This window comes from Zingiber officinale, chromosome 5B, assembly GCF_018446385.1.
Source record: "Zingiber officinale cultivar Zhangliang chromosome 5B, Zo_v1.1, whole genome shotgun sequence".
NCBI classification, from domain to species: domain Eukaryota; kingdom Viridiplantae; phylum Streptophyta; class Magnoliopsida; order Zingiberales; family Zingiberaceae; genus Zingiber; species Zingiber officinale.
The window spans coordinates 28,497,936-28,642,114 of record NC_055995.1 but is presented as its reverse complement, the minus strand read 5'-3'; the positions used below and the strand labels follow the sequence as shown (position 1 = coordinate 28,642,114).

Genomic DNA, 144,179 nt, shown 5'->3' with positions numbered 1-144,179 from the left:
CTATATCCATGACTTGTGAGATCAAGTCATCGAGTTGATCTACATGCTAGTCTTATTGCATTAACATTGTCCCTGAATGTTAATACTCGACTAGGAATGATTAAGAGTAGTGTTCCCTATATCATCTCACTATCGGTTCAACTAACCGATTGATATAGGTGAGAACCTTCTACTCAAGGACGCTATTATACTTAGTTTATTTGGCACCAATACAAGTAAGTATAATAATCAAAACAAATGCCTTTATTTTTATAAGAATATGATACAATAAGTCCACAATACAATTATTAAATGATTGGCTCTAGGGCTCTAACTAACAGGAGTGATGTACATGTTCGGGCTGAGTCTGAGCCGAGTGAAGCTCCCAAGCAGCCTAGGTATAAAATTTCTTTAACCTTCTTCCTTTAAGTTTAATTGATTATGTTCTTCTTTTGATGTCGACGTCATGATGTGTGCCCGGGCAGCTAGTATAATAAAGGCCAAGCAGGCCGAAATCGAAGCAGCGGCAGCCAAGGAGATGGAGCGACTCGGCCTGCCTCCTGTTGGTTCACAGGAGGGCACAGCTGGGGGAAATGCAACTGCGGGCGACGAGACCGCTGAGCAGATGCCTAGTGCAGGAGGGGCGAGCGATCCAGGATCGGTTCGTGGAGCACCTCCTATCATTCCTGCTGAGGGTTCAGGATCCTCGGGCAATGAGGTATCACTCTCTCTCAAGAGGTGCCGAACGGAGGCGCCTTCCCGATCCGCCACTTCAGCAGTTCAGGCCTCTAGGGGGGAAGGTGCCCCGTCTCCAGCTCTCGCAACAGTGGAGGCTACTTCCTCCGATCGGACTCCGTTCGTGGCCGAGCTGCAAGAGCCACTCCCTATCCAACCGATCACCTCCCTTCCTCCGGCTAGGCGGAGGATAACCCGATACGCCGTTCTTCTAGTCCCCCCTGCTCAGGCCTCCGACCCGTCTGCCTCTGCTCAATCGACGCCGAGCGGGAGACAATCTATCACTGCCACCCTTCGCCTGCCGACTGAGGACCTTCTTGCGCCGGGCGATCAACCCCGCTCTCCTCAGCATCAAGTCTACTTCCAAGGTCGGCTCGCTCGCATATAGGAAGAGGCGAGGGCAAGGACGACCATGAAATCCCTTGGCGTACTTGCTGATAGCCATCTGGAGATGTCCACCGGGGTTAGTATTTTCAGTTGATCACTTTACAAATTACCTCCGATCGGTACTAATATTTGTTCGTAGTACTGGGTGGAGAACATCGCATGTGCTAGCGGTTGGCACAAATGGAGGATGAGCTAAAGAAGCTCAAAATTTCTGGAGAAGGCTCCTCCTCCCAGGGACCACCGTCTGCTCAGCTGAAAGCCAAGCTGGAGAAGACCCAAAGGCTTCTCATCGAAGAATAGCAGAAGTTGGCCGAGTAGACCAGTAGGACGGGCCAGATCTGTTAGGACCTTTGGATGCGGCTAGAGAGGGGAGGTGTGAATAGCCGACCCCAAATTCGCGTTTCTTTCTACAAATCAAGTTAGCGCAGCGAAAAAATAACAATAGAAACGTAAATGGAGAAATCAAACCTCAAGCACAGCGATGTAACGAGGTTCGGAGATGATACTCCTACTCCTCGGCGTGTCCGTAAGGTGGACGAAGCCTATCAATCCGTCGGTGGATGAAACCCCGGATAACCGGCTAATATGAACTCCTTCTAGGTGGAGAAACCTCACCACAAAGTCTTTGCAACAGCAAAACAGAGGAGTACAACAATAGAGGAAACAAACAAGAACAATAGAAATTGTAAACACACTTGCTTGCCTTCTCGTCGGAGTCCGTTGATGAAGCAGCAGCTTCACGGCTCCAGCAGCTAAAAAACCAGCACGAAGCTCACGCGAAGCTTCAGCAAAACCGAGAGCTCAGCAAAGCTCAAGAGGAAGAAGAAGAATTAGCAGAAGCAGTTCTTCCAGTGTTGTCTTTCGTTCTTCACTGTAGAGGCCTTATATCATCTGGTATCTCCCTGCAACCTGCGAAGAAGAACAGACGAAAACAGACGAAGCAGAGATAGTCGTTGTGTCGCAACGGCTAGGCCTGGACCGATCAGGCTCCATCCTGATCGGTCCAGGAGGTCCCTGATCGGTCTGTGGACCGATCAGGCCCTAGTCTGATCGGTCCCCAGACCGATCCCCAACTATCTGTGAGTGTCGGTTCCGAAGCCTGATCGGTCTGTGGACCGATCAGGCTATAGGTGGATCGGTCCACAGACCGATCCCCCTACCTTCTCTGCCTCCTGATCGTTTCCTGATCGGTCTGGTGACCGATCAGATTACTTACAGTGAGCCACTGTTTGGTTACTGATCGGTCACCAGACCGATCAGAAAACCCATAGTATCACTGGATCGGTCTGCTGACCGATCCAATGCCCATGTGGATTTAGAGCTTCCCATCCCTAAATCCTAAGGCCTTCTTGGTCTTGAGAACGAGCTACCGAGCCCTCTCTGACCTAGTCTGGAGAGCGAGCTACCGAGCCCTCTCCGACTTCCATGTCCGATCCAGAGAACGAGCTCCCGAGCCCTCTCTGACCTAGTCCGGAGAACGAGCTACCGAGCCCTCTCCGACTTCGTCCGGTCCAGAGAACGAGGTCCCGAGCCCTCTCTGACCTGGTCTGGAGAACGAGCTACCGAGCCCTCTCCGACTTCGTCTGGTCTAGAGAACGAGCTCCCGAGCCCTCTCTCACCTAGTCCGGAGAACGAGCTGTCGAGCCCTCTCCGACTTCCCATGCCAAGCTTCCATACTTGGACTTCTCCCGTGCCAAGCTCCCTGCTTGGGCTTTTCCGTGCCAAGTCTCCATACTTGGACTTTTCCGTGCCAAGTCTCCATACTTGGACTTTTCCCGTGCCAAGCTCCCTGCTTGGACTTTTCCGTGCCAAGTCTCCATACTTGGACTTTTCTCGTGCCAAGTCTCCATACTTGGACTTTTCCCGTGCCAAGCTCCTGCTTGGACTTTTCCGTGCTAAGTCTCCATACTTGGACTTTTCTCGTGCCAAGCTCCCTGCTTGGACTTTTCACCAGATGTCTGGTCAACCTTGACCTATCTGGATTTCCCTTACCTGGCTTCACTCACCAGGACTTTCCAACTGCCTGGCTTCACTCACCAGGACTTTCCCTTGCCTGGCTTCACTCACCAGGACTTTCACCTGGCTTCACTCACCAGGATTTCCTGAATCAGGTCGACTCACCTCGGGTCAACCAGGTCAACCTTGACCAAAGATTGCACCCACAATCTCTCAAGTTTGTATTCTGTCAAACATCATAATACAACTTTTCTACTCTCGTCAAACATCAGAATAGGACTTTTCTATTCTCGTCACACATCAAAATAGAACTTTTCTATTCTCGTCAAACATCAAAATACAACTCGAGTCAGGTCAACTCGAGTCAGGTCAACCAGGTCAACCTTGACCTAAGGTTGCACCAACAATCTCTCCCTTTTTGATCTTTGACAAAAACCATAATCAAGTTAGGTTAACCCGATAACCTAACTTAGGTTTTCCAATGTTCTTCCTTGAACATTCTCCCCAAACTCTAATGTTCTTCCTTGAATATTCTTTGGACATTCTCCCATTCTCCCCCTTTTTGACACACATCAAAAAGAGTGAATCAAGGTCAAGAGTTTCTTCCTAATGAAAGTCCCATACCTTTCATTGAAACCCTTAATTTCCCCCTTGATACTAAAGTCAACAATCAACTTAGTGATAATCCCATATCACTCAAGTCTTTAGAGTAAAAACTCTCCCTTGAGTAATAGGTAAAACTCCCCCTAAAGGTCAACTCCCCCTTGACCATTGCACCAACAATGTCTTGGAGAATTTCAAACCTTTAGAAATCCAAAACACAAACTGTGCTTTAACTTTCAGCTGAAATTTCAGACAACACAGTCAAAAATAAGCATTTTAGCACGCCCGATCGGTCACCAGACCGATCAGGAGCTCCCTGGATCGGTCCAGTGACCGATCCAGCATCCCCTGGACCGATCAGGGAACCTCCTGATCGGTCACACATGTCGATTTCTGATTTCTGAATTTCTTCCTCCCGAAATTCAAAAACCCCTACAAAATTACAGAAAATTCCAAAAATTATAAAATTTTGAGGATACATTCCTCATAACATATACTATCATGGAAAAATAGTTTTCTATGAAAATAACTTTCATTTTCAAATCTTGATACAAAGTTTAAAAACTTTGAAATAGTTCAAGTTTACCTCTACTTTGTATCAACTTGCTCAATGATGAATGCTATCACTAGAAAAGCTTCATCAAGGTTTTTCAAATCAATTTTGAAATGATTTTAAAACATTCAATTTAGGACCACAATCTTAGGGCTAAGTGTACATGATTTGTATACAAGCTTTCCCTATGATCCTCCATTTTGAATTAGGCTCATCTAGGTACAAGAACTATGCACCTTGATCCTAACTCATGATCCTAATATCTCACACACATCTAAGGTGTATCAAACACATCCAAGTCAATTTTTGATGTGAGATATGGTTTAGGTCATCTTAATCTAAGTTCTCATGCATTTTCTAAACTACAATTTGATTTCCATATCAAATTGTGTTTTTGTCCTTAAATCAAATTAATTGATTATAAATGCAAAAGATGATGACATGGCATATAATGATATCATAAGTAAAAATATGTGTCAATGTCATGATGTCATGCATAAAGTATGAAACTTAAATAAGGCATGACATATAACTAACCTAAGCATTATCATGACATTTCAAATGATAGTAAATTAGATATGATGTCATGATATGACATATGGCAAATAACATATAAAGGTATAGAAAATACCTAATTCTAGCCTTAGTTGCCATTTTTGATAGTTTTAATCATTTTGCCATGAATTCTATATTCCTAAGTGTAATAGACCTAAAATCATATACTAAAGATTTTTAGATCACTATGTGCCAATTAGATTGACCCTAGAGAATTCCTCGAATATAGTTGGCACATGCTAATCATCTTAGGAATAACTTTCCATTTCATTTTCAAGGCTTGATTACACCTTGAAAATTCCTAAAGTGCCACCTTTTGCCATGATTAGGTTAACTACCTATTCAAGTAAGGTTGGCACACCCTAAACCATCTAGCATGATGGAATCACGCTCCTAGGAACTCAATACCTATTTGAGCTCATTGGGTTCACTAAATATTCACTAGGGATGACTTCCCTAGCAACCCTCCTAATGACCCTCCTAGGCTTTAAAGCCTTGGTCATTTGGGACTCATCAAGATCAACTCTAGGGGTGACTCCCCTTGTGACCTTGGTGATGGTCTTTCTAGCCCTAGGTCTTGTTCCATAATCGAATGGAACATTATGATAAGTGGGCTTGACCACTTGAGACTTAGGTTTGTGACTCAAACCTCTCATGTCCTTGTGCTTTTGCTTTTGACCCTTAGGCCTTAAAGATGATTTCTCCAAATTCTTAAGGGTCTTTTCTAAAGTGTCAAGTCTTGACCTCAAGACTTGATTTTCCTTTTCTAATACCTCAAGTTTTAATTTGTCATTTTTCTTTGAGGTATTCCTAGGCATATGTCTAGTTGTTTTGGGATTCCTACCTAGGTTTTCCTTAACCTTAGATGAGTTAGTCCTAGGGTTGGCATTTCTAGTATTGTTCTTGTCTAGGCTAACATGTTTTGCACCTAAGCACATGTATCGGTTTCTAAGATTATCATGCTTATCATTATTGACAATTGCAATAAAATTACTAGCATGTGTCTTATAAGGATTGCAAGAATGTGCCTTAAAGGATACCTTAGGGTTTGCCTTAGCTCCCTCTATAGATGTGCTTGGTCTCTTGTCCTTGTGAGGTTGCCTCCCCCTCGGACATTGACTTCTATAATGTCCCCTTCGCTTGCATTGGAAGCACACCACATGCTCCTTGCTCTTGCGTTTCGGGACTCCAACTTCCTTGACCTTTGGTGCCGGTGGAGTCTTCCTAATCCTTTTTGGACATTTACTCTTGTAATGCCCATATTCCCTACACTCAAAGCACATTATATGTAATTTACTTGAAATTAAATTGCTTGAGTTACCTAGGGTTGAGGATGGATGTAAGCTCTCTTCTTCATCCCTTCCGGAGGTAGAAGCTTCTTCTTGCACCAATCTTGAAGAAGAACTCTCCTTCTCTTCTTCCATAGATGTTGAGTAGCCCTCAACTTCTAATTCCTTACCTCCATGATGTGAGCTACTTGGCTCACTTGACTCCTCTTCATGACTTGAATTGGAGCTCTCCTCATGGAACTTAGCCAAGTTGTTCCACAACTCCTTGGCATTGCTGTATCCACCTATCTTACACAAGATATCACTAGGTAATGAAAATTTAAGGATTTTCGTTACCTCGTCGTTGATTGTGGATTGGTGGATTTGTTCTTTCGTCCACTTCTTTTTCTTGAGAAGTTCTCCCTTTCCATCCACCGGAGGAATAAAACCTACTTGTATACAATTCCAATTTGCTAGGTTAGTCATAAGAAAATACTTCATTCTTACCTTCCAATATGCGAAGTCGCAGCACTCGTAGAAGGGTGGAATCGTGATGTCTTCTCCGAGTCGATCCATTCTCTAGCTTGTGCTCCCCCGGGTGTTAATCTGACGAAGAGCAACCTTGCTCTGATACCACTTGTTAGGACCTTCGGATGCGGCTAGAGAGGGGGGGTGTGAATAGCCGACCCCAAATTCGCGTTTCTTTCTACAAATCAAGTTAGCGCAGCGGAAAAATAACAATAGAAACGTAAATGGAGAAATCAAACCTCAAGCACAGCGATGTAACGAGGTTCGGAGATGATACTCCTACTCCTCGGCGTGTCCGTAAGGTGGACGAAGCCTATCAATCCGTCGGTGGATGAAACCCCGGATAACCGGCTAATATGAACTCCTTCTGGGTAGAGAAACATCACCACAAAGTCTTTACAACAGCAAAACAGAGGAGTACAACAATAGAGGAAACAAACAAGAACAATAGAAATTGTAAACACACTTGCTTGCCTTCTCGTCGGAGTCCGTTGATGAAGCAACGCCTACAACAGCAGGAACCAACCAAACGAAGCTCACGAAGCTTCAAGCAAACCGAGAGCTCAAGAAAGCTCAAGAGGAAGAAGAAGAATTAGCAAGCGCTCTTCCAGGTTGTCTTCGCTCTTCATCAGAGGCCTTATATCATCGGTATCTCCTCAAACCTGCGAAGAAGAGCGGGCAGACGAAAGCGTAGATAGTCGCTGGTCGCATAGCCGGCACCCGATCAGCCCATCCTCGACGGTCCAGAGGTCTGATCGATGCCCGTGGACCGATCAAGCCCTAGTCCGACGGTCCCGCACCGATCCCCAACTATCTCGTGAGTGTCGGTTCAAGCTCCCGACGGGCCTGGACCGATCATAAGAGGTGATCGGTCCACGGCCCGATCCCCTACCTTCTCTCGCCTCGATCGTTTCGATCGGTCCGGTGACCGATCAGTTACGATGAGCCATCGTTTGGTTACCATTGGTCACGCACCGATCGAAACCCATAGACACACCGGACGGCTGACCGATCCACGCCCATGTGGATTTAGAGCTTCCCATCCCTAAATCCTAAAGCCTTCCTGGTCTTGAGAACGAGCTACCGAGCCCTCTCTGACCTAGTCTGGAGAGCGAGCTACCGAGCCCTCTCCGACTTCCATGTCCGATCCAGAGAACGAGCTCCCGAGCCCTCTCTGACCTAGTCCGGAGAACGAGCTACCGAGCCCTCTCCGACTTCGTCCGGTCTAGAGAACGAGGTCCCGAGCCCTCTCTGACCTGGTCCGGAGAACGAGCTACCGAGCCCTCTCCGACTTCGTCTGGTCCAGAGAACGAGCTCCCGAGCCCTCTCTGACCTAGTCCGGAGAACGAGCTGTCGTGCCCTCTCCGACTTCCCATGCCAAGCTTCCATACTTGGACTTCTCCCGTGCCAAGCTCCCTGCTTGGGCTTTTCCGTGCCAGTCTCCATACTTGGACTTTTCCGTGCCAAGTCTCCATACTTGGACTTTTCCCGTGCCAAGCTCCCTGCTTGGACTTTTCCGTGCCAAGTCTCCATACTTGGACTTTTCTCGTGCCAAGTCTCCATACTTGGACTTTTCCCGTGCCAAGCTCCTGCTTGGACTTTTCCGTGCTAAGTCTCCATACTTGGACTTTTCTCGTGCCAAGCTCCCTGCTTGGATTTTTCACCAGATGTCTGGTCAACCTTGACCTATCTGGATTTCCCTTACCTGGCTTCACTCACCAGAACTTTCCAACTGCCTGGCTTCACTCACCAGGATTTTCCCTTGCCTGGCTTCACTCACCAGGACTTTCACCTAGCTTCACTCACCAAGATTTCCCGAATCAGGTCGACTCACCTCGGGTCAACCAGGTCAACCTTGACTAAAGATTGCACCCACAATCTCCCAAGTTTGTATTCTGTCAAACATCAGAATACAACTTTTCTACTCTCGTCAAACATCAGAATAGGACTTTTCTATTCTCGTCACACATCAAAATAGAACTTTTCTATTCTCGTCAAATATCAAAATACAACTCGAGTCAAGTCAACTCGAGTCAGGTCAACCAGGTCAACCTTGACCTAAGGTTGCACCAACAAGATCGAGGTGCAATTAAAGACATATGATCATAAACTCGAGCTGGCTTCCAAAAGGAAGCAATGAGCCATCGCCGATCTAGAGGAAAAAAACAAGGAGGCCAGAGAGTTGGCTGAGAAGCTGAAGAAGGCGAAGGACTTCCTGGTGGTCGAGCGGGAGAGCCGTTGGGCCAAGGAGGCTGAACTTCAAGGAAAAGTGAAGCACCTTAAAGGGGAGTTAGAGGCTTCGTGCGCCGCCCTGAAGACCTACCAGGAGGCTGAGCCGGGTCACTTTGCTGCCCTGAAACAACAGTACCTCCGCTCGGAACCATTCTTAGAGAAGGCAACCAATCGGATTGTTCACTTGTTCGAGCTGGCGATCGACGCTACGCTCCTCCAGCTTAAGACGAACGACCATATTTCTGAAGCTTTCTCTGACAAGGATGTCAACCAAGTTCAGCTCCTCGAGTCTATTCCTGACGAGGCTTTCAAATATATTGAGTGAACGAGACGTCGGTGTAGCCTGTTCTTCTTTTTTTGTTTTGTTAAGCCTTGACTGTACCCCTACCATTCGGCAGCGCTTATTAATGAAATCATTTTGCGCCTTTTTCGTATGACATCTGTTTGTTTGCTAAGTATTTAGAAGCGTAGTTCCAATCTGCTATGGCGCCCATACTATTATTGAAATATTCGCTTAGGATCATACCTCCAGGGTTTATAGTCACCGCTCGACTCTAGGTTTTAACGTCTCCACTAGATGATTTCTAAGGTCGGAGCTTAATGTCGCCGCTCGACGGTCTTCAATGCGGGATTTTTATAGTCGCCGCTTCAACTCTAGGGTTTAACATCGTCGCTCGACGGTCTTCCGGGCGGATGTTTATAGTCGCCGCTTCGACTCTAGGGTTTAACGTCGCCACTCAATGGTCTTCAAGGTGGGGTTTTTATAATCGCCGCTTTGACTCTAGGGTTTAACGTCGCCGCTCGACGGTCTTCAAGGCGGAGTTTTTATAGTCGCCGCTTCGACTCTAGAGTTTAACGTCGCCGCTCGACGATCTTCAAGGCAAGGTTTTTATAGTCGCCGTTTCGACTCTAGGGTTTAACGTCGCCGCTCGACGGTCTTCAAGGCGGGATTTTTATAGTCGTCGCTTCGACTCTAGGGTTTAACGTCGCCGCTCGACGATTTTCAAGGCGAGGTTTTTATTGTCGCCGCTTCGACTCTAGAGTTTAACGTCGCCTCTCGACGGTCTTCAAGGTGGGATTTTTATAGTTGCCGCTTCAACTCTAGGGTTTAACATTACCGCTCGACGGTCTTCAAGGAGGGGTTTTTATAGTCGTTGCTCCGACTCTAGAGTTTAACGTTGTCACTCGACGATCTTCAAGGCGGGCTGGCCACTCGGCGATACTTTGTAAACCTTTGCTTTAGATTTTAATCTTGCAGCCAAAGGACGCAGAAAAAATGAAGATTACACGGTATTAGTTACATCAGCGCACATTTCACCCAGCTCGGTATGGCTGGAGGTGGTTTGCACTCCATGGACACTCTAGCCTCCGCCCGTCCTCGTCCTCTAGGTAATAAGCACCCGACCGGAGCTTTTCCATGACCCTGAAGGGGCCGGCCCAAGGAGCCTCCAGCTTGGTGACATCCCCAACCAGCTTCACCTTCTTCCATACGAAGTCGCCGACCTGAAAAGATCTGGGTATTACCCGCCTGTTGTAGTTCTGGCACATCCTCTATCGATAGGCCGTCAACCGGATGGCTGCTTTGGCGCGTGCTTCATCAACCAAGTCCAGTTCCAGGAGTCTCCGCTCAGCGTTGTCCTCGCTATCCTGCTACAGCCGATTGGATTCAACTCTGACTTCAACAGGGACGACCGCTTCGCCTCCATAAATCAAGTGGAACGGTGTCACTCCCGTCCCCTCCTTTGGAATCGTGCAGATTGCCCATAGCACGCTCGAAAGCTCATCTGCTCAGCTGCCTCCGATGTGGTCGAGCTGAACTCGAAGAATTCGTAGAATCTCCTGATTGGCGACTTTAGTTTGTCCGTTGTTTTGGGGATACGCTATAGACGTGAAGGCCTACTGAATCCCGTACCCTTCACACCATTCTTTAAGACGTTGTCTGGCGAACTGTCTCCCATTGTTGAAGATGAGCCGATGTGGAATTCCGAACCGACATATGATGTGTTGTTAAATGAATTTCTGAATCATCTGCTCGATTATTCTTGAGAGCGGCTCGGCTTCGACCCATTTGGAGAAGTAGTCTACTGCGACGAGCAGGAACTTTCGTTGGCCGGTCGCCATGGGGAAGGGCCCCACTATATCCATGCCCCACTGATCGAACGGACAAGATATTATGGATGTCATCATCTCTTCTGTGGGTCGGTGGGAGAGGTTGTGATACTTCTGGCAGGACAGGCAGGTGGATACTGTCCAAGCGACATCTGCTTGGAGGGTTGGCCAAAAATATCTGGCCAGCAGTATCTTTCTGGCCAATGAACGACCGTCTGGGTATCCTCCGCAAGTTCCTTGATGCACCTCCTATAGAATGTAATCGACGTCTTCTGGTCCGACGCACTTGAGTAGGGGTCGGGAGAAAGCTTTCTTATACAGTTGATCCCCAATCAATGTGAACCTTCCTGCCCTCCTCCTCAATAAGTGGGCTTCCTCTCAATCGGATGGCGTGGCTCCCGATCGCAGGAACTCTATCAGCACTGTTCGCCAATCGTTCGGGAAGGTGAGTTCTTCCATTCGGTCAATGTGTGCCACCAGAGACACCTGCTCGATTGGTTGCGATATAACAATTGGTGATATTGAGTTGGCTAGTTTAGCCAGCTCGTCCGCAGCTTGATTTTCCGCTCGGGGTATCTTCTAAATAACCACCTCCCGGAAGTTGGCCTTTAGCTTTTCAAAGGCCTCCACGTAGAGTTTGAATCGAGTGTTGCTTATCTCGAATGTCCCAGTGAGCTGCTGAGCGGCCAACTGAGAATCTGAGTGAATCAAGACCTTGATTGCTCCAACATGCCAAGCGGCCTGCAGGCCGGCTATGAGTGCTTCGTATTCGGCCTCGTTGTTGGTTGCCCGGTAATCCAACCGAACGGACAAATACATCCGTTCTTCCTGGGGGGAGATCAGTAGCACACCGACTCCGCTTCCTTACCATGTTGGCGATCCATCCACATATATCCTCTAAGTGGCTTCTGGCTCAAGATTCTATACTTCAGTGACAAAGTTCGCCAAGGATTGTACCTTGATGGTCGTTCGGGACTGATACTATTGTTAGAGTGTATACTAAAAGTCTAACTTTTTGTAAACATTTATTTTGAAATAAAGAATCACATTGGTCAAATGTCTACATGAGAGTGTAGTTGTTCAATTAATTTATATTGTAGATAACATGGTGTGTGGTGTCACACACAGAAGATCATGTTATCAGTTCTTTATAAATTATAAATAGTAGCTCACGACTAAGATGGATAGGAACAAACCATTGGAATAGTCGTAGTGTAATTTGGTATTAGTTTATCTTGACTATAAAATTACACTAGTACACTCTGAGTGTATTGAGCAGGACCATTTAAGGTAGTTTCTTTTTATACTGACTGCATAAAAGAACAAGACTTTTGTTATTATGGAAGTGTGTGCTCTTAATCCTGATATAATAACAAGCGCATATATTTAGTATTTATTTCTTTGACTTATCAAAGGGTGAAATTTAGCTCGATAAATCAAAAGGCTCGATAAGTTGAGAAATGATATTATTTATAGTGTGTGTTGTTGATTATAGAAGAAAATTGTGTCCTAGGAATCTAGGTTGATGATGTCCCCAAGAGGAGCTCATAAGGATTGTCATGTAAACCCTGCAGGTGGACTTAGTCCGACATGACAATAAGGTTGAGTGATGCTACTCTTGGAGTTAGATATTAATTAAGTGAGTTGTCAGTAACTCATTTAATTAGTGGGCATTCAATATCTTAAACACAGGGAAATTAACACACTCATGATAAGAAGGAGCTCACATAGTAATATGGGATTGGTGCGGTAGTTCAATAATAACTCTTTAGTGGTATGAGTTATTATTGATGAACTTGAGTTGGGTATTCGGGGCGAACACGGGAAGCTCAAGTTCATTGGGAGACCAAAACCAATTCCTCCTCTCGACCCTGTTATAGCCTCTTATTTATAAAGTCTTTTACCTGCCTAAACCCACCTTCTTACCTATCCTAAAGTGGTTGGCCAAGCTAAGCCAAGCTTGGAGCCCAAGCAATGGCCAGCCAAATCAAGCTTGGATGGATTGAAGTGTGGTCGGCCTAGCTTGGAGCCCAAGCATAGGTGGCCGACCACATAAAAAATAAAAGGAATTTTATTTTTAAAATCTTTTCTTATGTGGAAGCCATGATTTAAAAGAGAGTTTTAAAATTAAATCTTTCCTTTTATAGTTTCTACAAAGGATTAAGAGAAAGGTTTGATATCTTTCTTTATTTGTAGTTAAAAGAAAGATTTTAATTTTGGAAAAAACTTTCCTTTTTTGTAATCATCCACATGTTTTAAAAGAGATATTTTAATTTATAAAAGTTTCCTTTTATAACCAACCATGAAGGGAATTTTTTAAAAGAGAAATTTTTATTTTAAAAATTTCCGGAAACAAATTAGGAAGTTTTAATTTTATGTTTAAAACTTTCCTTGTATGGAGGACTTGTAAGGGCCGACCATTAAGGGTTTATAAGGAAATTTTTAATTTTCCTTCTTAAACATTGGCAAGGAATATAAGGAAGTTTTAATTATAAAACTTTTCTTATTTGCCAAGACCAAGGATTATAAAAGAGAGGGTAGAGGTGCCTCACCTCACAACATATCATCTATTATTCCTCTCTTCTCTTCCTTGGTGGTGGTCGTCCCTCTCTTCCTCTCCTTCTCCTATTCTTCTTCCTTGGTGACCGGCAGCATATCATCTCAAGGAGCTTGGTGGTGGCCGGATATTGCTAGAGGAAGAAGGAGAGATAGGAGGCGTTGTTTCTTAGCATCTCTTGGAGCTTGGTTGGTGGCCGAAAGTTCTTCATCTCTTGGAGATAGTTGGTGGCCGAAACTTGCTTGGAGAAGAAGGAGGCTTGGGTGGATTCTCGTCTAGGTAGATCGTCGCCCATACGACGTCCGAGATAAGAAGAGGAATACGACAGAAGATCGTGAGGTCTATAAGCTACAAAAGGTATAACTAGTTATTAGTTTCCGCATCATAACTAGTTCATCCTTTTGTTTAGATCTTGAAATACCAAACACAAGAGGCTAGTGATTCTAGGTTTCAGATTTGTGATTCGAATTTGTGTTTCTTTTATTTTTCGATCTTGTGATTTGATTGTTCTTAATGGTTAACCCTAGGGTTACTATAAGGAGATTAAATATTGAATTTGGTTGAAAGGCTTTTTTCTAGGAAGTGGTGAATGATCTCATACCCAAGAAGGCCTAGTGCCTCGCCATGTTTAACCTGGAAGTCAATCTCTGAAATAAATATTTAATCGAATTTGTAACATCGGTGGATTTGGATCAATAATGTTAAGTATCATTTGTGATCCAAGTCTAAACCTCTAAGAACAGATGAGTTAAATTTGGAATCAATAATGTTAAGTTCTGTTTGCGATTTCAAGTTTAATTTCTAAAGAACACAATAGGTTGTTAGGAAAGGTTCAGGACTTGTACAAAATTTTTGTACAGGGGAATCGGTATAATATTCCGAGTAGCAACCAACAACTGTATGTCGAATTCACTAAGCTCCGTTGTCCACTTAATCAGTCGCCCGGACGCTTCTGGATTGAGGACTCTACCCAAAGGGTTGTTGGTCATTACGATGATTGTATGCGCGAGGAAATATGGGCGAAGCCTCAGAGCGGCGAGCACCAATGCAAAGGCAAGCTTCTCAAGACCAGTGTAGTGGGATTCAGCATCTTTTAAAATATGGCTCAGGAAGTACACTGGTTGTTCCTCGCCGTTTGGTCGCACCAACGCCGAGCCGACAACGTGATCGGTCAAGGATAAATAAATGCGAAGCGGCTCGCCGCCAGCTGGCTTAGCTAATACAGGCAGAGAATTCAGATATGCTTTTAGTTCTTCAAATGCCTTGTCGCACTCTTCGTCCCATTGGAACCTGGTAGCTCGGCGCAGTATCTTGAAGAAAGGGGGGCTCCAGTTGGTGGACTTGGAGATGAATCGAGACAAGGCAGTTATCTGATCGGGAAGGTGCTGAGCTTCCTTCAAATTCCTTGGTGGCGGCGTATCTTACAGCGCCTTCACCTTACTAGGGTTCGCCTCGATGCCGCGCTTGGTGACGATATAGCAGAGGAATTTTCCACTCTTTGCGCCGAACAGACATTTGCTCGGGTTCAGCTTAATTCCATATGCGCAGAGCGTCTGGCAAGTCTCTTCTATATCTGCACAGAGGTCGGCAGCTCGGAGGGACTTGATGACTATATCCTCGACATATACCTCCATGTTCCGTCTGATCTGCTGCCGGAACACCTTATTCATGAGCCTTTGGTAGGTAGCCCAGCATTCTTTAGTCCGAACGACATCACGTTGTAGCAATAGGTGTCGTCCGCTGTGATGAAGCTCACCTTCTCTTGATCCTCCCGGGCGAGCGGTACTTGATGATACCCCTGATAAGCGTCCAGCATGCATATCAGCTTGCACCCAGCTGTGGAGTCCACCATCTGGTCGATCCTCGGCAGTGGGTAGAAGTCCTTTGGGCAGGCCTTGTTGAGGTCTCAAAAGTTGATGTAGACCCTCTACTTGTTGCCAGGCTTTGAGATCAGTACTACATTCGCGAGCCAACTCAGGAATTGGACCTCTCTGATAGCTTTTCTACTTCAACTCGGATGATCTAATTCTGCTCGGTACTGAAGTCCCTTTTCCTTTGCTTCACCGGCCTAGCATCTGGTCGGACGTGAAGTTCATGCTGCGCTACGCTCGAGGAAATGTCGGGTAGTTCATGGGTGGACCAGGTAAAGACATCATGATTTCGCTGAAGACATCTTATCAGCTTGGCCTTCTGCTCAGCTTGTAAGTCGGCTGCTATGAAAGTCGTTGCCTCCGACCGGTTAGGATGTATCTACACCTCTTCTTTCTCTTCATAAACTAAAGTAGGAGGTTTCTCGATTTTGGCATTTACCTCGAGTCGGGGAACTTTCCGAGCGGACTTAGCCTTCGCCTTCACCATCTCGAAGTAGCAACGCCGAGCAGCCAGTTGATCTCCTTTGACCTCTCTGACCCGATCCTCCATGGGGAAGTTGATCTTCTAGCAATAGGTCGAGACCACCACCCGAAATTCGTTGAGGGTTGGTCGACCCAGGATGACATTATAGGTTGATGGGGCGTCTACAATGATGAAGGTGGTAGTCTTGGTCCTTCGGAGCGGCTCCTCTCCGAGTGATATGGCCAACATTGTCTGACCGATTAGTTGGACCTCATTGTCGGTGAACCCATACAAAGGGGTTGTCATCAGTAGCAACTCAGCCCAGTCGATTTGGAGCTGGTCGAAGGCCTTCTTGAAGATGATGTTGACTAAGCTCCCTGTATCAATAAATATGTGATGAATAGTATAGTTGGCAATTATTGCACAGATGATGAGGACGTCGTCGTGCGGTACTTCAATCCCCTTGAGATCCTTGGGACCAAAGCTGATTTCGGGCTCGTTCGCCCTCTCTTGGCTGTATCCTACAGCATGGATCTCTAGTCGTCTAGCATATGACTTTTGGGTTCGGTTGGAGTCTCCGCTGGTTGGTCCACCAGCTATGATGTTAATTTCACCCTGAGCGGCGTTGCCTCGGTTTTCCTCCTCCCGAGCGGAGTGCCTGACTTGCTTGTGGGAGGCTTGGGCGCGGTTGTCACTCCTTGCTTGAAGATGCCACTGCTCGGGTGACCACCTGATCTCCTCTCGCCGTCCGGTACTCAGCCGCCTATATAGCAGTTCGGGGGAAGGTGATCGGCCGAGATAACTCCTGGGAGTTGGCTGAGCGACTGTAGGGACTCCGCGATAGTCGCGGGTGTTGTGGGTTGCGGATTGATGGAAGGCACAGAACATAGGAGTCCATACCTTTCTCTTGGGCCTTGGTCATTCGGCCGCCACGTGTTGGGCGGCGTGTGGCCTTGCTTCCTGATGTGGCCGTGCCACATCGGCTCGGGGCCCTCTTGGAGGCTGGTGGTTGGTTGGCGGCCTTCGTTCGGCATGTACAGATGGTTCTGATGGTGCTTCTTTCCTTCGGGCAACTTGAGCTTCCTCCATGTTGATATACTCGCTGGCCTTCTTCAGCATATGGTCGTAATCGCGAGGCGACTTCCTGATGAATGAGCGGAAGAAGTCCCCGTCAATGAGCCCTTGGGTGAAGGCATGCATCATAGTTTCGGACGAGACCATGGGGATGTCCATGGCCACTTAGTTAAAGCGTTGAATGTAGGCCCGTAGAGTCTCCCTCGGCCCTTGCTTCATAGAGAACAGACTAACGCTGGTCTTCTGATAGCACCTACTGCTCGCGAAGTGGTGGAGGAAGGTCGTCCTGAAGTCCTTGAAGCACTGAATCGACCCGTCCGACAACCTTCGAAACCAACGTTGTGCTGAGCCGGACAATGTAGTGAGGAAGACTCGACACTTAACTCCATCCGTGTATTGATGAAGGGTTGCAGCGTTGTCGAACTTGCCGAGGTGGTCGTCCAGATCAGTCGACCCGTTGTACTCGTCAATCTCCAAGGGTGTATAGTGCCTTGGCAGAGGATCCTGCAGAATTATCTCGGAGAATTGGTGATTGATCTGCTCGGGGGATGAGTCAGCTTGGGGCGCTTTACCCTTTCTCGTGTCCCGAACGGGAGCTTCGTCCGATGAAGATCGGTCCCGATTCACTTGCGTGATTTCAAATGGCGTCTGGAACAGGGCCCGGTGGAATGGAATTGGGGTGGGCGGCGCCTCCACTTGCATGCCGGTCGGACCCTTGTTCTGTCCCCATATGGAAAGTTGTTCCAGCTGATTTTCTTGCGTCGCTCAACCTCCAGATGCTGAGGTTACTTGTTGCGCCATCCAATCAGCTAGCGTCTTCTGTTGCTGTTCTATTATCTTGGCCGCTCGTGCTTATATGAGCGCGTCGAGCTCTTCTGGAGAGAGTGTCATAGTGTGTTGTTGTCCAGCTTCTTCCATCTTCTTGGCTCGGATTCAGGTGTGTTCCCACAGACGACGCCAAATTTGATCCTGTCCGAGAGCTGAGTCTATGGACGCTGGGGATGTGACGCTCCTGTTGACTGTTCAAAGACTCTAAAGACGTAGATCTCCTACTAACGTGGACGTGCAAACACAACACCGAATCGAGGTGGGGTTCCCCGGCGATGGCCCTCCACGCTCAAGTAAGATCTCCGGCGGAAAGAAGTAGAGCAAAAAGGAAACGAGAACTATAGCTACAGTAAAAAAGTGAGTGTGCCTCCGTCGAAGTCTGGAGGTCCTTATATAGGGCTCCACAGAGGCGCACGCACGCTCCCCGAGGCATGCATGCTCCTCAAAGCATATATGGAATGGATGTGTCAGAAAAGCGTGTCTGACGTCATACCTTAGTAGCACGAGCATATCTCTGATGTGACAGTGAAAGTTTCCACCGTACGATTCTCTGTCTGACCATGCCGCTAACCATGCCTCTTGTCGGCGGCACTAGTTCCTAGGAAGATATCGCCAACTGCTCCCTTTGTCCTTTACTGGGCCAAGGAGGAACCGCTCGGCTAGCGCATTCCCCGAGCCGAGCAAAGGAACCGCTTGGCTAACACCCTCCATGCGACACCAAGGTCAGACCGATTTTGGATGTTCGCTCGACCGGTGATTTGATGTCCAACTCCACCCTGTCGAACGAGGGAGCCTTAACTACCAGGTTGATGTCGTGTCCCTGGTTAGCCGAGCGGAATGGTCGCTCGACCTTCGTCTCTTCCCGCTTTGCCTTATGAGCGTCGAAAACTCGGCGTCAGGACGAGCTGTCGAGATGTCGGGTCGACTATTCTTCCTGCCGCTCGAGAAGGTATCTCACCCGATCGAACGCCTACCCTGAATGTTGACCACTTTGACTTCCTACTGGGCGGACCACATCTTACCACCGGATCATACCTATTTCTCCCCCTTTAATCACATCAAAAATTTAGGAAAAATAAAATAAATAGGTAGAAACATTTTTTTAAAAAAAATCTAGGAGTGCTTTATAAGAATTATTAGTAGGTTAATATTTTTCAGAAATAATTTTCAAAAATATCCTATTTTTAATAATTAATCTTCTATTTTGACAAACATAATTTAAATATTAATTTTTGGTTTAAAAAATCCTAAATTTTTTTGTCAAACTTAAACAAATAAGATGGATTAGTAGAAAAATTTACATATAAAGATATTAATTAATCTAGTAGAAATGATTTATTTTAGTAGAGCAACCTAATTTTTAAAAATAAATCTTTAAAAATATATTTTCAACTCTAAAAATTATGCTATTTTTTTTGGATATGTAAAATAGATTATTTAATAGTATAAAAATCAAAGTTTTCAAATTTCTATTTTCTTAAATTTTTAATATTAAAAATTAACTTTTTAGAAAAAAAATCATAAAAATGTTATTTATTATCAGAAAATTCTAAAAAAAATCCCTCAACAAAAATGTTGGAGCAATCTAAGTGTCCTAGGTTTTGATGTTTGAGAAAAATTTTAAGTTAGGTTTATTATTATATTTGATATGCATTGTGAATGTGCATGATACAAGTATAAGAAGAGAGTCCAAGTGTGATATCGGAAAAAGTGAAAGTCAAAGTTGAGTCTTGGAGGTGTAAGTCCAAACATATAGTTTTGGCAACGTAAGTCCAAGTGTGACTTAGCAATGGATGAAGTCCCGGAGGCACGACTTTTTGGTAAAGGAAGACCTTTTAACAATGACAAGGCCGATGGAAGCTCCAGAAGGTAAGGCGTGAAGGATGGGGAGACATCCGAAGGAAGCGAGGCTAATGGAGGAGGCTAGTGTTGGTTGCTACAAGGAATATCGTACCAGTTTCCCTGTACAAAAATTTTGTACAAGTCCTGAACCTTTCCTATCAACCTATTGTATTCTTTAGAAATTAAATTCGGAATCGCAAACGGAACTTAACATTATTGATTACAAATTTAACTTATCTGTTCTTAGAAGTTTAGACTTGGATCGCAAACGATACTTAACATTATAGATCCAAATCCACCTATGTTACAAATTCAATTAAATATTTATTTCGGAAATTGGCTCCCAGGTCAAACATGACGAGGTACTTGGCCTTCTTGGGTATGGGAACATCCACCACTGCCTCGACAAAGTCTCTTAACGAAATTCAATATTTAATTTCCTTATAGTAACCCTAGGTTTTAACCAAAAGGAACAATCGAATCACAAGATCGAAAAAAATAACAAAAACATAACTTTGAATCACAAATTCAAAAATCTAGAATCGCTAGCCTCTTGTGTTTGGTATTTCAAGATCTAAATAAAAGATGAACTAATTATGATGTGGAAACTAATAACTAGTTATACCTTTTATAGCTTATAGACCTCACGATCTTCTGTCGTATTCCTCTTCTTATCTCGGATGTCATGTGGGCGACAATCTACCGAGATGAGAATCCACCTAAGCCACCTTCTTCTGTAAGCAAGATTCGGCCACCACAATAACTCCAAGAAAGTATGAGGTTCGACTACCACCACCAAGCTCCAAGGGATACTAGAAACAAAGCCTCCTTTCTCTCCTTCTCCAAGCAAAATCCGGCCACCACTAGAGCTCCAAGAGATGATGAGGTTCAGCCATAAGAAGAAGAAAGGAGAAGAGGAATAGGGTCGACCACACCAAGGAAGAAAAGAGAGAGGAATAATAGATCATATGTTGTAAGGTGAGGCACCTCTACCCTCTCTTTTATATTCCTTGGTCTTGGCAAATAAGGAAAGTTTTATAAATAAAAACTTTCTTATATTCCTTGTCATTGTTTAAGAAGGAAAATTTAATTAAAATCTCCTTATTAAACCTCTAATGGTCGGCCACCTTAATCCCTCCAAACAAGGAAAGTTTTAAACACAAAATTAAAACTTCTTAATTTGTTTCCGGAAATTTTTTAAATAAAAATTTCTCTTTTGAAAATTTCCTTCATGGTTGGTCATAAAAGGAAACTTTTATAAATTAAAATTTCTCTATTAAAATATGTGGATAATTTCCAAAAAGGAAAGTTTTCTCTCAAATTAAAATCTTCCTTTCAATCTACAAATAAGGAAAGATATCAAATCTTTTATTAATCTTTTGTAGAAACTATAATAGGAAAGATTTAATTTTAAAACTCTCTTTTAAAATTATGATGATGGTTTCATAAAAGAAAAGTTTTATCAAAAATTAAAATATTTCTTTTAACTACAAATAAGGAAAGATATCAAACCTTTCACTTAATCTTTTGTAGAAAGCTATAAAAGGATATATTTAAATTTTAAACTCTCTTTTAAAACCATGGCTTCCACATAAGAAAAAATTTTAAAAATAAAATCTCTTTTATTTTATTTTGGTCGGCCACCTAAGCTTGGGTTCAAGCTAGGGCCGGTCGGCCACCCAATGAAACTAACTCACCTTGGTTTGGCCGGCCCTAGCTTGGGCTCCAAGCTAGGCTTGGCCGGCCACCTTAAGATGGGTAAGAAGGTGGGTATGAGTGAGTATAATAATTTATAAATAAGAGGTTACAATAGGGACCGAGAGGAGGAATTGGCTTTGGTCTCCCGATGAACTTGAGCTTCCCGTGTTCGCCCCGAACACCCAACTCGAGTTCATCAATAATAACTCATTCTACTAAAGAGTTATTATGGAACTACCACACCAATCCCATATTACTATATGAGCTCCTTCTTATCATGAGTTTATAATCTCCCTATGTTTAAAACGTTGAATGTCCACTAATTAAATGAGTTACTGACAACTCACTTTAATTAATTTCTTAATCCAAGAGTACCACTCAACCTTATTATCGTGTCGGACTAAGTCCACCTATAGAGTTTAACATGACAATCCTTATGAGCTCCTCTTGGTACAGTTTCCTTCTATAATCAACAACACACACTATAAATAATATCATTTCCCAACTTATTGGGCCTATTAATTTATCGAACCAAATCATACCCTTCGATAAATCAAAGAAATAAATATCAAATATATGTGCTTGTTATTATATTAAGATTAAGAGCACACACTTCCATAATAACAAAGGTATTGTTCTTTTATTTAGTCAGTATAAAAAGAAACTACCTCAAATGGTCCTGCTCAATACACTCAGAGTGTGCTAGTGTAATTTTACAGTCAAGATAAACTAATACCAAATTACACTACGACTATTCCAATGGTTTGTTCCTAACCATCTTAGTCGTGAACTACTGTTTATAATTTATAAGGAACTGATGACATGATCTTCTGTGTGTGACACCACACACCATGTTATCTACAATATAAATTAATTGAACAACTACACTTAGCATATAAATGTAGACATTTGACCAATGTGATTCTTTATTTCTAAATAAATGTTTATACAAAAGCTAGGCTTCTAGTATACATTCCAACAGCTAGAAGGTTAGGTCTAGGTTGTGCGGGTAAGGACGAGTGCATGAGATACTGTACTCAAGGTAAAATTTCAGTGTTACTATAGCATTAATATAGCATTACTGTAGCATTCGACTGGTGTTTTCATCAGTCGACTGGTAGTCGATCATTGGCTTGTAACGATCAAATTTCACTTAGGACTAGTCAACTGGTGGTTGTACCAATCGATTGGTGGCAGGAAAATAGCTTGGTGTGTTCCTCCCGAGCTCTATTTAATAGAGGTCGGGGTGTTTAAGCATGGTTGACAAAATTAGTGGTGGTTAACCCTAATTAGAGTCTCTAAGTGCTTAAGTGATCTAGTGTGGTCTTGTGCAAGGTTGTGGCGAGGTTTCTCCACTCACAAGGAGATATGCGAGCTAGCCGAAAGTTCTCCAGGGAATCATCCACCAACGGATCGAGATCGTCCACCTTATAGACAGTCATAGAATGAGAGCTTTAATCTCTGAACCACATAAACGAGCATGTCTTTATGGTTTGCTTGTCTTCATTCTTCTTGTTTTAGTTTAGCTTTCTATTTGTTAGTTTGTTTTGTATTCCGTTATGCACTAACATTATAGGAAACGAACAATTTGGGTGAGACACTATTCACCCCCTTCTAGCGGACGGCAAGATCCCAATAAGTAGTATCAGAGCTAGATCGCTCTTTGTTGGACTAATCGCCAAAGGAGCAACCGCTAGAGGTAGACAAGATGGAGTCCGAAGGTCCACTAGGATGGGACATATGAATCTGACCTCCATATGAGCGTGAGGACTTCGACTATTGGAGGAAGCACTTGGAGATGTAGTTCCAAATGAATTAGAACCAATGGATTGCATTAGAGGAATCGTCTGAAGCTCCAATTGACAAGAAGAGAAAGTGCTTTCGGCCTCAGTATTAGAACAACGAGCAAAGGGAACAATCGGAGGTGGACAATGAGGTAACTAAAATTTTAATTAATTTATTACCTCTTAATTTGGTATTTAATGTAGGTAAATATAAGAACGTAAGCAACCTTTGGGAAAAGGTAATTGCACTTCATGAGAGTCCTACACAAGTCCAAGAAGAGGAGTCCAAGGAAAGAGGAGGAGAAGGATCAATCGAATGTGGAGACGAGCTCAACATTCGATGAGGAGGAAGAAGTGGAACCATCCATATCTTTGAGTGAGGAAGAAGAGTCTAAGATAGGTGAATAAGAGGTCTTGGAACCCTCAACCACCTCAACTATCGAGAAGAGTAATAAAGCTCACATCAAGTGTTTTGAGTGCGGGAAGATGGGGCACTACAAGAGTAGGTGTCCATCGCTCCAAAAGGTAAAGGAGGTAAACCCTAAATTCACTAAAGTTAATTTAGAAACTAATGTGAGTTGTAGGAAGAAAAAGGAGAAGAAGCATATTAGATGCTTCACATGTGGTGAGTATGGTCACTACCATACTAAGTGCCCAGAAGAGGAGAGCTCAAGAAATTGGCACACTTGAAAAAATAAGAGAAGAAGAGGAGCTCATGTCAAGAAGAAGCTTCAAAGGTAAAAAGGAAGGTAATCCCTAACTTGAAGTTTAATCCAAGCTCTAATTCTTATATGCTTGTTAGAAATAATATAGATTATTTACTCAAGCATAATCATAGATTTAGGTACAATGATAGGAGTACGGTTAATATAGTACATAACCCTAGGAAATCATGTACTAAGGTTAGACATAATAAGACCCAAAGCACTTTGTCTAAGGGAAGGAAAGTGGGTGAAAATCTAAACATTAATTCCAAGAAAGGGAGGCATATGCCTAGGAAAGTAGATAGGTCGAGGAATGTCCAAGATGGACATGTTGATTCTAGGGGTTAGAACCCTATAATTGAAAAATCAAGCCTTGAAAGCAAGGCTTGAGGAAATGGAGAAAGTCCTAGATAGTTTCATTATTGTACCTAGAGGATTTGACATGTGTTTGGATGGTCAAAGACCTAAAAATATCAATTTGGGTTTCTCCAAAGCCAAGAGGAGGTCAAGTGCTAGGGTGGCACATGACAATGGCAAGGGAGGAGTGACCAAGGGCAAGGGAGAATCATCCAAGGTCCATGATAAGAAATATACAAGAGTCGCATATGATTATAGAAAGGATGAGGTGCCCAAGGTTAAGAAAAAGAAGTCTACTAAGGTACACCATGTGGATATAGCCATGGTAGATGAGCCACCTAGGAGGTGATTAAGGTTAAGATTCCTAAAGTTAGGAAGAGCCTCTAGGACCCATGGTAGATGGATTATCAAATGTGCCAAGTGGTTAGGAGACGGACTAAAGTTCTAACCTAGTGGGTTGGCACAATTGGGATGATACCATGCATGGAAATATGAATTGGATTCATATTGCATGAAACTTAGTTTTTGATGTATAGATGTCATACAAACTAATGTTAGGAATGGATTATGATTATTATGAGCAGGTACATCAAGAGGAAGTCAAAACAAGGACTTTAGGTCAAGGTTCAATTGAGCTATTTACCTAGTTTTAGATTTTATATCAATCTTGAGATTTATGATAAATATATACATCTTTATATAGTTTTTCCAAGTAAACATTGGTAAAACAAATCTCTCCACAAAATTTAAGAATTTTTATAGGTCTGTGGAATTTCTAGTACATTTCTAAAGTTGGATCAAAAATATTATTTTTTGTTGAAATAGTATACCAGTCGACTGATACAGTTACCAATCGATTGTAATACTATTCACAAGCACAGAATATATCTGTAAGCTCATTTTGAAGAGGATAGTTGAATGTAGTTAATGGCAGTCGACTGATACAGTCTAAAAATGTGTTTTAGCACTAGGAAATGACTAAGAGGATTATGAACATGTATGCAATCTTATGGGAGATAAATACATAATGGTCATTAGAGATTAAAAAGTCTAATAATTGGGATATTGTTAGAGCTCTTTTTGATGTATGGCAAAGGAGAAGAAGTGTTGGGTTTAAGTGGGAAACCTACACACCCTTTCAAGAAAACCTAGCTCAAGGGGGAGCTTAGGTGAAGGGGGAGAAATTGCTCACTTGTTAGCAAAGGGGGAAAAGTTTAACTTTGCTAAAAATCCTAACTTAAGAAGGAGCTTAGGTGAAGGGGGAGCCTAGGGTTAGGTTCCATGACTTATACATGAGTAGATATACATGTTTATTTGCATTGTTATTACATTTATATTTTTCTAACTTAAACCGGTTGCCAAACATCAAAAATGAGATATTGTTGGAGCAATCTAGGTGCCCTAGGTTTTGATGTTTGGGTAAAGGTTTAAGTTAAGTTTATTGTTATATTTAATATGCATTGTGAATATGTAGGATACAAGTACAACAAGGAGAGTTCAAGCATGTAGTCTTGGCAACGTAAATCCAAGTGTGATTTGGCAATGGATGAAGTCCCATAGGCGTGACTTTTTGGCAAAGGAAGACCTGACAATAATGAAAAGGCCGATGAAAGCTCTAGAAGGTAAGACGTGAAGAATGGGGAGGCATCCAAGAGACGCGTGACTGATGGAGAAGGTTAGAAGGCTAGGTCTAGATTATGCGGGCGATGACGAGTGCATGAGAAACTGTACTCATGGTAAAATTTTAGTGTTACTATAGCATTATTGTAGCAGTCGACTGGTATTTCTATCAATCAACTGGTAGTCGACCATTGACTTATAACGATCGAATTTCACTTAGGATCAGTCGACTGATGGTGGAAAAATAACTTGGTATTTTCCTCCCGACCTCTATTAAATAGAGCTCGGGGTGCTTAGGCATGGATGACAAAATTAGTGGTGGTTAACCCTAATTAGAGTCTCTAAATGCTCAAGTGATCTAATGTGGTTTTGTGTGAGGTTGTGGTGAGGTTTCTCCACCCACAAGGAGCTACGCAAGCTAGCCGGAAGTTCTCCGAGGAATCATCCACCGACGGATCGGGATCGTCCACCTTACGAACAGCTGTGGAGTAGGAGTTTTAATCTTTGAACCACGTAAACGATCGTGTCGTTGTGGATTGCTTGTCTTTATTCTTCTTGTTTTAATTTAGCTTTATATTTGTTAGTTTGTTTGTATTTCGTTGTACACTAACATTATAAGAAATGAATGATTTAAGTGAGACGTTATTCACCCCCTCTAGCGGATGTCAAGGTCCCAACAAGAAATACTACCATTCTATTAGTCTAGAAATTTTATATAGAAAATTAAAATAGAAGATTATTCAAAAAAATATTTTTCTAAGTCAAATAATTTCTATCCTAATACATTAATAAAAATGGGAAATTTAATCTAAAAATGATTTAAGAATCCAATATAGGTTTTTCCCTACTAGATTCATTAGAAATTTTGGTGGTACATAATTCCTAGGGATTTTTCTTATTTGTCCCTTATGATTTCTAATGTTCCAATTAATTTAAAATTTTGATTTTCAAAAATTATTTAAATTCCAACATGTATCATTTTTCATTTTCTCTATTTGTGCTTTTAGTTTTTCATTTTCCAGTTTGAGGTTATCATACATGTCTAAAGGGTATGAATAGGGATGGCAATGGGTCGGGTTCGGGTTGGATTCTATATCCTCCGTCTCCATACTCATCGGGTATAGGATCTTCGATGGATATACCCATACCCATTAAATGATCGAATATCTTCTATAGTTATAATTTTTTTTCTTTCTATCCAACTATTATCATTCAACAAAAATATATTAAAATTAACAAGCTATTAAAAATATATATATATAATTAAAAAAAATAGATTAAACATCTATATAGTCTACTCCTAATATCAACAAAAAATAGTAAGTTGATTTTGGAAAAAGAAAATTTTCTTTAATATATGTATATATATTATTTAATCGGGTATTCTGGTCGGGTATCGGATATTGATAACCCCTCCATACCCTCCTCCATTCGGGTTGGATGTCAAATCCTTCATCGGGTTCGGGTGAAATTGTCATCCCTGGGTATGAATTTTCTAAGTTTAATTTTAACTTAGCATTTTCTTTTTCCAATCTTACTATATTCTTGGAAAGCATTTTAATAAATTGAAATGATTTTTCAAGAGGTAATGCACGTACTGTAAGGTTTTTCGGGCCGCGAAAACCGCTTTTCGCGTCGCGGAAACCCCGAATTACCCAAAGCCGTAGATCCGTGCAAGGAAAACCGAAATAAAATTGCGAGTACGAGTTTAAAAACCTCTAGATCTACACTAGATGAGAGTTATACCTTCGAAGCGTGCCCTCGCAAATCCCGCTCGTCCAACGGTACGCCGGATCTCGAGACCGTCAAGTGTCGGTCCTCTAGAAGTATCCACACGAACAATTCTTGATGGAGAAAACCTAAACAAAGGTGTGTTAGCACCTTGATAGGTCACGGCAAGGAAGAGGAGGGAGAGCAAGGAGAGAGCACAAGGAAGAAGAAGGAGTAAATGAGGAGTTGAATGAAAATTGAATTTTCATCCCCACCTCTAAAGTGGCCGGCCACATTTTAGTGTGTAACCCCCATTTCCACTTAATTACAATTAAGTGGAGGCCATTAAGAGGTGTTGTGTAACTCCTATGATGTGGCACATCATGAAGATGTGGACCATTACCATTGGTCCACATCTTGCCACCTCACAATGATGTGGCAAATGAGTAACCTCCACTCATTTAATGTGGCCAACCCACATTAAATGCAATGGAGGCTTGTAACCTCCATGAGGTGGCAAAACAAGATGATGTGGAACAACACTATTGGTCCACATCTTGCCACCTCACTCATGATGTGGCAAAGAGTCAAGTCAAACTTGACTCTTCCTCTTCCTCTCTAGTCAAGTCAAACTTGACTCAATCTCTCTCATGGTTGATCTAATCAAACCATTTGATTCAAGCCAACTTAATATAATGAATCTAATTCATTAAATTAAATTGATCTAATGAGTCATAATCTAAATTAGACTCATTAAATACATGAATCAATTTGAGTCTAACTCAATTAGCCCAATTTGGATTACTCTTAATCCAATTTGATTCATCAAATGAATCTAATCCTCTTGGTTCATCATATGAACCAAATCTCCATCTAATTGTCCTAAGTGTGTGACCCTATAGGTTCTTGTAACGTTGGCAATGTCCTAAACCCATTTAGGAGCATAAGTAATGAGCGGTATCTAGCAACACATCATTACTACCCAAGTTACAAGAAATGTCGAGATCCAACATCACCTTGTGACTACTAATTGTGACTCCTCACAATATATGACATTGTCCTTCTATCCTAGACATCTAGATTGATCAATGTGAGGCATAGACCGTGTCATCCTCTAATCAATCTAAATCTTGAACTCCAAGTAGACTCACTCGATCAAATGAGCTCAACATCTAATGTTGACTCATTTGGGCATGGCCATGCACTTCGTGGTCTAACTCTATCAAGAATATTGATGTCGCTCCCGTCATATGGGAGGGATAGATCCCATCTACATCACTCATATCCCTCTGCATAATTTGTTACATACCCAGTAATCGCCTTTATAGTCCACCCTGTTACGGGTGACGTTTGACGAAACCAAAGTACATAACTCCTTATGTAGGGATCCATGGTGACTTCAGGTCAAAGGACTAATAGTCATACTAATAGCCACATGAGAAAGTATATGACACTCATATAACGATCCATGATACTTTCTCACGGCGGGTCATTCAGTATACATTCTCTAATGCATACCCATGTGTCAGCTTGATATCTCTATATCCATGACTTGTGAGATCAAGTCATCGAGCTGACCTACATGCTAGTCTTATTGTATTAACATTGTCCCTGAATGTTAATACTCGACTAGGAATGATTTAGAGTAGTGTTCCCTATATCATCTCACTATCGATTCAACTAATCGATTGATATAGGTATGAACCTTCTATTCAAGGACGCTATTATACTTAGTCTATTTGACACTAATACAAATAAGTATAATAACCAAACAAATGCCTTTATTAATATACAAGAATATGATACAATGAGTCCATACAATCATCAAATGATTGGCTCTAGGGCTCTAACTAACACGTACCTCACTTACCTCGTGGTCTGATGTTCCCCGTTTGTCATTGCTTTCTTCTAAAGATCCTCTCCCTTTGTCGATGTTTATCTATGAGGAACTTTCGACATCCCTCTGGTGGTCTGCCATCAAGGCTAATCTGGCGTACTCTTCTAGTTCCAATTCTGATGACGATGATTCGTCCCATGTCACTTTCAAGGTATGTGCTTTGATCTTATTGGTCTTTTGCCCTAGTTTTTCTCCTTCTTCTTTAGTTTAGGGCAGTCATCCTTAATGTGTCATTCTTCTTGATAATTATAGCATCAAATCTTCCTTTTGCTCCGAAGGTGCTTTTTCACCTCTACTTGTTAAATTTATTACTTTTAATAAATTTACTAAACTTTCTTACCATTAGGGTTGCCTCGTCTTTGTCGATGGATGCTTCAGAGTCCAAATTATCTGTTCTTGCCTTCAGGGCAATTGTTTGGCTTGGGTCCTTTTTAATTATGCACATCTAGATTCATGAAGTTCTAAAGTGGAAAATGAACTTTCTAATGTACTTACCTCTAGATCTTCAGAAATATAGTTTGAGCCAATTATTGAGGACCATTCGGGTGTCCTTGGAAAGCATTTAAAGCATATCTTAGAAAATCTCAGTTTGTTATCTTTTCTCCAAGATTCATGAGTTTGGTGATCAATTCCTTCAGTTTGGCGTGTAGTTGCGCTACTGACTCTCCTTCTTTTAGCCGGAGGTTCATCAATTGGTTCCGGAGAAGGTCCCGTCTCGTAAGCTTTTCTTCTGACGTTCCTTCATGTAGGTCCAGGAACTTTTCCAAAGTTCCTTTGCTGATTCATAGGCATCGATCTTGCTGATTTCTTGAGATGGCAGCACACTTAGCAAGTAGAATTCAGCTTGTCCATTTGCCATAAAGTCTACTTGCTCTTTCTTTATCCAAAGGTACTCTTTTTTTTGTTCATCTTTTTAATCTTTTAGAGCTACAAAATCATATTTGATTATTAATGAAACTTCAAAGTCGGTTTTTAAAAAAATACCTCAATTCGCTTTTTTCATAGGGAGAACTCCCTCTCAAATTTCGACAGATAGATACTTAATCCGGACATCATCTAGTTTACTTCGGTCGACGGTTAGTCCATCTGAAGTGATTGGGCTCTAATATTACTTGTTGGTCTTCGTGCTGCCGACTAAAGGGGTGAATAGCCTATGATCAGAGTTAGACAAAAAAATCTCTTGCTTTTGCTTAACAATGATACATAATTAGATTAAGTAAATATGGACAATTAACATTAATGAAAATAACTTTAAAAAGTAAGTAAAAGGCCAGAGTTTTGCTTAGTTACAACATAAGTAGTTGTTAATCCAAGGTATTGAAAAGCTCACTAAAGAACTCCTTCGTTGAAGGTGGAGAAGTCTTTTACACACGTTGACAACTCAGAAATAACTAGAAAAGTTACTACAGAAGTTATTGTTTATTTCCTAATTCCAGGGGTATTTTTATAGCCCCTAGAAAAACATATCCGTAGCTCGGAGACACTTTCAAGTAGGTCTAAGGCGCCTTCAATATACTAAGTTTTATCTATCGAAGATAAAACTTTTTATTTGGCTAATGAGTATTGAATGCACCTTCAACATGCTTGAAGGCACCTTTCTTGAGCCTTTGAGGCCGCTTTCAAACTCATTGGAAGCACCTTCCACAGGGCAGATCAGCTTCTAGTTGGTCTTCTTCGCTTGGGTGATGCTCCGATTATCCGAAGTTGAGCTCACCCGAATCCAACTCTGACCTTCTCCTTGAGTAGACTTTCACTCTGAAGAGTCTCTCGAAAGTGCTGCGCACGCCCTTCTCATCCGTCAATGTATTTTTCCACAGCTTCTCATCCCTCGAATGTACTGAGCCCTTCGACTCGCTTCTCATATTATCCTTCTCGTTCGCTGCGTCTTCTGCTCGACTTCTTGTGCTCCTAAATTCCTAGACACTTAGACATAAGACATTAAATACAAACAGGACCTAATTTAACTTGGTTGACCATATCAAAACTATCATGAGATACTTACAAATATAATGGTATTTTGGGTAGATTATTTTAAAAGTGGCACAGAGGAGCGCCCATTTAACTTTAATCAGAAATGGGGCGCCCATCTAATGAAAATATAAATAATGGGTGCCTATTTGATTTTTTTCTATAAATTACAGATCTGCATAGGTAAATTTCCAAAATACTCAAATTTCAAAATGACCAAAAAAAACATACTCGATATCATTTTTGCCCTTGTTACTGTTCCCAATCGACAATGGATTTGGGATAATGTCCATTAACACAGTAAAGTCCCTAATCGATTGCTACATTGTAGCAATCGATTAAAAAACTCATTTTGTGTTAAAAATCATTAATTTCAATATAGTAGGTCAAATTGATGTTTAAGAGCATGAATATAATAAGGAAAATTAGATGAACACATAAGACCTAGTTTTGTATCACTCCAAACTCTCTAGGTATATGAGGAGTGATTTTTTCAATACGAATCAAATTGATTCGTATTCAAAAAATTATCGTTCTCAATATATTATGTCAAATTGATGTTTAAGGACATGAATATAATCAGGGAAACTAGACAAACACATAGAACTTAGTTTCATGTCATTCTGAGTTCTCTAGGTCCATGAGTCAATTTTGGTCTGAATTTGATTAAAACTAACTGATGGACTTAGAGAGTTCAGAATAACATTGAACCAAGTTATTATGTCAACACATGTGTTGGACTATCCCATAGTCCATGTATCTATACGTGATTGAACCAAGTTGGTCTGAATTTTGGTATGATTTTTTCAACACGAATCAAATCGATTCGTATTCAAAAAAAAATTTACTATTCTCAATATATTATGTCAAATTGATGTTTAAATACATGAATATAATTTTTATAATTATATTCATATTCTCAAATGTTAATTTAGCTGATTATATTTAGAGCAATTATTTTTAACATAAAATATATTTTTTAATCGATTACTATATTAGATAAATAGTATTCTAAATTAATTGCTATACTATAGTAAATATTATGGAGTACTTAATTTAATAATTTTAAAATTGGAATATATGATTTAAGTATTTTATAAATTTAGCTATGTCGTTTGGTAATAATATTTTTTCTTTACTTATTCATGTTGTCAAAAATTTAGCTCATGCAATTATTTATAACATAAAATATATTTTTTAATCGATTACTATATTAGATGAATAGTATGCTAAATTAATTGCTATACTATAGTAAATATTATGGAGTACCTAATTTAATAATTTTAAAATTGGAATATATGATTTAGGTATTTTATAAATTTAGCTATGTGTAATAATATTTTTTCTTTACTTATTCATGTTGTTAAAAATTTAGCTCATGCAATTATTTATAACATAAAATATATTTTTTAATCGATTACTATATTAGATGAATAGTATTCTAAATTAATTGCTATACTATAGTAAATATTATGGAGTACTTAATTTAATAATTTTAAAATTGGAATATATGATTTAGGTATTTTATAAATTTAGCTACGTCGTTTGGTAATAATATTTTTTCTTTACTTATTCGGTTCCAAAAGTGGGCACGTGAGGTGGACGCTCTGTTAGGTATACCTGTCTATTTGACCCTCGTACCACCCGGCCTCGCTTCCGAGGATATCTTCCCTCGACGGTGCAGGAGTATTCCCTGCTGTTGATTCTCCCCCGGACAGCGTCTCCGGCCGCCAGATCCTACAATGAAGCAGCTCCACAAACAATCCAGCCTCAACCAGAACACCCAGATCCCGATCTACGCCGTCAAGCCCAGCAAGCCACCGGGCCGCTCCTCCTCCTCCTCCTCCTCTTCCTCCCCTTCCTTCCTCCGCGTTGCCTTGGGTTACCTCCTCCGAGAGCAGCGCCTTCTCTTCGTCCTCGCCGGCGCTTTCATTGCTTCTACCTTCTTCCTCCTCCACCCCTACTACAGCTCGTCCCTGTCCCACTCTCACCCCGACGATCACCTCTCCCATCGCATCCTTGATAACTTTCAGCACACCTCCTCCTACCGCAGCGTCTCAAGCGACGGCGTCGCCGTCAGTGGCGGCGGTAGGAGAGTGCCGGTGGGGCTGAAGAAGCCGCCGAAACGGATTGTGGTCACCGGAGGCGCCGGATTCGTCGGAAGCCATCTTGTAGACAAGATTCTCGCGAGGGGGGATAGCGTGATTGTGATAGATAATTTCTTCACCGGGAGGAAGGATAACGTGATGCATCACTTCGGGAACCCGAGGTTTGAGCTGATCCGACATGACGTCGTAGAGCCGATCTTGCTGGAGGTCGATGAGATCTACCATCTCGCTTGCCCGGCGTCGCCAGTGCACTACAAATATAACCCTATCAAGACCATCATATCCTTTTGATTATTTGCAGATATTTCATTTTGCAAGATCTGTTCAAATTCCAAAAAAAAAAAAATCCCCGTGCGATTGATCCGCTTGATTATGATGGATCTTAGGAAAACTTCAGTCTACACATTAATTTATGCTAAAATTTTGATAGAATAAGTATAGCCGGTTGAGTTACAATTGATTATGGTAACTAATTCTCTGTAGACGATTTGGTTTCACCGTATAATTCTCCCTCATTTCAAAGAAATCGGGAACTTATTTTCTTAAACACATTTCATGTCTATAGGGATTGAACTTTAGTTCATTTGCTTCCTATTTCTTGTAATCGAGTGCTTGCTTTGTTGCCGTAACCATCTGATATGCTCTTTGAAAGCAGCAAAGATGGCTTTTGAGATAGAAGTGTTTCAATTCCTTAGTGGTTTCGTACAAGACAAATGTAATGGGGACATTAAATATGCTGGGCTTAGCAAAGAGAATTGGAGCTCGTTTCTTGTTGACAAGTACTAGTGAGGTATATGGCGACCCACTTGAGCACCCACAAAAGGAGACATACTGGGGCCATGTCAATCCCATAGGTAGGGAAACTTCTACACAATGTTGTTTATGTTATATATTTGCATATTTTGTGACACCCATGTTACTTCTGACCTGTCTATTTAATGCATTTAATTTGTTTTCTGTTTCATTAGGATTTTCAGTTGGTTTCCATTTTTATTCATTGGATATTGGCATAAGTGATTTAACATAAACTTTGCTGCTCCGTAGGTGTTAGGAGTTGTTATGATGAAGGAAAGAGGACAGCAGAAACTTTGACCATGGATTACCATCGCGGTGCTGGACTTGAGGTGACTTTACACAATTGAAGTTGGAAAAAAAAACTCATCTCAATGCATAAGATTTAGGGATTTCATGGTCCAGACATGTAATAAAACTAAAAACACAAATAAACCATGAGTCCCAACTACTTAGGTCGGTTGTAGGATACACAAAAATTTTCCTTTTATTGAAGTTTATGGAATGCTACATCACTACTGATTCTGTTGTAGTCTTGTAACCAATATGATAGAACTGATGGTATACAATTTTGATTGTTGTGTTTTCACTGTTTTATGTAACATGCTTGCATCGGCCATTAAAGTTGTCTCAGTTCGAGACTGATATCCAAAAAGTGGAAATCATTTTGAACCTTTAATTGTGATACAGTAGCATATAGTTTTACATCGTTTTTCTGTTAAACTGAATTTACATTTCCTATTGATACAGGTAATTCCTCATCGAAAACATTTCAATATAATTTATAAAAAGGAATCATCTAATCTTTTTCTAACCTCACCTTGTGGGATAAGGCTTGTTGTTGTTGAATGTTTCCATTTGAGAATATATTCAATCTTGCAAAGTTGTTAATATGTTTCTGAATGAATATACCATTACAGGCAAGATTCTTACTGTGCTTGTAGTATTGGCAATTCTCATTCTCTTGTCCAATTAACACGATCTCCTTACTCTATGCCACCTATGTGTGAAACATACCCCAAGCATTACACTTTCTATGGAATTAATTTGACTGCTGAACTATCTGATTTCTTACATCAATCTAACTGATAAGAGAACAAATTACTTATTACCCCTTTAGTAACATTTTCATGTGATGAGATGAATTTGTAATACTTGGAAATAGAGTAGTTTGGATGCATTCTTTACCAGTATTTAACCTTAGGTATGCTTATTCCATTCCTTTGTCTCTCTTTTCTCTTTCATCATTTCTTCTTGTAGCCAAACAAACTGAGTTTTCTTTGCAGACATTTCTTTTTCCTTAAATTTTTCTTAATGAATATGTTTCTTTAATACATTGTTTCTAACATATCAGGACAGCAGACTGACAAATTTATTACTCTTAGTTGTTGGCCACATCCAGTGTGCTTTGCTGAAATGGTTATGTTGTCCCCTTGAGATATAACGATGCCTTAGCTTTGTCAAATGTGCTAATTCATTAATCTATTCAATTCTTTCAAACAACTTTCTCAAATGAGGGCTGAAATTTATTGATATCTTTGATGTATTAGGATTTGAAAGTATTGTACTTTTGGTTTGATATATCATCTTTTGTATAAATAATTTACGTTAAGAATAATCTGCATCACTCAATGACTCAAAAAGTGATTGCCTTTGTTAATAAACCTCTCAGTGAAATTATTTTAGCACTTACTTGCAGTGGAATACTGTGCCATTTTTTCAAGTAGGAACCTTGATGGGAAAACTGTCTTATGATTATGCATGTACAGGTACGAATTGCACGAATATTCAATACGTATGGACCTCGGATGTGCCTTGATGATGGCAGGGTGGTCAGTAACTTTGTTGCTCAGGTATCTTTGCCTGCAGTGATATTCTTTTCTCATCTGGCAAACAATATATTATTTTAATATAATATTTTTCTTTGTAAATGGTAAGAAGATAAAGTCAGCTGTTTTGAAAATGAATTATTATCATATCATAGTGAATTCAATATTCATATTTTGCAGGCACTTCGAAAAGAACCTATGACTGTGTATGGTGATGGAAAGCAAACTCGAAGTTTCCAATATGTTTCAGATTTGGTATCGTGTACTATGTTCTACCTTTATATCTGGCATGAGCTATGACAGTTTGATCTCAAATTTAAGCGGACCATTGTCTAAATTACCTACTTCATTTCACCGAATTTTTCCTGTGATCCTTTCCTTTTTTCCATTAAATAAATAGCTTGCTCTAGTAATGCCTCAAATGTTTCGTAGTATTGACAATTTTCATTCATGGAAATCACAGATAACTTTACTGTCTTAAAAAACTAGGATGGTACATAATGTTTTCACCTGAGACCATCATTAAGGAATCAGAGCATGTTTGTTCATTCTATGTTCTATATTATAAGTATATCAGGTTGATTTGAGATGATTGTTAAATTGTAGTTCACCTCATTGAGTTAAACTGTTAAGAATAGGCCACTCTTGCCTAGATAATTTTCTGAATATCATAAGTTTCTTACCAGTCATGATGACCAGTCATGGCCGGTCCCAAGCCCGGATAAAGGAGGAGGGTTGCGTTAGGTTGCCAGCCAGCGTCAAACTATGGCAAAATTTCATGAATGAATCCATTAAACTATTGTGCTAATGCTAGGTTGTTCTCCGGAAGGAACGCGTTGCAGGGTCCGACTGTAACGTCTCGGCAAGGACCGCTACATCTCCAGAACTCGGGTGTAGTGATAAATATGCAAGAGTTCGCGTTACAGAGTCTCAGCAAGGACCGCTACATCTCCATGAGAACTTGGGTGTAGTGTTAAATAGGCAAGAGTTCTCACACCATAGGTTAGATAAGAACAAATATGATAGGAAAACTAATAATCTAAGATTTGGAATATGGAATATAGGAACTCTCACTGGTAAATCAATGGAGGTAGTAGATATGATGATTAGGAGAAAAATTAATATTTTATGTGTACAAGAGACAAAATGGATAGGTGAGAAGGCAAAGCTGATAGAGAACTCGGTTTTTAATTTTTGGTAAACTGGAAAAAGTAAAAAAATAAATGGAGTGGGTATTATCGTAGATAGTTTGTTAAAGGATTAAGTTGTAGGAGTAGTTAGAAAATGGGATAGAATTATAACTCTTAAGATAATAGTGGCGAAAGAAACTATGAACATAATTAGTGTATATGCACCACAAGTAGGATTAGATGAAGCTACCAAATTAAGGTTTTGGGAGGACTTAGATGAAATATTACAAAATATTCCACCAAATGAAATGATTTTAATAGGAGGTGATCTAAATGGGCATGTCGGAGTGAAAAATGAGGAATATGAGAGAGTACATTGGAGTTATAGGTTTGGAACGAGGAATGAGGAAGGGAAAACTATATTAGATTTTGCGATAGCATATAACCTTATATTAGCTAATACGTTGTTTAAGAAAAGGGAAGAACACTTAGTCACATTCAAAAGTGGGAATAATAAATCGCAAATTGACTTTCTTATGGTTAGGAAGAAGGATAGAAAGATTTGTAAAGATTGCAAAGTCATCCCTGGAGAAAGCTTAACTACCCAACATAGGGTAGTAGTGTTAGCTATACGCCTCAAACATAGTATCAATAGAAAGAAAATATATACAATTCCTAGAATTAAGTGGTGGAAGTTAAAGGATGGGAAGCAACAAATATTTAAGGAGAAGGTAGAAGTACAAGCATTAGATGAAATATACAATGACTCTAATACAACATGGGATAAGATGGTATCAAAGTTGAAAATATTAGCTAAGAGTGTACTCGGTGAGTCAAGGGACATGCACCACTAAGTAAAGAATCTTGGTGGTGGAATAAGAAAGTACAAGAGAAAGTGAAGGAAAAACGAATAGCTTATAAGAAATTATATATTTGTAAGAACGAGGAAAACTTAAAAAAATATACAATAGACAAGAAAGAAACTAAGAAAGTAGTGAGTGAAGCAAAAAATAAAACTTTTGAACGATTATATCAAAAATTGGATACAAAAGAAGGGGAAAGAGACATTTATAGAATAGCTAAAGTGAGAAAAAGAAAAACAAGAGATCTTAGCCAAATAAAATGTATTAAAGATGAATGTAATAGGGTATTAGTAAACGATGGAGAAATAAAAGAGCGGTGGAAGAGGTATTTTCATCAACTTTTTAATGAAGGTTTAGGTGACCAACTTAACTTAGGTAATTTAATTAGGTCAAATGAGCATAGAAATTTTAATTTTTATCGTAGAATTCAAACTTCGAGTAAAACAAGCTTTAAATGAGATGTATAATGGAAAAGCCGTTGGACGGATGATATTCCGATAGAGGTATGGAAGTGCTTAGGAAACAAGGTATTGAATGGCTTACAAAATTATTTAACATGATATTGAAAACGAAAAAAATGCCTCGATCAACGGAGGATAAGTACTCTAGTTTCCTTATATAAGAATAAGGAGACGACAAAATTGTGTAAACTATAGGGCATTAAACTAATGAGTCATACTATGAAACTTTGGGAAAAAGTAATAGAAAAAGATTAAGGAAGGAGACCATAGTGACGTAAAATCAATTTGGGTTCATGCCTGGAAGGTCGACAATAGAAGCTATACATCTTCTTAGACAATTAATTGAAAAATATCGAGAGCAAAACAAGATCTATACATGGTATTCATTGACTTAGAAAAAGCGTATGATAGAGTCCCAAGAGAAATTATATGGAGAATTTTAGAAAAGAGGTGTTAGCATAATATATATTGAACTAATTAAGGATATGTATGAGGATGACTTCATGCGGAGTAACTGAAGCATTTCCAATAAAGATAGGGTTACATCAAGGATCACTCTAAGTCCCTATCTTTTACATTAATTATGGACGAACTCACCGTGCACATTCAAGACACAGTACCGTGGTGCATGTTTTTAGATGATATTATTTTGGTAGATGAGACACGTGAAGGAGTAAATGCTAAGCTAGAATCTTGGAGGGAAACACTAGAAGGGAAAGGTTTTAAGCTTAGTAGATTAAAGACGGAATATATGGAATTTAAGTTTAGCAATATTAGAAGTAATGAAACAATTGTTAAGATAGGAGAGGACGAGTTGCCTGGAACCGAGAAATTTAAATATTTAGGATCATTTTTACAAATGGAGGATTGAGAGAGATGTCTTACATAGAATACAAGCAGGATGGGTGAAATGGAGGGGAGCGTCGAGTGTTTTATGTGACCGTAAAGTACCTCTTAAACTTAAAGGTAAGTTCTATAAAACCGCAGTTAGACCTGCTATGTTATATGGAGCTGAATGTTGGGCTATGACTCGAGCACATGAGCAGAAGATGAGAGTTGCAGAGATGAGGATGTTAAGGTGGATGTGTGGACATACGAGGATGGACAAAATAAGAAATGAGAGCATTAGAGAGAAAGTAGGAGTTGCATCTATTGAGGAAAAACTCAGAGAGACACGTTTAAGATGGTACGGACATGTACTTAGACGACCAATAAATGCTCCAGTTAGGCGATGTGAAACTATGATAAACATGCATATAAAACGAGGAAGAGGAAGACCAAAAAAGACTTGGTTAGCAACAATAAAACAAGATAAAATTTATTTAAATATAGATGATGATATAATAGGAGATAGAGCTCAATGGCGTAAAAGGATTCATACAGCCGACCCCACTTAGTGGGAAAAGGCTTGGTTGTTGTTGTTGTTATCATAAGTTTCTTACCTAACTTGTGATGTATTTCTGCATATAGCTTCTTGTTTCTTGAAACTAGTTTTCTAGTCTCATTTCCTGGAACTTGGACACTGAATGCATCCTTGCATAGGCAGCATAACACAAGATACATCATAAGCATGATTTAAAATCTTGTTCTGGCACCAAATTAGTACTTGTTTGGATCAGTATGTAATCTGATTGATAATCATTCATACACTTGGTTCAGATGGTATACCATGTGACCTGATGCCGTATATTTTTCATCCTCTTCTTTTAAAATTAGACATTTGACTTGTAGCAAACATTGATAGTTGAGTGAGTTAATGTCAGTTATTGTCAAACAAGGTCTAACACCAAAGTTTCCTTTCGGCGTTGAGTAAATTGCCATTTTTTGGATCCTTTGATATTGCTTAAACCGTGCATGTTAGGCAGCATACTTGTGACACAATTGGAACTCCCATTGGATGATTGAATGTCTCTTCTGTTAATAAATATGGTTCTGCCTAGTCTAGTGCAGTGTTTATGCCTAGTATAGTGTAGTGTTTAATTTTTTTCATCATAATCCTGCTCCATCATCGATTTTTTACCAAATGAGAGTTTTGGTCATATGTTCAGTATTTTGGTCATATGAAAATAGAAAACAAATTAAATCAGAGGAATTGGTTTGAAGTTCAAGTTTATCTCTCTTTAGTAGTATAGAAAAACATTATGTTGGACCTGTTCAGAATTCTTCCCTCTGTTTTCATCTAACTAAAGCTTTGTCTTATTGAATATATCAATAGGTACAACAGAATTATGTCCAAGGGTTAGAATTATAGCCCCAAATGCCTTTAGTCCATTCAGAAGACCTCTTTCACCTAGGAAAACAAAAGGACGTTAGTTTGAGGCTCGGAATGAATTTAATTAAATGAAGCAAAAACAAAAACAAAAAAGTAAGATAACCTATAAAAACTACATAACCAGTATGATGCTATCTTTTCCAACACATTTCTGCATTGCTCCCAAGCTTGTACACATCTGCCACAAATCTAAGAATAATGTTTCTCTAGATCTTTTGTTATCTTGATGCTGGCAGAATACCTAACTTGTGTTGTTAACTATCTTTATACGCAAACTTTCTAGGTTGACGGATTAGTAGTGTTAATGGAAGGTGAGCACATTGGTCCTTTTAACTTGGGTAATCCCGGTGAGTTCACCATGCTGGAGCTAGCTGAGGTACCATATATCCTTGTTGGCTGATGAAAAACTAAGATATCTACCAATTCATTCCAAACTTTTTTATATTGAATTGTAATCTAACACTCTTGCAGGTTGTGAAAGAGACGGTTGATTCATCTGCAACCATAGAATTCCGGCCTAATACTGCTGATGATCCTCATATGAGAAAACCTGACATATCGAAGGCAAAAGAGCTGCTGAACTGGGAGCCCAAGATTACATTGCGGCAAGGACTGCCCTTGATGGTGACCGACTTCCAAAAGCGTATTCTCAGTCCTCAGAATTAAGAAAATGAGGCCTAAATGCTACTCCATTTCATTCTTTTATTAACTGATATATGCATTGCTGTAGTTCCTAAAATTCTTGAAGCGCAGTTTTCTAAGTTAACCACTGTTTATTCTACGTGAATAGCTGCATTTCAAATGGTTCTATGCCTCCTCTCATAATATGATTGAATAGGTAAATAGTGGGAAATAGAGGCCTCCATGGGTGTTCATGCAAAGATGTTACTATCAATAGATCGATTATTAACAGGCGTGGAATGTCCCGTTGATTGTCTTAATCCCTTCTTGCATGTGCTACCATTGTTGTACAAAATTCTGTGTGATTTACCTTCCTTCCAGACAGTGGAGGTCATCCTGGTAGGACTGTCGAGGTGACGATTTCACCTTTTACTGTCAATTAAATAGTGAAATAGAAATGGGTATGTTTACATGATCCATATGTCATAGGAACATAAATGAAAAGTTGGTGCCCTCAGGGTATAGTGTGGATGGTGGGTATATGACATCTCTGGTGTAACGATCAGGGATTGATTCTTATAAACTAATGACTCGAGATTTATCTCACCATGTACCTAATACTTATGTATTTACATTTACCTCTTTTCATATTCGTGAAATCAGCATTAGGAAATTGTTAAAGTAGCAGATCTACCTTTATAAATGGGAAGTTGTTGTAGCCAAATCAATACCATATCTTAGATTTGTCTGGGACAAGAGTCGAATCCTCTGATGAAAAATGTCCTCTCACACAGGATTTGCTTAGTATATGATTTACTTCCTCTTATTGGTATGAGACAGCCGTAGGGGTTACTTTTGTATAATAAATGATCCATCACTCTTTGCATAATAAATAAGAAGTTGTTCACGGACAATTTAGTAATGCTGCTAGTGAGCGATGTTATTTTCGAGGTGTTGTAAACCTAGTTTGCTTCGTATAATGATAAATCTAGTTAGATTTATTGATTATCATTGGGTGATCGATCTAATTCTATAGAAATTTTTCATCAACTATTAAATCAGGAGTTTGCTTCGTGTAATGCTTGCCCTTTTGTTGAAAATGGAGTTTGTAATGAAAATTCGCTAATATTTTTTATGGCGCACTTGAAAATGCTCTCTGATCATTAGTTTTTGATATATTTTTTTAAAGTACTTAGCATGGTGCATATTTTTTACAAATTGATTATTTTTATTCATAATTTTTTTAGCTGGGGTGGATAGCTAGTTTTCTACTAACCATTCCGCTTTTGACTCATTATTTATTTTTCTCAACACTGAACAAGTGGTAGATGAAGGCTTTGGCTTTGGCAATTGACAAATTTTTTTTATATTTATATTTAATAAAATAAATCATTAAAAATATAAAATTTCATTTTATTTACCTTTGATAAATTTAAATATATTAAAATTAATTTTTAAATATTATTATTTTATTTTATTTTAAATAATAAAAATGCTTAAATGGACCAACTTAAGATATATGCCTTAGGTGTCTATTTTATTGCCCCAATAATTTAATATTTTGATATTATTCGTATTTGACTTTTTAAACAATTTTTTTAAATTATAGATTTTATTTTTTAAAACCATCCTACTTTTCTTTTTCTATATTGAACCCGACTGATTTGTATCAATCTCTTAAAAAATATGTTCTTCTCCTCTTTCATAGTTATAGGTGATCCTATGCTCTTTTTACTCCTCGCCAATAATTATATGCTCTTTCCCTCCCCGTTAGTGATCTTGTGCACTTCTCCCGATTTGACTCTCAAAGGATGTCTTTCTCTTTTCGTCGATGATTTCTCATCCTCACTTTTCCTTCCTCTTCCTCACTAAGAACAGATAATTAAGGATTCCTCATTCATTCAGCACAAAGCAACGGTGGTCTTTCTCAATAAAAACAGAAAATAAGGATTCCTCATTCATTCAACACAATGCAACGGTGCTCTTCCTCAATCACAATAGAAAGTAAGGGTTCCTTGTCAAGTTAATGCAAAACAACGATCAGCTCTCTTCTTCCTCAGTGAGAAATCCTCTTCTTCCTCCGTAAGAAATCCTACCAATTTAAGAAAAACAAAAATCAAAATTGAATCCGTGCTCTGTAAGATCACCCTTTTGATTTTAATGTCTGCACCAAATTATAAGCTATTTGATTTCTACTTTAATTTAATTATTATTCTTTATTATTGATATTTGTTTCAGAAGTGCCAGTTCAATAACGTTTTAGATGTTTATTATTCTTTATGTCTGCTCTTACATATTATTTTTTTTAATTTGGATCAATTATTTTTCTAGATGTTTATTTTTTTAGATGCTCATTTTAATTAATCTAAATAAAAGATAGTATTTATTTGCTATTTTATTATATTTATGCAGTTAATATAGTGTTAAACTTTAAATTTCAAATTAAAAATACAACACATAAATCATATTATTTTTAAATTTTAAATATTTTTATTTTGATAAAATATTAAAGATCTATATTTTCTTTTTCTATTATTTGAGTTAAATATGTAAAATATGATTTTAAATATATAAACGTATTTTTTTTATTCAATTTCAACCTATAATTAGAAGAAACAAATAATTTAATCTAATGAGAATGAAATTAATAAGTTGAGACTTTCAGTTGAAAAATCTTCTTAAAATTAATTATCGATAGTTTAGATTTATTTTCGGAATTAAAATTTTTATAAATAATAAATCTAGAATTAAAATAAATTTTCAGATACTAAACCTGATAAGGAAATAAGTTTTTTTCCAATGCAAATAACTTTAATAGAAAGTAGTTTTTTTTAAATTGGAAATTAAAAAAAAAAACTTATTTACACTCAATAATATCTCAAAAATATTAAATAATTTAATAATTTTATCAATTAAAAAAGTTAGAAAATTAAATTATATATATATATTTTAAAATTAATATTTATTTTTAAAAAAATTAAAAATTTTAATATATTTTTTCCCCTGTAGGATGATACGATTTAAGCAAATGATCGAGACGGCTTGATTTAAATTATCCAGAGTCTTCACTTAAGTTTTTTTTTTTTTAATAAAAAAATCGTTAATTGCAATGCAGAAGAAAAGGCTAGTTGATGGTGGATGAGTGACTTTATTGACAATTAATTAAGTCTTAACGATAACGCAAATGCCCCTTTTTCTTTTGAAAAAGGTTTTGATTGGGACGGAATCTTTTATTGTCCGACAAATAAATAATTTGCTGTCGATTAGGTCCAGAGTTAAGTAAAGTCGAGAGAAAGACAACTAAATTAGCGTAACGGTGGCATTTTAACGGTGGAGTCTCAATTTTAATAAATTTTTTTAATTAATATTAAATTTAAAAAATATTAGGTTGATAAATTATTAATATTTTCTAATTTATTTTAATGGTCATAAAAAAAATTTATTTAATCGAATTAATTATCTTTAAAATTAATTAACATAAACTAAATATATAATGTCAATTAAAAAAACTTAATTAAGTCATTTGAAATTTTAATATCTTGTCAATTTTTTAAAAGATTATAATGTTGTAAATTTTAAATACTAATTTTTCGGAATAACTAAATAAGTTTCTTAAGATTGAAAAAGTTATAACAACTGCCAATGCCCCCATATTTGAAAATGACCTCTATTTCTCTAGCTTTGAAAGATACACAATCGGAATAGTTGCGTTCAAGGTGTAAAATTGAATGAATAGTATGAAAATATTTAAATTTGAGTTCTAATTTAAAAAATATATGTGATATTTAAATTTAATGTTCAAAAATATAAATAATTCCGATTCGATTTTAGTTTAAAATTGTTAGGACCGAATATGTAGTTAGAGGGGGGGGTGAATAGCTCGGCGCGCTCCTCTTACTTGACGTTGCTTGTTTCTTCAAAGATATGCAACGGAAATACAAAGAAACACAATACACAACGCTAACAATAGGATTTACTTGGTATCCATCTCACAAGAGGTGACTAATCCAAGGATCCACGCACTCACACACCCTCCACTATGAATAACACTCCTTTATGGTTACTACCAAAGGCGGAGAAGCCCTACAACACTCTCAGTACAAGAAGAAGAAAGGGAAATACATGATAAGCAAAAGCTTACAAGATGTACAGTAAAAATTCTAACCCTAACTTCTTGTTGTAGCCCGCCTCTTGATCTTGGATCACCAGCAAACCTTGCTCCAAGAACTCTTCAAGAACTGGCGGTAGAGTGGGGAAACGCTGTGGAGGAGCTGCTGTGAAGATCGGAGTTGAACAATGTAAGAGTTGGTGAAGAAAGAGCTCGACAACGGCTTTAATCGACACCAACGGTCGGATCCCGATCGATTGGATTGCTCCCAATCGATCGGGGAGGCTTTGGATCAATCGACTGATTGATCCAGAGCGCCTCTGTGCTCTCAGGAATTGCCTGAATCGATCGACTGATCAATCCAGGGCTTATCGCACAGAATCACACTTCCCAATCGATCCACTGATCAATTGGGGGCTCTGGATCGATCGACCGATCGATCCAGCACTGTTCTGTGCGATCGCGCACTCGTCCCAATCGATGCACTGATCGATTGGGAGGAGGCTTGTCGCGAAGACTTGCCCAATCGATCGGCTGATCGATCCAACTCATGATTTTTCCCAAAATCAAGTCTAAAACCTGCTAAATCAACATCTGGTCAACCGTGACCTGTTGGTTCATCATGCTTAGCATCCGGTCACCCTTGACCTGCTAGGACTCGCTCACCAAGTGTCCGGTCAATCCCTTTGACCCACTTGGACTTTCCTTCTCGTGTCAAGTATCCAGTCAATCCCTTTGACCTACTTGGACTTTCCACCTCATGCCAAATATCCGGTCAATTCCTTTGACCTACTTGGTCTTTCCAATACCAGATGTCCGATCAGCCTTGATCCATCTGGATTTCCTCGTGCCTGGCTTCACTCACCAGGACTTCCTTTTGCCTAGCTTCACTCACTAGGTCTTTCACCTGGCTTCACTCACCAGGATTTCCTTCTGCCTAGCTTTACTCACTAGGTTTTTCCATCTGTCTGGCTTCACTCACCAGGACTTTCACCTAGTTTTACTCACTAGGATTTTCTTCTGCCTAGCTTCACTCACTAGGTCTTTCCATCTGCCTGGCTTCACTCACCAGGACTTTCACCTAGCTTCACTCACTAGGATTTCCTTCCGTCTAGCTTCACTCACTAGGTCTTTCCATCTGCCTGACTTCACTCACCAGGACTTTCACCTAGCTTCACTCACTAGGATTTCCAGCAAGTATCTAGTCAATCTTGACCTACTTGACTCTCCTTCACACATGAACAATTGCACCTAAATCTTCATGTATTGACTACATGTATTGTCAAACATCGAAACCACAACATCAAGACTCGAGCTTGACTCAATTCAAGCTCAGTCAACACGGCCAACCTTGACCTGGGGAATATTGCACCAACAATCTCCCCCTTTTTGATGTTTGACAATACCTTCTTTAATTTAGGCTAATCTCATAGCCTCAACCTTCTTCATGCCACTAGGTAATGAAGACGTAAGTTAAACCCTACATTCTCCCCCTAAGAGGGCAAACTCCCTCTTAGATAATGAATGTCTAACTTAAACCCTTTCATCCTCCCCCTATTGGTACACATCAAAATAATCAAACTCTCCCCCTGAAGAGTTACTCACCGTTGTTCACAACTTCACTCGTTGTTCAAAACATAATAACGAAGGTTTCATACCCTTCATTATTCTTAACGCTCATCCTTGAGCATACACCACTTAGTATATTCACTTGTTGTATCACAATCCGATAACGAAGGTCTCATACCCTTCACTATCATTAAATGTTCATCCTTGAGCAGACACCCCTTGAATAACGAAGATATTCACTCTCCATTATTTTCAACTGCTCAACCTTGAGCATTTCCGCGAAAGAAGGTTAACCACCTTCCAAGGTGTATGAAAAGTATTTTTCATGTCCTTAAAGAGTAACTCCCCCTAAAGACATGCACGTAACTTCTGTCATTGCACCAACAATGACTTGGAATCCCTAAACCTTTAGGAAACCCAAATTTAGAAGTTTTGAGGTTCAAAAATTCAATATTGAAACCAAACCTCAACCTAAACCTCTACTTAGTCTTCCTTAACCAATCCATCTTTGTTTTCATCATGAAAACTTCCCTTAAATGTGTATAAATATGTTTTGAGGGATTAGGAATGGTTACCTGGACTATAGATGGTCCAAAATGCTAAAATCAGGCTTTACCAGCCCAAAATTAGTATTCCCAATCGATTTGAGTTAGGTCACAATCGATTGACCTGCTTGAATCGATCCACTGATCGATTCAGGAGGGTTGGATCGATCGGTGGATCGATCCAGGAAGCTTCTGTTCGCAAGAAGCTTGCTCTCAATCGATCGCCCGATCGATTGAGACCCTTCAATCGATCGGGTGATCGATTGAAGCTCTAAAAAAACTGAAATTTCATTTCAGTCAATTTTAGAAACCCCTAGAAAAATCTACAAAATTTCAAAAATCATAAAAATCGTTGTAGACATTATTTAGGGCATATATTATCATGGAAAAATAGTTTTCTAAGAAAATATACCATATTTTCAAAGATGAACACAAACTTGAAATCTTGTAAAAACTTTAGTGTTTTCTTCAAGTTTGTGTCTAACTCTTCAATGATGATCACTATCAAAAGATAGTCTTTATCAAGGTTTTCCAAAAGCATTTTAAAATGATTTTCAAAACCAATATCCAACCATGTTCCTTGGGCTCAATGCACATGACTTGTACATTAGTTTTCCCAATGATTGGAAAACACATAACTATGTGTTTTGATGAATTTAAAACTCACAAAAATGCACTAAATTAACATCTTGAGTTTTGTTCATCATCCTAACATCTCACTTGTATTTAATGTGTAGTAAACCATATACAAGTCACCTTATAGTTCTTGTGAGATGTAAAGTTTTGGGTTTGCCCTAATCTAGGGATCATGTATATCTATCTAGGCATTTTGAGCTTATAAACATCCACCAAGGATGTGATTTGTTAATAAATGTCATTTATCCTTAAATTTTAAGGAATTAAAATAATGCATGATATGTTATGGCATACATCAAAAAGAGATAATTTTCAAAAGCAAATTTCCTATGACTATATGATGTATGTATGACATGACATGGTATTTTTTTTTGTGTTTTTCATAATAAAACATGAATGCAAAAATAAACATGATGTCATGACATATTATGGGCAAACAAAACATGACAAATTAGCATAAATAAAATACCTAGGTTGTTTACCTAAGTATCTTTAAGTCTTAGCTAAATTAAGATTTAAAACCTAGATTGCCCACTATTTCCCAAAAAAATGCCAATAATCCAATTTTGACATTTCTTTTGCTTTTCCTAATTTGTGCCAATTTAAATTAAAGATATTCCTCAATTTTTTTTTTGGCATAATTTACTCTTTTAAAGAGTAACCACTTTAAGTTAAGGCATAACTTGCCTTTAATTTCCCAAGAACATACCAAAATCCCAACTTGGTAGTTCTTATGATTTTCCCAATTTGTGTCACTTAAAATATCATCCAATTTATCAAATTGTGACACATTTTACTCTTATAAGAGTAAATAAAAATTCTTTTCATTTTCAAAGGTTAACAATAACCTTGAAAATGCTCTCCGAGTGTCAACTTCATCAAAGTTGGGTTAACTACCATTCTAATCAGAGTTGACACTTTCTAACCCATCTACGGGGTAGAGAAAATGCTCCTAGGAACCTTAAACCTATTGGTGCTCCTTGGGTGCTCTAGGTACTCACTAGGGATAACCTCCCTAGATACCTTCCTAGTGACCTTGTTAGGCTTCTTAGAAGCCTTGGTCACTTTTCTAGGTCAAGCCTAGGGATTACCTCCCTTGTGACCTTGTTAGTGACTTTCTTAGACTTCTTAGAAGTCTTAGTCACGTTTGTTGCAAAAATACTTCTAGGGATAACTTCCCTTGTATTTTTGACTTGATCACTTGACCTAGGGTTGGCTTCATAACTATATAGAACCCTATGGTAAGAGATTACATCCTTCTTAGCCTTAGGTTTGTATCCCAAACCTCTATGGCCCTTGGATGACCCTTGTTGTACTCCTAGACTTAGGTTTTGCTCATTTTACCCTTTTTGGATATTTTCCATTCTTTTTAGGGTCTTTTCTAATTTATCAAGTTTTGACCTCAAGACTTGATTTTCTCTCCATAATCCCTCAACCTTGGATTTCTCACTAAAACCTTGATTTTTCTTTCTCTTAGGTAAATACCTAAAATCCTTAGGATTACTTCCTAGTTGGTTATTTACCTTCTTAGCCCTAGATGTGGTAGTCTTAGCATGGAGAGCCATATGCTTTTCTTTAATATTATTATGCTCCCTATTTTTGTGGTAAATAGCATTAAAATGATAAAAATTTGAACTAGCATGCTTTTTACCATTATTCAAGGGAGTAGGCTTAATAAATGATATCTTTCTTTTTACCTTGGAGGCTTCCCCTTGAGTTGTGCTTCCTCCACGAGCCTTGACCGCTTTCTTTCCCTTGGGACATTGGCTCCTATAATGTCCCTTTTGATTGCAAGAGAAGCACACAATGTGCTCCTTGCTCTTCTTTGTTGTGGGGACGGTCTCTTTGCCCTTTGGTGCCACTTGGCTCTTTTTCTTTGGCAATTTAGGGTATTTGCTCTTATAATGCCCATGCTCCCTACACTCAAAATATATGATATGATTTTTATTTTTATTTGAAACATTTATACCTTCATGTGTAGGGATGACATCTTCTCCTTTTGATCCAGAGGTAGAGGCTTCCTCTTGATCCGATAATGATGCTCCTCCAATAGATTCGACTTGACTTGTGGAGGTGGAAGCTTCTTCATCCTCTTCTTCTCTTGACCCGGATGTGGAGACTTCTTCCTCTTCTTGATCCGGTATCATCGAAAATTGCTCCCCCTCAATCATAGAGGTGGAGGCTTGATCTTCTTCTTCATCCTCTTGTATATGAAACAAGGAATATGCTCATTCCTTGCTCTTTTGGTTGCATTCCTTTGAGGATGAAGCTTTTTGGACTTCTTCTTTGGAAGTTGAGCATCTCTCAACTTCGGAATTCTCCTCCTCTTGGTCTTCCTCCAATGAGTCGTCCTCTTTGGATTTTTCTTGGATTGGTACAGTGGAGGGGATCTCATGAATTGTTGCCAATTTGCTCCAAAGCTCCTTGGCATCCTTGAATTCACCAATTTGCTCCAAAATGTGGCTAGGCAATAGATTGACCAAAAGCTTGGTCATTTTGTCATTTGCCTCACATCTTTGGATTTGGTCTTGGCTCCACTTGCTCCTCTTGAGAACTTTGCCCTTGGAATTTGTTGGAGCTTCAAATCCTTCCATTAGAGCAAACCATTGCTCTATCTCCACCATCAAGAAATTTTTGATCCTTGATCTCCAAAGATCGAAGATTATCATTGTGAATGGTGGAGGCACCCTCGTGTCGAATCCGAGTCCATCTCAGAATTCCATCTTGAAGTTGAGCTTCTTAAATTCTTTGACTTTGATGAATTTGCTTCAACTTCTTCACCCTCTAGCTTTTTGCTCCTTCCGGCGATGATTCCGGTGAAGAGCGGCCTCGCTCTGATACCACTTGTTAGGACCGAATATGTAGCTAGAGGGGGGGTGAATAGCTCGGCCCGCTCCTCTTACTTGACGTTGCTTGTTTCTTCAAAGATATGCAACGGAAATACAAAGAAACACAATACACAACGCTAACAATAGGATTTACTTGGTATCCATCTCACAAGAGGTGACTAATCCAAGGATCCACGCACTCACACACCCTCCACTATGAATAATACTCCTTTATGGTTACTACCAAAGGCGGAGAAGCCCTACAACACTCTCAGTACAAGAAGAAGAAAGGGAAATACATGATAAGCAAAAGCTTACAAGATGTACAGTAAAAACTCTAACCCTAACTTCTTGTTGTAGCCCGCCTCTTGATCTTGGATCACCAGCAAACCTTGCTCCAAGAACTCTTCAAGAACTGGCGGTAGAGTGGGGAAACGCTGTGGAGGAGCTGCTGTGAAGATCGGAGTTGAACAATGTAAGAGTTGGTGAAGAAAGAGCTCGACAACGGCTTTAATCGACGCCAACGGTCGGATCCCGATCGATTGGATTGCTCCCAATCGATCGGGGAGGCTTTGGATCAATCGACTGATTGATCCAGAGCGCCTCTGTGCTCTCAGGAATTGCCTGAATCGATCGACTGATCAATCCAGGGCTTATCGCACAGAATCACACTTCCCAATCGATCCACTGATCGATTGGGGGCTCTGGATCGATCGACCGATCGACCGATCGATCCAGCACTGTTCTGTGCGATCGCGCACTCGTCCCAATCGATGCACTGATCGATTGGGAGGAGGCTTGTCACGAAGACTTGCCCAATCGATCGGCCGATCGATTGGGCATGAGCCAATCGATCGGCTGATCGATCCAACTCATGATTTTTCCCAAAATCAAGTCTAAAACCTCCTAAATCAACATCTGGTCAACCATGACCTGTTGGTTCATCATGCTTAGCATCCGATCACCCTTGACCTGCTAGGACTCGCTCACCAAGTGTCCGGTCAATCCCTTTGACCCACTTGGACTTTCCTTCTCGTGCCAAGTATCCAGTCAATCCCTTTGACCTACTTGGACTTTCCACCTCATGCCAAATATCCGGTCAATTCCTTTGACCTACTTGGTCTTTCCAATACCAGATGTCCGATCAGCCTTGATCCATCTGGATTTCCTCGTGCCTGGCTTCACTCACCAGAACTTCCTTTTGCCTAGCTTCACTCACTAGGTCTTTCACCTGGCTTCACTCACCAGGATTTCCTTCTGCCTAGCTTTACTCACTAGGTTTTTCCATCTGCCTGGCTTCACTCACCAGGACTTTCACCTAGTTTTACTCACTAGGATTTCCTTCTGCCTAGCTTCACTCACTAGGTCTTTCCATCTGCCTGGCTTCACTCACCAGGACTTTCACCTAGCTTCACTCACTAGGATTTCCTTCCGCCTAGCTTCACTCACTAGGTCTTTCCATCTGCCTGACTTCACTCACCAGGACTTTCACCTAGCTTCACTCATTAGGATTTCCAGTCAAGTATCCAGTCAATCTTGACCTACTTGACTCTCCTTCACACATGAACAATTGCACCTACAATCTTCATGTATTGACTACATGTATTGTCAAACATCGAAACTACAACATCAAGACTCGAGCTTAACTCAATTCAAGCTCAGTCAATACGGTCAACCTTGACCTGGAGAATATTGCACCAACAAAAATAAATTTTTAGTTTGCTCAAATTGTTCGAATTTTAATTATAATTAAATGATTGAAATTTGAGTTAGGTTTAATTATTCAGATCTTAATTAAGTATATTTAAATTAAAATGGTATAAAAATAATTAAAATTAACTCTCATAAATAATAATAAAAAATGTTATTTCAAATTAATTTAAAAAATTTGAATTAAATAATTTGTTCGAGCCGTTTACACCTAGTTGGTTGGGTTATAGAGAAGTCCATGAACAAGACAGCTCGAGGAGGGAACAGGTGTGCGACACATGTTAATTTTTAGCCATATTTACGGGGCAAAAATTATTATGACAATTATTTTATAATGATTTTAATTCTTTTAAATATTTTTAATTAAGTTGATAACAAATTAATATATGTTTTGATTAATTTATTTTAATATTTTGTAGTAACTACTCTTAGCTATTATACTATCTAAAAGCTTGATGTCCTTAAGATTTTTACTCTAAATTGGACATTAATTTTAAATATGATGTTTTGATAATTTATTTAGGAGATCTTGGGTTGTAAATAAGTCAAGTCAAGTCGAACTTTGGGGTGTTTAAGCTTGTTTGATAAGTTAACCAAGTCGAGCCGAGCCGAGCTTAAAATGAACCAAGCTTTTGAAATGAGTGTTCAAGCTTAGCTTGGTTTATTTTTTATGAGCTTGAGCTTGTTTGAAGCTTGGTTCATTTAGATGTTATCAAGCTCTCAATTCAAGCTTGATTTGAGCTTGGTTCGAGCTTGGCTTGAGTTTGTTTCGAGCTTGGTTCATTTAGATGTTATCAAGCTCTCAATTCAAGTTTATTTGATTGTTTGAAACTTTTAGTTGTTTGATTGATTATTAAGCTTGATAATTTAAATTTATTATTATTATTTTTATTATTTATTTAGCATATTGAAAATCTTTTTGTTAACGAATATAGTTCATGAACATTATTTATGAACGTTGTTCACGAACATTGTTCACGAACGTTAACGAGCTGAACACGTATGTGTCCAAGCTTGTTTGTTTAGCTTAACAAGCTGTTCAAGCTTATTTGTTTAATTAATCGTATGTATATTGAACGAACATAAACAAGCTCTTACCAAGCCGAACACCAAACTTGTTCACGAACGCTTGGTTCATTTACAACCCTAAGGAGATCTCAAAGTAATTTCTTTTAGGTTCATGTTATATATTGTCATACTGAAAGTAAAAAAATATCACTATTATCTTTATTATATAATTTTTAGTTTCTTTATCGGTAGAATTTTTTTTCATATGATTGAATCGATCATCCCAAATTTAATATTATCTAATTTATATGATTGAATCGATCAACCCAGATTTAATATTATCTAATTTATATTTTTTTTTCTGAATCTCATGTTGATAATGTAAATGACTGATTAATGTTTTAAAAATATATATGTTTTTTTAACGATGGATCCACTGTCTATAAAAAAAATTAGGTTTGAAATATTGAACCCGTTAAAAAAAAACTCCATCAAGCCTGTACACTAATTTAGAAAAGAAAAAAAAACTTTTCAAACAACTTGGTTGGGATGCCCTCAACTGAGTATCTATATTTCTTAAATATGTAAGTGGCACATTATATTTTAAAAATTACTAAATCAAGTATTAATTTTTCTTGAATCTCTTTAAAAAAATTGATCATTTTAATGTGAGTTCACAGTTAAATAGACAAGTCATTACTAGATACACTTAGAATGTGTTTGGTTCAAATTATCATGTATAATTTTAGGAAATAAAATATAACCAAATATTATTTGATTCAATAGATAATGTAAAACAAATTTGTTTATTTGAAGCTTTTAATGAATAATTTAATTTAATATTTTACTATATTATCCTTAGTTACAAAACCAACCATATATATATTTTAAACTTTATGTTTTTTTTTCTTTTCAAGCTTTTCTTTAATTTTATGTGTTTTTTTTTATTTATTTTATTTCTTTCCTTTTTATTTTTTTTAAATTTTTTAAAAGTTTTAATTTTTTTTACATTTTTTTTTATTTTTTATGTTTTTTTATTTTTTATGTTTTTTTATTTTTTAATGTTTTCCTATTTTTATATATATTTTTAATTTGTTTATGTTTTTATTTTTTAATAATTTTTTAAATTTTTTACGTTTTTTTCTATTTTAAAATTTTTATAATGGTTTTTACATTTATTTTATTTTATTTATTTTTTAAAAAGTTTTTTATTTTATTTTTTATATTTTGTATTTTTTTCTTTACATTTTTATTTTTTATCACATTTTTCTCTTATTTGAGGGTATTTTGGGTAAATTTTTTTTATTAATCTTAAAATCAAGAAAAATCTCAGTTTTTCGATTTCGGATTGCATGCCCTTTTTACTGATGATATTACTCGAGAATCATTGATTATCTAAATCAAATAGGATTTTCGTTTATAATCTTGAATGGATAACAAAAATTATCAAAGATATTTTTTTTTTTGTCGAGGTTGGAGGGATACTTTAAAAAATGAATATACGATATAATATTTTTTTTTAAAAAAATAAGGTATACATTTTGAATATTTAAAATAATTAGGTGAGCAATTCACTAAATTACCAAGATATTTAATCAAGTTATCAAATAGTTTATGTAATGAGAAAGCGATTCACCTTTGCCCCTAGGATATAGAGTGCAATGATAAATTATGGAACCAAAGTTTAAATATCATCTATGATATATTATATATAGGGAGTTCAAATTATTTATAATGTTGAACCGTCTACTAAAATTTATCTATACTTTTTGATTTATTTTAATGGTAAGTTAAAAAAATTTTATAGAATAAGACGTGTCATCTTCAAAATTAATTAAATTATGAGATTAGGATATTTAAATTATTAAATAAATCATTGTCTATATATATATATATATTCGTGTGTCAAAATAAATACACATATTCGTAGACAAAAATTACTTTTTGCATGTTAACTTAAATTTAGTATGAAATATAAATTTAAATAAAAAAATATAAATTTTTCATAATTTGAAAACGACCTAAATTAACTATCCATGACCATGAAAAACAAAATCATCCTAGTATACGACGAGCTTCAAGTCAATTCACATGTCGTTGGGTCAAGCTTGGTTAACGCGCCGATACAATTTTTTAATCAATAATCAAATACCCAAAAATAGAACGTAGATTAATTTAATACGGACAGCTAAATAAATAAATAAATAAATAAAAATCGATAATCCCATTAAATGCTGCAAATATGGAAGAAAATACTTACAAATTTAGCTAACAGACAACAAAGTAATTAAAGGCCACGCTGCCTTCCTTTAATAATATCCACTTGGAATACGACATCCTCATGAGCATTTCTTTTTCTCTCTTTTTCTCCGATGGGGCGAGGTAAGACCGTTCCATTTGCCTGCTGCTTTCTGACTCGTACAGACAAAAGGCCATTATTATAATTATTTTATTCTACCCCTCGAGGTTGTAGTATTTTTTAAAATACTCTAAAGATTTTAAAATTATCAAAATATCACTTATAGTTTATTATTATTTTATCTTCCACCCTTGACATTATAAATAGCAGAAATTTATCAGAAAAAATAAAAACCAACATTTTTTAATAAAAAAACAGTCGGATATTTAATTGGTATGGGCGGACTAATCGTGAGATGATGATTGTTTATCATCCCATTAGAAAAAAAAAATTCTACAGTGTATCGTAGTTAGAATTTGTACAGTAGATAATTAATTGCTGACGTTCTAAATTGTTAATTTTAATTAAAACTATTTTAAGTAATTTAGTTAACTATTTTACGTGGTATTTACTCCTTTTGACCAAGTTAAATAAGTTTTAATTAAATTAAAGTACTTTAAATTACTATTTGAGTAGCCTTAATTAATATTAAAATATTTCTAATTATAATTACTTGATAATTTTAAGTGTAGCATAGTTGTCATAACTGTTTATGTTTTGAGAATAAGAAGGTCCTTTTGATTTTTTTAAAATGAACTACTTTTTAGTTGATAATGAAAATAAAGGGGCTCTTATAAAATTTCTTAAACAATACTATGCCTGGTTTCATCATTGCTTAACAATTATTCACATTATAGAAGGCATTTTTACAATACGTATAAATATTTTGAGTAAAATGAAAATTGTCGTAAAGATTTATATTTACCGGCTATTTGTTTATTATGATTACTATTATTATCGCGTTCTTCGTCCTGGAAAAGGAAAGCGACAACCGCTCGTCAGCCACGGCTGCTGTGGACGACCAAACAAGACCGGCGTAGACGAAACTGTAGAGAAAGGGCGGAGCCAAAACCCTAGATCCGGCGTCCCTTTGGTGGTTTCGATGCGGCGCTAGGGTTTAGGGTTTTCGTCAGCAGCCGCACCGGGAAGAGAGATCGCGGCGAGGATGATGGGCTCCAGGGGGCTGTTCGGGTGGTCTCCGCCCCACGTACAGCCCCTGACTCCGGTTTCCGAGGTGTCGGAGCCACCTGAATCCCCCTCGCCGTACACGGAGGGCGGGGCCGACCCGGTGGCCCCGGAGGACGAGGGCGGTGCGGAGGACATGGAGGAGATCGAGCCGCCTCCGGCCGCGGTTCCGTTCTCTAGGCTATTTGCCTATGCGGACCGGGTCGATTGGGTGCTGATGGCAGTCGGCTCCATCGCGGCGGCCGCGCACGGGGTCGCGCTGGTGATCTACCTGCATCTTTTCGGGCAGGGCATCCATTTGTTGCGCTACGAGAGCCCGAGATCCGGCTTACACCATGACGGTGACCTGCTGTTAAGGAAAATGAAGGACGTGAGTTGGATTCTTGTGCTTCGTATCCTGCCTTTTTTTTACGAACTCTTTTCCTCTTTTGCATCTTCCTTGGCGGACAAATAATTAGTTCCATGATTTTGTTTCCTGCCCTTTGAGTCTATTGAACTTGGTATGATTATCAGAAATAGTTAATTATATACCCATTTGAACCAGTTAAACCTTGAAGCTTTGAGTGATAGATTAAGCTTTGATTGGAGGGGCACAACCTACGATAAACAGCTGTGGCCCTGCCCTCACTCTGAATTTATTTTTCAATACATCCGTTTACTACTAGGAAATATGTGGAACATTGTATTTCTTTTGTCCTCTTTGGGTACGTAGCTGCTTCAAATAATTTCTATTGATATACTGGACTATAATTATTCATTTTAAATTTTAGTTTCTTTTACTTTTGTAATATGACATCATCATTAAATCATGCTTGCCTTATTTCTCTGGGTCAACTACTTGGATTTTATCTTCCTATTGGAGCTTTATGTAAGACTATATCACTTACAATATTCAAATTAAATTATTTTTTGATCTTCCCATGCCTTTTACACATTTCAATTTAATTGATTTAACTCATTTAACTATAGAAGCTATTGCTTGTCTTTGAACATGTCCATGCCATTTCAATTTATCATCGCTCACTGTATCATTACTGCTACATCTAATTTCTCACAGATGATAGTGTTTTTTTATTTTATACTTTACACCGAGCTTTATATATATATATATATATATATATATTTTTTATTTGTTACTTTCTGACAATCCAACACTCCACTCCAAAAGAACACAACATCAAATGTTTTCTAACTTCAAATTGGTCATTGAGTCGGCTAGGTACTAGTTCCTTTTTTAACTTATAGCAAATTTTTCCACACGACGAACCAATCATGGCCGATAAAGGAGGAGAGTTACATTAGGTTGCCAGCTTAAAACTATGACAAATATTCAATAAATGAATCCATTAAACTATTGGGCTAATACTAGGTCATTCCCCAGAAGGAAGCAAGGATCACTACATCTCCAGAATTTGGGTGTAGTGCTAAATATGCAAGGATTCATATTATAAGGTTCGCCTGTAATGTATCGGCAAGGATCGTTATATCTCCATGAGAACTTGGGTGTAGTGTTAAATAGGCAAGAGTTCTCATACCATAACTTGGATAAGAACGATATGATAAAAAACTAATAATCTAAGATTTAGAATATGGAACATAGGAACCCTCACTGGTAAATCAATGGATGTAGTAGATACGATGATTAGGAGAAGAACTAATATTTTGTGTGTACAAGAGACAAATAGGTAGGTGAGAAGGTAAAGATAATAGAAAATTCGAGTTTTAAGTTATGATACAGGAAAGAGTAAATTAAGAAATGAAGTGGGTATTGTTGTAGATAGTTCGTTAAAAGATGAAGTCGTAGTAGTTAGAAAAGGGGATGAAATTATAACCCTTAACACAATAGTGGTGAAAGAAACTATGAACATAATTAGCGTATATACACCGCAAGTAGGATTAGATAAAGTTACCAAATCAAGGTTGGGACGACTTAGATAAAATATTACAAAATATTTCGTCAATTGAAATGATTTTAATAGGAGGTGATCTAATGGTTATGTCGGAGTGAAAAATGAGGAATATGAAAGGGTATATGAGATTATGGATTTGGAACTAGAAATGAGGGAGGGAAAACTATATTAGATTTTGTGATAGCATATGACCTTATATTAACTTATATGTTTTTTAAGAAAAGAGAAGAACACTTCAAAAGTGGGAATAATAAATTGCAAATTGACTTTCTTATGATTAGGAAGAAGGATAAAAATATTTGTAAAGATTGCAAGTTCATCCCTGGAGAAAGCTTAACTACCCAACATAGGTTAGTAGTGTTGGATATATGCCTCAAATATAGTATCAATAGAAAGAAATATATACGACTCTTAGAATTAAGGGGTGCAAGTTAAATGATAGGAAGCAAAATATATTTAAGTAGAAGGTAGGAGTACAAATATTAGGTGAAATATACGGTTACTCTAATACGATATGGGATATTAAAGTTGAAAATAGTAGCTAAGAGTGTATTTGGTGAGTCAAAGGGACATGCACCATTAAGTAAGAAATCTTGGTGGTGGAATGAGAAAGTACAAGAGAAAGTGAAGGAAAAACGAATAGCTTATAAGGAATTATATATTTGTAAAAACTAGGAAAACTTAAAAAATATACAATAGCCAAGAAAGAAGCTAAAAAATTAGTGAATGAAACAAAGAATGAAACTTTTGAAAGATTATATCAAAAATTGGATACAAAAGAAGAAGAAAGAGACATTTATAGAATAGCTAAAGGGAGAGAAAGGAAGATAAGAGATCATATCCAAATAAAATGTATTAAACATGAATATAATAGGGTACTAGTAAATGATGGAGAAATAAAAGAGTGTTGAAAGAAATATTTTTCATCAATTTTTTAATGAAGGTTTAGGTGATCAACTTAATTTAGGTAATTTAAGTAGGTCAAATGAGTGTAGAAATTTAATTTTTTATCGTAGAATTCAAATTTCAGAAGTAGAACAAACTTTAAATGAGATGCACAATGGAAAAACCGTTGGACCAGATGATATTCCGATAAAGGTATGAAAGTGAAAATAAGGTATTGAATGACTTACAAAATTATTTAATATGATATTGAAAATGAAGAAAGGGAGCCTTGGCGCAATGGTAAAATTGTTGCTATGTGATCAAAATGTCACAGGTTTGAATCCTGGAAACAGCCTCTTGCAAAAAGCACCGGGCTGCCTTTTTTTTATGATATTGAAAATGAAAAAAATGTCTGATCAATGGAGGATAAGTGCTTTAATTCCCTTATATAAGAATAAGGGAGACGCACAAAGTTGTGCAAATTATAGGAGTATTAAACTAATGAGTCATAGAATGAAATTTTAGAAAAAAGTAATAGAAAAAAGATTAAAGAGGCCACGATGAGCAAAAATCAATTTGGGTTTATGCCTGAAAGGTCGACAATAGAAGTTATACATCTTAGACAATTAATTGAAAATATCGTGAGCAAAAACAAGATCTACACATGGTATTCATTGACATAGAAAAAGCTTATGATAGAGTGCTAAGTGAAATTATATGGAAAATTATAGAAAGAGTGATGTTAGTGTAACATATATTCAACAAAATTAAGGATATGTACGAGAATGCAACAACCAGAGAAGACTTCAGACAAAGTAACTGAAGCATTTTCAATAAAGATAGAGTTATATTAAAAATCAACTCTAAGTCCCTATCTTTTTGTATTAATTATGGATTAACTCACTGCACACATTTAAGACACAATACTGTGATACATGTTGCTTGCAGATGATATTATTTTGGTAGATGAAATACGTGAAGGAGTAAATGCTAAATTAGAATCTTGATAGAAAACAGTAGAAGGGACAAGATTTGGACTTAGTAGAATAAAGACAGAATATATGTAATTTAAGTTTAGCAATATTATATATAATGAGATAATTATAAAGATAAGAGATGACGAGTTGCCCAAAATTGACAACTTTAAATATTTAAGATCATTTTTACAAAATGATGGAGGGATTGAGAGAGATGTCTTATATATAATACAAGCAGGATGATTAAAATGGAGGAGAGCGCCGAGTGTATCTCTAAAACTTAAAGGAAAATTTTATAAAACTACGGTTAGACCTACTATATTATATGAAGTTGAATGTTGGATTATGACTTAAGCACATGAGCAAAAGATGAGAGTTACATAGATGAAGATGTTAAGGTGGATGTATGGACATACAAGGATGACCAGAATAAGGAATGAGAGCGTTAGAGAGAAAGTCGGAGTTGTATCTATTGAGGAAAAACTCCGAGAGACACATTTAAGATGGTACGACTATGTATTTAGAGGACCAATAAATGCCCCAGTTAGGTGATGTAAAACTATTACAAACATGCATATCAAACGAGAAAGAGGAAAACAAAAAAAAACATGGTTAGCAACAATCAAAAAAAGATAAAATTTTTTAAGTATAGATAATGATATAGTAGGAGATAGAGCTTAATAACGTAAAAGGATCTATATAGCCGACCCCACCTAGTGGGATAATGCTTAGTTATTGTTGTTGTTGTAGCTTCAAAATTTTATGAAAGGAAATATAAAAGATATTCAAAAATAGGGAAATTGTGTTGATTAGTTTGTGTCATTCTAATTTGGCACTAGTTCTTGTTCAGTTTGACTAGTTTTGACATGTTTTCCCCTTAAATTTACTACTTTAAGAAATATAAAAGATAATTTAGAAATAGGGAAATTGTGTTGATCTGTTTGTGTCATTCTAATTGACACTAGTTCTTGTTTAGTTGGACTAGTTTTGACTTGTTTTCCCCCTAAGCCTCTGTTTGGATGAGGTGAGGTAGAGTTCATTAACGGAAAGGGAAGGGAGGGGAAGGAATGGAAAGGGAGGGTAATTACTTACACCGGTGTAAGGAAATAGACCATTTGAGGGTTAAAAGGGGTAAAAGTTCCCCTTCCTCCTCTCACCTCCTTCCCTCACCTTCTACCCAGACAAGGGTAAAAGTTATCTTTCCATTACTTATCCTTCCCTCACCTCCTCCCAAATAGAACATAAATTTATCACTTGAATTAGAATAGGTTGACAATGAAATTGTCATTGAATGGATTAATAGCTGATTCTTACATTGGCTTCACCTGCTCATTTTTTTTGCCCCCACGCATTGTTGACAATTGCATAAACCTTGTCGGTGAATAAACTAACATAAATTGATTGCCATATGTTCATTTGGGCATTTCCTTCTTGATGCTCATTGGCGATAATATGATGCTTCTAAAGTGATGAAAAAAGAGGGATTACTAGAAATGTAAAGCTCTTTATTCGGTGTCAACCCGTGGAAGCTATTTTCTCTTGCCGATTACTAACTAGTGATAACTATTTTCTTGCATTGTGTACATAAAATATTTCTTGAAGAATTGTTTTTTACATGACTTATTTGATATACGAGAACAATTCATTTTAATTGGTAAGGAAGATCTCAAATCTTAGATAAGATGCTATCTTTGTTAAGGAAGATCTTGGACCAAAAACATAGTTTAGAGATTTATAATCACAAGAAGTAGTCTAGTCTTCTTCAGGAGGAGGAAACTCTCAAGAAAGTTCTCATTAAGTTCAACTAATTGATAACTCTTCGTTTTAGAGAGCTTATTAGCTTTTGAGGCTTCTACAACTACATACCTTACTAGCCCAATTAAGGGACAACTAAATTTCACCTATTTATTCTCTAGAACTAGTGACATCTTTTGATTCTGAAGGATCTCCTTCTCATTTTGATGGGGTTGCATTAAATTGGACTTAGTTTATATCAAGGTTCAAATTTTCGAGCTGTGCTGAAGTTTCGATCTTTGACTTAAACAATACTATTTTGATATTGTGTTGATGTTTTAACACATGGAACTAGTAATGGATTGAAGTCGAAGAAGGAAATAAAGCATAGGATGGAAATGTTGTTTGTGCCAAGCATAGTTTTAAATCGCGTACTATGCAGGGCTAAATGGTCAAAACATATGATTTTGATAAATTATTGAAACTTGATACTACTTAGCACTGTCTCCTTCCTTTGCTTCGTCTCCTTCAATATCCAATTTGTCATCAACATGTATTGGGGCATTGACATGATACTAAAATAATCTCTTTCCAATCAAGGACCGAAACTATGACACGACTTGAGATTTTGAAATTTAGTAATTTATTGAAATGATATGTTTTGACCGTTACATTTCGCCCGACACAGTATGACATTTTAAATCATGGATTAGATCATTTATCTTTCTTCATAAGTTGTTTGTTCCTTTTTGGGTATAAATTTGAACGAAATATCCATTTGGTAACTAGTATTACATATAATTGAAAGATTCAAGATAGAAATAAATTGAAGTTAAGGTTTTTTGTTAACTTACCCTTTCAATGCACTTCTATTCCTCTTACATCTACAGAAGTTACATAGTTAATTAAGAATCTTGATTCTCCTTGTTTGCAAGTGGGAAGTACTCAGATAAAAAATTTGGCCACCAATGTGTTATCAATTGAAATTGATAGTTACTGTTAGTTGAATAATACAATTGATTGAAAATGACTATCCTAAGGTATTAGTAATATTTGAATTTGAATCTTCATCATTCTTCGATTTTTGCCTCATATCTCACTCTCTTTTAAAGAGTTAGATTGCATCCTTGTATGCCTTTGATTCCACACTTGATGGTAGGATGCAAAAAAAATCTTTGTATACCATCCATGATATCGGCATTAAATTATCTTCAGAGAATCTCCATAAGATTAACAAACATTTAGGTAATAAGAAGCAACATGAAGTGTACTATTTAACTTTCTCTTCATATATTTATCAATGAGATTCACATAAACATTGTAAGAAGACTCCATATTCTTTAAAAGGGTCATTATATTTTAATAACCCTATTCCAGATGTATCACAAGACATCCCTGATCCCACAACAAATGAAGAGGTCAAGATATCTAATGATTTAGCCTTTCTATGCTTAATCTCTAAAGGCTGTGAATGTGTACTTAGACCTTTAGAACTCCTTTTTTAAAGATTATTAAAGGAGTTATAATAACGCTAAAATCTTCAATGAAACATACATAGAAAGTTGTAAAGCACATGAAAGCTTCGAGCTTCTTGAAGAGTATGAGCGTCGGGCCGATTCTTGATTACTCAAATTTCCTCAAGATTTGTTGAAATGACCTGGGCAGAGATAATAAACATAGGTAAGACTTAAGAGAACTTAGAGTTATAAGAAGAAACACTTCTTTACATTGATAAACAATTTTTTGATCCTAAGGGTTTTAAGAATGAGTTCAATGTATCGTAGGGGATGGTGTGTATCTTATTTTATATTAGGATGTCATTAAAGTAGACTACATGAACTATTTCTATAAAGGGGTTTCAAAACTTGGTTCACTACCTCATAAAAGTATTAGGGGCTTTTGAAAGTTCAAGGGCATGATCAACCGCTCATATAGTATATCTTGTATCTTAAAAGTAGGTTCCACTTGTGACCAATCCTAATACTAATTTAGTTACCCATTATCCAAGTCAATCTTATGGAATCATTGACCAATCCTATAGAGTTTTTTAAGGCCATTTTTTTACTATGTGACTCTTGCAGGGCAATTGTAGCATTATATACCATAATTGAGATTCTCTCGTCTATTAGGGATTTGTGTGATAGCTTCTGCTGGTAGATGACAACTACATGGCTACTCGTGCTAATTGCTTTTTTGATTTTAGAGACACCCTATAAAGAGGTGTGCTGGTTGAGGAGTCTAATGGCTGGAAGGTAGATGTGCTAAGAATTGTTCAATCTTTATGGCCTTATGCCAAGCTTCTTCTATTGATGTTGAAGCAAATAACCTAACTTTTTATTAGACTTCATTGATGAAATGGGTAAGGGATTCTCTAGTCTAATATAGGATTATGCAAGTTGTCGAACTTACTCTGGTGCTCTATTACTCTTAGGTGTAATTGTGTGAGGCTAATCCACATGGTGCATTCATGATCTTTAAAGTTTGTTGGAATGTACTTCTCTATCAATTTTTGTTTTATCTCTACCAAGGTCGTGATGGGTTATATCTCTTATTATGCAATAATCCTAACCATTTTGATAGTACTTCTTCAGCTAATGACAAATTTAATTTTCGCAAATCATGCTTGTTCGACTTGGCTGATATTCTACAAAGTTAAGATAATCCTCCATTTTAGTGACCCAATTGAGAAATGTGTTTGGGTCTAGACGATCATTGAAACTAGGGTCTTTAAGTTTGAACAACCAGGTGCTATTTCTTCCATAGTGGAATAATAATAATGATTTATGTGACCTCGCTATATGAGGTGTGTGATCTATTGGCTTAGAATCTTTTTCCTTTAGTAACTTGTTGAATACGCTCACAGCATGCTCATTCAGCTATTCTAGATTGTAGGGTCTTAGACTCATATTCTAATAGCTTACATAATCTACCATCTACATATAGTGTTTTTTTTTGTTATGACCAATGTATAAGTTTGATAAATAATGAAAATTATAAAATTAACTCAATAAATTAAAGGAACAAGTAGAAACTAAGCAAATCAAAAAGATAGTAATTTTTTTTTTTGAATGGTTACATAATCTACCATCTACATATAGTGTTTTTTTTTGTTATGACCAATGTATAAGTTTGATAAATAATGAAAATTATAAAATTAACTCAATAAATTAAAGGAACAAGTAGAAACTAAGCAAATCAAAAAGATAGTAATTTTTTTTTTTGAATGGGAGAGAACAAATGGTATGTGAGAAAATAATAAATGGCTAACAATCAACTAGAGTAACTAAATTAAACAAGAAAATTTTAAATTAAAGAATGAAATTATTGAGTTGATGTGAGTATCTTGGCTGTGAAGTTGGCACCATGTGACCTTTGAATAAAATTTTCTGTTCGAACAATATCAAGAATTTTGACAAGGAGTAATCTTGAATTTACAAATTAGAGGTCTAATCTGGAATATTTCTTAATATAAGGGATGATGTTAAATCAGGATAATCCCACAAGTTTGAGGATGTTTCGTGTGTGGCCTAAGGTGCTATAAATGCTTTTTCTGTACATGCTCGGCATTGCCATTAGGGATCCAAAAGAGGTTGGAAGCTTGCATTGACAAATATTTTAAGTAGCGGCGGCTAGCTTTAGTGTCGTGTACAAGAAACTGAGAAATAGCAATTTGTCAGCTCGATGCCATGCGGGATGAGTGTGATAGTTGTAGTGGCTGGCTAGTGGAGGACAACTGCAATGGAGGTTGGAGGAGAGCTACAATGGAGTCTACAGGAGATCTAGGGTTTCTATGATTCATCTGCAGTGTCATGGGAGGAAGTGGGTGGCATGGACTGCTGTGGTGGGCATTGACAATACTGGTTGTAGCTTTACCTTGGGAGATCTAAGGCGTGACGCAGAGACAATGATCCAGTCTGACTCCTTGAAGGAGATCGGGCTTTCGATTGGTATTTACGGTGAGACTATAGCGATTGTTGCTGGAGAGGAAGCAGGTGTCAAAAATTGTAGTTGCTGGAACTAGGAAGCTTTTCCTAGGGCACAAGTATGGAGAGGAAGATTTTTGATAAACGGGAAAAAGGACGAAATGGGATCAACCAGTATAGATGCTGAATTAAGAGTTTGACTTTGATGCCAATTGACTAGCACTAAGACAAACACAAATCTCACATAGAAGTTAAAATAGAATCCTTAATAGTTGACTTTCCATGAAATACAGGAATACTTTTCTAGACTTAATCCTATGAAAATTAGGAAACAACTAAACAATTCAGGAAATATAATAATCATTAGTTGACTACCAAAACAAATGATTTATCAAATAACTCAATTGATTATCAAACCACTCGATATTCAAAATTCAAATATTATTCCTAATGTGCGCCAACTCCTGTCTTGGTTCCGAGGTTTAAAATACCTAATTTCTTCACAAAAGCACTGCATTTTTTTTGTTTGAATTTATTGCTCCTCTATAGACCTTTGGTTGCATATGCTGTTGCTTATACATGAAAGTTTTCTTCTAGTTATCCTCATCCTTTGATCAGAAAAGGATATTACTTGATGGTGAGTTTCTAGTTAAATTGTTGAACTGTATTTAATTTTTTTTTGTTCTTTATTTGCTTTGTTCTTAATTATTGTATAAAACAAACCTGTTGTTTGAGGCTTTAATATCTGGATCTCATTTGCAGCATGTGCTGTACATCGTTTATATTTCTATTTCTGTTCTGTATTTAATTTTTTTTTTGTTCTTTATTTGCTTTGTTCTTAATTATTGTATAAAGCAAACCTGATGTTTGAGGCTTTAATATCTGGATCTCATTTGCAGCATGTGCTGTACATCGTTTATATTTCTATTTCTGTTCTGGTTGCTGGTTGGATAGGTATGATCAAAACAAATTTGAATTTGTCAATTCTCAGTAGCTCGCAGTTCTTCATGCATATAATCATTGACTTGATTGTAGAGGTCTCTTGCTGGATTCTCACTGGAGAGAGGCAGACCGCAGTCATAAGGTCAAAGTATGTCCAGGTCTTACTAAACCAAGACATGAGTTTCTTTGATACATACGGGAACAATGGAGATATAGTTAGTCAAGTACTGAGTGATGTCCTGCTCATTCAGTCTGCTCTAAGTGAGAAGGTTGTAGCACAATGTGGTAGACGATTCTCTCTTTTACAGAGTCATGTTTACGAGAAAGAAAAAAAATCTATTTTTTTTCTTTTTTCAAATTTCACATCATGCTATCATTTTGTGCTAATGATGCAATTTTAAATTTTGTTACAGGTTGGAAACTATATTCATAACATGGCAACGTTCTTTGGTGGCCTTATCATTGGTTTGGTTAACTGTTGGCAGATAGCACTTCTAACCCTAGCAAGTGGTCCTTTTATTGTTGCAGCTGGAGGAATATCTAATATTTTTCTCCACAGGCTTGCTGAAAATATTCAAGATGCATATGCCGAAGCAGCAAGCATAGCAGAACAGGTTTTCATTTAGTGTTGTTAAATCATATTTCCTTTAAGCTTTTGATGTGTGTCAGTGCTACTTTGGTTTGACTACTCGTTCTTTTCCTGCTTTTGATCTTTCTTAGAGGCGTTTCTGTATCACTTAAGCAGGTTGCTATAATTTATTAAGGTTAGGTCCAGGATCACCAATATTAGTTGACTGTACTTGGTTGATCCAAAAATGCATTACAGGATTGCTTTTAAAAGAACCAAAATAAGTTAAGATTGGTCAAGAGTGGTCATGGTTTGTTTGATTAGCTTGATAAGATTCTGGAGCAGTTGGTCCAAATATTCCTGATCAAGGATACTTTCCTTGCAAAGCAACCAGGTTGATTTATATATTAATTTTGTCCATGTTAAGTATCCTTTGATTGTCTCTTTTGGTTTGAAGTGATTAAAAACTGTACTAATTCCTTTATTTTTTGTATGAATAGTTATCTTTAGGAATACAATCACATGTGAAGGAAAATGCATTAATTAGTATTTTGTAGCATTGTGCTTCAGTTGCTAAAATGTTGTTTTTTTGTTTTGCAGGCGATCTCATACATTAGGACATTGTATGCCTTCACAAATGAAACACTTGCAAAGTATTCCTATGCAACCGCACTTCAGGCTACGCTGAGATATGGTATATTGATTAGTCTTGTACAAGGCCTTGGTCTTGGATTCACATATGGACTTGCTATATGTTCTTGTGCTTTACAACTTTGGGTTGGGAGGTTCCTTATATCACATCACAAAGCTAATGGTGGTGAGATCGTGACAGCTCTATTTGCTGTAATTTTAAGTGGACTGTAAGTGTCCCATGTGTGAAAACATACTTCATTCTTTCTTGCCACTTCATTGTAATTTTTCTTGGTATTTTGTCACATATAGTGGATTAAATCAAGCGGCTACAAACTTCTATTCATTTGAACAAGGAAGAATTGCTGCATATAGACTTTTTGAGATGATAAGCCGTTCAAACTCTTCTATTAATCAGGAGGGAAGCAATCTAGCTTCAGTGCAAGGAAATATTGAGTTCAGGAATGTATATTTCAGTTATCTTTCTCGGCCAGAAATTCCCATATTGAGTGGTTTCTTCCTAACTATACCTGCTAGAAAGGCTGTGGCTCTTGTTGGGCGCAATGGTTCTGGAAAGAGCAGCATTATTCCTCTGATGGAGCGATTCTATGATCCAACACTTGGTTTGCTTATTTTTACCATCTTTCCCTCTTTCACTTTAGAGGTAGATCTTTTAAATGGCGTAGTTGTGTGACATCTGGATGCTTTGATGCAGGTGAAGTTCTTTTGGATGGGGAGAATATAAAAAATTTGAAGCTGGAGTGGTTAAGAAGCCAAATAGGACTAGTTACCCAGGAGCCTGCTTTGTTAAGTTTGAGCATCAGGGATAATATTGCTTATGGAAGATCTGCTACTTCTGATCAGATTGAGGAGGCCGCCAAAACAGCTCATGCACATGGATTCATTAGTTCCCTTGCAATGGGATACGAAACACAGGTACATTTTGCACTTAGTTTCACCTTAAGCTGTGATGTAATCTGCTTCTGCCTTATGTAATTAATGCAATATAGGTTGGCAAGGCTGGTTTAACATTGACGGAAGAACAAAAAATAAAGATTTCAATTGCTCGTGCTGTGCTTTCAAATCCGTCCATACTTTTACTAGATGAGGTCACAGGTGGACTTGATTTTGAGGCAGAAAGTGCTGTTCAGGAAGCTTTAGATATTCTCATGTTGGGAAGGTCCACTATAATAATAGCCAGACGCCTTAGTCTTATCCGTAACGCTGACTATATTGCAGCAATGGAAGAAGGTCAACTTGTGGAAATGGGTACTCATGATGAGCTATTGAGCCTTGATGGCCTGTATGCTGAACTTTTGAGATGTGAGGAGGCAGCAAAGCTTCCTAAGAGGTAAAGTGAGACCAAAGTTTAAATTTCCCATATGACTTCTTTTTGGCAGGAAATATACCTTAAATAATTCAAACTGTCTTATCAGAGGCCCCCCATTTCTCTTGCAAGTTTGATTTGGTTTGGTTTGTTGATTAGGTTAATAACCATTTAAGAATTTTAGTTTTCTTGTTGATTATAGTTAACCACCAACATGGATAACATGTGTTGCTTTAAATATCTTCATGACCAAGTAGATATCTTTCTTGTTTGTTACATGTGGCAAAAGGTGATTCGCTCACCCCCAGCGTCCCCGCTAACCCGTCGGCTGCCCCTAGGACAACACGGAGGAGGTAAATCACGGGTGACTACTAGTCATTAGTGCAAGTGACTAAGGTATGTGGGAAGGTATACTCAGACGCGCCGAGTTTCGACCCAAGACCTCATGTGGCAACACCCTATGCCTCAATCACTGCACTGCCCCGAGGGGACTTTCTTATCTATTACACGATCAATATCTTGATTGTGCTATTTTCATCTATGACTAGAATTGAATTCATATTTCTGGTTGTTGTGGTGACCCAGATTTGACTTGTTGAAATGCCACTCCAAGGATTCATGACATATGGGACCTAATTATCGATGTGCGACTTCATAGTAACTCTAAAACTTGCATGTTATTATTAACTCTGCACTCTCCCTCAAGTTGAACATAGATATCTGCTTCCAACTTGTTAATGAAAATAGGAAAAAAGAGAGAGAAATAAGAGTAACTAGGACTTTTAATGAAGATAACAAAGGAGCATTCCTGGTGCAAAGTTGAGATATTGATGTAGGATCAAAACCAATGCTGGGCAGGCGGGCGGAATAGCGCTCGTCGCTTTTTCACGAGATAACGTAGCGGAATAAATAGAAAATAGAAATAATGCTAAGATCGTTGTTTTTACATGGTTCACAACCCGATGACTAATAGTCCAAGGTCCGCACTTGTTGACTGCTTTCGTTGTGCAATTCATTATAAGCTCGATACAAATACAGATGAATTGAATTCAAGTAAATAAAAAGATATTGACAAAAAAGGAATGAAATAATTTGATCATCGGTTGTTGGAGCAGCGTTTTGACATCGTACAACTGGTTGCAGAGCAGCACGCGAAATATGAAAGTTGTATAGAAATGAGTGTCTCAAGCTGCTGGTCGAACCCTTCTTTTATAGTCTCTTTCAAGCGCTTGGACCAGCTTCGGGCGCCACCATCGAAGTTTATCTGATCCACCTTCGTCATTGACTTATTTAACTCCGGGCACTTGGATTCCTTTCGAGCTCTTGGGTTGCTACGTGGATGCACCTCGGTGAACCTCTATCCATTCCAGGCGTCTGGAGTTTGATGTGTGCCATCCATCCAGGGTTTGCCAACTCAGCTGCTTGCATGATTGGATTCGGGCCATTCTGGGCACTTGGATCCTTTCTGGTGGTGCGGATCTCCAAGCTCCTGGATCCTTTCTGGGTGTCTGGCATGTCCTAGCTCTATCTTTGATTTCCTGCATCACAAAGTTAGCACGACATACATAATATGAAATTTGAGTACAAAATATTTAGACAGTCTCGAACAGTCCAGTCATGATTTATGAATTTTGTTAAAATCCTAGGTTGGATTGACATCTACTGTTCTCTTAACGGGGAACGCGTCCACACCTATTATAGTTTACCTGTTGCCAAACATCCGGTCTTCTTGATCTATTTGGACTTTTACTCACCATCCGATCTTGACTTTTGGGATTTCCGGCTAGACGTCCGATTCTCAATCCTCCTAGACTTTCGCGTGGCTTCCTGTCTAGTGTCCTCGACCCCTAAGACTTCTGCCCAACGCCCTCGGTCTGCTAAGACTTTTGCCTAGTTCACTCGACCAAGATTTCCTTGCCCAATCCACTAACCAGGACTTTTTTACCTAGCCTCAATTAGGACTTTCTTGCATACTTTAGTTAAACTTGTTAGATCACAATAACCATTAATTTTGAACATATGGCAATATCAAAATACAGGTTTGATTAATTAATCTTCCAGCACCATCAATCTCTCCCATTTTGATTTATGACAACCTGATTCAAAGTTAAGTAAAGTACAGTATTTTGAAACACACTTAATACACACAAAAAACTTTGAAACTCTTTTTCAAGTGTTAACAATATTTTTCAAATTAATTTTCAAAGTACAGAATTTTCAAATATCCTCCCCTTAATAAAAAAATTCTCCCCCTTAAGATTTTGAATGCATGCATATTTTGAAAATCCACACATCTTGAAAATTTACATATTCTTTCTAAAATATTAACTTTTTCTAAAATATTAACTTTTAACCTATTATTTCTCTCCCTTTTAACATATATAAAAAAAACTTTGTTAAGGGAAAAAGACTACATTTTGAAAAATAAGATAGATATATTTTTTTTTGAAACATAATTTTCAATAGGTACTTATTTGAAAAACACAGACGTTTTTGGAAGACTTCTTTTTAAAAAATATTTAACTATAGTTATTTATTTTTTGAAAGACAGAAAAATAGACATGGTTTGAAAGATAGACATTTTTTGAAACACATTTAAAGACTGACATATTTTGAAAACCTTTTCAAAACATTTTAACCTAGGCATTCTTGAAAATATATCATAGGCAAATTTTGAAACACTTTTCTAAAAAAACATGCATTTGAAAATTTGCCAAGGTAAAAATAAGGACATTTGAAAAACTTTTCCAAAATTTCAAAATATTGTTAAGAATACTCAATTTTTGAAAAACATTTCCAAGTACCCAAAATATATTTTATTTTTTAAAAATGTTTAAAAGTCAGAATAGAATTGTTAATGTAAGAAGCAAGCTCAAATTTGAACATTCGGAATTTAAACAAAGTTGATTGTGTCTTTATAGTCTAAGCATGCATTTGATATAAATATTCTTGGAAATTGTCCCTATAGTCCTTCAGTAAATCATACAATTTTGATAAAATCAAGATTAATTGGATCCAACGCATGCATCCCATTTTGACTTAGTGCCAATTTGAATTAGTTTTTTTTTTTTCAAATTTGATAAATTATATTTTCTAGTATTTAAGATTATGATTACTCAAATTATCTTGAATGATTAATTTATTAAATTTTATTAATTTTGAATTGTTCAAATTAATTTTATCTTGAATATTAATTTCAGATTAATTGATTTGGATTTGGTAATTTAAATTTACTTTATTAAGTTTAAATTTTGGTCAAAATTATTAAGTAAAATTAAGTTTAAATTATTAATCATTTAGGTTAACATTAATTGAATTTGGCTTATTTGAGTTGATTATTCAGGTTTAATTAAGTTTGTATGTTTGATTAAGACTAACTAATTTTAGTTAGATTTGAAATTATTAATTAAGTATATTTAGTTAATTATATTTATTGAACAGATTTTGAATTAATTGTGTTTTAATTAACTTATTTAAGATTAATTATTAAGTTTGAATTAAGTTAAATGTAGTAAGTTTGGGTTGAATTAGTTTTATATAAATTAGTTGGTTTTTGAGTTGATTTAAGTTAAATTAATTTAATTAGGGTAGATTTAATTAAGTAAATAAATTTCTTAGATTAAATTAGGTAAGTAAATTAATTCATTTAAGTTAGTTGGGTTAAATTGATTAAGTTTAATAAAGTAGTTGAATAAGTTAAATTATTTTAAGATTATTAAATTTTAATTAAGTAAAATTTAATTTTAATTATGTTTAGTTTAAGTTTTTTAAATTTTAATTATGTTGATTTTAATTTTAATTAAGTTTCGTTTAAGTTTATTAAATTTTAATTAAGTTAATTTTAATTAAATTTAGTTTAGTTTAAGTTTATTAGATTTTAAATAAGTTAAGTTTAAGTTTAATTGAGCTAATATTCAATTTGATCTAAGTTCATCTCACTCTTTTCTAGATTTTCAAATAGAAACATTATAGGTTGTGTGAGATGACTATTAATTTTATCTTTATGAATTTAATTTGAAATCTAAGGATTGATTGACATTTAAGTTAGATTCAAATTTAATAATTGGTAATAGGTTTTGTGAGATGACTATTAATTTTATCTTTATTGATTTAATTTGAAATCTAAGGATTGATTTATATTTAAGTTAGATTCAAATTTAACAATTGGTTAGTTAAGTGCATATAAAATTGGCTTCTAGGCTGTAGCGAGGCATAAGGATCTTCTTGGGTATCGGAGCAACGACCACTTCTAGACAAAGTCTTTTTAAGAAATCATACACTTAACGTTCTTCTTGAAAAATTCTGGTCTAACCCGTCTAGGATGTGACGAGGTATCTTCGGCTAGTTTCACTTAGCTAAGTAGACCAAATAGGGTATGTCTACCCTATTTGATTTATAGATTAAGCTTTCCTAACGTACTATCATGTGTTCAAATAGTGCAAATCATATCATTATGTGTTTGTACGACAGAGCACAATGAGATTATCATTCTTATTGTTTAAGTTGATGACATCCTAATAACTGGCAGTGATATGTATGGGATAGACGAAACTAAAAAGTATTTGCAGCAACACTTTGTGATGATGGATATGGGACATTCTAAGTATTTCTTGGAAATTGAAATTGCTCACAATAAATTTGGAGTTTTATTATGCTAACGGAAGTATGCTACAGATTTACTCAAAGAAACTGGATTGCTTGGAACAAAGCCAGTTGATACGCCTATGGATATCAATTCAAGTGTTTGGGATGATACTAGAAAATTCATAAGACAATATAGATGGCTTGTTGGAAAACTCATCTATTTAACAGTAACGAGACCTGAACATCTCTTTTGTAGTTGGATAGTCAGTCGTTTTATGGATAAGCTGAAACAAGTTCATTGGGATGCCGTTATCAAGATTCTTAAGTACATTAAGAAATCTCCGGGAAAAGGGTTGCCATTTAAGAGAAATGGGCACCTAAAGATTGAAGCTTATTCTAATGCTGACTATGCTGATCTAAGACCAACAGACGGTCGACTTCTGGGTATTGCACTTATGTTGGGGGAAATCTAGTAATATGGTAAGTAAGAAACAAATTGTTATTGCTAGGTTAACTGCCGAAGTTAAGTACAGACCCATTGCTCACATTGCCACTGAGATGTTATGGATGAAGAATTTGCGGTTCACCTACAATGAACCACTGCCAATGTATTGTGATAACCAATAAGCTATTCACATTGCAAGTAACCCAGTTTTTCATGAGAGGACTAAGTATATTGAAGTTGACTGTCACTTTATCACGAGTGTGTAATGAGCCAGGAAAATTGTCACTTCATTCACATCATCATCCAACCAAGTTGTTGATGTCTTCACTAAAGTATTAGGAGAAAAACAATTCTCGGAACTTTGTGATAAGCTGGATATGATTGACATATATGCTCCGAGGGGGAGTGTTGAATACTTCTGAAGATTCCCTTAATTGTAGGGATTATGATTGATTTAGATTAGTTTGATTATAGAGATTGTGATTGATTATAATTAATGATTGATGGACGTACCATAATTATAGGATCCTCTTTCCCTCATGTATATAAATACCTAGCGGATTATTGTGATGAGAAATATATTGTTTCTTTTCTCTTTTACAAATACAAAATCATGTTTTACAATTTATTTACTAAAGCAGGACTTACAGCGGTGTTAGAACTTTTTGAACCGGATACGGATCCGTGGCTCGGGCTTAGACTCAGTTTGGATTCGGTCTCGGCAACATGAGCTTGTACTGGTAGTGCCAATAAGCTTGTTTGAGCTTGTTCTTCTTATCTGACTCTTCCGATGACTCGGACCATGTTGCTTTCAGGCCTTCCTTCTTCTTTACTTCTTTAGTAATTTTCGAGCTAGGCTGACTAGTTCAGAGGTGATCTTCTTGTCGTCTTTTGAATCCGATTCGTCTGCGGATTCAGGTTTAGGTCGAAATTTGGGCTTCGACTTCTTAGTCTTGAATTTTCCTGCAAATAAAGCAATTCTTTTCTCGGTAGAGTGTGCATTAGTCTGTTCATGCAATTCAAATTTGGAAAATAACTGATCTAGTCTAATAGATGAAAGATCCATCCTTGGAAATCTTATAAGCATTTAACATAGATACCCACAAAGTGTTCCTTGGAAATGCGTTGAGAGTATACCTTTTGATGTCGCGGTTCTCCACTTGTTATCTGATTGAGAGTAGGTCGTTGCGCAGATCTTGGATTCTTGTGTGCAACTTACTTGTCAATTCTTCTTCTCGCATTTTAATATTATACAATTTATTCATAATTAAATCACATTTCGATACCTTGGTGTCGGAAGTCTCTTCGTGTAGTTCGATCAATTTTTGCCAAAGATCTTTGGTGCTGTTTTAAGGTTTGACTCGGTTCAAATCTTCTTTGGTTAGGCCACATTGAAGAGTTTGAGTTGCTTTTGCATCCGCCTTGATCTTTCTTTTTGTTGGTCTATCCCATTTGTCGCATGTGAGAGGTACTCCATCTTTGGTGGAGAGTGTGAATCTTGTTTGGATCATGATCCACATCTCCACTTGGGTCTTCAGATGGTACTCTATTCGGCCCTTCCAGTAGTCGAAGTCATCGTCAGATAAAAGAGGCGGTCGTGCGGTACTGTAGAATAATGTACTCGAAAAATATTGCTTGAGTGGTGTTGCATCAACTTCGAGAAATTAAAAAAAAATAAATTGAAAAATTTGTAATACACGAGAGATATCGCAGCGAAATAAATAGAAAATAGAAACAATCCTGAGACCGTTGTTTTTTCTTGGTTTATAGCTCGACGACGGCTAATTCAAGGCTCGCACTTATTGAGTGCTTTCGGTGGGCAATTCACTATAAACTTGATACGAATACAAATGCATTGAATACAAAGTGCATGTAAATAAAAGATACCGACAAATGAAGAATGTAGTAACTTGAGCTTTAGTTGTTGGAGTAGCATTTTAGTGTCGTAGAGTAGGTTTCAGAGCAGCACGCGAGTATGAAAGTTGTATAGAAATGAGTGTCTCAAGTTGTTGGTTGAACCCTTCGTTTATAGTCTCTTCCAGGCGCCTAAACCAGCTCTGGGCGTCTCTACCGAAGCTTATTTAATTCACCTTCGTCGCTAACTTATCCAACTCCGGGCGCCTAGATCCCTTCCGGCCGCTTGGATCCCTTTTGGGCACCTTGATTGCTGACGTGGCTTCACCTGGACGAACCTCTATCTAAGTCGCCTCTATCCATTATCAGACAGTTGGATCCCTTCCAGGTGCTTGGAGTCTGACATGTGTTAGTCAACCAGGGTATGACAACTCAGCTGCTCGCATGGCTGGATTCGGGTCATTTCGGGCACTTGGATCCTTTCCGGGCACTTGGAATGCCCTAACTCCAACTTTGATTTCCTGCATCACAAAGTTAATACAACAGATATAATATGGAATGAGTACAAAATATTTAAACGGTCTCGGGACTGTTCGGTCTCGACTTTCCGATTTTGCTAAAACCCTAAGTCGGACTGATACCTATTGTTCCCTCAACGGGGAACACATCCTCACCTTCTCCTGAGTTTATCTGTTGTCAAATATTTGGTCCTCTTGATATGTTTGGATTTTTGTTCAACATCCGATCTTGACCCTCGTGACTTCCCGCTAGACGTCTTATCTTTGACCCGCCTAGACTTCTGCCTGGTGTCCGCGACTGCAAGGCTTCCTGCCTAGTGTCCTCGATCCCTAGGACTTTTGCCCAACGTTCTCGATTTGTGAAGATTTATGCCCAACCCACTCAACCGGACTTCCTTGTCCAATTCACTTGACTAGGACTTCCTTGTCTAGTCTTAACTAGGACTTTTGTGCACACTTTAGTTAAGCTCGTTAGATCATAATAACCCTTAATTTTGAATCTTTGCCAATATCAAAACACTGGTTTGATTAGATGGTGCTCTCAGCACCAACAATTGAAAGGTATGACCTGCGTGATACTTTATTACAGTCTACTTGACTCATTGGAGTCCTCACATCTACTTGACAAAGTAGGCTTCCACTTGAAAAGTAGATTTAGGATATTGGCAGTAGTACAGTTACTATCAAGAAGAGATTAAGTTTCCAATTATTTTACTCCAAGAGAAGTTAGATGTTTAGAGAGGCAAAGTTTGACATTGGGCAAGAAGAGAGATGATAGAACTTGGAAGATACATTCACTAACTAATTTCATTTAAACCATTTACAAAATATCAAAAATGAAAGACAGTTGAAAATTGATTTTGAAATTTACAAACCCAAAGAAACCTCAATTAATTGAGATGGAGGAGAGAGAATAATTTGAATGGTGAAGAATTAATACTCTTTTTAACTACTGCTATCTATTTTTGAGGAACCTGTGATGTCTTTATTTAGTGTAGGTTCCTCCCTTTTTTGTATTTTTTTTTGTCCAATAGTGCTGATCTTTTCTGCCTGCAGCTATCTCTCTTTCCATTCTTGAAGAAGGAAATAAATGGGTAGGTTCTTGTATGAAATGACTCAATTTTCAGCAGATTTGGCCTACCACCATCAAGGAAGTATATTGGTTGAATCAGGCCAAAGTTGTGGTTAGCAACTTATTATGAATGTAGGTTCAGATTACCTAAATATCTTTGCACATTAAATAATTGAAATAACAAATCTATTACACAATATTAGCTAATTCATCATTGCAAAAGTTAAAATCTCATATACTATTTTGCAAGGGTTAAAATCTCGTCTCGTCTCACCCGATTCCCGATGCGGGCGAAACATTTTGTTCCGCTCATGAACAAAACCGGCACTGGCATGTTCGAGGTACTGCGACCTCTGTCGCACTATGCTAGTGTTCTTCCTTCTGTTCCGCGTCGTGCGAGCTCCTTCCTCTTTCGATCGCGATGCTTACGTGATGCTGTTGCGAAGTTCGGAAGAGGAAGGAGCTCACGTGACGTGGAACATGAAGGAGCTCGTGCGATGCGAAATAGGAGGAACGCTAGCGGCGCGGAACAGGGGAGGAGGGAGGAAATAGGAAGGAGGAAGGAGTGACCTCATGTCGGCCACGGAGGGTTGAGGATGCGTTGTGCGAGCCTCACGGTTAGAAGAGGAAGGAGCTTGTCCGACACAGAACAGGGAGGAGGAAGGATTCGAACTTAGACTTTTAATTAATTAACTTAGGTTTATAATTTAAATTAACTCTGAACTATAGTTGGAATAATTCAAATAAGCTTAATTAAATCTTAATATGACTACTTAATTAAATCTTAATATAACTATCTCACTATTTTAATATATATATTGTTATTATTTTATTTTATTATTATATATTTTTTAAATATTTAGATTAAATTTTTTATTTTTAATTAATATATTTTATATTTTAAAAAAATGCTGAAATCATATCGGCATAAGACCAACACCTTGGCACGGATTGATATTTTAAACTTTGTTGTTTTGTTATACTGGAAGGGGAGGCTTGGCGCAACGGTAAAATTTTGTCATATAAAGGATCCAAAAACATCAATTATATTTAATATTAATATCAGTTTGAAAGATATAATGCTAATCTATGTCATAAACCCACGTTTGGAAGAAGTTGATGGACCAATATTCTAGGGACGGGTTGGCGGGGGCGCTAGGGGCGAGCGAATCGTCTTTTGCCACATGAATGAACCAATATTGTTCAATAGAAAACTGCAGGATTACATCAATACTTACATACAACTGTGTCATGATTCTAATCTAACAATGTTGCATTAAACTATTTATCATTATCTATCCAAATATTACATAAAACAGAAAAAGTTAAACAAATAGAAAATAAGAGAACCTTTGCTAATGAGATGCCAAAGACGGCTTGATCTTTACATTAAAATGGTATATTTTCTTCTATAACCCTCTCTCAAACTGAAGTTAAGAGATCCGAATTTTGCAAAGCTGAAAATGGGAAAAAAATATTAACGGAGAGGAAAAGATAGATTAAGAGCATGTTTGACCTTATCTTATGAAAGAGCTTATAAAAACAATATCTTTGAGTTTTTAAATAAGCTGTTTGACAGTTCTACTTTTTAAAACTCTTTATTTAGATAAGTTGTTTGGTTGAATAATTTAGAAAAGATTTAATATTATTTGAAATTACTATTAAGGGTAACACTTCAATCAATATTCACAATTAAAAAAAGTTAACTTTTAATTTTTATTCATTGAAGGATCAGTTTCTTACAATATAAAAGATCTTTTATATAGTATAAAGTTTGTAAAAACTAACTCCTTATGATAAAAAACAGAGTTCTATAAATAATACATAAATAGCGCAAAGTTGAATGAGAGCATCCATAGGAATAACTCATGAATCAATGATTTTTATTTTCCATCAATGTTGTAGCTATTTGATTGCGAACTCTTTCCATATGACCATCATTCACTGCTCTTCTATAAGTTGTCTCCATTTGGTGCTTCTTCATTCACAAACTCACAATCCAAATTGCTATAAGTGAAGAAATCCTTGCCTGGTTGCTAAAAAATTGAAGATATCACCTACTAAAATCACAAAGAAATCTGTTTCTATCTTCTGAATCTTGTGTCTTCTTCTAGGTAAATTGAATCCCTAGTCTTTCTGCTTCGAGATCATTTTTTTTGCTTAAGAAGTGGTACTATTGGTACAAAAACAAATTATGTAAAAAAAAGGTGTCGTGTTTTCGAAAAAAAGAATCAAAAGTTCCCCTACCCTAGTTTTTACTTTATCTTGGTTTTTTTTAATAGCATTATAAAACATGCTGTTTGGCCTGGCTTTTGCCTTTAATGGATAGATAAGCTAAAAATAAACTCGGCCAAATAGGCACCAAGTCATTAAGGTTTCCATATGTATTCTTAAAAGAGACATAGAAGACAATCTGTATCTATATGTATATATATGTATAGCATTATTGGAACCTAAAGTGATGATATTAATCTGAGAAACGAGATGTTAGAAAAGTGAACGAGCAAAGGTTTTATGTCCATTCAAGAGTAGAGAAAGAAATAAATGGAGGAAAGAGCTTGTAAACCAAAAGGAAATATGTTGAGTTCTATTGCCTACTGTTAAACAAACACAAATGATGAGCAAAAGAAAAGGTTAAAAAAGTGAATGAATAGTTTCAATTTATACTTGAAATAAGGAAAAGAGGATGCTAGAAAAGGTAAGATAATAATTAGTCTAGCTTAAAGAGTTTTAATTAATAGAAAGAATTGATGAAAGTTCTGTAAATCTGTGATTAGAAGTTTAATATCTACTCTAAACCCATATTTCCTACAAGGAAAGGAGATGTGGACTGAAACAAGGTGGCAGAAATATTTCCCTAATAACTTTTTCCCTCAATTTTATTTGGAGATAATGAAGGGAGAAGGGAACTCTTGATGGAAATCTGAACCATCAATAATTTTAATGATTTTAAAATTTTTTAACTATTATTTTTTTAAATTCAAGTTTCTTCCCTCTTTTCTTCTCTTTAAATAAACGCTGGAAAGGGAACTCTTGTTTGCTTTAGGAAAGTTTGCCAGCTTTTCTTTCCAAGAGAAAACGTACAATATAAAAAATCTAAAAAAATGTAAAAGCATGTTTGTAATCCTTTTTTTTTACTTTTCCAAGAAATAAAAAAATTACTCAGGATAATCTATCCATGCCCATAGGGGGTTTGGGTATTTATCCTTAATATGTTAAAGTCTAATTCAATCTAAGGGATTAGGACTTGTTTAGTGGAATGTCAGATAAATTTAAGGATAGATGGTTAATGGGTAGATGGATGAGGATTCATTCTATCCTTTCGCTTGTTCTGACGATAATACATCCATCATCAATCCTTTAATTGTAAAAGGTGAATCCCTGGGGTTATGGTGCCGCGGTAGGACATTCAGGTTATCACCCAGGCACATGTGGTTCGATCCCCAGTTATAGCGCATTTGTAGGAATTTTTTCTCCAAACGAGACGCGCAACCAAAGGATGTTGGGCTTCTGGGCTGTCGCCGCATGCACTTCCCGATTTACCCTAGTGGCCGGTGGAAAACTTTCGTGGGGTCGGGGTGGTCACCTTCAGGGATAATCAATGAGGCTAACTGAGTTTATCATTTTTTTTAATTGTTCAGGTGAACTTGAATGATAAGTTTAAGAACTGATAGCTAAATTTGATAAAAAGACAATGATTCCTTTCTCTTCATAAATACAAGGAACATGGTGCCACAGTGATGTGTAAATGTGTGGAGTTCAAGGAGGTGGAGGAAAGGGAAACTTTTTTCAGTTGCTACATATGATACATAAGTTGCCTATATCTTGCAAGTAGGTAGGAGAAGATGATGACCTTCCAATTATCTCCTCATCAAGTTCCATGAAGACTTACAGGGCAATGAAGTGTGTGGTTTTTATGTTGGGTGCCATGAGACAGAAGTTGTCTCCCTCAATCTTTTAAGGGAGCAGCAGGATCAAGCAAATCTAGTGGATCACGTTGTTGTTGTAGGACTAATGCAAGATTGTTGATCAAATGGTGGTCGAGGAAGGAAAGTTGGAAGTAAAGCTGAGATATGAAGAAGAGGAGGCATAGGAGACCAGGGGCTGTCACCTTGATTGATTGAGTCTAGGAACCTCTCTAATGGAATTGGAAGGAAGAAATCCTAGCTTAAATTATAAACATGGTTTTGATAATAACTTGAGAAGAATAGAGGAATGCAATTCACTATACAGCTGAAGAATTAAGACCAACCCAACATAATACCTAATAGATAAACTAACGTGTTACTAAATCATTTAGCTAGCTTAAAAAAGAAATGAAAAAAACCATATGCTATAAACATGCAAAGAACTTGTGAAACTAAAAATATTGAAACTATAACAAATACTAATTGCTCTACTCTACAAACTACTTGAGTACAAGTTGCATGCTGGAGTGTCATAGGTAACAGGTTTGGGCAGCGTGAAGGTGATCTAAAGTTAGGGTACTTTAAAGTAGTTTTGAATACTACAATTTTGACATTTTCTTGTATGGAGGCAAACTACACAAAAGAAAACAACTCAATTTCAAGCGTTGACATGAAATGATACTCGTTGACATGATTAACACAAAGGAGACATTGTGTCAATGCCGAGTAGTACTGAGATTCAAAAATTTAATGGGATGATATGTTTCAACCATTTCAACCAATAGGTACTAGCTTTTAAACCATGGTCAATTGCTTGGGCATGGTCCACATGAATTGAACTTTGTTTCTACTATGCACCATCTCAAAGCATAGTTGTCATCACCCAAACAACATATGAGTAAGGATAGCCTAGTGCACAAAGCTCTTGCCAATGCGGTCCCAGGGAAGGGTCTATTGGTAATTTCACTCACATCAGCACTGAGCCAAATTTATCCTGTGGCTGCTGCATATGACAATTATCTCTTTTCCATCTAGGTCCTCAATATGTGAAAGTAAGTGCAGACCTTTCATTCTTCTGCCTTAAGAGCGTTCAGTCATTCACTACAAATCACACCTCATTTGATAAAATCTGAATTATCATACCGAAAGTAAAAAACCAAGAGGATTCCTCTGTAGTTCACCTTGTTAACCTATAAATATTTTGTACTCAAAATACTTTGTGATTTTCTTGCTGAAAATGTTGGTATTCAAATAAAGCCATTCTCCTTGTTCTTTAGTTAATGATTTGTGTTCATATTGCATTTGCCTTTACTTGCACCTGAAATTTATGCATGTTTATTCCAAAATTTATAGTCATTTAGTTTTTAGTCCAAGATGACTTCTTCCAAACTCTAACAATTTCCAGGGATTAATTATTGTCTCTGAAATATTCTAGGACACCCATCAGAAATTATAAAGATTCAAATCTTCAAACTGAGAAGGCTTCATCAGGAACTCATAGTCTCCAAGAACCATCATCTCCTAATTTGTCAAAGTCACCTTCTCTTCAGAGAGGACAAGATCTTCATTTATGTAAACAGCAAGATGCTAGTTATAACTCACATGAATCATCAAAGACTCATAGCCCAGCTCCAGAACCAAGGGTGGAAAATGGGATGGTGTCTGAAAAATGTCCATCTATCAAAAGACAGGACAGCTTAGAGATGAGATTGCCTGAGCTTCCCAAACTAGAGGTTCATTCCATTAACAGGCAATCTTCAAAAACATCAGACCCAGAATCTCCTATTTCCCCACTTCTCACATCTGACCCTAAAAATGAACGTTCTCATTCAAATACATTCAGCCGCCCACTTAATCCGTTTGATATGGTGCATGTTAAAAAGAAAGAGGCAAATGATTTTCAACAACAGAAACCTCCATCATTTTGGCGGCTTGTGGAACTCAGTTTTGCTGAATGGTTTTATGCTCTTCTAGGAAGCATTGGTGCTGCAATTTTTGGATCATTCAATCCTCTCCTTGCTTACGCTATTGCACTTATAGTAGCAGCCTATTATAGAATAGGCGACCGTGATGTTCACAACGAAGTAAATAGGTGGTGCTTGATCATTGCCTGCATGGGTATCATTACAGTGGTTGCAAACTTTTTGCAACACTTCTACTTTGGTATAATGGGGGAGAAAATGACTGAACGAGTTAGGAGGATGATGTTCTCTGGTAATTTTTTCGTTTTGCAAAGACATTTCATGATTGCATTTTTATACATTCTATGACCCAATTTTTATCCTTTTCTAGCAATTTTGCACAATGAGGTTGAGTGGTTTGATGAGGAAGAGAATAGCGCAGATACATTGTCAATGCGATTAGCTAATGATGCAACCTATGTTCGTGCTGCGTTCAGCAACCGCCTTTCTATATTAGTACAAGATATTGCTGCTGTTGCTGTAGCGTTTCTTATAGGTTTGCTGTTAGATTGGCGTGTCGCACTTGTTGCACTTGCAACTCTTCCCATTCTAACAGTTTCTGCTGTTGCACAGGTATGAAACTGACTATAAAAAAAAAGGATCATTTGCTTTCTTCATGATTATAAGTTGATATAGTTTTCATCTCGCATGCATTTTATATTTTGAATATTATCTGCGGAAGTTGTTGCTGGTGCATTCATAATCTCAATGGATTCAATTCAGTTCATATTATTATATTCTTTGCAATTGAGCATCATGGATGTTGTAAAAGAGTTATTTGTGCGTATGCTTGTATTTTTAAGGTTTTGTTTCCAAAGGGAGGAAACAACTAGGGAAAGAAAGAGGGAGGACAGAGAGAGAGTAATGAAAAAAAATTTAGAAAAAAATTGTGAAATATTTTCCATCCTTATGTTTGCTTAAAAGAGGGAGGAAAAACATATATTAAAACTTCATTTGTCAAAGATAAAAAATAAAAACATAAATAAAAATAGATTTGATTTTTTTCCTGAATTTTTTCAAGCTAAGATTGAGTTCCATTCCATGTGAATGTGAGATTTCCACCCAATTCGGATGGAAACAATATAGAGGAAACATAGAGAAGTTTCTGAGCCGTTCCTTACCTCCAAAGGATATAGAGGAAAATTGGAAATCTTTTTGTCACCTTATATACTTTCTTTTTTTTTTTGCTCGTAGGAAACACACCCTAAGTGTACCTTGCATGTGACTTTTTCATACTACATGATGTTGTCTCTCAGCTAGAGAGCTTTGATTTTTGTCACCTAACGGTCTTTTTCCCTTAGCTGCTAAGAGAATCTGGTATCTTAGTTATTAGGATCAATGGGTGTGCTAGAGGAGGGAGGGTGAATAGCACTTCACTGAGTCATGTGTGCCTTTAGTACGCAACGGAATATGTATGATGCTAAATAAATACAAGAAATACAAAGCACGCCAAGTTTTTTTACTTGGTTCGGAACTCTTTGATTCCTACCCCAAAGTTTGCCTCAGTGTGAGTCCACTAGTTTGCTCCTTGTTGAAAATCCTCCAGAGGTGGAGAAACCTCTTATATATTTGTTCTTACACATAAATGAATAATACACTATAATAATAACTAAAATTTAATAAACAAAATCTTACACAAAAAACTTGATCACCTCTGGAAGTCTTGAATGCAACAACACTCGTCCAAGTACCTCTTGGATCAAATGAACAACATTTCGAGAACTTCGAAAGTGTAGAATGAATGTTGTGTTGAACGAAGAGTTGTTATCTCAGTCTTTTTTATAAAGGTGTTTCGGTTAACTGGATCATGTGTTGGTCGCTTGGATTCCACTGTTATCCAACGACGATCTCCTCGTTGTTTATCCAATCTCTAGTCGCCTGGATTTTCTTTCGGTGGTCTACACTCCTCCCTTGTCAACTTTTGTGCCCAGATTCATGTTGCATCCCATGCTGATTGGATCTCATCCAACTGATGATGGAACTTTCGGTTGCCCTGAGCCAAACTCTATCCCTGCCATGTCAGCACTTGACATTGTCCAATGCTTGTTAGAATGTTGGTTGCCCAAACCTTTCGATCGATCAGAGCTTCTGTTTGATCAGATTCACTTCCGGTCATTTGGAACCCAAACTTTTGTGCAACAGAGGTTAGTTCAAACACATCGTACAATATATAAATATGCCTAGTATATGATTTACCTGGCCTGCTTGGTAGGTGGTCTACTTGACTTACCGGGACTTACTTGGCTGAAGTTTACTCGTTTAAGACTTTTCTTTTGCCTATAGTTCACTCTAGCACTCTCCAACCTGTTTAACATTCACTTACTTTAGGACTCTCACACCTGCCTAAAGTTCACTCTTTTAGAACTTTTCCCTTGTCTAGATTTCACTCCTCTTGGACTTTCTACTTGCCTAGGACTTCCCTCTTGATAGACATCCGATTACCTTTCACCTGTCTAAAATTTTCACCTCACTGCTTGACATTCAATCTCTTGTGATTTGCTAGGACTTCCAATCACTTGCCAAATATGACTTGCTAGGACTTCTTCCTCTGTTAACTTCTTGTTGGACTTTAATTAACCTTGAACAAAGATCAATTGCAATAACAATCTCCCTAACACTTAAACACAGGTTCCCTTAAACATATTGATCAAACATCGAAACCGAGACTTGGTCGATTGCATTAACATTAATAACTACTTTGAGAAACTTATTTGATACTGTCTTCCTCCATTTCTCTGTCTTAGATCTCCCATTAATGGATTTGCAGGTTTTAACCTAGTTTACCATTAGCTGTCAAAGGTGCTACAATTTTTAATCTAGGCTTGTGTTTGTGTCAAATGTTGATGAATTTTTAGTCGAAGAAAGAAAATTTATATGACATCAACTAATAGATGGTTTCCATCTTGTTGTACTAGTTTGATGGAGTTTTTGTAGGGTTTAGGGTTTATACTTGATTGGCTTATAAGAATTGTAAATGTCAATCCAATTTGAGCTGAGATGTTGGTCACAACCAGAAACAAACTGATTTTTGCCAAATTCATGAAGAAAATGCAAAAGAATTAGCCGGATTCAACAGGAAGTGGGAGAACTTTGAAAGAATGAGATCTCAATAACTAATCGGTTCTAACTTGAGAATCTGTTGGGCATCAAGAGATAGGGTTGATAGATGATGGATAGGAGAAAGAAGACTTCTTCAAAGGGAGCAGTGAGGAGAAGGCCTTTTTTTTTTTTTGCGAGAGTGGTCCAAATGAAGAAGAGAAGGTTTCTTCTTTCCAATGGAGATGGTGTGGTGCAATCTAGAGTGGGGTGTCAAATGACTATTTGGTTGGGTTGGGCATGGATATTAACAAAAACAATAACTAATAACCATCGGATATCCATAATAAAAGGATAATGTTTGGTAATAAGTTTATAGTATAAATATCATTTAATATTATACTAATAGGATCGAATATAATTAAATTAATAAAATTATATTAATTGTAAATAATATTTATATTGGATTAGTATCCAATTAATGTTTTTATATAATACTTTTATTTGATTTGTGCCTTTAATAATTTTTATTGATAATATTCTATATCATTTATATCTTATTTTATTATTCTTTCATTAATATTATTGCTAACAATTGATATATTATTATTGATATTATTTGTCTTATTCATATATATTATGCTATGTACCAGATAATAGAATGACATTAATATCATATATATTACGAAACTATTGATAATATTATTACTATAAAATATTATTAATGGTAAATTTTGTTAAAATTAATAATATTTTTGATATATCAACAATTGTATATTATTTAATAAATAGTTGCATATCATATTATTACTTTTTTGGTGTGAATATCATTTTTTCACTTGGATATTGAATATCTAATAAGTGATGTTATTAGTTTTATTCTTTTTACTCTAGAATAGTTTTTTTTTTTTTTTACTTTTACATTTTTTTAGTTTTTTCTTATCAATTTGGATCTAATCTATCCACCTGATCGATACAAATAAAATCTTAATTTTCTGAACATTATTATTATTTTTTTTGTAAATAGTCATATAGCTAGTTTTCTTCTTTAACAGGACTTTAATAATTGTTTTTTTTTGTATGTATGTGTTCCTTTAGCATGACAGCTTTTTTGTACTTGTCATTTATTTTACTAAATTCTCCATTATTCACATGGTTTCCAAGATTTGTACTTGCCATTTTATTTACTAAATTCTTCATTATTCACATGGTTTCCAAGATTAAAACCATGTGAATATTGTAAAAATAATAATGCAGGCAAGGTACAATGTTGCAAGGGTTTTTAGGTCATTTTGATGGATCTTTCAATCTGAAATATTATATGTATAAAACAGATTACAAAGTACTCTTTTTTTGTGTGTGAAAAAAGGTTACAATGTATGATGAACAAGGAAAGGCGTGGATTTAAGAGAGTCTTATCGATCATATATATTAACTTTTGCTATTTTCTCATTGTAATTCTCATGATTGACTTTTGGAAGGTAAATGAATCTTTCCATTACACCGGACACTATGTTTAGTTAATTCATGCATCCAGCTATGAATATTAGGACTCAGTTGTATAGACATTTGTTTTTTCAATCCTCTACTATGAATCTCTGATCAAGTTTCTTGCGTTAGATGAGTATTGATTGTGCTATTTGCACATGCTTATCGCCGTCAGAATTTTGTCTTTTGCTTATGCTTATGCTCTTTTACCATTGTCTTATAGATTTACGTGAGTGCATCTTGCTATAATATCCTTACTATTTAGTTTCTGTAAGTGCAGAAAATGTGGCTTGCTGGATTTTCAAAGGGAATTCAAGAGATGCATAGGAAAGCCTCTTTGGTCCTTGAGGATGCAGTACGAAATATTTATACTGTTGTTGCCTTTTGTGCTGGTAACAAGATTATGGAGTTGTACAGATTGCATCTTTCTACCATACTGAAACAGAATTTCATCCTTGGAATGGCAATTGGTTTTGCTTTTGGCTTCTCGCAGTTCCTTCTTTTTGCCTGCAATGCTCTTCTTCTTTGGTACACAGCTATGTCAGTACACAATGGACGAATCAAAATAGAGACAGCTCTTAAAGAGTACATTGTCTTTACTTTTGCAACCTTTGCTTTGGTGGAGCCATTTGGTCTTGCACCTTACATACTAAAGCGACGGAAGGCTCTTACTTCAGTATTTGAAATCATAGATCGTGTACCAAAGATTGATTCGGATGACAATGCTGGTATAAGCCCTCCCAATATATACGGAAGCATCGAGTTCAGAAATGTAGATTTCTTTTACCCAACACGACCGGAGGCGATGATTCTAAGTAATTTCAGTCTTAAGGTGAGTGGGGGGCAAACAGTAGCAGTAGTGGGGGTATCAGGGTCTGGAAAGAGCACAATAATATCACTAATTGAGAGATTCTATGACCCTGTTTGTGGTCAAATTTTGTTGGATGGACGAGATCTGAAGCTTTTTAACTTGAGATGGCTGCGTGGCCACATGGGTCTGGTTCAACAGGAACCGGTTATATTTTCAACAACCATAAGGGAGAATATAATTTATGCACGGCACAATGCAACTGAGTCTGAGATGAAAGAAGGTGCAAGGATCGCAAATGCACACCATTTCATCAGCAGCTTGCCACATGGTTATGACACTCATGTGGGCATGAGAGGGGTTGATTTGACTCCTGGACAGAAACAAAGAATTGCCATTGCTAGGGTGGTACTAAAGAATGCACCTATACTGTTGTTGGATGAGGCAAGCTCTGCAATAGAATCCGAGTCAAGTCGAGTGGTGCAGGAAGCACTTGACACATTGATCATAGGGAACAAGACAACCATTCTTATCGCACATAGGGCAGCAATGATGAGGCATGTGGACAATATTGTGGTTATAAATAGTGGTAGGATAGTTGAGCAGGGCACCCACGAGTCATTGTTGCAGAAGAATGGATTGTATGTTAGGTTGATGCAGCCACATTTCGGAAAGGGCCTTCGTCAGCATCGACTTGTTTAGGCAAATTTTCTTCTGTGGGACTTGTAAATTGTTGTCTCTGATCTGACCTTTGGTTGTGAAAAAGCTTCCTTGCCTCTTGCAATGTCGCTAGCCTCAGCGCCATGATGAAATGTCGAAGCATGCGGTGGGCAGTGTCTATTACAAGAGCAGATGAAATGGATAACTAATCTGACTTGTAACATTGTTGATCACCATGGAGTCGTGAAATGCGCCATTAGGAGTTGGGAAAAGAAGTAGAGTTGTCGGACACGTCAATTGGACAATTAAGGCAGCATATGTCGAGTGTTGTGCATTAATTATTTTGGAGGCTAGGCGCTTTGTTCTGGCGACTGCTACCTCCATACTGTATTGATTTGTAAATTCAAAGGATTTAAGGGGTGTTGTATTTTTATGCTAGTGCTACCATGATAGAGAAATTTGTTTCGTCCAAAATTCCCCGCACTGTCCTGTGTTGTAATTTGAGAACCCACTAATGTTTTTGTGTAGAAATGGTATGGTGTAGCAAGAATAGGGCTTATTAGTTTCTTGAATCAAGTCGACAACCAAAAAGCTTGCTATGATTTCTGTTGTGAATTTTGAAAAAGTTTAGCAGCAAATTGTTTTGATCAATAATAGATATATTGTGTATTACAGTGAACCTTGGTTACAGTGGTTCATTGGACTGCATATGAAGATATGGCGGGTGGAGTTTGGTTGGCTTAAGATACATCAAATGAACTCTGAAGGAGGGGTTGAGATAAATGCCAACTCGCTCGAGTTTGTTGGAAGGGTTCAGTTGAGTTAGTCGATCTTAGTTTTTGAACTTGCTGGTGGTTTGACAAAAAAAAATAAATCAAAATGTCCCAACCCGGTGTCGTTCTATATATGTGGATCATGAGTGCAATCGAACAAACAAAAAGGAAGATTCAGTTCAACTAGTCAATTTTTATCGAATTAGTATAACCGATCCATTTGAAAAGATTAGATTTTATCATTTAATAATGAAAATTATGTAGAAATAATGACTTTGATCAAGCCCTTGAACCCTTGGGGTTTTGTTCTCTTCTCACACTCCTAATTGAATTGCTGACCCTTATTCATCTCGAAATCTCACACTTTTCATCTTTCATTCTTGCTCGCATGATCACATCCGACGCCTTAGTCACTCTTAATTGTTGCCTGATCATTAGTCGCGCATCTTCTCCAATTGTTCGTCCTTGCATCATCAGCCACTCGATTCTAACAGATTCTAACTATTCATTCGCCGTCAGTCAACAAAAAAAAAAAATTTCACTAAAGACAAGAACAATAAGCCACTAAGCTGCAATATTTAGTTTTTCATCCAATTAAATTAAAGATTTTTCAACCTCCAAGTCATATTAATATGTTCATTAAGTATCAATAACTAATTTATAGTATTGTTACCCCCATCACAGATTAAAATATCATGCCGTTTCTTTCGATATGGTTGAAATATTTCGTTCCATTTACCGATCGTTATAGGCACGCCTCCAGTGCCGACACGCCCCAAGGCCCCGTGGGTGCATTGCGTTGGCTTGGTGACGTGTCCGGAGGCATGGGCTCAGTGATGCATCCGGAGGTGTCGCGCGGGCTTGACGAAGCGTCATCGCTTGGGCAGCGTGGGGGTCAAGAGAAGATTTTAGTTTAATTAAATAACTTTTATTAATAATTTTAATCAACTCCTAATTATGATGGAAATAATTTAGATAAATCTAATTAAAGCCTAATAAAATTATTTTAAACCATGCCCTCAATAATATCACATCTCCAAGACCCACGAATTGCAACCTGAAACCCATTAACTTGCTAGGATTTGAAAGCATAAGGCTATATAAATAGCACATGTAAAAGGAGGTATGCCTACCCAAACCCTAAATTCTCATTTTCTACATTTTTATCTTCTTCCTTAAGCATTCGTGAAAACTTAGGCATCGGAGGGGACCTTGCCGAGGCAATTCCTAGTGAGCCCTCTGACACGTGTTAATTCTCACAGAGTCGACTGTGTCCCGAAAAGAAAATATCGCTAACAATATCAAATATGATGTAATAGTTTTTTTTTTTTTGCCACATCAAGTATCTTAGTCATGTTCACACCATCATGTAAAAATCAAATCACGTTAAGTAGATCAAAAATTGCATGAGTAGATTGTAATCTAAATGAGTAGATTGCAAGAAGTGAAACTTATAATAGGTATGATTTGGAAATTATACCTTAGTTATTTTTTTTTAAAAAAATATTCCTAAAATTTAGATATTTATTTAAGTCAATTAATTATTCTATATCCAATTTTTGGTTCTTTGTTAGTTTGATCGGGATGATTCTTAACTAGTGAATGAGTGAGAGTCAGAGGGTTAACTAATTGATCAGCTGTTTAACTAGTGAATAAGTGATCTAAACCTTTCTAGTTTGATTTTTAGTTCAATTATGATGACTATGATTTAGGAGAATGAAAATTAGAATTGAGGGCAGTTCTTTGAATGGTCGAAATGAGAGTCAGGGTTTGATTCCCAAGTAGGGTAATCTTATGTCTATCGTCCTCAAATTATTAAGACTATTGGGTTGCCACTTCTAGTATTAATTTCCTGACTCTCTTAATATTTGGTAATATTATTGGGTTGCTACTTGGGAGCCGATGTGCTTTTAGATTTATCTTACAAGTGAATTAGGGTGAAGACCTCCCACTTCTAGGGTTAATCGGACCACAGGTCTGGATACCTAAATTAATAAAAATTAAAATGATGAAGACATTCAGATCAAGTGAAGATACAAAGCTTTGAACTTGGGATGGTTACTAAGTTTGAAAATTGTCAATCAAACTTGGATAATAAGCATCTAGATCGAGTGAGAAGTTTATGGCTATCAAGTTTGGAAGAAGAAACTTGAAAAAAAAAGGTGAAACTATCACCTTACCAACTCCTCCAAGATAATACCACTCTCTGGAAAAAGATAAATCATAGGACATTTGGCCTAAATGCAACAGATTGTTGTGTAGATTGCCTAAATATATTAGTCGATTAGAATATAATATGATGAACAAATGAGAATTTTCAATTAATAATAATTCATTTTAATGCTACGTTTACTTTAGAAGAATGGATTTAAAAACTACGGCAAGTTACAAAAAAAACTTTGCTCTGTTTATTTGGATTTTATATTTTTTTATTTTTTACTTGTTATAAATAACGGACAGATATTTATAAATCTATTCGTTGATTCATTTGCTACCCCTCAACCATGCGCGCAAGTTGTACTTCCGACCACTAGCCTCACGAGCAGCCGGGGCGGTCGTGCACGACCTCCTTGTGTTTGTAATGAACAACGGGGGCGACTGTACATCTCTACCAGGCATGCACTAAAGTCGACAAGGCCTCTAAGATGCAACTCCAGTTGATTCTATTCCAATTCTTGATGAACCTTTTGTTGGGTTATAAAGTTGTAAATAAAGTTTTATATTAAAAATATATAGGGAAGATCATGGGTCTATAAGGGAAAGATATCTCTATTAGTATAAGATCTTTTGGGTAGAATTCAAGAGTAAAACCATGAGGACTTAGACCTAAAGTGGACAATATCATATTATTGTGGAGATATCTAAATTTCTGTTGATTCCTTCAATTGGTATTAGAGCCTAGACTGTCAAAATGTCTAACCTCCAATTGTGCACAAGAGCTATGGTCTAATTGAGCTATGTGAGTAGAATATTTATCTCGAACAAAGGATGTGGGGGCTCCCATGTTCAGATCAAGAGGACCAGCTACTAGGCAGGAAGTCCTAGTTGCGGCTAGACAAGGAAGTTCTAATAGGTTGTGTGGATTGAGGGGCAGGAAGACCTAGTCGGTTGAGGATCAGACGTGGGAAGCCTGTGGTCCTTCATTTGAGAGGGGATTGTTGGGTTGTAAGGTTGCAAACAAAGTCACATATTGAAAATATATGGAAAAGATCATGGGTTTATAAGGGAAAGATATTTCCATTGGTATGAGGTCTTTTGGGTAGAGCCCAAGAGTAAAACCATGAGGGCTTAGGTCGAAAGTGGATAATATTATACCATTGTGGAGATATCTAAATCTCTTTTAGTCCCTTCACCTTTTGATGAGAGAAATAACAGACAAGAGATACTATGTACGGTGAGGACAAAGCCGACACTATCTCTGTAGAGGCTAAATTAAGGTTTAGGGACATGTTGGAAGAGAGGTTTGTTGGATATTATCTGTATTAGGTGGCCTTAATTGTAAGTCATGCATATAAATATATGAACTAAACCTGTATAAAGTGATTTAACTTAAGTTTATTAAGTTTCAGGTTATTGGATGCAAGTTTAATGTGTAGAACCCTTTAGCCCGATCTGTTATCATCTATGGGCTGATAATGGATCCGAACTTTTATATAAATGATTGGTCCCCAAGGGTTTATGTTATCTTGATAGAACCCTCGTTCCCTATTAACGAGAGTTTACAGTGCCGTCAACCCTAATACCCTTGGAAGATCTCTCTTGTTGCTTCTACCACTTCTTCTTCCTCAAGAATTCTTAGACAACGTTACAAGACAAGGATAATGGTTATTCAATCAGGTTTCTTGTCATGTTTATTTTTTCTATGTCATGTTTCGATGAACAAAATCCATGCTCATATGTTCTTGTGTTTTTCTATTTCGAGTTCTCTGCGGTTCTTAGAATTCATACGACATAGGAATTGCAAGACCTTCAATTGATATTAGATCCAAGGGTCTGTTTAATCGTTTTTCATGGCAATACTATTTGTTTTTTGTTGATCCTTTATTTTCATGCTAGATTCAGTTTTGCTAGTTTCGATAGTCAAACTTTTGTTAACAAAACCTAGGAAAGGTTTTATCTTCTAGGTTTCCATGATTTTCATGAAGAACAGAGGTAACCGTTGCCATCATTGAGAAGAACCATCACGTTTGACCTAATTTTAGGTCAAATTACGATGGAGTAATTGATTGCCAAGGTTGGACAATCTATTGCTACACCTAAATAAGTGGCAAGTGGCAAAAGGCGATATCGCTCGCCCCCAGCGCCCCCCCCGCACCACGCCCAAGGTCTTCACGAGGGAGCTAAATCACGGTAGCTAGAGAAGTTAGTGCGCAGTGGGAAGAGGTGCACAGGGACCAGGGAATTACGCCCTGACTACCCCGCGGTTCGAACCCACGCTCTCAAGTGGCAAGCTTCTACGCACTAACCGCTCCAGATAACCCCGTGGGGCTTTGCTACACCTAAATAAGCACATAGAACTAAAGGGGATCAATTGACTCAATCGATTAGTTGACACCAATTGATTACATTGGTTTTTCAATCGATTGGCACAATAACATCGAATCATGGGATCCTTTTTCAATCCATTACAGATTCGATTGTAGCTGCCAATCAATTGGTGATTGTCACCAATCGATTGAAAGCTTTAAAGTCAGACACAAGAGATTATAATCGATTATGTCAATCGATTAAAACTGTCAATTGATTAATAACTTTAAATCACAATAGAATTGATTGGAATCAATCAACCTAATCGATTGATGCTATCAATCGATTAGGATTTTATCCAATTGATTAACAACTTTTGAATCACAATAGGACCAGCATAATCAATTAGTATGATTGATTGATGTGGCTAAATCGATTACACCAATCGATTATCAATATAAAAATCAATTACAGAAGGCTTTTTGATCAATTAAGGTAATCGATTGGTGAGAACCAATTGATTGCCATGAAGTCTTAATTGATTGATGAGTTAAATGTTGAACACAGAAGGTTTTGTGATCGATTGGCCAGATCGATTGGTTTGCACCAATCAATTGACACTCATCATCAATCGATGGAAGGCACACATGTTATCAAAGATGATTCAGTGATTATCTATTGGATTAAATTTCCTAAGGTTTTCTTGGGTCTTTCTCCACACATGCTACTAAATTGAACTATTGTGTTAGTCTAAAGGAGGACACATTAGGAAGATTTAGTGCATCTTATGTTAGTAGATGTATATCTATGCTAAAAGTAATTAGTGTTGGTGCGTTTGACACCAATGGTTAAACCTAAGTTTTGATGAATGGCAAGTTGATTAAAGTTAGATGTGTTATGTGATCTAACCTTTCTACTAAGTGTACATGACTTAACTGGTCGGTCTGACACCAGGTTGAACTCCATCTAAATTTAGAGGACCTGATGTTGGTGCAACCTTAGGTCAAGGTTGACCTGGTTGACCTGACTCGAGTTGACCTGACTCGAGTTGTATTTTGATGTTTGACTTAGGAAGATTGTTGGTGCAACCTTAGGTCAAGGTTGACCTAGTTGAGTTGTATTTTGATGTTTGACACTCGTGGAAGAGTTGTATTCTTGATATGGGACAAGAATAGATGTTTGGGAGATTATTGGTGCAACCGTAGGTCAAGGTTGACCTGGTTGACCTAATTCGGGAAAGAGTCCAAGTATGGAGACTTGGCAACGGAAAAAGTCCATGCAGGGAACTTGGCACTGGAAAAGTCCAAGCAGGGAGCTTGGCACGAAAATTCAAGTGTGGAGACTTGGCACGGAAAAGTCCAAGTATAGAGACTTGACTGGAAAAGTCCAAGTATGGAGACTTGGCGGGGAAAGCAGGGAGCTTGGCACGAGGAAAGTCCTAAGCGGGATGTTAGGCGGTGGAAAGTCTGGTGAGTGAAGCCAGGCGGTGGGAAAGTCCTAACTGGGATGTTAGGCAGGTGGAAAGTCCCGGTGAGTGAAGCCAGGCGGTGGGAAAGTCCTAACTGGGATGTTAGGCAGTTGGAAAGTCCTGGTGAGTGAAGCCAGGCAGTGAGAAAGTCCTAACTGGGATGTTAGGCGGTGTGAAAGTCCTGGTGAGTGAAGCCGGGCAAGGAAAATCCAGATGGATCGGGGATGATCGGACATCGGTATTGAGGAAAGTCTAAGTAGGTCAAAGGGATTGACCGGACACTTGGCGGGAATTCTAGCGGTCGAGGGAGTGACCGGATGCTAGGAATGAAGTACCAACAGTCGAGGTTAACCAAATGTTGGTTTGGAAGGCTTGGGACTTGGTTTGGGCAAAACCAAGTCACTAGTTATCTGATCGATGCGGTGACCGATCGAACCGATCGATGTGCTCTTGATCGGTATCGTCGATCTGGGGCCGATCGGGTGATTAGTAGCCGAGAAAGACGCGATCGGTGCGTGGACCGATCAGAGTGACGGTCGTGGCGGCCGTCGAGAGACGATGTCGCGGAAGGAAGAGCTTCAAAGCCAAGAGTTGGGATCGGTGCGTGGACCGATCGGTATTTTGATCGGTCCACGCCGATCAGAGTTCTAGCTGCTGCAACGCAACGCTAGTTTTTTTTCTTCTTCGCGGTATAAAGGAGGCGAGGGCATCTTACGTGCGAATAGCTTCTTCCTCTTCTCTTATTCTTAGTGCTGCTGGTGCTTGAGCTTTGTTGAGCTCTTCTTCGCAAGCTTCGCGTGAGCTTCTTCCTTCGGCTGGAACTCCGACTTTGGCGTCTGAGAAGCTGTTGCTTCTTCAACAATCGACAAGAAGGCAAGGGTGTTTACATTTGTTGTGTATTTACTTCTTGCTTCTCTTGTATTTGTACTTCTTATCTTCTGTTGCAAGTAGTTGTTGTGAGGTTTCTCCACCCATAAGGAGCTCATATTTAGCCGGTTCTCCAGGGACTCATCACCGACGGATTGAGGGATCGTCCACCTTACGGACACGCCGAGGAGTAGGAGTTCATCTCGAACCTCGTTACATCGGTTTGTTTTCTTCTCCTTAGTTTCTTCCTTGTATTTCACTGCGACTAACCCTAACTGTAGGAAGAGCGAGAATTTGGGGTATTCCACCCCTCTCTAGCCATCCGAACGTCCTAACAAGTGGTATCGAGCAAGGCTCTTGACGGATCAACACCCGGGGGAGCACGGGCTAGAGATGGATCTCTATGGAGAAGATGTCACGATTCAACCCTTCTACGAGTCTCACGACAACTTCACATATTGGAAGGTAATGATGATGTATTTTCTTAGGACTAATATGTTAAATTGGTTTTGTGTACAAGAAGGATTTTCCCCTCCGATGGATGAGGAAGGAAAACCTATCAAGAAGAAGGAGTGGACGAAAGAGCAAATCCGACAATCCGAAATTAATGACGAGGTAACAAAAATTATTGAATTTGCTTTACCTAATAATGTTTTATGCAAGATAGATAGGTACAACAACGCCAAGAAATTGTGGAACAATTTGGCAAAATTCCATGAAGAGGAGCCTAGTGAGTCAAGTAGCTCACATCATGGAGGAAGCGAATTGGGAGTTGAGGGCTACTCAACATCTAAGGAAGAAGAGGAGGAGAGCTCTTGTTCAAGATCGGAGCAAGAAGAGGCATCTACCTCCGGAAGGGATGAAGAAGAAAGCTCATCTACATCCACAACCCTAGGTAACTCAAACACTGTGATTTCAAGCAAATTACACATAATGTGTTTTGAGTGTAGGAAGTTTGGGCACTACAAGAGTAAGTGTCCAAAGAGGGTTAGAAAGACTCCACTGGCACCAAAGGTCAAGGAAGCCGGAGTCCCGACATGCAAGAGCAAGAAGCACGTGGTGTGCTTCCAATGCAAGCAACGGGGACACTATAGGAGTCAATGTCCAAGGGGGAGGCAACCTCACAAGGACAAGAGGCCAAACACATGTAAAGGGGGAGCTAAGGCAAACCCTAAGGTAACATTTAAAGCTCATTCTTGCAATTCTAGTAGGATGCATGCTAGTAGTCTTATTGCCATTGTCAATAATGATAAACATGTTAACACTAGAAATCGATACATGTGCTTAGGAGCCAAGCATGTTAGCCTAGATAAGAACAATTCTAGAAATGCTAACCCTAGAATTAACTTATCTAAGGCTAAGGAAAATCTAGATAGAAATCCCAAATCATCTAGACACATGCCTAGGAATACCTCAAAGAAAAATGATAAATCAAAACTTGAGGTATTAGAGAAAGAAAATCAAGTCTTGAGGTCAAGACTTGACTCTCTAGAAAAGGCTCTTAAGGATTTGACTCTAGGGTCTAGGGGTCAAAAACCCAAGTCCAAGGATAAGAAAGGTTTGGGTCACAAACCTAAGTCCCAATTGGTCAAGCCCACTTATCATAATGTTTCATTCGATTATGGAACAAAACCTAGGGCTAGGAAGACCATTACCAAGGTCACAAGGGGAGTCACCCCTATAGTTGACCTTGATGAGACCCAAATGATCAAGGCTTTAAAGCCTAAGAGGGTCATTAGGATGGTTGCTAGGGAAGTTATCCCTAGTGAATATTTAGTGAACCCAATGAGCTCTAATAGGTATTGGGTTCCTAGGAGCATCTTCTCTACCCCATAGATGGGTTAGAGAGTGTCAACTCCGATTAGAAGGGTAGTTAACCCAACTTTGAGGAAATTGACACTCAAGGAGTATTTTCAAGGTTTTGAGAACTTTTGAAAATGAAATGGAATTATCATTTACTCCTTTGAAGAGTTAAATGTGCCTAAAGATTGGAAATTTCATTTTTAATCTCAATTGGCACAATTTGGGAAAATCTAGAGAACTCTCGAGGAAAAATGAAACATGCCAAGTTTTGAGGATAAATTTGATCTTTAAGTGGCATGAATTAATCTAGAGTTCAAGAAGTGTCAAAATTAGGATTTTGGCATTTTGGGGCAATCAAGGATTAAATTTGAAGTTAGCCAAGTGGTTAAGGATACTTAGATAGGTAATCTAGGTATATTTATTTATGCTAAATCTTGCCATGATTGTTTGCCCTCACATGTCATGACATCATGTTTAGTTTTATTATCATTTGAAATGTCATGATAATGCTTAGGCTAGTTTTTATGTCATGTTTATTTAAGTTTCAAACTTTATGCCATGACATCATGACATTGGCACATGTTTTCATTTATGATACCATTTTATGCCATGTCATCATCTCTTGCATTGATAATCAATTGAATTGATTTAAGGATGAAAAACACATTTTGATATTGAGATCAAATTTGTGTTTAGAAAATGCATGAGACCTTAGTCTAAGATACCTAAACCAATATCTCACATCAAAATTGCCATGGATGTGTTTGATACACTTTAGATGTGTGTGAGATATTAGGATCATGAATTAGGATCAAGGTACATAGTTCTTGTACCTAGATGAGCCTAATTCAAGAAATGGAGGATCATAGGGAAAGCTTGTGTACAAGTCATGTACATTTAGCCCTAAGATTATGGTCCTAAATTAAAAGGTTTAAAATCATTTTGAAATTGATTTGGAAAACCTTGATGAAGCCATCTTAGTGATTGCATTCATCATTGAACATTGTGATACAAAGTTGAGTTAAACTTGAACTATTTCAAAGTTTTTGAACTTTGTATCAAGATTGAAAAATGGAAGTTATTTTCATAGAAAACTATTTTTCCATGATAGTATATGTTATGAGGAATGTATCCTCAAAATTTCATAATTTTTCGAATTTTCTGGAATTTTCTAGGAGTTTCTGAATTTCGGGAAGGAAATTTCAGAAATCTCCTGTCAGAGTCTGGATCGGTCTGGGGACCGATCCAGAGAAGTGACCGATCCAGTGAAGCATGGATCGGTCTGCAGGCCGATCTAGTAAGATCCAGAGAGCTTGGTGCGATCTGGTGAAGGCCTGATCGGTCTGGTGACCGATCAGTGACGATCTAGTGCGATCAATGAAGCATGGATCGGTCTGGGGACCGATCCAGGGGGTTTTTGATCAGTCTTAGGACCGATCAGTGCGTGCCAGATTCTGATTTTCAGCAGGTGTCTGAAATTTCAGTTTTTGGGAGTTGAGTTTCGGGTTTCTAAAGGTTTGAAACTCTCCAAGACATTGTTGGTGCAATGGTCAAGGGGGAGTTGACCTTTAGGGGGAGTTTTTACCTAATTGTCAAGGGGAGTTGACTCTTAGGGGGAGTTTTTACTGCTTAAGACTTTTGAGGATTAGTGACATAGGATTGTCACTAAGTTGATTGTTGAGTTTAGTATCAAGGGGGAAATTAAGAGTTTCAATGAAAGGTATGAGACTTTCATTAGGAGGGAACTCTTGACCTTGATTCTCTCTTTTTGATGTGTGTCAAAAAGGGGGAGAGTGTTGGAGAATGGGAGAATGTTCTAGATAATGTTCAAGGAAGAACATTGAAGAACATTGGGAAACCTAAGTTAGGTTATCGGATTAACCTAACTTGATTATGGTTTTGTCAAACATCAAAAAGGGGGAGATTGTTGGTGCAACCTAGGTCAAGATTGACTTGGTTGACCTGACTCGAGTTGACCTGACTCGAGTTGTATTTTGATGTTTGACTTAGGAAGATTGTTGGTGCAACCTTAGGTCAAGGTTGACCTAGTTGAGTTGTATTTTGATGTTTGACACTCGTGGAAGAGTTGTATTCTTGATATGGGACAAGAATAGATGTTTGGGAGATTATTGGTGCAACCGTAGGTCAAGGTTGACCTGGTTGACCTGATTCGGGAAAGAGTCCAAGTATGGAGACTTGGCAACGGAAAAAGTCCATGCAGGGAACTTGGCACTGAAAAGTCAAGCAGGGAGCTTGGCACGCGAAAAGTCAAGTGTGGAGACTTGGCAGGGAAAAGTCAAGTATAGAGACTTGACACTGGAAAAGTCCAAGTATGGAGACTTGGCACGGAGAAGTCCAAGCAGGGAGCTTGGCACGAGGGAAAGTCCTAACTGGGATGTTAGGCAGGTGGAAAGTCCTGGTGAGTGAAGCCAGGCAGTGGGAAAGTCCTAACTGGGATGTTAGGCAGTGTGGAAAGTCCTGGTGAGTGAAGCCAGGCAGTGGGAAAGTCCTAACTGGGATGGTAGGCAGTGTGGAAAGTGCTGGGGAGTGAAGCAGCGGTGGGAAAGTCTAGCGGGATGTTAGGCGGTGTGAAAAGTCCCGTGAGTGAAGCTGGTGGGAAAGTCCTAACTGGGATGTTAGGCGGTTGGAAAGTCACAGTGAGTGAAGCGAGGCGGTGAGAAAGTCCTAACTGGGATGTTGGCGGTGTGGAAATCCCGGTGAGTGAAGCTAGGTGAAAGTCGGGTGAGTGAAGCCGGCAAGGAAAATCCGGATGGATCGGGGATGATCGGACATCTGGTTTGAGAAAGTCCAAGTAGGTCGAAGGATTGACCGGACATTGGGAATTCTAGCAGTCGAGGGAGTGACCGGATGCTAGGAATGAAGTACCAACAGTCGAGGTTGACCAAATGTTGGTTTGGAAGGCTTGGGACTTGGTTTGGGCAAAACCAAGTCACTAGTTATCTCGATCGGTTTGGTGACCGATCGGTAAGAATCGATGTGCTCTTGATCGGTATCGTCGATCTGGCCCGATCGGAAGGTGATCGATGGCCGCGAAAGGCGCTGATCGGTGCGTGGACCCATCGAGCTTCGATCGGTCGTGGCGGCCGTCGAGAGACGATGTCGCGGAAGGAAGAGCTTAAGCCAAGAGTTGGGATCGATGCGTGGACCGATCGGTATTTTGATCGGTCCACGCATCGACCGTAGCACGCCTGAAGGTTTACGTACGACGGTCGATCGGGGACCGATCGGTGAACTGATCGGTCCACGCACCGATCGGGGTTCTAGTTACGCATAGCGGCTAGTTCATTGTTTCTTCTTCGCGGTATAAAGGAGGCGAGGCATCTTACGTGCATAGCTTCTTCCTCTTCTCTTACGCTTCTTCATTGTTTCTGCTTGAGCTTTCTTGAGCTCTTCTTGAAGCTTCGTGAGCTTCTTCCTTGGTGGGACTCACTTCTTTGTTGTTGCTTCTTCAACAGTCGACAAGAAGGCAAGGGCTATTTACATTTGCTGTGTATTTACTTCTTGCTTCTCTTGTATTTGTACTTCTTATCTTGCTGTTGCAAGAAGTAGTTGTGGCGAGGTTTCTCCACCCATAAGGAGCTCATATTTAGCCGGTTCTCCGGGGACTCATCCACCGACGGATTGGTAGGCTTCGTCCACCTTACGGACACGCCGAGGAGTAGGAGTTCATCTCCGAACCTCGTTACATCGGTTTGTTTTTCTTCTCCTTAGTTTCTTCCTTGTATTTCCGCTGCGACTAACCCTAACTGTAGGAAGAACGCGAGAATTTGGGGCGGCTATTCACACCCCCCTCTCTAGCCGAGTACGAACGATCCTAACACCTGATAGCTAGTGTAGAAGTCCAGATATGTCAAGGAGTGACCTAATATCTGGCAAGAAATTCAGCTAGATTAGCAGAACCTAACAGCTAGCCGAAGTCTAGTTGAGTCTGCTGATTTGATAACTGGTGGGAAGATCTAGTTGACCAAGGTAAAATCGAGTAATTCTGCATGGTAAGTAAGGTAAGTCACTGGAGAAGAGTATTCTAGTGAGAACGAGTCCCAGTTAGGGACTTTAGGCACAAGTCCAATTTTGGTCCATTTTGAAAACCTAAATTGAGACTCTGACTAGATCCTAGTCTTGGATAGATAGGATCTAATTAATACCGCTTCTTTTTATTATGCTAACTTCGTCTTGTAGGGCATACTTTTGTTTTATTTGACTAATACATTTTATAGGGTGAAAGGAGAACAAAATATCTCGGGTGAACAATACCTGAGGCGCCTTCCATGCGAAGGAAGGTTCCTTGAGTTGGGCGATTGAAGACGCCTTGGAGAGGCTTGAAGGCGCCTTCAGTCTGATGAGGCAGAAGGCTTTGTCGATGATAAGAGCCAATTTTTGGGGGATAAAAATTAGAGTTGAAGGAGTCTTTAGTGGTGTTGAAGGTGCCTTCCATCCCCTTTAAAAGAGATACTCGACCAAGGCTTCAAATACACTTCTTCTATGAGCTTCTACGCAATTGTGCGACATTCCAACTGCTCTGACTTTGTGCTGTTGTTCTGCTACGATGATGTTGCGTTCGACTACTGCTGAGAAGCCATCCAACACCGAGCTCAATATGTTAAATCTACAAGTGTTGGGTAACAGAGTTTCTTTGTGTACTTAATTACTGCATTAAGGAAAGTGTAGCTTGTTACACTTATCCTATCCTTTTTATTATACTCGATCCCCTCTTCCAATGGTTCTAGAAGAGGTCATTTGTGGATTATCCGTTGATAGATCTGCGGGACCTGAGTCTTGGTGTAGGAGTCGTCGAAGGCTTTTAATCAAGTAACTCCTCGCGTACTGTGGATTATCCTATCCTTTTTATTATACTCGATCCCCTCTTCCAATGGTTCTAGAAGAGGTCATTTGTGGATTATCCGTTGATAGATCTGCGGGACCTGAGTCTTGGTGTAGGAGTCGTCGAAGGCTTTTAATCAAGTAACTCCTCGCGTACTGTGCTTTTTTGATTTATAGCTTTCTTAAGTTTTTCTAATGCGTACTCATTTTTAAAGCTGAAAAAGATAGATTTTAAAAGATATCCAATATTACCACAAGTCTAAAATCATTTAAACTCAATATGTCTACATATATATTAGTGCATTTCATCTTCATGTATCTTCATTCATGGTTCACTACCTTTAAGATTTTTTTATAATACTCAAAAGAAAAAGTGGACATTAAATGAGCTTATAGCTCAGTGCGTGCAAGAGGAGGAGAGATTGAGACATGAGACACCTGAAAGTACTCACTTAACATCTGGTTCCCAAGGTTCGGGTAAGAAGAGTAAGAGGATCAATAAAGGAAAAGGAAAGTAAACTGTAGATTCTGGGGTTTTTGGCTATAACGAGCAAAATAAATAGGATAAGGAGTCCACTTATTTCTTCTGCAAGAAGAAAGATTATATGAAAAAAGACTGCCCCAAATACGTTAGTTGGTGTGTATAGAAAGATATACTTCTCAACTTTATTAGTTCAGAAGTCAATTTTGCAATTGTATCCACTGACACTTGGTGGATAGATATCGGTGCTACTACTCATATAAGTGTCACTCTGAAAGATTATCTTAGGAGTTAATTTCTACTTAATGGTGAAAGATATATCTATACAGGGAATGGAAATAAAACTAAAGTAAAGTTGATTGGGATTGTTAGACTTTGTTTATGAATTAATGTCTTTCTGAATTTAGAAAATACGTTTATTATACAATTTTTTTGACAATTTAATTTTAATTTCTTGTTTGGACAAATTAAGATATTTTTGTTCATTTAGAAATGTACTATTTAGTATTTTCTTAAATTCAGTGTTGGTTGACAATGGTTCATTTGTTGATAATCTTTATAAATTAAAGATCATAACTTTTACATTTAATAATGTGATTATTCATAGTATAAGTATAGAACACAAATTGACTGACAAGAATTCGTCTATGTTGTGGCATAGTTAGGACATATATCCAGACAACGTCTAGAAAGGTTAATATCACATAAAATTCTCAATTCCCTTGACATGTCAAGCTTTGATGTCTGCATAGAGTATGTTAAAGGGAAGACAACTAACAAAATAAATAAGGGAACAAGTTAATGCAGTGATGTTTTGGAGCTGATACATATACATGTTTGTGGATCATTTCATAAGACATCTTGGAATGATCAAACATATTTTATTAACTTCATAGACGATTACTCTCGATTCAGCAATATGTACCTTATTCATGGGAAGTAACAATCTTTGAACATGTTCAAAATTTTCAAAACTAAAGTTGAAAATTAACTAGGTAAGAAAATTAAAGTCGGTTGATTCGACCGTGGAGGTGAATATTATGATCGATATATAGATCAGGTAAACAACGTTCATGACATTTTTGAACTATCTTGTTGAGTGTTGAATTATGCCTCAATATATCATGTCTATTATATTCAATTAGAATGGTGTAGCTAAGAGACACAATTATAACAAAAAAGACATGGTTAGAAGTATGATGTCATTCACTTCTCTATCGAAGTCTTTATCGGGTGAGACTATCATACCCTAGAGGAGTCCCTGCTCGACAAACGGACAACATCTCCCCTGTAACTGTGACAATATGAATCATATATACATTACCACACGACTACTCACAAGCTATAATCAACTGCCCACATAGATGGAACATACACAATCACAGTTATATACACAGTCCACTTGGTTGGAACAAAATAATCACAAATACGCAGTTGTATAATAAACAACCCACACGGCTGCACTAAAAATATAGCGGAAAATGAAATGATGAACCCATAAACTAAAATGACACACTGCTAACTGGCTAGGCTTAACACAACAACCATCAGAAACATCAAAAGTAGCTACAAGGCCAAACACCAAGTTCACGACAACATTATTACAATTCCAAGTATATAAATCCAAAGAAAAACTATAAAAACATAAAGCAAAATAAGAGTGAAGTAAAGACTATCTTCTGATGTGATATGAGACCGACAGACAGGATACTCCAAGCAACTCCAAAATCATTACCTACTTTCTGAGGAAAAACACAACACAGAAATGCGGTGGTGAGTACGGGTCACTCAGCGGGTAATAGATAAGATAATGCATGGTTTATATAAAATAAGGAGATCAAAGTATACAGTCTCGGTAGGGAAATAAGAACATGCTCATACTAACATAATCCATGCATCTAACTATAACTATATAATGAATACACATATCCAATATGAATCTAACGCATAAGGTCAAGATCGAAAATGACATAATAAATGCACATACCCAATCTGGAATCAACACATATGGTATAAAGATCAGCAAACTCACCAGTGATCAGCAACAGATCTGCTCGTAACACCTGAGCAATGTAACCGACAGCATATACATGTATAATAAATGACATGTACGAAGTATGACAACCATATGCAACAATCATAGTTCAAACAAGTGCAACGTTTCACAATCACAGTAGACAGTATCTACTAGACATGTATGCAAATATGCAAATGCACCGCATATCATATGCAAATGCACATGCATGCCACATGGTCACCCCCACCACTTCTCAAGACACTAAGACCCTTGTATGGCCGAGAGACTTGGGTCCATGACAACTATACTACCCTCCAATCACTATATAGAGGCCGAGGTAGATAGTTCACTAAGTAGTTATCTAACTATATATAACATCAGGTCCCTGACTGCTCACAATGCCGAATATCCCTCCAACCACTGAGTGGCCAGGTGGTACGATAGGACTAGCTCCAGTCCTAGCTACCACTCTCTCACAGTGGCTAGATGACAACTATCAATGACTGACAACCCGCTCAACCACAAGGGAGACATTTAATTGTCAGCATGTAGTGCAAATGGTGGGCATGATGTAATAATCATAATACAGACACAATTATCATCAATACACAACACAATCAACTTAAATACCCCCAGGGCACGATTCAATGAACACCTATAACTATAGGTACGAGTATGTCCAATAGGTGTCCACCAAATATCCTAAACAGTAAGTAGCCATACCTCACATGTTCACACTTACACGCGTGCAATCTATTGTTGGTAAGTCCTAGGAAAACGTGCTGGTTCCACTATACAAAAATTTTGTACAAGTGTCGAACCTTTCCTTAAATAACCTATTGTGTTCTTTAGAAGTTAAATTAGGAATCGCAGATGGAACTTAACATCATTGATTCCAAATTTAACTTATCTGTTCTTAATGGTTTAGATTTGGATCACAAGCGGAACTTAACACTATTGATCTAAATCCACCTATGTTATTAATTCCATTAAATATTAATTTTCAAAATTAGCTTCCAGGACTGCATGGCGAGACACATGACCTTCTTGGATATGGGAGCAACCACCACCGCCTAGACAAAGCCTTTTAAGGAAAGCTAATATTTAATTTCCTTAAATAACTCTAGGTTAACCAAAAAGAACAATCGAATCATAAATTCGAAAAATAAAGAAAACACAAACTCGAAAAACTAATTCAAAAAACTAGATCTAATGCCTTTTGTGTTTGGAATTCTTACAAAAAGAAATAACTAGCATGATGCGGAAAATAATTGCTAATTTTACATTCTCTTTGTATGCTAATGACCTCGAGATCTTCTGCTGTATTCCTCGCCTCGCCTTGGACGTCGTGTGGGTGACGATCTTCCAAGATGAACACCACCTAAAAGCTTTCTTCTTCTTCCTCTAAAATCCGGCCACCACCACCACCAAGGAGAAGAGAGCAAAAGGGAAAAGAAGAAGGGAGAGGGAGGGCCGACCACCAAGAGAAACTCCTTTAAGAGAATAAGAATGGTCTCATGAGGCTACGACAGGGACCTAGAGGAGAAATTGGTTTTGGCCTTCCGATGAGTTTGAGTATCCCATGTTCGCCCCGAACACACAACTCAAATTCAACAACAATAACTCATTCCACTAGAGAGTTATTGTTGCACTACCGCACCAATCCCAAATTACATTATGGACTCCTTCTTACCATGAGTGTGTTAGTCTCTCTGAGTTTAAGATAACGAATGCCCACTAATTAAGTAAGTTACTGACAACTCACTTAATTAATATCTAGCTCCAAGAGTAGTATCACTCAACTTCATTGTCATGTTGGACTAAGTCCACCTGCAGGGTTTAACATGACAATCCTTATGAGCTCCTATTGGGGACATTCTCAACCTAGATAACTAGGACACAGTTTCCTTCTATAATCAACAACACATACTATAAGTAATATCATTTTCCAACTTATCGGGCCTATTGATTTATCAAGCTAAATCTCACCCTTTGATAAGTTAAAGAAATAAATACTAAATATATGTGCTTGTTATTATATTAGGATTAAGACCACACACTTCCATAATAACTAAGGTCTAGTTCTTTTATTAAGTCAGTATAAAAAGAACTTACCTAAAATGGTCATACTCAATACACTTAGAGTGTACTAGTGTAATTTATTAGTCAAGATAAACTAATACCTAATTACACTACGACTATTCCAATGGTTTGTTCCTTTCCATCTTAGTCGTGAGCAACTGTTTATAATTTATAAAGAGCTGATAACATGATTTTCTGTGTGTGACACCACACACCATGTTATTTACTTTATAAATTAATTGAACAACTATATTCAACAAATAAATATAGACATTTGACCAATGTGATTCTATTATTTCAAAAATAAATGTTTACAAAAGCTAGGCTTTTAGTATACACTCTAACACCTATAACATAGGTATAATCAACAATATACCTCCAATAACCACACTGGACATGTGTACACACACAATATACGAATGGACAATCAACCAGGTGACTCCTACAACACATACCAATCATGTGTACACTCAACACCAAATGCATAATCAGCAATGTTAACTTAGTTATCAAGACATCCCCTACAATATATACTCTACATGTGTATGCATAACTAAGTATAGATATCCAAAAGTCAAGACTGTATGTAAAATAAATAGATCATCTCAAAGGTCAAGCATAAGTATCAAGCAAGATTGCAACAAACGTACAAATTTAAGGTAAAGCAACCTAATCCATCAATCAAAAACAACCATGCACTAAGTTCAAAGAACTAAAGAGACCAAGAAAGAAATACCCGCCTTAATATAGCTCATAGCTGAAAGAACCCCCATGCCAAGTTGTCCATCTCAAAAGAAATCCGATCAAGGTCCTACATCACATATGTAATTTATCTGATTACATATGTTACTACTAGCTAATCTACATTCAAAAATAAATAGCTAATCCAAAATCATTAATTTTCATTCTAATGATCAATATCAGATCTATTTCCCACCCTAAACACAGTAACCAGTTAAAACACCTAATCTGCTATCAATATGGTTTTAGCAATCCATCCACATGCTTCTATTTGCTCCAAGCAAGACATAATTCAATAACCCATTGGCGATCCTGATAGGATAGATCAACAATAGGAAATCCAGGGGAAAAATCACTGATAAAAGCTCACTCTGATATGCAGACAATGATCAGATGCCTAAACCTCAACAAGACATTGCTCTATTGATACCAAACTTGACGGTAAATCATCCACTTCCTATGATCAATCCAGATCCTATTCACAGAGCAATTAGGTATATAAAATCTTGGCAATCAGAAACAAATCTTACCCTAGTCGACCACCTCCTCCCCAAATTAGATCTCTAACAATAGAATGCACCGAAGATACCAGTGATATGCTCAGCGAGATTCCAACAACACACTGTTTGGATGCCTCCCATTAGTCCCGATCGGAGAAGAATATTACAATGAGAACTAAATAGGTAAAATCTATGAATTCTTAAGGTTTTCAAACGAAGTGTACCTCGGTTGATCGTCTCCCAGTGATGGCGCTCGATCCGGACTCTACTTGTGGTGGTACGATTCACTACCCTAAGAATGAATCGATGAGAAGGGCACCGCTGGTGGATCTACTGGGGGCGACACAAGTAGTGAAGGTGATGGTGCCCCAAGGTGCAGAGCAACCGATAATCAGACTCAAGACATCGCTGGAAATAGGTGGTAGCTCCACTAGTGGTGAGCTAGATGACGCCGACGCTATCCAGATCTGGCAGTGACACACCAGATGACGCAGTGAGGGAGAGGTCGGGAATGGAGAAAGAGCACTGTCAGCGATGAATCGCTCGCGTGAGAGGGGAGAAGGAAGGAGGATCGGATTTGGCTCACGTGAGGGATGAGAGCTAGCCCTTTATAATCAGCTACCTAGGGTTAACACAGTTAAATCCTAAGTTAACTCCTTAATTAACTCCCAACTTAAATGAGTATTCCAAATAGGCTCCCCTAGATCCATTCGCTTCATCCCCTTAAACACTTCATATAAAATCCATTTAAATCCCAAATATTTTATAAAAATTCTCAAAAAATCCATTACATTTTTTTCTCTAATAACTCTTATTATTTGATTATTATTTATTACCATATCTCACAGAAGCACTCAAGACTACAATTTACTTACTTTATAGAGTACCTACTAAGGTAGTAACTAAAACTTCATTCAAGATGTGGATGGATAGACAACTTATCATTGGGCATTTACACGTTTAGGGTTATCCAGCTAAGGTTAGACCTTATAGACCTAATGAAAGGAAATTGGACTCGGGAACAATTAGCTACAATTTTGTAGGTTGCTCTGAGAAATCAAGGAGGTATTAATTTTATAATCTCTCTTAAAGATCCTTCTTCAAAATGGAAAACATCAAATTCATTGAGAATGGTGGGAGCAATAAGGTGAGGAAAGCATCATTTAAAGAAAGCATTAGCGATCCTTCTATGGTCACTACTAGTGCAATCAGTAGCTATGTGGTTATCATACTGCACATTATGGATATTGCACATCCAGTCGGAGTAGTGAGTCAAGATTTTACCGTGTCATCTCCAATACAATTATAGGAGCCTACCATTCAAATTGAAGTATTGCCTCATATTGATGAACACATACCTCAACCACCTCAAGTAAAAGTGTGTTTAAGGCAGTCCATAAAGGAATGGAGAACTACGACTTCTCAGGATTATGTTTATCTCTAAGAACATGATTTTTACATAGGGTTGGAAAGTGATCTTGTATTTTTTCAAGAGGTCAAACAATACTCTAATCTTGAAGGGTGGATTAACACTATGTAAGAAGAGTTGAAGTCTATGATAGATAAGGACGTTTGGGATCTTGTAGAATTGCCTAAAAGTTTAAACTCTATTGGTTGTAAATGGATATTTAAAATCAAGCAGGATTCAAAAAATATTATAAAAAAAAATATAAGACTAGTCTTATTGCCAAGGGATTCACTCAAAAAGAAGATATTGATTACAAGGAGAGTTTCTCACCTATGTCAATGAAAGACTCCCTTAGGTTAATCATAACATTTTTTTCTCGTTATAATTTAGAGCTACACTAAATGGACATAAAGACTGAGTTCCTCAATAGAGACATTAAAGAATCTATATATATGGTTCAATAAGAGAACTTTGAGTCCTCAGACTCGAAGCACATAGTATGTAGATTAAATAAGTCCATTTATGATTTGAAATAGGCACCACGTCAATGGTTCCAAAAATTTGATCAAGTGGTCATCTCATTTAGATTTAGAGAAAACTCTGTTGATCAATGCATATATGTCAAATTCAGTGGGAGAAAATTTATCATACTTGTTTTGAATGTGGATAACATATTTCCTGTAAATAATAATAAAGGTTTGCTGCATGAAATATTGTCATTTTTATCTAGTATTTTTGAAATGAAAGATCTTAGTGAAGTATCCTTTGTTTTATGCATATAGATCTATCATCATCGTTCAAGAGGAATTTTTGAACTTTCACAATAGACCTATATTGATAAGGTGCTTATAAGGTATGATATGTAAAATTGTGCACCTGGTGACACATTAGTGTCTAAAGGTGACAAATTTAATTTACAATAGTGTTTGTTGGTGCAATTTGTACTAATGATCTAACTCAAGTTTTAATGAACGACAAATGAATTAAAGTTAAAGTATTTGTGATCTAATTACTTTACTAAGTGTGCAGGAGTTGACAGGTCTGGAGGACATGACACGAGGCTGAAATATAACTAGATTCGCGGGACCTGATAGCTGGTGTGAAGTTCAGATAGCTTATGGGACTCGATATCTGGCGAGAAGTCTAGTTGGGTTCACGGAACCTGACAATTGACCGAAATTCAGTTGAGTCTGTGCGACCTGACAACTAGCAGGAAGACCTGGTGGGTCAAAGGTAAGTCAAGCGATTATATTTAGTAAGTAAAAGGTAAGCAACTAGAGGAGAGATCTGGTGAGGACATATTCCCAGTTGAGGGGACAATAGGCGTCGATCCAGCTTAGGTCTATTTGAGAAACATAAGTTAAGATCTTAATTAGATCCTGGTCTCGGGGAGACAAGATCTAATTACTACTATTATTATACTGTATTATGCTAACTTTATTTTGCAAGAAAAATTTATTTTTTGTTGCCTGTACTAACCCTTTTTTGCAAGGAAGGAGTTGTTTAAAAAAAGGGAGTCCAGCCGTTGGAAGGGATGTGGGTGCCAGGACTCTGAGCTCTCGAAGCTGGATCGGGCATTGGGACTAGCCTCACCCGGGCAACCTAGCCAGGCATCCGTGCGGCATGGGTGCCCGGAGCTAGTCCAGGTGCCTGAACCTAAAATTTCATCCAGAATCTGAGTTGGAGTGTGATGACTGGCTGAACCCATGTCAAGGGTCTAGGCACCCGGAGGGGTTCTAGACGCCCGAAGGTAGATAAACTTGACAGATCAAGTTTTGATGAGAGATCGCCATGTCAGCAATGGTCCAGGTGCCCGGAGGGGTTTCAGGTGCCTAGAATGGGCTTATATAAAGGCATTCGACAAACAACTTCAGACAATCATCTGCTGCAAGTTTCATTCTTGTACGCTGCTCTAAAAAGGCTCCGACGACATCAAAAATTGCTCTGAAGTTTGAAGAACGAAAGACTTCAAATTTCCTTTTTGCTTGTCAGTAACAATTAATTTTAGTTCTTATACTCAAATATTTTTGTAACTCATTTATGAACTGATAGTGATTGCCCAACGAAAGCACTTAACGAGTGTGAGCCTTGGAGTAGGAGTTGTTGAAGGCTCTGAACCAAGTAAAAAATTACTTGTTTTAGCGTGTGCTTTTGTTCTCTTTCTTTTCCATTGTGTGGCTTGTTTTAAATCATGATTTTTGATGAATGCTATTCACCCCCTCTAGCGTCTTAGTCTTAATGATCCAACAAGTGGTATCAGAGCCAGGTTGGCTCTGAATTGGTACAACCACCGATCAGGCAAGGGGGCGACTTTCAAAATCTTCTTTTATTTTTTTTTTCAGTTTTGAGCTACTCGATGTAATTCAAATTGGTGCAATCACCTCTTTTGGATATTTTTTTTCATTGCTAAATATTCTGAATTGGTGCAACGCCAATCAAGTTTTAAGACTTTTATTATCTCCTACACTGCTAATCTAAGACTTAGTCTTGGGATTTCTTTCTCCTTTTCTTTATGTGAAAGGTTGGATTCTTAAATAGCCCAAAATGAGGGATATAGTACAGTTCATCCCCCCCCACTTCAACGGGGATGATATTCCATATTGGAGGAAGCGTATGGAGGTGTACTTGAAGATAGACTTCGATTTATGGTTCAGCATCCATAAAGGATATAAGCCTCTGATCGACAACAACACCAAAATTCCGATGGACCCTGAAAACAATAATTTAGAGATGAAAAAGAAGGCACAAACCCACTTCAAGGTGTTGAACACGATTCAATGCAGACTCACGAAGGAGGAATTGAACCGCGTTGGCTCGCACAAAAATATAAAGAAACTTTGGGATAAACTGATTGAGTTGCACGAAGGAACAAACAAGGCAAAAGTAACTGAAAAGGATTCGTTTCTGAATAAATTACCTAATATCAAAATACAGGAAGAAGAAAAGGTGACTTATGATGAGGTGTCTTCCGAAGAATCAGACGTCGAAGATCAGGGGCATCACAACTACCTCACGCTAATGGCATCCAGACCAGAATCAGAAAGTGAGATGGAACAAGATGACGAGTCTGAAGATTAATCAAGTTACGAGTCCACACTCATTTCCAAAGGTTTGAATGAGGTGTTGTCTATCTTAACTGCTATTTTTAAAAAATAATTACAGGTCTCAATAAAAAATTAATAAAATATAAAAAACAAAATAACAGACTCCTTAAGGAAAATTAACACCTTAAGGAACAATTTAACTTCCAAACAGAAAACACTAACTCAAATCAAATCGAAAGACTTGAAGAAGAAAACTCTAAATTGAAAACTGAAGTAATTAATCTAAAAGAATTGTTAGAAAAATTCACAACCAAATCTAAGTACCTAGATATAATATTTCGATCACAAAGAGCTGTGCACAATAAGTCCGAATTCGGATACAAGTCCAGCTTGACTAACAAAACCTTTATATCACTTATAAGCTAAAATAAGAAACAAATTAAAGCTTGAGTTCCAAAAGCTTATTTAACTAAGCAAGTATGACTCAATCAATTTTATGTACCAAAAAATGCAATTTCTAAGATTCAACCAAACAAATTAAGTTTTATTCCCCATAACCTGGTTATATGATTACTTGACAATCATATAACCAAGGTTATGCATGATAACCTTACACCAAATACACCCCCTATATCTTAGAAGAGTATCAAATAGACGCTAGTAGCCATTTTTACTATGAAGGTAGAGTTACTTCAGTCACACAAATAATAGCAGTGATTCCGATGTGGAGGATACTATTAGATGTGCCTAAGTGTATACCATTACTTGACACTAAGTCCATTAATAAGATTGTGCCCCTTCCTGTAATGACCCAGCCCTCTTGGCCCATTTGGCGGCCCATTTGGCGGCCCATTTGGCGACCCTCGGGTCGTCGACCGTCGACCGTCGACCCTTATGTCGTCGACCCATTTGGCGACCTCTCATGTCGTCGACCGACGACCCTTGGCCGTGTCATTACTCACTAGGACTTTCCACCCCTGGCAGTGGATTTTTGCCTCCCCCAGGATTCGAACTCTAAACCTCCAGGCTTAAGTATTAGAGTTTATGGGCCAGGGGTGGAAAGTCCTAGTGAGTAACGACATGGCCAAGGGTCGTCGGTCGACGACATGAGAGGTCGCCAAATGGGCCGACGACATAAGGGCCGATGGTCGACGACCCGAGGGTTGCCAAATGGGCCGCCAAATGGGCCAAGAGGGCCAAGTCGTTACACTTCCGATGGGGGAGATCACACGCTCTTAATTAATTTCCTATAGTAATCTAAAATGGAAGTTTGATCTAGTGATCCACAAACAAACTTATCCGATATGGAGGAAGGCACTCAAAGCTAACACGCAAATTTGTTTGCATCACTTACAAACCAGTAATGAAGACCATGGAATTTATTAAAATAAATCCCTCACCCACTTAGTTATTTAAAGTGAGGAATTTTAAACTATCCTAGCATACATCACATGCATACACACACTTCACAGTAAATAAAAGCAATAAATATGAAAATTATTTTTTAAACTATTATGGTCTTTTTCTGTCCCTGTTCTTTGCGTGCTCCAACCCTAGATACTACCTTCTTTAGCCACCGCCACCGGGTCGAGTCGTCGCATCTATCTTGCTTGTTATTCCACCACGCCTCTGGTGCTCCAAAAGTACCACGCCTCACAAGTATCTGATCCGCGACAAAAATAGAATTTTACTTATATCGATCCTATATTCCACGAAGGAATGTACATGTAATCTAGATCAAAAATAAAATTCTAAAATCCCAAGGCTAATACAGCTCCTGCTGTATTAGTTACATACAATCATGCACACACAAAAATAATGCCCTTGACATGTCCAAGGGTCCAATCACACACAACATCTATAAGCCATAATAGTTGGAGCCTGCAACTACAAAGTTAGCACATCCTACTATTATCTTGCCTAAATTATGTATGACATGTGCATAACCTAATTTGAAAACCAAACACACAGAGGCAAACCCTAGCTCTGATACCAATTGTTGGTTAGTCCTAGGAAAATTGTACCGGTTCCACTGTACAAAAATTTTGTACAAGTGTCTAACCTTTCCTTAAATAACCTATTGTGTTCTTTAGAAGTTAAATTAGGAATCACAGACGGAACTTAACATCATTGATTCCAAATTTAACTTATCTGTTCTTAATGGTTTAGATTTGAATCACAAGCGGAACTTAACACTATTGATTCAAATCCACCTATCTTATTAATTCCATTAAATATTAATTTCTAAAATTGGCTTCCAGGACTGCATGGCGAGGCACATGGCCTTCTTGGATATGGGAGCAACCACCACCGCCTAGACAAAGCCTTTTAAGGAAAGCTAATATTTAATTTCCTTAAATAACTCTAGGTTAAAAAAAAAGAACAATCGAATCACAAATTCGAAAACAAAGAAAACACAAATTTGAAACAAATCTGAAAACTCTAGAATCATATGCCTCTTGTGTTTGGTATTTCCAAAAATAATTATACAAAGAAAACTAGTATGATGCGGAAAATAATTACTTAGTTATACCTTTCTTTGTAAGCAACGACCTCTTGATCTTCTACCGTATTCCTCTTCTTATCCCGGACGTTGTGTGGGCAACGATCTACTGAGATGAGAACCACCCAAGCCCTTCTTCTTCCTTCCTAGTTTCGGCCACCAAAAGCTCCTCCAAAGATGAAGAGGTTCGGCCACCACCAAGCTCCAAGGGATGCTAGAAATATCGCCTCCTTTTCTCTCCTTATTCTCCAAGCAAGATCCGGCCACCACAAGGACTCCAAGGATGAGATGAGGTTCGGCCACAAGATGGAGAGGAGAGAAAAGAGAAGGGGATGATGGCCGCCCACACCAAGGAAGAGAGGGGAGGAAAAATAATAGAGTTGTTAGCCACAAAGACACCTCTACTCTCTCTTTTATAATCCTTGGTCTTGGCAAATAAGGAAATTTAAATAAAAACTTCCTTAATTCTTTTGCCATGAAAAGGTAAAATTTAATTAATTAAAATTAAAATCCTTTTCTCATATGTAATGGCTGACCACTTTATTCCCCAAAACAAGGAGAGTTTTAATTAACACAAGAATTAAAACTTCCTAATCAGTTTTCGGAAATTTATAAAAAATTTCTCTAATAATTTTCCCTAAATGGTGGATTATAAAAAGGAAATTTTATAAATTAAAATCTTTCTTTTAAACATGTGGATAAAAAGAAAGTTATCTCTAAAAAAAATTAAAATCTCTTTCAATCTATAAATAAGGAAAGATATCAAATATTTTCTTAATCTTTTGTAGAAACTTATAAAAGAGAATATTTAATTTTTAAACTCTCTTTTAAATCATGAACATGGTTAAAAAGAAAAGTTTTCTTAAAATTAAAATTCACCTTTTAATCTACAAATAAGGAAAGATTTCAAATCTTTTCTTAATCCTTTATAGAAAGCTATAAAAGGAAAGATTTAAATTTTAAACTCTCTTTTAAAATCATGGAATCCACATAAGAAAAAATTTATAAATAAAATCCTTTTTAATATGATGTGGCCGGCCACATCATGCTTGGACTCCAAGCATTGGCCGACCACCAACTTGGCTCAACCTTTGGGTCTTGGCCGGCCCTAGCTTGGGTTCCAAGCTAGCTTGGCCGACCACCAAAGAGTGGGTAAGAAGGTGAGTATGTGGTGGGTATAAATCTCTATATACAAGAGGCTACGATAGGGGTCGAGAGGAGGAATTGGTTTTGGTTTCCCGATGAAATTAAGCTTCCCGTGTTCGCCCCGAACACACAAATTAACTTCATCAATAATAATTCATACCACTAAAGAATTATTATTGAACTACCGCACTAATCCCAAATTACATTTTGGGCTCCTTCTTATTATGAGTGTGTTAGTCTCCCTGTGTTTAAGATGTCGAATGTCCACTAATTAAATGAGTTAATGACAACTCACTTAATTAATATCTTAGTCCAAGAGTAGTACCACTCAACCTTATCGTCATGCCAGAGTAAGTCCAGCTGCAGGGTTTAACATGACAATCCTTATGAGCTCCTCTTGGGGACATTATCAACCTAGATCACTAGGACACAATTTCCTTCTATAATCAACAACACACACTATAAGTGATTTCATTTCCCAACCTATTGGGCTTATTGATTTATCGAACTAAATCTCACCCATTGATAAATTAAAGAAATAAATATCAAATATATGTGCTTGTTATTATATTAGGATTAAGAGCACACAGTTCCATAATAACTAAGGTCTAGTTCTTTTATCAAGTCAGTATAAAAAGAACTTACCTAAAATGGTCCTACTCAATACACTTAGAGTGTACTAGTGTAATTTATTAGTCAAGATAAACTAATGCCTAATTACACTACGACTATTCCAATGTTTGTTCCTTTCCATCTTAGTCGTGAGCAACTGTTTATAATTTATAAAGAACCGATAACATGATCTTCTGTGCGTGACACCACATACCATATTATCTACAATATAAATTAATTGAACAACTACATTTATCATAAATGTAGACATTTGACCAATGTGATTCTTATTTCTAGATAAATGTTTATACCAAAAGCTAGGCTTTCAGTATACATCCTAACAATCTCCCACTTATACTAAAAGACTAAGTTGCCATATCTGTTGCCATATATCTGATTCCCAACCCTTCAACATACCCATCAAAAGCTCTTGTCTTAAGGGCCTTAGTGAAAGGATCTTCCAAGTTATCACTTGATGCAATCTAAGCGGCAATAACTTCTCCTCGTTATACGATTTCTCGTATTGGGTAGTACTTGTGCTCTATTGTGTTTACTTGCCTTATGGACTTATGGTTTCTTCGAGTTTGCTACTGCACCAAATTATTTTGGGTAAATCAGAAATCATATTTAAGTCTATCTTGAAGTATCTGAGTCATACAGTTTCTATGGCTACCTCAAAGACTGCTATATACTCAGCTTCTATGGTGGAGTCCGAAAAAGCACTTATGCTTATCACTCTTCCATAGTTATGACTTTACCTCCTAAAGTAAACACAAAACCCTGAGGTTGACTTACTATTGTCCCTATCTGATTGGATGTCAAAATCCATGTAACCTATAGGGAACAAATTATCTGCCTTATAAGCTAGCATATAATCTCTAGTGTCTCTAAGGTACTTTAATATATGCTTTACCGCAGACCAATGTCCTTGTCCAGAGTTACTTTGATATCTGCTAACCATGCCCACGGTAAAACAGATATCAAGTCTCGTACACAGCATTGCATACATTAGACTTCCCACAGCCGAAGCATAAGGAACTGCCTTCATGTCCTTTATTTCCTTTGATGTCTTCGGAGACATCTCTTTAGATAAGGCTACTCCATGCCTAAAAGGTAAGAACCTTCTTGGAGTTTTGCATACTAAAATGAGCAAGGATTATGTCTATATATGAAGCTTGAGATAGGCACAACATCCTTTTCTTGCAATCCCTAGATCCCAAGAATATGTGCACATTCTCTTGAGTCCTTCATATCGAATTTGTTTGGACAACCATAGTCTTACTTCCGACAACACTTTGATATTGTTTCCAACTACCAAAAATGTTATCTACATATAGTACAATAAATACCACCACGTTTCCATCACACTTCACAAGACTCATCTGGTTTTCAAATAAATCCATAGGTCTGGATTACTTTATTAAACCAGATGTTCCAAGACCTTGAAGCTTTTCTTCAGTCCATAGACTGATTGAGCTTGTACACAAGATGGTTCTTTGTCCTTTGCAATGAACCCTTCTGGTTGCTTTATATGGATGTTTTCTTCAAGACTTCCGTTAAGGGAAGCTGTCTTGACATCCACTTGCCAAATCTCATAATCCATATGAGCAACAATAGATAAAGAAATCTGGATAGACTTTAAGCATGGCTACCGGTAAAAAGTTTCCCTTTTTCAACAAGCCTTGCTTTGAAAGCATACACCTTCCTGTCTGTCTATTGTAGACCTAATGGTTTTTACACCATTTGGTGATTTTTCAAGCTCCCAGACTTTATAAGAATACATATATTCTAATTCTTTATTCATTGCTCTTTGCCAAGATGCTGCATCTTTATCTTGGAGCGCTTCATCATATGTTCGGGGATCAGGTTCATGTCCACCAGGGATCAAGTCCAAAGACTCTCCCAAAGCATGAATCTTTTAGGTTTCCTAACAACCCTCTCACTACGATGAGACACTTTCTGTAATTGTGTATCATTTGTGATACGTGCTGCAGTTTCTTGTGATATTTTATCTTGTACAGTTGGTACTAGGTTAGACGTGTCCTTTAATTTCCTTAAGAACAATTTTTACTCATGGGCTTGTGGTTCATAGCATAGTCCTTTTCTAAATTCGGACATTGGTGCCAACAATGACCCTCCGATTTTAAGGACTATAAACCTCTTTTCATTTTTCTAGGATAACTCACAAACAAGTGAACTCATGTCCAACTTATCAGTGTCTCTCATGTGCTAGACCACCCAAATCTGAATATGCTTCAGACTAGGCTTATGTCCATTCTGCAATTCTATGGGAGTAGAGAGTTTTGACTTAGAAGGTACTATGTTCACTATCGTTTCTAGTGTATATCCTTAAAACGAATTTGGTAATTTTCTGAATAACTCATCATCAATCTAATTATTCCATAAGAGCCTTATACCTTCTTACACCATTCTATTGGGGTGTACCAGGTGCAGTTAGTTGGGATTAAATCCCGACTTCTGATAAGTGACTCCTAAACTCTCCTAAGAGGTACTCGTCACTACGAACTTACCATGGTGACTTGATACTATTACTTTGACTTTTCTCCGCATCAGCCATGTACTCTTTGAACTAATCAAAGCACTTAGTCTTGCGGTGCATCAAGTAAATGTATATATATCTCGAATAGTTGTCTAAAATAGACGAAATATTCGAACCTACCGCTTGTCTAGATAGTCATAGGATCACACAAATCAGAATGAACCAATTCCATCATATTTTTGGTTCTATACCCCTTAGACTTAAAAGCTTCTTGGTTATTTTTCCTTCCAAGTAAGACTCGCAGGTTGGAAAAATTTCCACTACCAATGAACCCAAGATTTCCACTACTCAAGTTAATATAACCTAGCCTTAGATGCCAAAAATATGATTGGTTCATCTCCGAAGGTTACTTTCTCTTATTTAGAAAATGTGTTATTAATTTTCATTTATTGCATCGTGGGAGTTATTGGATTATAAATTGTCAACCAACGTACCAGAACAAATAACTTCCCTATTTTTCTTGATAACAAGTTTGTTATCAAAATAGACAGAATATTTATTCTTTAATAGTTTAGAAACCGTAATCAGGTTCATTCTAAACTTAGTACATAAAGACAATTTCTGAAAATCCATATTATATTCCTATTAGAGGATAAACATCTCCCACTGCAACAGCTGCTACTTTTGTAGTAGTGCCCATGTAGACGGTGTTCTTCTTTTTATATAGTTGTCGGGTTTCCTAGAACCCTGCAATGAATTGCAGACATGATTAATGACATCTGTATCTGCACTCCAGGTTCTGATAGATAACACCACTAAACATGTTTCAACTAATGAATTAAATACACCTATATTGTTCTTAGTTCTAAGAAGACAATCTACCTTAATATCCAAGTCCTATTTCCAATCATTATAATTGGGACTACTAAGTCTTTTCTATAGTATACCAACTAGGGGATTGACTAATATTTGAAACATAAGAATAACAAAAAATTTGGTCAAGACCAACTCCTTAAAAATCCCCGTGAATTTTGTATGCCACGATAGTGTGGACGTATACAAAATCAAAGAGGAGATTTTATACATTAATTTTATTATCTCGTCAACCTTACTTTATGACGAATAAAATTAATAGTTGGTCTGTATTTGATCAAATATTTGGTCAAAACTTTGAATTTTAAAATAATATTGATTCCTCAAAATAATATCATTTTAAATTCACCAACAACTCAAATACCGAGAATTTTGCATGCCACGATAGTGTGGACGTATAGAAATTCAAACATTTGTAAGTGGAGGGTTTTACCCACTAATTATCTTGTCAATAAGTCTTTATGACAAATAAAATTACCTCAAACACCGTGAATTTTGTATGCCACGATAGTGTGGACGTATACAAAACCAAACATTTGTTAGAGGGGGATTTCCTATTAATTTTATTTCTTTGTCAAACTGACAAATAAAATTACCTCATACACCGTGAATTTTGTATGCCACGATAGTGTGGACGTATACAAAACCAAACATTTGTAAGAGGGAGTTTTAATTTTATAATTTTGTCAACCTATCTTAGTGACAAATTAATAGTTGGTTTTCTTCGGTCACACAAATAATAGCAGTGACTCCGATGTGGAGGATACTATTAGATGTGCCTAAGTGTATACCATTACTTGACACTAAGTCCATTAATAAGATTGTGCCCCTTCCGATGGGGGAGATCGCTCTTAATTAATTTCCTATAATCATCTAAAATGGAAGTTCGATCTAGTGATCCACAGACAAACTCATCCGATATGGAGGAAGGCACTCAGAGCCAACGCGCAAGTTTATTTGCATTACTTACAAACTAGTAATGGAGATCATGGAATTTATTAAAATAAATCCCTCTCCCACTTAGTTATTTAAAGTGAGGAATTTTAAACTATCCTAGCATACATCACATGCATACACACACTTCACAGTAAATAAAAGCAATAAATATGAAAATTATTTTTCCAACTATTATGGCCTTTTTCTGTCACTGTTCTTTGCGTGCTCCAACCCTAGCTGCTGCCTTCTTTAGCCACCGCCATCGGGTCAAGTCGTCGCATCTATCTTTCTTGTTATTCCGCTGCGCCTCTGGTGCTCCAAAAGTACCACGCCTCGCAAGTATCTGATCCGCGACAAAAATAGAATTTTACATATATCGATCCAATATTCCACGAAGGAATGTACATGTAATCTAGATCGAAAATAAAATTCTAAAATCCTAAGGCTAATACAGCTCCTGCTGTATTAGTTACATACAATCATGCACACACAAAAATAATACCTTTGACATGTCCAAGGGTCCAATCACACACAACATCTATAAGCCATAATAGTTGGAGCCTGCAACTACAAAGTTAGCACATCCTACTATTATCTTGCCTAAATTATGTATGACATGTGCATAACCTAATTTGAAAACCAAACACACAGAGGCAAACCCTAGCTCTGATACCAATTGTTGGTTAGTCCTAGGAAAATTGTACCGGTTCCACTGTACAAGAATTTTGTACAAGTGTCGAACCTTTCCTTAAATAACCTATTGTGTTCTTTAGAAGTTAAATTAGGAATCGTAGATGGAACTTAACATCATTGATTCCAAATTTAACTTATCTGTTCTTAATGGTTTAGATTTGAATCGCAAGCGGAACTTAACACTATTGATTCAAATCCACCTATATTATTAATTCCATTAAATATTAATTTCTAAAATTGGCATCTAGGATTACATGGCGAGGCACATGGCCTTCTTGGATATGGGAGCAACCACCACCGCCTAGACAAAGCCTTTTAAGGAAAGCTAATATTTAATTTCCTTAAATAACTCTAGGTTAAATAAAAAGAACAATCGAATCACAAATTCGAAAACAAAGAAAACATAAATTCGAAATAAATCCAAAAACTCTAGAATCATATGCCTCTTGTGTTTGGTATTTCCAAAAATAACTATACAAAGAAAACTAGTATGATGCCGAAAATAATTACTTAGTTATACCTTTCTTTGTAAGCAACGACCTCTTGATCTTCTACCATATTTCTCTTCTTATCCCGGACGTTGTGTGGGCAACAATCTACCGAGATGAGAACCACCCAAGCCCTTCTTCTTCCTTCCTAGTTTCGACCACCAAAAGCTCCTCCAAAGATGAAGAGGTTCGGCCACCACCAAGCTCCAAGGGATGCTAGAAATATCGCCTCCTTTTCTCTCCTTATTCTCCAAGCAAGATCCGGCCACCACAAGGACTCCAAGGATGAGATGAGGTTCGGCCACAAGATGGAGAGGAGAGAAAAGTGAAGGGGATGATGGCCGGCCACACCAAGGAAGAGAGGGGAGGAAAAATAATAGAGTTGTTAGCCACAAAGGCACCTCTACCATCTCTTTTAAAATCCTTGGTCTTGGCAAATAAGGAAATTTAAATAAAAACTTCCTTAATTCTTTTGCCATGAAAAGGTAAAATTTAATTAATTAAAATTAAAATCCTTTTCTCATATGTAATGGCTGACCACTTTATTCCCCAAAACAAGGAGAGTTTTAATTAATACAAGAATTAAAACTTCCTAATCAGTTCCCGGAAATTTATAAAAAATTTCTCCAATAATTTTCCCTTCATGGTGGATTATAAAAAGGAAATTTTATAAATTAAAATCTTTCTTTTAAACATGTAGATAAAAAGAAAGTTATCTCTAAAAAAAATTAAAATCTCTTTCAATCTAAAAATAAAGAAAGATATCAAATCTTTTCTTAATCTTTTGTAGGAACTTATAAAAGAGAATATTTAATTTTTAAACTCTCTTTTAAATCATGAACATGGTTAAAAAGAAAAGTTTTCTTAAAATTAAAATCCACCTTTTAATCTACAAATATGGAAAGATTTCAAATCTTTTCTTAATCCTTTATAGAAAGCTATAAAAGGAAAGATTTAAATTTTAAACTCTCTTTTAAAACAATGGAATCCACATAAGAAAAAATTTATAAATAAAATCCTTTTTAATATGATGTGGCCGGCCACATCATGCTTGGACTCCAAGCATTGGTCGGCCACTAACTTGGCTCAACCTTTGGGTCTTGGCCGGCCCTAGCTTGGGTTCCAAGCTTGCTTGGCCGGCCACCAAAGAGTGGGTAAGAAGGTGGGTATGTGGTGGATATAAATCTCTATATACAAGAGGCTACGATAGGGACCGAGAGGAGGAATTGGTTTTGGTCTCCCGATGAAATTAAGCTTCCCGTGTTCACCCCGAACACACAACTTAACTTCATTAATAATAACTCATACCACTAAAGAATTATTATTGAACTACCGCACTAATCCCAAATTACATTTTTGGCTCCTTCTTATTATGAGTGTGTTAGTCTCCCTGTGTTTAAGATGTCGAATGTCCACTAATTAAATGAGTTAATGACAACTCACTTAATTAATATCTTAGTCCAAGAGTAGTACCACTCAACCTTATCGTCATGCCAGAGTAAGTCCAGCTGCAGGGTTTAACATGACAATCCTTATGAGCTCCTCTTGGGGACATTATCAACCTAGATCACTAGGACACAATTTCCTTCTATAATCAACAACACACACTATAAGTGATTTGATTTCCCAACTTATCGGGCTTATTGATTTATCGAACTAAATCTCACCCATTGATAAATTAAAGAAATAAATATCAAATATATGTGCTTGTTATTATATTAGGATTAAGAGTACACACTTGCATAATAACTAAGGTCTAGTTCTTTTATCAAGTCAGTATAAAAAGAACTTACCTAAAATGATCCTACTCAATACACTTAGAGTGTACTAGTGTAATTTATTAGTCAAGATAAACTAATACCTAATTACACTACGACTATTTCAATGGTTTGTTCCTTTCCATCTTAGTCATGAGCCACTGTTTATAATTTATCAAGAACCGATAACATGATCTTCCGTGTGTGACATCACACACTATGTTATCTACAATATAAATTAATTGAACAACTACATTTATCATAAATGTAGACATTTGACCAATGTGATTCTTATTTTTAGATAAATGTTTATACTAAAATCTAGACTTTTAGTATACATCCTAACAATATACATACGTACTTAAAGTTTAAAATATCAATGGGAATTCTATTTGTTTGTTTGACTTTCTGAAATAAAATATTATGATTTATTGCTACTATTTAGCATTTAGTATTTATAAATATGATATAGATTCCATTTGGAATCATAAGACTTGGATCATGATTTACTAGTGCAGCTTAACATAAAATTTTAGCAAATATGATAAAATTTTTTTGAGTCACTTTAGGACTAGTTGAAAATTGATATGGATTGATCATATTGTTGGATTTTTCGGACCGCAAAAACCACTTTTTGTATTGCGGAAGATACTCCTCTATGTGTATCCACACAAGCAAGAGATGGAGAAGAAATCTTGAGTGTGCTAGCACTCCAAGAAGTCTCGACCAAAGAGGAGGAGAGGGAGAGAAGAAAGCTTGAGGAAGAAGATGGAGGTTTCTAAACAAAATGAAAACTCCTAAGATGATTAAGTGGCCGACCACTTTCATGAAAGGTTTTTAAACCCCATGGAATATCAAGAGTCAAGACTCTTGATCTCCCTCATGAGGTGGCACACACATGTGCTAGCCTTGATGATGTGACACATCACCATTAGCCACTTAATGCCAACTCACCAATGAGGTGGCAAATGGTCAAGTCAAACTTGACCCTTCATCTTCCTCTCAAGTCAAGTCAAACTTGACCACTTCTCTCCCTTAGTTGATCTAATCTAACCATTGGTTCAAGTTAATTTTAATTTAATGAATCTCTATTCATTGAATTAAATTAATTAAATGAGTCTAAGTCCAAATTAGACTCACTTAACACATGAACCAAATTGAGTCCAACTCAATTAGCTCAATTTGGATTACTCTTAATCCAATTTGGTTCATCACATGAACCTAATCCTTTAGGTTCATCAAATGAACCTAATCTCCATCTAATTGCCCTTTGTGTGTGACGCTATAGGTTCTTATAACGTTGGCAATGCTCCTAAACTCATTTAGAAGCATAAGTAATGAGCGGTATCTAGTAACACATCATTACTACCCAAGTTATAAGAATGTTGAGATCCAACATCACCTTGTGACTACTAATTGTGACTCTTCACAATATATGACAAGTGTCCTTCTATCCTTGACATCTAGATTGATCAATGTGAGGCATAGACCGTGTCATCCTCTAATCAATCTAAATCTTAAATCCCAAATAGACTCACTCAATCAAATGAGCTCAACATCTCATATTGACTCATTTGGGCATGGTCATGCACTTAGTGGTCTCACTCTATCAAGAATATCGATGTCACTCCCGTCATATAGGAGGGATAGATCCCATCTACATCACTCACATCCCTTCGCATAATTTGTTACATACCCAGTAATCACCTTTATAGTCCACCTAGTTACGAGTGACGTTTGACGAAGCCAAAGTACGTAACTCCTTATGTAGGGAACCATGGTGACTTCAGGTCCAAAGACTAGTAGTTATACTAATAGCCACATGAGAAAGTATATGACACTCATATAATGATCCATGATACTTTCTCATGGCGGGTCATTCAATATACATTCTCCAATGCATACCCATGTGTCAACTTGATATCTCCATATCCATGACTTGTGAGATCAAGTCATCGAGTTGACCTACATGCTAGTCTCGTCGCATTAACATTGTCCTTGAATGCTAATACTTGACTAGGAATGATTAAGAGTAGTGTTCCCTATATCATCTCACTATCGATTCAACCAATCGATTGATATAGGTAAGAACCTTCTACTCAAGGACGCTATTATACTTAATTATTTGGCACCAATACAAGTAAGCATAATAACCATAAACAAATGCCTTTATATATATATACAAAAATATGATACAATGAGTCCATACAACAATCATCAAATGATTGACTCTAGGGCTCTAACTAACAATCTCCCACTAGCACTAGTGCCAATCAGTGTAGGATCTAAGGCCTAATGACCTAGTGTGACCATCATGCTTTTTCTGTGCCAAAGCCTTGGTCAAGGGATCTGCGATGTTAGCCTCTGTGGGTACTCTGCAAATCTCCACATCTCCTCTCTCGATAATCTCTCGAATGAGATGGAAGCACCGTAGTATGTGTTGGTTCGCTGGTGTGAGCGAGGTTCCTTAGCCTGTACTATTGATCCATTGTTGTCACAATAGAGCTCTATGGGATCAGCTATGCTAGGAACCACCCAAAGCTCAGTAATGAACTTGCGAATCCAAACTGCCTCCTTTGCTGCTTCTGATCCAACAATATACTCGGCCTCTGTTGTAGAATCAGCAACTGTGTCCTGCTTCGAACTCTTCCAGCTCACAGCACCACCATTTATGCAAAACACGAACCCTGACTGCGATCGATAATCATCCTGATCAGTTTGGAAGCTGGCATCACTGTAACCCTTTACAACTAGCTCGTCATCGCCTCCTTCTTAAGTACTTAAGAATATTATTGACCTCTATCCAGTGACTTTCACCTGGATCTGACTAGTATCTGCTCGTCATGCTCAAAGCATATGAGACATCAGGATGAGTACATAGCATGGCGTACATGATAGATCCTATGACTGAAGCATAAGGGATCTGATCCATGCAGTCTCTCTCCTCTCTAGAAGAGGGACCTTGAGTCTTCGAAAGACTCACACCATGCGACATCGGCAGAAATCCCTTCTTGGAGTTCTGCATGGCAAACCGAAGTAGTACCTTGTCAATGTATGTACTCTGACTTAGGCCAAGCAATCTCTTAGATCTATCTCTATAGATCTGTATGCCTAGAATGCGGGATGCTTCACCTAAGTCCTTCATTGAGAAACAAATCCCTAGCCAAGTCTTGACAGACTACAACAAAGGGATGTCTTTCCCAATGAGTAGTATGTCACCCACATACAATATAAGGAAGACAACTGTGTTCCCTACAACCTTCTTGTAGACACATGGTTCATCTTCATTCTTGATGAAATCAAACTGTTTGATTGCATCATTGAATCGAAGATTCCAGCTCCGAGAAGCTTGCTTTAGTCCATAAATGGACCTATGCAGCTTGCATACTCTGTAGTATGCTGTAGATCTACAAAACCCTCAGGTTGTGTCATGTACACATCCTCGAGCAGGTTTCCATTCAGAAACGTGGTTTTGACATCCATCTGCCAGATCTCATAATCGTGGTAGCTGCAATAGCAAGCATGATCCGAATGGACTTAGACATCGCTACTGGAGAAAAGGTTTCATCATAGTCAATACCATGAATTTGCTTGAAACCTTTAGCTACCAAGCGACCCTTATAAATAAGTCTATCCATGTCAATCTTTCTCTTAAAGACCACTTACACCCAATGGGTTTGACCCCTTCAGGTGGATCAACCAAAGTCCATACTTGGTTAGTGTACATAGATTCCAACTCGGATCTCATGACCTCTAGCCATTTCTCGAAATTTGGACTCATCACAGCTTCCTGATAGGAGGTAGGCTCATCCTCAATGAGCACAACGTCATCATGGTCAGACAAGAGAAATGAGTATCTCTCAGGCTGACGACGTACCCTATTAGATTTGCGAAGAGGTAGGTCTACTTGAACTGGTTGTGGTTCCTCAACTCCTTGTAGAACAACATCATCCACAACACTTTGTGGTTCCAGTTCAACTTCCATCGAGGCTTCTGTGATATGGTCCACATCTTGAACTTCTTCAAGATTGAACGTACTCCCACTAGTCTTTCTAGAAACAAAATCTCTTTCTAGAAATACCCCAGTCTTAGCCACAACTACCTTGTGTTGACTGGGAATGTAGAAGTAATATCCATTCGTTTCCTTGGGATATCCAATGAAATAACACTTGTCAGATTTGGGTCCCAGTTTGTCCGAGACTTGACGTCTAACGTAAGCCTCACAATCCCAAATCCTCATAAAAGACACCTGGGCATCTCTCCCAGTCCATATCCTATATGGTGTCTTTATTACAGCCTTGAATGGAACTCGGTTGAGAATGAAGACTGTTGTGTCTAGAGCATAACCCCAAAGATACATGGGAAGATCTGTGTGACTCATCATAGATCGTACCATATCTAATAAGGTACGATTCCTCCTTTTGGATACACCATTCCACTGTGGTGTTCCAGGAGGAGTGAGTTGAGATAGAATCCCACACTTAGCTAGATAGTCACGAAACTCATGGCTAAGGTATTCACCACCTTGATCTGATCGAAATATCTTAATACTCTTGCCAAGCTGGTTTTGTACTTCATTCTTGAATTCTTTGAACTTTTCAAAGGATTCTGACTTATGTGTCATCAGGTACACATAACCATATCTACTGAAGTCATCAGTAAATGTAATGAAGTACCTATAACCACCTCTAGCAGTGACATTGAAAGGGCCACATACATCACTATGTATAAGACCTAACAAGTCAGTCGCTCTCTCACTGTGTCCACTAAAGAGAGTCTTGATCATCTTTCCTAGAAGGCATGACTCGCATGTCTCATATGATTCAAAATCAAATGAGTCCAGCAATCCATCTTTATGGAGTTGGGATAAGCGTTTGTCATTTATATGACCTAAGCGACAGTGCCAGAGATAGGTTTGGTTCATGTCATTTGACTTGAACCTCTTTGTACTTATGTTATAGATAGGGTTCTCAAGGTCTAGAATATAGAGTCCGTTCATCAGAGGTGCACTACAATAGAACATATCATTTAAATAAACTGAACAACATTTATTTTTTATTATAAATGAAAAACCTTTCTTGTCCAAAAAAAAAATTGAAATTATGTTCTTAGTTAAAGCAGGCACATAACAACATTCATCTAATTCTAATATAAGCCCAGAAGGCAGAGATAGATGATAAGTTCCTACAGCAACAGCAGCAACCCGTGCTTCATTGTCTACGCGTAGGTCACCTCGCCCTTCGTCAATGCCCTGCTATTTCTCAGTGCCTGCACATTAGTACAAATGTGAGAAGCACATCCGGTATCTAATACCCATGATGAAGAAATAGATAGATTGACTTCTATAACATAGATACCTGAAGTGAAAGTCTCACTTCTCTTCTTCTTAAGATCTTCCAGGTACACTTTGCAGTTCCTCTTCCAGTGCCCGGTCTGACCGCAGGGGAAGCAGGTAGCATCCTTGGCGACCCCTCCTTTGGGTTTCAGTGCCTTGCCTTTGCCCTTGGCTTGGGATTTTCCCTTGCCTTTGGGCTTGCCCTTACCCTTGTGTTTCTGAACCATCAGAATAGAGTTGGGCTTAACCTTCTTAAGGTTGAGCTCAGCAGTTCTTAACATGCTAAGCAGCTCGGGCAATGACTTGTCAATTTCGTTCATGTTATAATTTAGAATGAATTAACTATAGCTATCTTGCAAGGATTACAAGATCAGATCAGTGGCCAACTCTTGGTCAAGTGGGAATCCCAACCTCTGTAGGTTTTCTATGTACCCAATCATTTTGAGTACATATGGGCTTACGGGAGTCCCATCTTGCATCTTGCACTGAAATAGTGCCTTAGAGATCTCGAATCTCTCGTGCCTCGCTTGTCCTTGATATAGTTGACGAAGATGTTCAACCATATCATAAGCGTCCATCAATTCGTGTTGCTTCTGAAGCTCAGAGTTCATGGTCGCGAGCATAAGACATGACACATCTAATGCATCATCTTGATGCTTCTTGTAAGCATCACGGTCAGCTCGGGTGGCAATGACAGGAGGTGCCTCCAGAATGGGCTACTCCAGAACGTACAGTTTACGTTCTTGTGTGAGAACGATTCTCAGATTCCTGTACCAGTCCAGGAAATTAGCTCCGTTGAGCTTGTCCTTCTCAAGGATGGAATGCAGGGAGAAAGAGTTCGTATTTGACGTCATGGTTATCTACAACAGAAAAATGCAGAAAAATAAATAAATATCATATTCTATTAATCATCTAATTAGGCCTTTAATTAAATGATGCTCCCACTGAATTCTATAATTCATGTGGGACAAGATCCACATCATACTATGCCCTGAGTTAGCTTTGGCTAAATCGCTCAAGACTTAGTATGATCGGTAGGTAACTAATTACCAATTACATCTCTATGCAACTCTTGTTTATAGGATCAAGATCCGTATTTATAATAAAACTCGAGTTAGCTTTGGCTAATACGACCAAGAGTTAATATAAACGTGATTTTGACCTATCTACCAACCATTGGAAAATGCCTATAGTTAAACTCGATCCAATTGAGTTAACTAGTTACTCAATCTAATTGAGTTGTACTCACCCATGCGTTGATAGGCGGGACCAAAATTGTCCCTCCGTACCCTACCAAGATAATATGTGTTGCTCTGCTTTGGCAGATTCAACAACAACATGTGATCGAGGTAGTGATAGGTATCACGGCATGGTAGGCATTACGAGTTGACGCGATTAAGATCTAATCTAATCAACGAGGTGTATCATATACGCAATTTAGATCTAATCTAATCGTTAGGGCGCATCATGTACGCGATTTAGATCTAATATAATCGTTAAGACACTAATTAATTACCATTCTAGCATGCATCACATATACACACACAAGCAATTAATTAAATATTTTGTGATTAGTCATGGCCCTACTACGATCTTCTTAAGCCAATGAGAAGATCGGATGGTCAACCTAAGGTCAACAACTTCTCAAGCTCCTTCCTTTGACCACCTTGTGTTGCTCGCGCCCTCCTCGTAACTCTGTCTCGAGTGAACCTTCCACCGCTCCATTTTGTACATTATAAAAGTGAAACTCGAGTTACATTCGAGTCTAAACTATTTACAACAGGAATAAAAAATAGAAAGGCACGACGCGCAGGTCGCGTGTCAAATATACAACACGCACAATCACATGACGGCACGCATGCCGTATTATGAATTACAACACACAATATCCAATCAAATTGGATCTTTTGGACCATGACCATCACAAAATAATATATAATTCTAAATTATGTAATTTCTATAAATTTCTGTAATTTTTCTTACAATTTTTACAATTTTTATGAGTAAAAATTCTCGGCAGTCCCGTTTAGCGATTTTCGGGCGCAATCGCGGAACGAAGCCCCTTGCGGGGTCAGGGGCAGCACCCCTACCCACGATATAACCATCGCGAGTGTTCCTAAGCGATCCTACAACGCCTTAGTCTGCTGTACCAAAATGATTTGGGGCGAAACCTTGCCGTTTCGGAAATATTTTCTCGGTAGTCGAAGCCTACAAGTATCTAAACACTTGTGCTTCGCTTCTACGAGAAAATTACCCATAAAATCTATAAAAATCATAAAAACATAGAAACTTACAGATCTGTAGAATTTAATAAAATTCAAAATAAAACTCGTATGCGCTTCGCACGTGGCTCTGATACCACTGTTGGGTTTTTCGGGCCGCAAAAACCGCTTTTTGCGTTGTAGAAACCCCGAAACCCCGCCACCGGATCCGTGCGAAGAAATAAAATTTCGTAAAACTTTCACATACGAGTTTTCTAAGCCTAGATCTACTTTAGATCTACAAGATAAGAATTTACCCTTGATGCGAAGCCCTTCGCTTAATCCCGCTCGTCCAAGGTTCGCCGGATCTCAAGAGTATCAAAGTAGATACTCCTCTATGTGTATCCACACAAGCAAGAGATGGAGAAGAAATCTTGAGTGTGCTAGCACTCCAAGAAGTCTCGGCCAAAGAGGAGGAGAGGGAGAGAAGAAAGCTTGAGGAAGAAGATGGAGGTTTCTAAACAAAATGAAAACTCCCAAGATGATTAAGTGGCCGACCACTTTCATGAAAGGTTTTTAAACCCCATGGAATATCAAGAGTCAAGGCTCTTGATCTCCCTCATGAGGTGGCACACACATGTGCTAGCCTTGATGATGTGGCACATCACCATTAGTCACTTAATGCCAACTCACCAATGAGGTGGCAAATGGTCAAGTCAAACTTGACCCTTCATCTTCCTCTCAAGTCAAGTCAAACTTGACCACTTCTCCTCCTTGGTTGATCTAATCTAACCATTGGTTCAAGTTAATTTTAATTTAATAAATCTCTATTCATTGAATTAAATTAATTAAATGAGTCTAAGTCCAAATTAGACTCACTTAACACATGAACCAAATTGAGTCAAACTCAATTAGCTCAATTTGGATTACTCTTAATCCAATTTGGTTCATCACATGAACCTAATCCTTTAGGTTCATCAAATGAACCTAATCTCCATCTAATTGCCCTTTGTGTGTGACACTATAGGTTCTTATAACATTGGCAATGCTCCTAAACACATTTAGAAGCATAAGTAATGAGCGGTATCTAGTAACACATCATTACTACCCAAGTTATAAGAATGTTGAGATCCAACATCACCTTGTGACTACTAATTGTGACTCTTCACAATATATGACAAGTGTCCTTCTATCCTTGACATCTAGATTGATCAATGTGAGGCATAGACCGTGTCATCCTCTAATCAATCTAAATCCTGAATCCCAAATAGACTCACTCAATCAAATGAGCTCAACATCTCATATTGACTCATTTGGGCATGGTCATGCACTTAGTGGTCTCACTCTATCAAGAATATCGATGTCACTCCCGTCATATAGGAGGGATAGATCCCATCTACATCACTCACATCCCTCCGCATAATTTGTTACATACCCAGTAATCACCTTTATAGTCCACCTAGTTACGGGTGACGTTTGACGAAGCCAAAGTACGTAACTCCTTATGTAGGGAACCATGGTGACTTCAGGTCCAAAGACTAGTAGTCATACTAATAGCCACATGAGAAAGTATATGACACTCATATAACGATCCATGATACTTTCTCATAGCGGGTCATTCAGTATACATTCTCCAATGCATACCCATGTGTCAACTTGATATCTCCATATCCATGACTTGTGAGATCAAGTCATCGAGTTGACCTACATGCTAGTCTCGTCGCATTAACATTGTCCTTGAATGCTAATACTTGACTAGGAATGATTAAGAGTAGTGTTCCCTATATCATCTCACTATCGATTCAACCAATCGATTGATATAGGTAAGAACCTTCTACTCAAGGACGCTATTATACTTAGTTATTTGGCACCAATATAAGTAAGCATAATAACCATAAACAAATGCCTTTATATATATATACAAGAATATGATACAATGAGTCCATACAACAATCATCAAATGATTGGCTCTAGGGCTCTAATTAACACATATTTCATGTAATTTCTACACTACATATCCGTATCTTGATCTATGTCATTAATGACCTTGGTATTATGATTACTATTGAGGTTTGTTATAGACATATATATATAGTAGTTATGACCCCTTTAGTTATATGGCAATGCAGTTGATAGACTAAATTATTTGGGGTACTCTGTACTCATAAAGTTTGATATCAACTAAATATTTACTTGCATTGCATATACACCTTATGTTTAGCCCAAGTGGGAGATTGTTTATATTATCTCCATTAGATGAGCTTAATTGTAAGTTATACATATGAATAAGAACCGAACTCGTATAAAGTTATCTAACTTAAGTTTATTGAGTTTTGAGTTATTAGATGTAGACTTAATATATTGATAATAGATTAACAGATCTGTTATCATTTATTGAGTTGATAATAGATCAAAACCTCTATATAAAGGATTAGTTTCCAAGGATTTAGATTATCTTATACAACCCTCATTCTCCATTAATGAGAGTTTGAGGCATAGTCAACTCTAATATCTTTGGAAGATCTTTCTTGTTACTTTCGTCATTTCTTCTTCTTTAGAGATTCTTGGACGATGTTATATGACAAGGATAATAACTCTTTAATCAGGTTATTTTTTGATGTTATGATGAAAGACCTTTCAAGGTTAGCTTTGGATGACACCTCCAACATCGACCACTTTGTGCCTGTGCTTTGATGGTTGGATTTCAAAGGAATGAAGAGAAGAATGGTGAGATTCAATACAAATCGAGATGAGTTGTTGTGGCAACTCATTGACGACCGCCTAGCACTCGCTGTGAGCAGTGGGAATGACCCTACACAGCCTCCTTGAGCCGTCGTGCAGGGGCGCCTCTGCTGTTCGCAGTAAGCATGAGGCTACGACTAGGTCAGATCCCAGTCTACAAAAAATGGATCAAGGAATGGACCATTTATAACTATCGTTGGATCGTAGCTTGATCTGGTTGTAATTGGTTATGATCTCTCTGCGTTTACCGTTCCTCTCAGGTTATAGTTTGGGTTGGAATGGGTGGTCGGAGGCCACCCTCGTTCGGTGCTCGGTAGTCTGACCACTTGTCTACCGTCGGTGGCCTTCGACCATCCACCTCGATCTAAACTTTAATATGAGGAACGGTGAAATCAGAGAAAGATCATAACTAATTACGATCAGATCATGATAACGATCTAATCATAATTATAAATAATCTATCTCTTGATGGCAAAAGACAAATACGTTTGTCCCAACTCTCCCGTCAATCTGTCCCAAAATCAATACGGAAGAGATAAATAATCTATCTCTTGATCTATGCATTAGAGGATCTGGTCTGGGCTACGACGCCATACAATCTCCTTCATCGTGTTTCTTTTTCTGTCTTCCATCTTTTCCGTCTCCAAGAGATTCTCTTCCCATCCTTTCCTTTCTTTTTCCGGATTGCTTTTTCTTCTTTCCTTATTCCACACCTCATAAGCTCGACGAACGTATACGCCGAGTCAATCGATTGGATGACCAACCATCATTGAAATTTTGACATTTGAATTATGCAGTGCTAGTTGATTAAGGTCAAAGTTTGTAAGCGAAACGCTGAAATATATAGAATATCTTAGAGATCTGTTGGTCACATAACACCAATTAAATATTCAGCTATTAATAAAGGCGTATTTAACTTTCCTAATTTAAAAAACACACTTATTTTTTATTTTTAATCCTCCCACCAATTACTATGATTTTATTTTCAAAAACAATATCAATATAATAAATTTTAAGAATAACATCTATAGTATTGCATTTCAAAAATTAAATATTATTACGGTATTAGTTTTCAAAATACAGTATCATAATAGTACATACTTTAGGATTTATACAATTAAAAATCAACACTATAGTATCTCTTTAAAATCCATTTGAAAGTCCAAGGGCAAAATACAGATGATACAACATGATATCTCTAATGTAATAGTTAAACATTGATTCTAAAATATTAATAATCTGTGATCATCTTACCATGCATCCATCATATACCTATTATATGTGTATCTATATTTACTTTTCTACATATCCATGAGATCGACATATGAGAATCGTTGAGATAGCGAATCTATTTTATTTTAAAATCTATTTTAAAAAAAAAAACTAACTATGCCCCTACATACATGGTTTGATTTTTAATTATGATATATTGTAGGTAATCCCGTCAGAAAACGAAGAAGATGACTGACTGGGAAGGTGACTTTGATGTTGACTTCTTGTAGACTCTGATTTAGCCAAAGCAGCTCTAAGCGGTCCTACATGTCACAAGAAGTGTTAGTGATCGGGGCAGGGAAGGGATTCCCCGTGTAGGTCCTCCGATGCTCAAGTCAGTGATCGAGTCGAGTAGAGGAATAGTGAGAAGAATAGTAGCTAAGAGTGTGTAGAAATGTGTAGTATCGCATACCTTCGCCTGTAGATAGAGATTCCCTTTTATAGTGTTGAAGTTGACACCAATGATCAAACCTAAGTTTTGATAAATGACAAATGAATTAAATTTAAATTGTTGTAATCTAACCTTTCTACCAAGTGTGCAGAACTTGATGAGTCTGGAGGATTTGACATTAGGCTGAAATTCAACTAGGTCTGGAGGACCTGATAGCTAATGTAGAAGTTCAGATAAGTCAAGGAGTGACCCGATATCTAGCGGAAAGTCTGGCTGGGTTCGTGAGACCTAACACCCTGCTGAAATCTAGTTGGGTCTGCAGATCTTACAACTAGCGAGAAGACTTGGTGGATCGAAAGAGAGTCAAACAATTCTGCATGGCAAGTATAGGTAAATTACTAGAGGAGAGTGTTCCAATGAGGATGAGTCCCAATTAAAGATTTTAGGTGTTGATCCAGTTTAGGTCCATTATGGATGCCTAAACTGAGATCATGACTAGATTATGGTCTTGGACAGACATGATCTAATTAATAAATTTATTTTATTATTGCGCTAACTCTATTTTGTAGGGTATAGTTTGTTATTTGGACTAACACTTTTGCAAGAGTAAAAATGTGTTTTAAGCCTCGCATGAATAGTATTAGAAGCACCATGGACAGATTGAAGGTGCCCTCGCACATTGGTTAAAGGCACCCTTGACTGATGGCCGAAAATCATTTGCTGAAAGGCGTGGAGGCGCTTCCCATGTGGTCGGAGGTGCCTTGGAGCATGGCGCGGAGGTGCCTTGGAGCATGGCGCGGAGGCGCCTTGGAGCACCTAGAAGGTGGCCTAGAGCGGATAAAGAGCGCAGTCTGCCTAAACTGAGATCAATACCGAAGTTTTCGAGATTATTTTTGCTATTGGAGGCGCCCTCTGGAAGATCGATGCGTGCTAGAGGGGGAAGGTAAATAGCATGCGTGACTTTTTCACTCTTCTCAGAAAACACAGAATAACGCAGCAGAATAAAGTGAGAAAACAAAAGCAATGCTAACAAGGTTTCTTTTACTTGGTTCGGAGCCTGCGACGACTCCTACTCCAAGGCCCGCGATCATTGATCGCTTTCATTGGACAATCACTATATATTTGGAAATAAGAACAGATATTAAGTATAATTAAAAACTTTGTTACCAACAATAAAATAGTAAGTAGAAGTTCGTCGATTATTAGAGCAGCGGTTACACGTTGTCGAAGCATTTCGGAGCAGCACAAGAGCGTAAGTAGTTCTCAATTCTGTCTTCGAAGTGCTAGCCGAGACCCCTTTTTATAACCACCTTAGACCTGATCCAGATCCACTGATCTCGGGATTAAGTTTGACCTGACTCTTATCGGTCGACTAATCCCTCGGATCAGTCAACCAATCATGCCTGAATCGACCTAGCTTCCCGTCTAATTTCTGCTGCTCGGATAGAAGTCTTCATTCAGTCAACCGATCTCACCATTTGATCGGCTGATTTGCTGACCGCGCTGGCTTATCTGATCCGATCAACTTTGCTCGATCATCCTCGGTTATATCGACTGAATCTGAGGTTCGGTCGACTGATCCCTTGGTCGAATCTGATCAACTCGCTGCAAGTCTGATCCTTTTGTTCTAGGGTTTGGTCGACTAATTCAGACATTCGATCAACCGAATGAGGTAAAATCAGACCCTGCAAAAAGTGTTAGTCTCTTGCAAAACAGAGTTATGATAACAAAAAATAATAAAGTAATATAACAACTAACTTTTGACAGCATTCGGACTGTCCGATTTTGAGTTTCAGATTTCCTCCAGAAACTCTAGGTTGAACCGATGCGTATTGTTCCCTTAACGGGGAACATATCCTCACCTACTCCTCTCAGGAGAAGTTGTTGGAAATAAAAGTGCTAGACGGGGATGAATAGCGCTCGTGGCTTTTACTTTTCGTTTCGAAAATCTTAGAATAAACGCAACGGAAATCAAAACACAGAGACACAAGCAAACATAGGGATTTACTTGGTCCAGAGCTTGTGGCGACTCCTACTCCAAGGCCCACGCTCGTTGAACGTTTACTTTAGGCAACAACTATAAGCTTGTAAATATTACAAGAGATTATTATAATAAAACTGTACTGAAAAACTATACCGACAATAAGAAATTGAAACTTCACAGCTTCGGGTCATCGGGGTCTTGTTATAGCTCAGCCGGATCATCTCATTAGTAGTGCACAGCTGAAGGATTGCTTGGAATGTGTTGCATTAAGCTGCTGGTCGAGACTGGCTGATATAAGCCGTTGAGGGTGCCTTCAAAGCCCTTGAGGGTGCCTTTAAAGCCCTTCAGGGCGCCTCCATCACCGGCGGATTCGCAGCACGGATAAGCTCCGCTTCGCTCGCTGCTTATCCTCTTGAGGGCGCCTCTAAGTTCGTCTGAGGTGCCTCAGCACTCCAAGAGGGCGCGCCTTCAACCCGACTTTCTGCACAACTTTTGCCAAAGAATCTGAGGTGCCTCCAAGCTCCATGGAGGCGCCCTGGACACTGTTCATCCGGGGATTTGAGTTCTTTTTACGTCCTACAAGATACGTTAGTCCATAAAACAACAACATATCCTGCAAAACATACTATAAACATGATAACAGAAGTATTTGACAGTCTCGGACTGTCCGGTTCTGATTTTGGATTTCCGACCGAAAATCCTAGGTCGAACCGACACCTACTGTTCCCTCAGCGGAGAACACACCCTCACCTACTCCACTCAAGAGAGTATACTTGTTGCCAGTTCGATCCTCCAGATCGACTAGATTTTTGCTCAGCGCTCGAGTCTGTAGGTCTTTCCGCTGGACGTCCACTCCACGACCCGCCCAGACTTTCCACCCGATCCGCGACACCGAGATTTTCACCTAGAATTTCCGACTCTAGGACTTTTACCCGAAGACCTCAATCCACCAAGGCTTTCCGCCTAGGGTTACCACCCCTTAGGACCTAGGGTTACCACCCCCTATGGTTTTCTACCTGCCTAACCGTAGCTAGAACTTTTGCCTAAGATACCTTAGGACTTTTCCTGCGAATTCATTCAAACACATTAAATTACAAATAACCTTAACTTTAAATCTTTTGCCATTATCAAAACTCAGGTTCGATCATCGGATGCTTCCCACACCAACAGAAGTTACCTGTTGTTAGATCGGTCCTCCAGACCGACTGGACTTTTGCTCAGCGCCTGACACTTCAGGATTTTCCCACTGGACGTTTGATCCCCGACCCGTCCAGTCTTTCACTTGGTCCACGACCACTAGGATTTTCACCCAGAGTCCCCGACTCTAGGATTTTACCTAAAGTTCACGACCTGCCAAGATTTTCCACCTAGGGTTACCACCCCTTAGGACCTAGGGTTACCTCCCCCTAGAGTTTTTCATCTACCTAGAATCCACTAGGACTTTTGCCTAAGAACACTTAGGACTTTCCTGCAAGCTCATTCACACTTGTTAGATAACAAGTAACCTTAACTTTGAACCCTTTACTATTATCAAAACACAGGTTTGATTGTCTAGTATTTCCCGCACCAATAATCTCTCCCTTTTTGATTATGACAATATAATTCAAAGTTAAGTAAAACATATAGCAATAATTATGAAAGAAATGCAATAATAAAGACATGAAAAATATAGAACAAGTTAAGATATTCATTCATATTCATTTATAAAGAATTTGTTAGCTCCTTAGATATCATTCATATTTATTCATAAAGAATTAATTTGTTCCTTGGCTCTGCTTTTCTTTAATCACTTAACTTTCTTTTCTCCTTAACTTTAGAATATTCTAGCTTCTCTCTCCCTTTGACATATATCAAAACTAATTTTGAGAGAGTTAGCAAGAATTTCAAACAAACTATTTTGAAAGTTTTGAATAATACTTAACTTTTAGAAGATAAAACACTTAGCTTAAAAAATTACTTACCTTTTAGAAGAAAATGGAGAAACTTTGATAAACCTTTAGTTAAGTACTTAACTTTAAAAAGTTTTTGATAAAAACTTGACTTTAAAGAGAGTTTGATAAAAGACTTAGTTTTAAAAAAGATTTTGATAAAAACTTAGCTTAAAAAATTTTTTGATAAAGACTTAGCTTAAAAAAAATTGATAAAAGCTTGTTTATTTTCAAAAATAGTTAAATATTCAAAAAATAGTTAACCCCCCCTCCCCCCCGCCCCACAAAAAAAAAAAAAAGAACTGAATTCCCATTTTAAAAAAAAATACTTTGAAATTTTGGGAAAAAAATACTTAAAAAAAATTTGCTTTCCCTCCCCCTTGATGAATGTTAAAAGAAAAACTTTAAGTTTTAGTATCCTAGAGTCCAAGCATGAGTGAAAAAAAACTTCAAAAAAAATATCTACCTTCCTTAATAAAATATTTAACTTTTAGCTACTAGCTGTTTACCATGAGGTAGTAGCTTTCACTTGGTTAGTCAAGTTAAATAAATGTTCCAGTTAGTTTGACTAATCATGGATAACTTAACTCGATTAATTTGACTTTGGTATTTATTGCCCAGACTTATGTTGATGCACAGACATAAACATTCTGAAGTTCAGGTAGTACCCTATGTAACAACCCAAATTTCCTTATTTCGAGTCCTAATAGTACTTAAAAATATTTAGAAATGCTTTAGAAAAATTTTAGAGATTTTTAGAAATTTTTAGAGTATTTTTATGTAATTTTTGAAGTTCGTTTGGTATTTTTACCAAAAGAAACAAGTTACAAAAAATAAAGAAAATTAGTCGAGATTCAAACCTGCAACCTCCGGCCGAACCAAGCCAAGCATATCCGGCTGACTAAGTGGTCAAGCAGGCGGTTCTGTTTAGAAAAGGTAGCAAAATTTATTTAAGATAGTTAACAGAATATTAGATTATAAAAGGGATAAGTTGATGTTGGATTTGTCTGTTTAGAAAAGGTAGCAAATTTATTTAAGATAGTTAACAGAATATTTGATTATAAAAGGGATAAGTTGATGTTGGATTTGTCTGTTTAGAAAAGATAGCGAATTTATTTAAGATAGTTAACAGAATATTGGATTATAAAAGGGATAAATTGATGTTGGATTTGTCTGTTTAGAAAAGGTAGCGAATTTATTTAAGATAGTTAACAGAAATATTAAGTTATAAAAAGGGAGAACTTAGGGATTATTTTCCAAAACCTAAACCTCTCCTCTCCTTTTCTCTCCCGACGGCACAACGTCTCCTGTTTGGGTGAAGGAAAAAAGGGGGGGGGGATCTAGGGTTCCTCTCCGGCGGCCGACCAAGGGAGATTTCCGGGAGATCTTCACATGGTTGTGATCCTCTCGTCAAGGGGAAACCGTGAGCACGAAGGAGGGGTCGAAGCTTGCAATTCCCGCAAACCCTAGAAGTTTTCTTTCCGGTTGTAAGCCCAAGAACGCAAAGGTAAGTGCTTTTCACCTGTAGTAGGAGTAGTTTCGGACCTTTGTTCTTCTTGAATTCGAAGCATGAGAAGCGCTTATAGTGCAGATTTCTAATTAAGTCTATAGTGCAAATTTTAATTAAGCTTATAGTGCAGATTTTTATGTAGGCTTATAGTGCAGATTTTAATTAAGCTTGTAGTGCAGATTTTTAATTAAGCCTATAGTGCAGATTTTAATTAAGCTTATAGTGCAGATTTTTATGTAGGATTATAGTGCAGATTTTAATTAAGCTTATAATGTAGATTTTTTATGTAAGCTTATAGTCCAGATTTTAATTAAGCTTATAGTGCAGATTTTAATTAAGCTTATGGTGCAGATTTTAATTAAGCCTATAGTACAGATTTTTAATTAAGCTTATAGTGCAGATT

The 144,179-nt window shown here is 37.7% G+C and overlaps 1 protein-coding gene, 1 long non-coding RNA gene and 1 pseudogene across 3 annotated transcripts; 2 read left to right on the top strand and 1 right to left on the bottom strand.

Annotated features, from left to right (window-relative positions):
- Positions 1–32,903: 32,903 nt before the first annotated feature.
- Positions 32,904–41,541, top strand: LOC121984293 (annotated as a pseudogene).
- Positions 41,542–56,946: 15,405 nt separating this feature from the next.
- On the top strand, positions 56,947–91,014 carry LOC121984292 (ABC transporter B family member 6-like). Of its 2 annotated transcripts, XM_042537160.1 has the most exons (11): positions 56,947–57,552; positions 67,511–67,565; positions 67,647–67,822; positions 67,967–68,167; positions 68,722–68,981; positions 69,064–69,374; positions 69,467–69,687; positions 69,762–70,102; positions 83,895–84,673; positions 84,752–84,993; positions 89,225–91,014. In XM_042537160.1, exons 1-11 carry the CDS (start codon positions 57,163–57,165, stop codon positions 90,452–90,454), a joined length of 4,206 nt encoding a protein of 1,401 aa, XP_042393094.1. In that variant the 5' UTR covers positions 56,947–57,162; the 3' UTR covers positions 90,455–91,014. The 2 variants fall into 2 exon arrangements, with proteins under 2 accessions (XP_042393094.1, XP_042393095.1); XM_042537161.1 differs by lacking the exons at positions 56,947–57,552; positions 67,511–67,565 and having other exon boundaries at positions 67,698–67,838.
- An 18,460-nt stretch (positions 91,015–109,474) lies between these two features.
- On the bottom strand, positions 109,475–111,031 carry LOC121984291. The gene is made up of 3 exons (XR_006112836.1): positions 110,678–111,031; positions 110,484–110,575; positions 109,475–110,023 (listed from the first exon to the last, which is right to left on the bottom strand). It is a non-coding gene; the product is annotated as an uncharacterized LOC121984291 (long non-coding RNA).
- Positions 111,032–144,179: the final 33,148 nt, after the last annotated feature.

Coding starts and splice junctions, on each gene's coding strand:
- LOC121984292 (XM_042537160.1), top strand. CDS start 57,163: ATGATGGGCTCCAGGGGGCTGTTCGGGTGGTCTCCGCCCCACGTACAG. Junction 68,168..68,721: donor CAGCAAGCATAGCAGAACAG/GTTTTCATTTAG, acceptor TTTGTTTTGCAG/GCGATCTCATACATTAGGAC. Junction 69,688..69,761: donor CAATGGGATACGAAACACAG/GTACATTTTGCA, acceptor AATGCAATATAG/GTTGGCAAGGCTGGTTTAAC.